Source organism: Tasmannia lanceolata, unplaced genomic scaffold (genome assembly GCF_043159265.1).
Source record: "Tasmannia lanceolata isolate RefF3 unplaced genomic scaffold, GAP_Taslan_0.1 ptg000006l, whole genome shotgun sequence".
NCBI lineage: Eukaryota > Viridiplantae > Streptophyta > Magnoliopsida > Canellales > Winteraceae > Tasmannia > Tasmannia lanceolata.
Window position 1 is genome coordinate 43280677 of NW_027518683.1, and position 144179 is coordinate 43424855.

The window sequence follows — 144179 nt, forward strand, 5'->3', positions numbered from 1 at the left end:
ACTCTACCACCCAAAAAAGATGAACACATGCCAGCATTGTCTAAAAGACTAATAGAAATTAAATTCTTTTGAATAGCAGGAACTACTTTAACATTTTTTAAAGTTAGTATTTTACCTGAAGAAAGAACCAGGTTCGCAGTTCCAGTGTGAGTCACCTCTGCCTCAGCTCCACTAGCCACTGTAACGGTCTCTTTCACGCCAACAGCATCCGTAAGCAGTTTATTCGAGTTGCAAACATGGCAGGTGGCTCCTGTATCTAACCACCAGTCTGAAGAAGTACTGGCCTTACCATTGCCTAACATGGCAATAAAACTCTTAGGCGCAGCACTGCCCACCATCATATGAGCTTCCTTTTGTGGTGTGTCAGATTTAGCCTTCTTAGGTTGTTTACACTCTGCAGCAAAATGACCCCATTTCCCACAGTTGTGGCACTTGCCCTTCTTTTTCTGAAAGATAGTCTTTTTGGCCTCCAACTTGGGATGATCACTTTTAGGTGACTTGGATTTCCGAGGAAATTTCTTGGGATATGTTACCGCGTTAGCAGCAGACTGTTGCTGTCTAACCATCTCCAAGTTATTCCTAGCTCGATTCTCATCTTCGATTCGAATGAATCGTTTGAGATCATCCAGTCCCACTTGCACCTTTTTCCGATACATCTCGGTTTTGAAAGAGTGCCATGCAGATGGTAATTTATATATAATTGCACCCACAAGAAATGAATCACAGACAGCTATTTTTTCATTATTCAACTTAGATCTCAAAATCTCTAGATCAGTAACTTGAGGAGTGATTTCCTTGTCTTCTTGAAACTTGAAATCCATGAATTTGTCCACCAGATGGGTCTTGGACAATTCCTCCTCCTTCTTGAATTGAGCATCTAAGTTGTCCCATATTGCTTTAGCAGTGTTAAATTTACTATAAGTTTCTGCAAGACGATCTGAAAGACAATTCAACAAGTAGTCTTTGCAGAAATCCTCATCTCTAAGCCATTGAGATTCATCAACGTCTTCATCCGTCTCAGCAAAGGTACTCAAAACAGTGTAAAAACAGTTCATGTATTTTAGACTGAATTGAGTCTTTCGCTTCCATGAGGTAAACTCAGATCCACCAAAGGAGTGAAGTTTGACCATCTCAAAAGGCATAGAGATCTTTTCCATCGTATATTTTAGAGGAAATAAAAATAGGAAAGAGTGCACCTGGATGGGAGATGCAGAACCAAATCCAAGAAAGCAGAGAACTAAATCCAAGTTGAGCTCCAAGAACCAAATCAAAGCCGAGTCCAAGAGCCGATTCAAACCGACGGCAAGATTAGCCAATGGACCCGAAATGATTACCAAAGTAATAAGCCCCAAATGAGGGTTATGCTCCAAACTACCACCAAAGTAATCTATCAAAAGGCTTTTCTCCAAGTGGGTTTCTCCGATGGGATTTAGCCACAAAATTTGATTCGGCAACGAACGTTTTCCAAAATTGGAATCGGCAATCACGCCCAAAAATTTCACCGACCAATACTCTGTCACTATCAGAAAATAGGAACAAGTGGGTTTCGCCCAACAAAAGTTTCCTCCCAAAAGAAGTCTCGGCAAACTGGGTTTATACCAAGGTCTTCTTCAATAACAAGAGAGGGTAGGGGCGGTGAGTTTGCTTGGGAGGAAAGAGACAAAACTTTATATGGAGGGAGAGAGAGGATAACACCCTGCCGTGAGAACCACCCAATCCAAAAACAGCAAGTCCTTTATATTCATGGATGCTAAACAAAAACATATGAGTGCTTGTGAAAGAAACCCATGCCTAAGTTGATATTCCCACCAAATAAATTTAATAACCGACCTCCTCTTGTAGAATTGTTTGGGCGAGAGAGTGACAGACGGCACTTTATTGTTGAAGAAATCCCAACGATTGCTTAAACTCGTTGCCACCAAAGAATTCCAACAACGGATTAAACAACCACGAGCAATTGCGGCAAAAACGTCTTCGTCTGTGGGCGTATGAGTTGAAGAAGAGCAAAATCAGCCACACGATGTGACGATTTAGAAATTAGGGTTTTCCTAATGCTTTAAGATTGTTAGGGTTATTAGGGTTTAAGCAGGATGCTTAAAGCATTACACCCAAGGTATCTAGTTTGGAATACCAAGTTTGTTGCCTCCAGCCCCTATATATATAGATACACTAGGGTTAGAAGAGGTTAATGGGCTCCAGCCCAAATGGGCCCACTACACCTGGTCCATTACCTATTGGGCTTATATTAGAACATACATGGGTTATATGATATACCCAACAGCAAATCAGTCTATCAGATGGTGGAAGTGGCGGAATCTTGCAAAATTACTAATTCTCATAATTCTACTCTATTAGGCCATGTTTGGATACCTCATGTTTTTTGTATTTGTATTTGGATTTGAGTTTTGGATACAAAATACTTCAATCATCCTCATGCTCATGTTGTGGGTGAGAGAGAGAGAGAGGGGGGAGGGAGCGAGGGAGGGACGTTTGGTTGCTGCTGCAGCAAGGTCGAGGAGCAGCGAGGGTGAAGGTAATTGCCACAAATATTGATTTCCAAATAATGTCTTGCAGAACAATTTGGAAATCAGATTTTTTTTCACTGTTGTAAGCTTGTAGCTGATTTGGAAATCTTAAGATCTGATCTGGTTCCAAATCTCAACTTCAAATGTGAGAAACCCAAATCAAATCTTGTGGGTATCCAAAGGTGGCATTTATGTTTTTACTTTTTACTACCTATTTCACAGCCAGAGATTGACTTTTTTTCGGTTAGCAACATTAAGAGCACTAATATTTTAAAAAAAGATATATAAAAGGGTGGCCTAATGCACGAGGCTCCCGCCACTGCGGGGTTTGTGGAGGGATAGATTTAAAAAAAGAAAGAATCCATACTATATATAAATCAAAGCCCTGACATATTTTCCGGGTGCAAATAAAAACGAAAATGTCTAAGTTTTAAATAGACAACGATAAGTGATATAGCATAACATCCAACTTTTTAAAATGTTCTTCTATAAAAAACTTGTCTCTCCCTCTGTCTCTAGTGTTTTTTTATTAGTAAATATTGAATGCACCCTAAACTACATATAGTTGCCATGTAAGTCTCCAAGAACCCCCCCCCCCCCCCCCCCCCCAAATGAGATATTGGCCTTTTGGTCATTTTCCGATGTCATTCATCAATTTCTATAAGATAATGAGTATTCCGATCACTTTTTTATGAGATATGGGTAATTTAATGAGCCCCTGGATGGTCTCCCTTGAGCCTGGGTGGTTAAAAATAAATTTTGATGGCTCTAGTTTGGGCAACCCAGAACTGATAGAGATTGAAGGCGTTGAACAAAGGAGGGCATACAGGGTGGTTTTTCTCTGGTCCTATTGGCATATGGGCTTCAAATGAGTTGGAAGTCAGAGTAGTTCTCTAGGTACCATTAGACCGATGGTGGGAAGAGAGTTGGATAGCAATGTAATGGAAGGAGATTCCTCCTCAACATCATAAGATGATTAGATCGGAGAGCTACCCCGTCTTGAAGATTTTCAGAGTTCATCGAAGAGATCTTCAATCAAGTGGAAGGTCCCTCTGTCTAACTTCTTCATGTTAGGCAATCGGTGAACGGAGAGGCAGGTTGTTTAGCCAGGGAAGAGAGGGAGACTCGGGCGGCTTTAGAGATATTTGACTTTCTCTCTTGTTAGTAGCGGGGGGTTATCAAGCCCTTGATTGTGCCCTAGTTTTTTTCTATTTTCTCCTTGTAGTCTTCTCTACTTCTACTCCCGCTCGAGGGTTTTTCCTCTTTTAATAAATCTTCATCATTTAAAAAAAGGTTTTTAATCTTTAAAAACTAATAAATTTAGTTGCACATTGGTCTCCAATGATAACACACTACACTCTAACTAACCCAATATGCCCCCTTAGATTTTTAGTATCTTTCTTTTTTCCAGGAAACCAATGTCTTTTTTCCTCCAAAATTTCCCCTTACCAACCAATTGTCACCCCACCATGGTATCCACTACCCATTTATTTATAAATATAAGATAATGAAGAGACAGAAAGTTATGCCCTAAGCGCCTCTTTGCAACTCAAAAACACCCAACTCTCTCTTTCTCATACATCTCCATCATCTGCTCTGCTCCAGATAGAGATATCATACCTATCTCTTTTTCTTCTTCTTTTCCCAACACTCCACTTAAAACCCTAGCTTAGTTCAAAGTATCTCCCCCTATTCTTCCCAGTAAAAACCCAACTTTCATTGTCTTTCTTCCTCTCTTCTGATTGAGTTTTCTTTTAAAAAAAACTGTATTCTTATTTTTTTTGGGGTTTTCTAAACCCTTTTGTTTCTGTTCTTTGTTCAGATGTCGGACGAAGAAACTAAAGAGGAGAAGGAGTTGGATCTTAGTATTCCTACAGTGGTTGACAAATACAAAAATGCAGCAGAAATCTTAAACAGTAATTCTCTCTCCTTACTTTTATTCATAACGATTTGAAGTTATTGCTTCACGATATTTGTGATTTGGGTTTTCATTTTTTTTTTTCTTTCTCTTGCTCCTTTTCTTTTGCTGTTTGTGATGACATTGGTATGTTACTGCAAAACTTGCAGAGGCTTTGCAACTGGTCTTATCTGAATGCAAACCTAAAGCTAAGATTGTAGACATTTGTGAGAAGGGTGATGTGTTTATCAGAGAGTAAGTTTTTTTTTTTTTTTTTTTTTTCATTTTCTTATAAATTTAATTCTTGTAATTGAGTGTGTTACGAACCCAAATCGGTTCGCAGTGTGATTGATCTTCTTATAGGGAAGATCAGTCTCTTGACCCACTTTGAAGGAAGGTTGGTGTGTGAAAACACAATTTTCAGTGTAAATTTATTCATTAATTCGAAAGAAGACTACTTAACATGTTATTTATACCAAATGGATACCCACTTGGCAGCCACTTGACCACTTCATCTAAAACTCCTACCCAGGCCAATCTAAACTCCTTAACCCTTATCTCTAAGGCCCCGTTCGTTTGAGATTATGACAACCGATGATGATCCCCTAAACCGATTATTGGACTCAAAGTAGTTGGTTTAGGGGCTCACCATCGGTTGTTATAATCTCAAACCAATAGGGTCTAAGACTCCTATCTATACCATAAAAGTAGAGAGCACAATCTTAAAAGTACAAATATCTAAACTAATTTATTTCGCCCCAAGTGGGACCCATCTAGGTACGCAATATTATAACCAGTTGAGTGCCGGTATGCCATCTGTTAACTTTTTTGCTCAGCTAATTTTAATTGGGCATTTATATTCATTATTATTTTACGCTGTGATGATTTTTCCGTGTTCAAGAATGCAACTTTTATGGTTGGTTGGTTGGTTGATTTATTCTTCATCTGTAGTCAAACTGGGAGCATGTATAAGAATGTCAAGAAAAAGATAGAAAGGGGTGTAGCTTTCCCGACGTGTATTTCGGTCAACAACACCATATGCCATTTTTCTCCTCTCGCAAGTGATGAAAGTGTCTTGGAAGAAAATGATGTTGTGAAAATGTGAGAACTTCTTATCCTTGTATTGTCATTATTTTTTTCTTTTTGAGTCAAGGTGGATGACTGTTAAGTGATGGATATTCTGAATTGGTTGCAGTGATATTGGGTGCCATATAGATGGTTTCATTGCTGTGGTTGCCCATACTCATGTTCTTAAGGAAGGCCCAGTCACGGGGAGGGCTGCGGACGTTATTGCGGCTGCTAACACTGCAGCTGAAGTTGCTTTGAGGCTTGTAAGGCCGGGAAGAAAGGTACTAAATTTGTTGATTGGTGGTCTAGATATTTACAAAATAGTATTTATGAATCATGCATAGTTTCTTTTTGTACATTGGTGCCATCCTTGGTTAGCTTGAAGGTGGTAACATAATGTCGGGGCAATTGTTTATGTTTTTTTATGTGGCACAGGTAATTACTGTTTCCATAATAGGTGGTCAGGGGCTATAGTAACTGAGAAACCATAAATATGAGATTTTCTTAATTGCTAAAATGTTGTTATTGCAAAGGCTTGCTTAAGCTTTTGCATGTCAAAGCTTTGACTTGATTTAGTTGCCATTTATGCTTTTTGGCTCTTTTGCATTCCTCTACTGCCTCGAATTAATTTCTAGACAAATAAGACATATTTTGCATGGAGACACAGAATCATTCTTTGGTGTTTTCGAATTTGTGTTGGAAAGCAACACTGCTAAGAAGAGTTGAAATTAATGCCATAAAAGAAATCCTCTTTACTCCTTGACTTGCATGCATTTTTTTTGGTTGCTTTCTCTTCCCCAAAAAAGTAGTAAAAAAGAAAAGAAGGGGGATCCTTCTGTGAAACACTATGTGCCTTTCTTTTTTCCCTATTGTTTGTGGGAAACTTTTGGAGAGATTCCTTTTTGGTTCTTGGGAAAATGGAAGAGAGAAAGAATGATCCAAATGGGCTAGTTTGACTGTCATGTGGTCGCAACATCTCTGTAATTGGCTTTTTTTGATTTTATCGTGTTGAAACGTTATTACCAAAATCTTGCTTGTGGTTGTTATCCACCATATCAGAAAGAAATATTTCTCTTGTACTTGGTTAATCATTCATTTTATTTGCATGATCCTTTTGCAAAATCATTAATTGATCTGGATCAGGTCATAGAAATTGCCATGTGTGGCTAGTCTCTGCAAATCATTTTTTCGCACTATTTTGTTTTGGATGTTGGTTTTTACTTATTTCCTTTGCGATAATGTTGTTGTTTTGTGAATGTTTTATAACTTATGAATGTATGCTAATAATTACAACTATTACATCTTCGACAACATTGTGCAATTTGCTATGGTGGCCCAATTTCTCAAGGTGTAACTAGCAGGAAAACTGCTATTCGAATACTGAAGAAATCTATTTGTTTACAACTCACGTACTTCATAACTTCAAAGAATTGGAGCTAGCTTCAACTTCTGGCTTGTTATGGTGAAAGAAATTTGAAAATTTCGTCGAGGGGTACATCGCCCATACAAAAGTGCCTTCTTTTTTCCTTAACTTGTCTCAACTAATGTAGGGTACATTTCCAATCTACTAGTGACAACTATGCCAATCTACTAGTGGCAAGTATAATACATGACATTGTTTATGCTTTTAAATTTGAGAAAGTATTTTTTCGGTCAGTACCTGAGGGGTTATTTGGGATTCCAAACCTGATTTATTAATATCAAAGGAAAGCATTACGGGACATGTTACATGGATTCTTCAAGATGGGCGAAGAATTCGTGTCAGACACACCTCGGATTCCCATACTTTCAAGATTCTTTGAGACACTTCTAGATCTCTTTTATTTGTTTTTTCTGAATACTACAAGCACAACTTTACAATTAACCGGATAGTTTGAGTTTTACCCATCCTAATAGTAAGTTTCTTAAATAAAAATAAAACATTATATCTACTTTGCATATTAAAAAAATCATTTTATTACCTTATAATTATATTATTATGTAAAAAAATGAAATTTGAGAATTGATTAAAATATTTGGGTGAATCCACAAATCTTTATTCTTGTGGTTTGCCGAATCCAACTCTTGATACCCGTGTCAGATTCTGACAGTAGTATCCGTACTGATGCAACATAGATTACTGGTGTATTCAAACCCATCACAATCATCATCAATAATTAACATCAACTCATGGGGAATAGATGTGAGATGAATATGTAAGCTGTGAATAAGAAAAATCACTAGGATAGAATGTAAGGGTGTGTTTGGCAAGTGTTTTTAGTTTTTTTTTTTTTTTTTTTTTTCAAAACAAAAAAGTAAAAAAAAAAAAAACGTGTTTGGGGAGGTTTAGGGTAAACTTTTTTCCCGGAACTTTTTTTTTTCGATCCAGAATTGAAAAAAAATGATCGAAAAAAATTGAAACAACTTTTTGACGTTTCATGAATCAAAATCGGAAACGAGGGCATTGGGATCGTTTTCTCGGGCGCACATCTCTCCTATAGTAATTCCATTTCACGCCTCTTTTCCAAAGAGCCATCCTCTTCTCCTCCGTCTTCTCCAAAGAGCCAACCACCTCTTCTCCAATGAGTCATCCACCTCTTCTCCAAAGACTCCCAGGTCTCTCTCGCCCTCTCTGTCTACCACCATCTCCATGCCACCACTTCATTCTCTGCCCCCTTCCTTTTTTCTCACGCTGTCATCTGCAAATTGGGGAGGGTTTTTGCCGACTGGTTTTGCGTCGGCAGGATCTCGATAGCGGCCTTGGTTAATGAATGGAATAGAAAAATCTCAAGAGTAAAAAATCTCCGCTGAAGGGGAGAAGCAAGTGCCAGGCCGGCGTACAGAAGTTTTTCCGTTTTCCCTTTTTTCAGGCAACTGAATGAAGATTCTTTTACAACGGTGTTTGAGAAAGTGGCTTATAATTTCCTAGAATTTGCTGACCTAATACAATCGGCTGCTGCTGTGCTGCAAACCAAGTCCAGAGAAAATGTCTTACCGATGGGCATTGACAAAAATGCTAGGAAAAAGACAACATTCATAATTTATCTGGGGTTGAGAGAATTCAAGGCCTTTTATAATCCACTTTTAACAACTCGACGTGGAAACAATATTCTAATCACACGGTCTATTTTTTTGAATGGTCTAAACAAACAGTCTGTGTATTGAAGTTTTCATATTCTTATAGTAAATTTACCCATCATTTCAAAAAAGAAGAAGTAAATTTAACCAAATACTAATTTCCACAGTACCTGAAAACTCAGCAGTCATGGAACAAATAGAAAATAGATGTTGTTAAATGCGGCATTTGCGTTGGCAAGCTTGATACATATACCTACAAAGGTCATCATGGACATGCTTTCAAATAATCAAGCCAGAAACGAATGAAATTTGCTTCATTTTAGTTCTACCCTCTTTTAAACGTAGGCTGAATTTTTGTGGGCAATCTGCTTGATTAAATGCCCCAATAGAGTTCAGAGTGTGACCCCCATATCCCAACCTCCATCTGCACCCTCTTTCTTTCACCTCCAGATCTTCCTATCACCCTTTCCCTTCAATAGAACACTACAACTGAGACTCCAAACCCCCATATCCCAACCTCCATCTGCACCCTCTTTCTTTCACCTCCAGCCCCAACTCCTCCAAAACCAGTCCCCAAACACTTCTTTTCAGCACAACCAGCTCCTTAATTTTATGCCACATTGCCCATTGTGTAGCCTCCAACCTACCTTACCACACCAGCCCATAACTACCCAGTACCCACCATACCAACACCACCTTTTGTTTCAACTTGCTTTCAAACGTCAACAGCCAGCCCCATCCTTAGTGGCATAGACCATCATCAACTTCATCCAATGACAACTTTAAACCCGCATATTTCACGTGTTTTCTCTCAACAAGATGGTTAGAAATGTTTGAACAGTGATTTTCACACTATGCTGTCTGCAAATTGCAGGGCCTTGGATGAAGGATTGTATGATGTTTACATCATGTTGTTGGGCCCACGTCAAGCTTTTCATTTGCTTCTGATATTAAGACATTCTCACTATATACTCCCGTTGTAATAGTACAGAAATAATACCAAGTAAATGAAAAAATTGATAAATTAAAACAACCCCCACCCCTCGATAGACTTTTTGAATGTGCTCGACATGCATATTTTGGGAGTGAAGAAGTTCTGAAATGGAATATCTTTGTTGGATAGGATAATTGAGGAGCGACAAAGAATAATAACAAGATAAAATGCCGAACTATATGGGGAATCCCTATCCTTTCCTATACTGAAATTGGTATGAACTTTACTCTTTCTGGAACTATAATTTTTCTGGAGATTGATATGTAATGGCTTCACTGTAGTCGTAAATGTGTTGGGAAATAACTTTGAAACAATAATTTTACTAAATCCTTTTGGGGTGGAGATGGGAGAGATCTGTTGGCGTGGAGATGGGAGAGATTTGTTGGGGTGAGGGTTTGAAGGGGTGGGTGGTTCTGTTAATGGAGAAGGGGTTGGTGGTGGTGCGGTGGTGGTGCTGTTGATGAGAAATGAGGGAGATTGTACTTTTGGGCTAGGGTTAGGATTTTGGGAAGAGGATGGGGTCCTTTTGGGCTAGGGTTAGGGTATGGTGCTGTTAGGTGGTGATGGGAAGTTAAAGTTTAAAGGGTCTTCAAATAATTTTCAAGTTAACATATAATAGGGTTTTGGGTTAGATCGAGGAGAAAAAGGGTTTTGGGTTAATGATTTGGGAGGATGGTTGAGGGCTGTGATAAGGAGAAAGAAAGAGAGACATGGAGAGAGATAGAAAAACAAGAAGAAAGAGGAAAACGAGGAGGGAGAAAGAAAGGCAAGGGGAAAGAGAGAGAGTCAGGGAGAGGAAAGAAGGATAAGGATATAGAGAGAAAGCTTTGATCTTTTGTTTTGATATCAAACTTGTTGTGATCCAGGTAGGGAGAAATAGAAGACACAGGGGAAAAGGGGAGAAGGGATAGGAGAGAATCTTGTTCACAATTCATCAATTCATCATCAAATTCTAAAAACCGTAATACATGAGGGCCTTATATAGGCCATTGAAATAACTTGGAAATAACATGACATGGAAAATAAAAACCCTAAAAACTAAAACATGGAAATAAAAATTCTAGAAATAAAATGATATGAAAATAAAAATCCTAAAAGTTCTAATTGGCAAATATGCCACATATTGGGCCTACAATACGCTCAACTACAGTAGCTTTTGAAGGAAAACCATTTTTTCCTTTCAATTCAAGAAATTACAACTTGAGTGTCATGTGGATGTGATTAAATGATATTAAATTGATCATAATTTATGAATCACATTCAAAATGGGAAGCTGTTTTCATAGTTACTCTGATAGAGCATCACACATCTCTATCCATAGTTTTAAAACTCCCCAGCATTCGAATCGACTCCCTTTTACCTTGGCCACGTACCGCGTTGCGCCGCATCCACATTCCGTGTTTTGCCCTACAGAGTCAATAAAAACTTCTTTGACTCTCCCGAATTATGACTGCGTCAATCGAGTACTCAGCTGCGTCAACCGCATTGAATGCAACCGCATTGAATGCGTTCGCGGCGAGTCGACTAGGATTTTCTTCGTTCGCGTTCCGCGCCGCATCCGCATTTTTAAACACTGTTTCTATTGCTTTTTCAATAACTAGTGTTAGAAATGAGATTAGGGTTAGATGAGAGGAAGAAGAAGAGTGAAGGATGGAGAGTCTCCACTAGGGAGCTCCTCATGTAAATGATGTATATATAGGCCCAAATAGGGCATCATGTGTACAATGACTACAATACGCCTAAGTCTACAAGTAATGAGTAAACTACCCTAATACATGTTATTCAACACTCCCCCTCAAGCTAGAGTGTATATACTATGGAACTACAGCTTGCTACAAAAGAGACTACAACAACCAACTATAAATAACAAAAAGTATAATAAGCTCATACACACATCTAGCTTGGTATAACACTCAAGCTGGTGTGGTGAATACATAACGAAAAGCATAATACTAAAAAGGACAACATCGGCCATAGTAAACAGCATCGAGATCAATGACCATAAAAAAGAGCAGCTCTCCTGAAGTAGTTATGCGTGAGTGATCAAACAGGGCCTCCTCCTGAATGAGAGCATGACGAACAAATCCTCATATCACGAGCAATGGAGGTGCCGTGGTAGGAACATCTATGATCAAGCAAGCAAAAGGAGCACACCAAAGGTGCGTACAGTGAACATCGGCGAAGCAGCATAATGCCAAGCGAAGAGGATAACAACCAATGGGGAAACCATCGGAGACAAGTTCGACCGCATGAACTTCATCGCCTGAAAAGAGCCGACCGACGATGGGGAAACCATCGCCCAGAAAAGAGAGGTTGACGGGAAAAGACCGTCGCCTGTCAGAGAGCCGGCCAACGATGGATATGGAAGCCATCGCCCGGAAAATGAGGGAGAAGATAACCAACCAACGATGAGGAAACCATCGTCTGGAGACAAGGTCAACGGCATGAACATCGTCGCTTGAAGAGAGGTCGACGGGGAAATCGTCGCCTGAAGAGAGCCAACCAACGATGGGGACACCATCGTCTGGAAAGAAAGTCGACGGCATGAACATCGTAGCCTGAAGAGAGTCAACCAACGATGGGGGCACCATCGTCTGGAAAGAAGGTCGACGGAAAAACGAAGCCGTTGCCTGTAAGAGAGCCGACCAACGATGGGGAAACCATTGTCCGGAAAAGATAAGGCATAAAACCGGAAACTAATGCGTAAAACTACGCCAAGATAAGACATGAAAAAGAAGACACATGACGAAGAATATAATCACCACAATACTCCCCCTCGAGTGAGACGACATGAGCCCGGAGATGACAAGACAAGAAAGGTCGGCAAGAAGACAACATTCCCTCAAGAAGACAATACTAAGACAACAACAAGAAAAAGGAACAACTCCAAGAAAAACATGACAATACTCCCCCTCAAGTTGAAGGTTGAATACCTTCAACTTGCAACAAAAAAAGAACAAACAAGGCACCACACCTCTCTTGGACATTTCATTGAACACTTGGTGTGTGCCTTGAAGAAGACAAAGAAACGAAGACAAACAAGGCACTACACCTCTCTTAGACATTTTATTAAACACTTGGTGTGCACCTTTGAATAACAACATAAAAGACATAAGAAGAAATAGAAGACAACACTAGACAATGTAAAGAAAGAGATAACATCAACACAAAAGATATAGAAAACAATGTAAAGAAAGAGATGAAAACACTAGACAACACTCCTCCTCAAGTTGAAGCCGAGGCTTCAAATTTAAACGAAAAGAAGACGTCCAAGGAACCAAATCTCTTTTGAACATTTCACCGGACACTTGGTGGGCAACTTGAAGAACAACACAAAAGACATAGAAGACAACGAATCTAGAGGAGAAATGACAAAGATTAGGATGGGGGAAGAGGCTCAAAACATGAAAGAAGGGAAGGATTTAAAACATTAAGAGATGTGAAAGAAACTAGAAAGAACCCAACAAGGGTATGGACTTAGAGAAGAATGAGATTTTGGGATGGAGAACCAAAAAAAAGGGAAAGAGATATTTTCGAGAGATTTGGGGGAGAGATTTTAGGATATTTTTTTTCTTTGTGATTTGCAGCAACTCCAAAAACAAGAAAATGGAAACAACAAAGATATGCGTGAGAGAGAGAGAGAGTTGCAAGAAAGAGAGAGAATACCGAGAGAGAAAGATTAGGGAGATTTGAGGAGAGATTTTCGGAAAAATAAAAGAGGAAACAACATCTTGCGCGTAAAGGCAAAGAGAGATACGAGAGATGAGAGAGAGAATGGCATGAAGATGATAGTCTCTTCTTCTTTCCTTCTACCCCTTCCCAAAGGATCTTTGCTCTGATACCATGTTAGAAATGTGATTAGGGATAGATGAGAGGAAAAAGAAGAGGAGTGAAGGATGGAGAGTCTCCACTAGGGAGCTCCTCATGTAAATGATGTATATATAGGCCCAAATAGGGCATCATGTGTACAATGACTACAATACCCCTAAGTCTACAAGTAATGACTAAACTACCCTAATACATGTTATTCAACAACTAGTTTTAATGACCTATTGTGAAGAAGCTTGGAATTCTGGGATTGGATTCTATTGAGAGTTAATCAAAGGATGAGAAATACTTGATCAGGAACAATGGAAGTGACAACCAAGTGCTTGTTTTATCTTTCAAAAAAAAATAAAAAAATTACCAAGTGCCTATTTTGTTCTTTCTAGGTGATAAAAATGTCTGATGCTATCTGTTTACAGAAATCTACTTGGCTTTGTCTTATTTCTTCAAATTGTTGTTGCTATTGCATAATTTGGAAAATAAAACTTGTATTATAGGCCTCGTGAATGGATGTGGGCAATTCAAATTGGATTTAGTTCTTTGAAAGAATCCATTGTATGATGCATGCGTGTAAACATAGATGTTGCCTTGCGAAGTTACTTTGTTTGACCCTTTTGTGTGATGGTTGGTGAGCTTTTGGGAAATCAGTTTTAGTTAAAATTACCTTCTCCACGGAGGCGGAAATGGTTCGGTTTCGGTTGAAAATTTCGGTAGAAATCCTATAAAATCACCTAAACGTGTGGAGATATATGCAAATGATAGAATTTTAAGACGCCATTACAAATGATAGAGTTTTAAGATTGAACTTCATGATATGCTAGAATAAGCAGAAATACACACTTAGAAACCCTCACATAAACACAAATAGACACCCAGGGTTGTACAAGAGTGGGAGCCCTCCGCCCAGGCTTCTTGAAGTTGAACTTTGATGGATCCAGTTTGGGAAACCCATGACCATCCGGAATTGGAGGAGTACTTAGGGATGCGCATGGATCAATGAAATGGGTTTTCGCAAGACCTATAGGGTTGGCAGATTCAAATGAAGCCGAAGTGCATGCAATCCATCAAGGAATAAAGCTTTTAGAGAACGAAGATATGAAGAAAGTGGTGGTAGGAGACTCTCTCAATGTGATACGGTGGCTTAGAGTCTCCCATTCTTATCCTTGGAGATTTGCTAGATTTTTCAATGAGATTCAAGATAGGGTGGGCGAATCAAATATATCCTACCATCATGTTAGGTGATCGGCTAATGGAGAGGCCGATAGGCTAGCCAAAGAGGGCGTCACTAGAGAGGGTTTGGAACTGTTTGACTTCCTCTTTCCTTGAGACCTCGACTCATCTATTTTTCTTTGCTCCCCTTGAGGGGGTCTGCCATTCTATTTCCTCTGCGTCATCTCTTTGTTTCTTTTTTTGCTTGTACAGAACTCCTCAGTCTTTTCTTGCTTTCAATGAAAGCTCTCACCATTCAAAAAAAAAAAAAAAAAAAAAAATGAAAAGAAGAAGAAGAAACCATCACATAAGCAAAACAACCATCCATAATGGGTTTACAACATTGAACAACTAGTGACATCACTGTCGTGCAAGTCTGATAATTCAATATATACCACATTTCACGTGTAATTCATATAAATATTTATATATAATACATACACCACATTCCATGTTCAATTCATATAAATATAATTATGTAACACATACTATTCTGTTAAAAAAACTGATATAGTATATACCACTAATACATTATTGACTTTGGTTTCGTTATGCATTTCTGTTTCGTCGTGCATTTCGGTGGGTATGGTTTTAGTGGGGATGGAAACAAAAACATTTCAGTGGTTTTGTTTCAGTTTCGGTATAAATTTAAAACCATGCTTTTGAGTGGGCATAATTTCTCTAAATGATGAAAATTGATCTTAAGCTATGGTCAATGTCCAAATGATTCTTTTATCATAGTTACTCTGATAGGGAGTTGTGCCTTGTAGTTGTCGTTATCTTTTGTATAGTGAGTTTTCTTTTCTTTTTTTTGTCTCGTCATTTCTTGCCTTGTGCTTTTTATCTGAGACATGTTTGAAATGGTAAAATGAAGTATAGCTTCCACAGAAAGGTAGGCTTCTTTAATTTATTGGTTTTGGACGACATCTTGTTTGTACACTACTAATGTTGGTTTGAAATGCGTCTTTTGTTCCATCTGCTCAGTAAGCAACCACAGTTTTGCTTTTTCTTCACTGTAAATGTCTTAATATTATATCACATTGAATTTTTTTCATGAATCTTCATTCTATTTTTGATCTTATATTGGTAAGAATATTGATTATAATGTTCTTGAGTAGACATTTTGCCTCTAAATGATGAACCTTTGTTAGAAGCTATGGACCTAACGTCCAAGTGAAGCTTTTGTCATAGTTACTCTGATAGGGCATTGCTTTGTTCTTTGTTGGATTTAAACTGCTTTTAAACTTTTCATGTTCATTTTTGTTCTCTTTTTTTTTTTTGGACGTCACCTGAGTTATTTGCTTAGTCTTGAGCTGCATGGGAATTCTTGTTTTTCCATTGCTCATGTTATTTTTTAGCAATGTTATTTCCACCATTTTCCTGATACCATAACTTTGGGTTTTGGTTTATCTGTCTATTTCAGCAAATTGTGACTTGTATTTTGGGAAATACGTCTGAAAGGCATTGGATGGTTTGTTTGTAACCTATTCTACTGAAGAAGATACATGCCTTATTGTGCTAGAAACTAGAAAGAAACAAACACGGTTAGATGTGGTAGTTTCGGCATTAGATGGTTTGTCTATAATCTATGGCATTAGATGGTTTGTCTATAATCTATGGAACACCTAAGTGAAGTTTTGCTAGAACTAATAGAAGTCAAGGATAAATGGTCATCGGTCTTTGAATAAGTGTACACAATACCTTTGAATGATGAATTATGATGCGAAGCTATGGAGGGTATCCATATGAAACTCATGTCATAGTTACTCTGACAGTGGTATAGATAATAAAGCTCGTCATAGTCACTCTGTCAGAGTGGTACATATCATTATGCATTTGACCATTTTTTGTGATTGTTTGTTGCTCATAAAATATTTAATTTCAGTCTCGAGCTGGTATTATATTGAGTTGACTGTTTGAATCTTGATCCAAAATGGTTTGCCAAGTGGAGGTTTCAAGTTCATCTTACTCGCATTTTAAATTTTTTTGACTTTTTAACTGGATTTGAAGAACTTTGGCCGTTTTTCCTGGATTTTGACCCCATTAAAGTTTTTGGTCTAAGAAAGACAGCCATGTTTTAAGCAGAATGACTCAATTTTCTTCTCTGAGTTGACTTGGTTGAGTTTGAGTTAACTTTTCAAGCTATGATTTGATTTAGTACATGTGTGTGTTTAATATGCATGTTCTTTAAAGTTCAAATCTTTGAGATCCCTCAGTGGAGCGATTGGTTTTATGTGCCTAATATCAATTCATGGCACCTGTTCCCGGACACTAATGCTCACCATGCAGTGTTTGTGCTGATGAATTAACAGTCTTATCTTTGCGGCATAGAAAGGGGAAATTCATATGGTGCATTTATGAAATCTTTTGCCATTGCCTGTATAGGCGTTTTACTATTGTAATTTGTAAGGGAGACTCGGCTTAATTTCATCATGGAGTTCTTTAGGCAACTATGGAATGTTCACCCTATACTGTAGGCTACCCTATTGATGGGTTACTAATCTGTTTCTAAGCAACCAACATTTATGCATTGAGTTGCTTGTCACCACCATGACATATCTTTGAGATTCTCGAAATGATTTTTCACAAAATGATACTCCCTCATTATTTAAATAAAATGGGTTTATTGAGATTTTCTGTCACTTTATATTTCCATTTTCTTAAGAATCTCCAGTCAAGAAATTCTTAAAACGGTATTTGTCTCTATGCTTGTATGAAGGGCGGCATCTTAGTGGATTTGAGTGTAAACAGATTACTCAAGTTAACCAACTTGTAATTTATATCTATTTCTTTCTTTTTGATGCATTGATGGCTTAAATGACCAGGATGACAGTTCCCTGTCCTATAAGCTTTAACTTTTGATCATAAATGCATCAACATTTCTTCATTTTCCAAGTTCCCCTGAATTCTTATCTCTTGTTCTATTGCCATTACACATATTGCAATTAATTGTATAGGTTCTTTATGTCACACCAATATAATTTTTTTTTTGAAAATGGTAGCCGATTTTGTCAGTAAAAGACCGAGATGGTCAAGATATATCCATAGTAAGATAATACAATGAAAAAAAGAGTACACATGAAAAAAATTCACGGCGGAAGAGAGTCAAACAGCATTAGTAATTCTTTAAGCACCCCTTCTCTTGCCATATTGTCCGCCTCTTGTTTTGCTGATCTTCTCACATGGTTGAAAACCACCTCCATTGACTTCACCCAATCAAACGTCTCATCAAAAAATCTATCAAATCTCCAGGAGGGTTGATGTAATCTTTTAAGCCGGCCGATAACATTAGAAGAATCACCTTCCACCACTATATGATCAAGGTGATTGTTCTTAACTATTTCTAGTCCCTGATGTACTGCTCGCACCTCTACCTTTGTGGAATCTGCTGTCCCAATTGGACCAGCAAATGTCCCAATTCATTTCAGAGTAACCCCCCCACCCCACACACACCCACACACACACACACACCCACACCCACACACACCCACACACACCACCACCACCACACACACCCACACACACACACACACTCCTGTGGGGCTTGGATTTCCCAAACTTGAACCATCAAAGTTAAGTTTAAAGAAACCTGATGGGGGAGGTGTCCATACTTGAGTTGATCTCTGTTTGCCTTCCGCACTTACACAAATGTCGCTCCATCTTTCCCCAAGATTGAAGGCAGGGATAGACCTGAATGGTGGGAGAGATTCTACCCAAGAAATGGTCAAAGCAATTACCTTGATGAACAGATATGCCGGACTTTTGGATTTGCCTTAGATCCTAGCGTTTCTTTCTTTCCAAATTACCCATAGAGTGGCTAGGAAAGAGGCATGCCAAAGAATTTTGCCTCTTTCTTTGCATGGATTGACCGCCTCAACTCGAGAACAAGTCAATGTGGGTGGCAGGAAAGACCCAAGATATTCCGAACCTGCAAATTAGCATGCTCCGTAATTCTCTTGCAACTTTGCAATGGATGAATAAATGATTGACGGACTTCCCCACCTCTATGCAAAGTGCGCAGTGATCAATGATAAGAATTTCCCTTTTTCTAAGGAAGTCCACTGTTAGGATTCTATCTTTTAACGCTGCCCACCCAAAAGTGCCAACTCTGGGAGGTGCACCAATATATAAAGGTTAGTTTTATTAAGGTTGCAACTTGGGTCAGGTAGGTAAAACCCCACCTGCATTGACCCGACCTGAAACTGACCCGAGCTTTATAACATAATTTTTTCCCCAACTTACTTCAATTAGAACTTAACAGAAAAAACCATATTTACCCCCCCCCCCCCAAAAAAAAAAAAAAAAACCCACACCCAAACACCCATCCACCCACGCCGCGACACCGAGAAAGAACTATCGGGTTATTGGGAAACTGGTGTTGGAAACACCAACCCCTCAGTGAGAAAGAACTGAGCCTTGCGGCTCCCCCACTCACCCATCACAACACCAAATTTTGTCCTTCAATCTCCTTCATTCCTCCGAACTCCACAAAGTGAAAACCATTAGTGGCATCAAATATCTCTTCACAGGAGATGCATTTCCAAATCCGAAGCCATGAGTTGAATCCTCGCTTAACTATCGCTTAATGGTAGTATGGCACATCATTCATGTTACGCATTTTTAAAGTAAAATGAGTGCAGTTGAAAAAACCCAACCCAACCCAATCTGACCAGACCTGAGAAACTATCCTGTCTAGGGTCAGGTTTATGAATCTTGGGATTTCCCGACCTGGGATAGTTTCTCTGGTAGGGTAGGGTCTTGGAACTCGGGCAGGGCGATTTAAAACTAGCTATATGCTTTTTGGTCTTTGCTTCGGACTAGATAAACTGTAGACATAGGAAGAAATCTCTCTAGTTTGAGGATTGCATTTTTGGTGAATTTTCTAGCGAATGATTTTGATTGATTTGTTTCAAAAAATTAAGTTAAGGACTTAAAGAAAAAAAACAAGAAGATTTTGATTGATTTGTTCCTAAAAATGAAGGTCAGGGCTTCACTTATTTATTTATTGAAGACTGGTGTTAAATTTCCATATTGATGTTCGTTTACATCAGAAATCATTGTTGGGGCTCTTCTTATTTATGGTGCCTTCAAAATTAAATCCAGTGCTTCACATGTCCATATTTAGTTAATTTCCTGATGAAAGTTACTGTCAACCGACACACCATTCTTCCTTTAGACTTAAATTCAGTGTTGCTGGTAGACCTTTTTTACGATATTCTTGAATGCTTCTCACATCAAAGTTGTTTATTGCCTTAAAACATTGTGGACAAAGTGACGAACCCATTTTTTGGGTCACATGATGAGGTGTCGTGGTGTATGTTATTTGCAGATGACATAATATTAATTGACGAAACCAAAGGAGTTAATGCTAAGTTAGAGTTATGAAGAACTACTTTGGAATCCAAAGGTTTTAGATTGAGTAGGACTAAGACAGAGTATATGGAGTGCAACTTTAGTAATGTAAGGAGGCGGGGTGAGGATGTAGTAAATATGACTGGACATGAGGTACCTAAGAGGGATATCTTTCGCTCTCTTGGTTCAATCCTACATAAGGAAGGAGAGCTTGAAGATGATGTTAACCACAGAATAAGAGCAGCTTGGTTGAAGTGGAAGCATGCTTTAGGAGTTTTGTGCGACCGTAGAATACCCACCAAGTTGAAGGGAAAGTTTTATAAGACAGGCTGTGAGGCCAGCCATGCTGTACGGCTCAAAATGTTGGGCCACCAAGAAGCAGCATGCGCATAAGATGAGTGTAGTGGAGATGCGAATGTGTAGATGGATTTGCGGCCATACAAGTTTAGATAGAATTAAAACATCCGTAAAAAGGTGGGGGTGGCACCAATTCAGGAGAAGATGAAAGTGCACCGCTTAAGATGGTTTGGGCATATCCAATGTAGGCCTTTGGATGCTCCAGTGAGAAGAAGTGACTTGTGCCAAGTTGATGGAGTACAAAGAGGTATGGGCAGACCGCAAACAACTTGGGTAGTAACAGTGAGGAAAGATTTGATGACTAGGAAGATAACAGAGAACATGACCTTGGATATGAGAGAATGGAAGAAAATGATCCATGTAGACGAACCCAACTAGTGTCAGGATTTGACTTAGTCAATTTGAGCCGGGTAGATTCTCTCACCTTCTTCATGAAAATTTTCTAAAGGATTCTTTAGCCGACCCCAACTAGTTTGGGACAAAGGCTTAGTTGAGTTGAGTTGAGTTGAGTTCAGTCCAAAGAACGACAGTCGGCTTTGTTCCTCTGTAGCGACATGAGTAGTATTTTCTGCTTAAAAATCAACGATGATTGCATAGAAAAATAGATCTCTATGTGGTAAAACAATAAAAATGTAGTATCCCGCCAATATGTGCTTTGGATTATTAAGCTCTAACATACTTTAATAAATTACATTTCTCTTTCCTTTCTTAGCATCTGTTAGATAAATCTGTTTGATTTGTTGTAGAAACAAAACTCCAATATTTATGTTGGAAACACCACTTCATTTCCTAACTTAATTCTTTTTGCACTTGTTTCATTTCCTAACTTAATTCTTTTTGTACTTGTTTGAGTCTTGGCTGGTGTTTTTATCTTAATTGGGTGCCAGAGTCTGAGCATATGTTACATGTCTATTCTAATTCCAGGAAAACAATACATCATACTTTCTTCCTGTGTTCCTTGTTTTTTTTTTGTTGAGTTGTAAATAGTTACATTTACTCACCGACCCTCTATGGATGTGCCGCCAGAATAAAGATGTAACAGAAGCTATTCAAAAAGTCGCTGCTGCCTACGATTGTAAAATTGTTGAAGGTGTCCTCAGCCATCAGCTTAAACAGTTTGTTATTGATGGCAACAAGGTCATACTGAGTGTAACCAACCCTGAGACCAAAGTTGATGATGCAGAATTCGAGGAGAATGAAGTCTATGCCATTGATATAGTTACTAGCACAGGCGAAGGCAAGGTGAGCACAAATTCATTAACCGATATCAAATTCCATGTTGGAGATTCTATTGCTGATGGATGATGTAAAATGCAGCCTAAGCTGCTGGATGAGAGGCAAACAACCATTTATAAAAGAGTCGTTGACAAAAATTATCACTTGAAAATGAAGTCATCAAGGTTTATTTTCAGCGAAATAAGTCAGAAATTTCCGATTATGCCATTTACTGCAAGGTTTGTCATGCCATTTTTATTTGAGTAACTTATTTTAAGTGTTTTAATAATTCTTGGAAATTTCTCTTTACAATAATAATCTTGTGTGTTTTTTGCCAGGGCGCTGGAAGAGAAGCGTGCACGGCTGGGACTAGTTGAATGTATGAATCATGATCTCTTGCAACCATATCCAGTTCTGCATGAAAAGCCCGGTAAGCTTTCAGTTCACTTCAATTCCGATGCTTTATTCGTTTTTCGGTCTGTTAAACAATGTTTTTTATACTCTGTAAAAGAAAACTGTATTTTAGGCGCTCTCTGGATTGCAAGAGAAACATTTCTTATGGAATTTTTTCTTCTTTCCATGATTTATTGGGAATGATGTGATTATAGTTAATTTAGAGGGATATTATCATAAATTGAAGGTTCCTCTAACAAAAATTGATAGGTTTGGTTCAAGTTATCATTTTTTATTGGGAGTTCAGTGAGAGTCTATTGACCTCTTCGATTTTCTGCCTCCCTGAGAATCTTATTCTGTATTTTTTCCCTTCTCGCTATCGACTAAAATTCTTTTTCATTCAAAAAAAAGAAGTTATCGTTTTTTACATGAAAAAAGTGAGAAAATTTAGAAGTATTTTTCATTTTCAAAATTTCCCCCAAAAAATTCCTGCAATCCTAACAGGGCCTAAGTCATTGTAGCTTTTCCGTGTTATATCAGTTGAATATGTCGACAAAGTGATATCTAATATGCGTTGGTGTTGTAAACCATGTGGATTGGCATTTTGTCATTTACTGTTTTATGTATGTATCAGTGAGTAGAAGTTGAATTTTGTTTTGGAAGTGGGTGGGTTTTAATTAAGTTGATCGTCTGGTGATTGCAGGAGATCTTGTTGCTCATATAAAGTTCACAGTTTTGTTAATGCCGAACGGATCAGACAGGATCACATCACATGCTTTGCAGGAGTTGCAGCCTACAAAGACGATCGATGATGACCCTGAAATCAAGGCTTGGTTAGCTCTGGGCACGAAGACGAAGAAGAAAGGTGGGGGAAAGAAGAAAAAAGGTGTGCAACCTCTACTTTCTGTTTGCTTGCCATAAAAACTTTCATTGTATTTACTGGTAAGATTCTCCTGTAGATCTCATCGGTGCATGACGTCCATTGCAGGTAAGAAAGGCGATGTGAGAGACGAGTCCGCTGAAGCCGAACGCATGGACAGTGCAGCATCAAATGGCACTGTTCAAGAATGAGATTATCCCAATTTTGGTTTGGGTTTAGGGATGGGGGCCTTTTACATTTGAATTGAAATTTTGCCCAGAGTCTGACGCAGGTTTTCCCTGTTTTTATATGTTAATTTTCATTCTGTGATGATGGGTTCCCCAGAAGAGAATGCAGGTTTATATTTTGAACGGGAATACAATTGCAGCTGTAGATTTGAGGCAAAGTTGGAATTGATAAACAACTAAATAATAATAAAACATGGGTATATTTAAAGGTGATTACTTCACTTCTCTATTCTTCTCCTTCCAGATTGTTTGCTTGGTTCTTTCTTTTTTAATTAGGAGACTGATTAGTTGTTTAGGATATTCCATCAAGATCAAACGGAAGGCGGTGTGTAAACTACTGGTTCATCTAGATTAATGATGTCAATTGCTATAAGGAAATGATTTCTGAGCTCCAAAGTTTTGATAAACATGCGCTCCAGTTGTTTGTCGTGTAGTATTTAAGGGCTTTAAGAGCTTTTTGAGAACCGTAATATTCCTCTGACAGCCCTTTAGACACTACACGGCAAAATTTGGAGCTCATGTTTATCAAAACATTGGTTCGCATAAATCATTTCGCTATATAGTACCAGGTCGTTTTCTGAAGGAACCATGACCCCAGTTTTTCATCCATAGATGTTCAGGTGGTGCATTCTGCTGCATTAATTAACATGATTCCTAGTTCCTACTGGGTGAGTTTTAGTGGGTGACATCAACAATCTCCTCCATGGTATCTCGACCTCAGATCGAGCCGGATGATCTGCATCACTAGCTGGACAGAGGATGTGTGCCAAGGACATCGCATTCCCATCCACAATCTCCTCCATGGCGTCAAAAAATATCCAATGATACCCTGACCATAAATTCACCCAATATATGAAGTGAGCAAGTGCCCTTACACAACTAGGGAATTAAGGCAGGAGGAATCCACAAGCCAACACCTTCTCAAGGGAAGCTAGGACATCTACATCTTTAGAATCGTTCATACGTATCAGAACAGAACAGGCCCATCTGATAATGCTCTCATCATTATGAATAAGTCCACCACTACCAGCAAAGCTCGGTCACCACAGAAGATAAAATCATTTGCTAGATACTACGCTCCCCTTGTTGTTTCCCTTGTAGACACTTCTATTTCTCTCCTTCCAAACCAGCCATGAGGACCCAAGCCTCCACCATATCATCTATATCAATGGAAATGTCTGTGGAAGTTGTGGTAACCAATGAGCAATGGGAAACATAGACCATGAGTTCACAGCTCATGGAAGGTTCAGGTTCATATAATGATATTTACATGATTTAATGCCACAATTCCATTGAATGTTATCAAGTTTTCACAATACAAATGCAACTCCATTTCATTGATACATGCTTTGGCCAGTCTTCTAAACATCTCTTAGGAATGAATGCACCCACTATCACCCTGATAATATCTATAAAAAGAAGTAATAGCTTAGCCCCAAAACAGAGTTTCTTCACCTCATTTCCTAGGGAAAGACGACTGTCATTTCGATTCAGCCCCGCCCTTCAACCTTCATTTGCATAATACCCAGCCCTGAGAAGCGCGAGGGAGAAAAATATTTTATTAGTTTCGATCAGTCACCTGCGAAGGAGACATAAGAGAAACTGGACGAACGGGATACCTTTTGTAGTGGGCTTTAAACCTATTAAATCTTGACTGCAGATGTAACCCTGTGGCTGTCACCTGGGCGACGAAAAAAACCCAAGAAACCCTAGCACACCCTTTTCCACTTCTTTTGAGCTCTCAAACCCTCTTTGAAAGACAAGACTCGAAAATAGCCCTAAGAAACCCCTTTTATAAGGCGGGAGTTATTCTTAACGGCCCGACTAAACAGGCCTTATCTAGGTCGCACACAATATTTTGGACCCAACCGGGTTTAATTCAAGACACCCAACTCAACAGATTTTAATAATACCAATGTAATGGTGTAGAACATTTAAATAGAGAGTGAGATCGCACCTATGCCTGGACGACGATTAACTGATGTCAATGTGGGGGACCTATTGTATATTGGGCCAATCTTGGCCGCCTTCTCTACATTGTTCTTTCAAATTTTTGTTATGCTTTTTTGGGTGATAATTGTACTTTGCCTGTAATAATTGCCGCGGATCTAACCTCTACTCAAGAAGAGGAACTCATTATTGCTAAAAGATAATAATGAAGCCATACGTTGGACAATGGCCGACATCAAAGGAATTAGCCTTTCGATTGTGCAACACCATATCCACCTCATTGAGGGTTCCAAACCTTCAAGGGAACCTCAAAGAAGGGCTAATCCTGTGATGAAGGAAGCCATCCAAAAAGAGGTCTTGAAATGCCTTGATAGTGGGATCATATATCCCATCTCGGATAGCCAATGGGTGAGTCCCGTCTAAGTAGTGCCTAAGAAGTCGGGAGTCACCGTTATATAATCCGCCACCAATGAGCTTATCCCTACGCGCATTCAAAAGGGGTGACGGGTTTGTATAGACTACCGAAAGCTTAATGCCGCTACTTGGAAGGACCACTTTCCTTTGCCTTTTATTGATCAAATGTTAGAAAGGTTAGCCGGTCATGAGTATTACTATTTTTTAGATGGCTATTCCGGTTACAATCAAATTCCCATAGCTCTTGAAGATTAAGAAAAAACGACATTCACATGCCCCTTTGGAACTTTTGCTTATAGATGCATGCCTTTTGGGTTATGCAATGCACCGGCAACTTTCCAAAGATGCATGATGAGTATCTTTCCCGATTGGTGGAGACCTTCCTTGAGGTCTTTATGGACGATTTTTCTATTCATGGATCCACCTATGCCGAATGTTTACATCACTTGAAATTGGTCTTAGAAAGGCGTAGGGAAAAGAACTTTGTCCTCAATTGGGAAAAATGTCATTTTATGGTAAAAGATGGCATAGTTCTAGGTCACGTAATTTCAAAAGAGGGAATTAAGGTTGATAAAGTCAAGGTGGATCTCATTGTTCATCTACCACCACCCAAAAGTGTGAAGGACATCCGATCATTTTTGGGTCATGCGGGCTTTTATCGGAGATTTATAAAATATTTTTCTAAAATTGCTAGGCCTTTAACCAATTTGTTGGCAAAAGATTAAAATTTTGAGTTTTCTAAAGAATGTTTAGATTCTTTTGAGTGTTTGAAAAATGAGTTAACTATGGCCCCTATCATTCAAGCACCCATTTGGACCGAACCATTTGAAATTATGTGTGATGCTTCTGACTTTACAATAGGAGCCGTTTTGGGCCAAAGAATTAATAAATTACCGTATGTTATCTATTATGCAAGTAGGACTCTTAATGATGCACAACTCAACTACACCACTGTGGAAAATAATTTTTAGCGGTTGTGTATGCACTTGAGAAGTTTCGGTCCTACTTGATTGTATCGCATGTGATAATTTATATGGACCATTCGGCAATCAAGTACCTCGTAGGAAAGAAAGATGCAAAAGCTCGCCTCATTAGGTGGGTTTTACTTCTTCAAGAGTTTGATTTAGAAATTAGAGATAAAAAGGGTACGGAGAACTTGGTTGCCGATCACTTATCTAGATTAACTAATGCAAAGGATGATGAAGGTCCTATTAACGAGAATTTTTCTGATGAGCAATTATTGGCTATTTCTAGTGAACCATGGTATGCGGGTATTGTTAATTATTTGGTTACAGGTGCGACACCGGATTATTGATCCAACCAAGACAAATGTCGGTTTCACTCACAGGTAAAGTATTTCTTTTGGGATGACCCTTACTTGTTCAAAACTTGTTCGGATCAAATTATCTGATGTTGTGTGCCCGATCATGAACAACAATCGATCCTATCCTTTTCCATGATCAAGCATGTGGTGGTCATTTCAGTGCAAAGAAAACCGCTCACAAAGTTTTCTAATGTGGTTTCTATTGGCCTAGTCTTTTTAGGGATTCTTTTGAATTTTGTAAGGCTTGTAGGTCTTGTCAGTCTTTAGGTAGAGTTACAAAGAGGAACATGATGCCTCTCAACTCAATCTTAGTGGTAGAAATCTTTGATATGTGGGGTATTAATTTTATGGGTCATTTTCCTAACTCTTTTGGGAACTTGTATATTTTGTTAGGAGTAGATTATGTGTCCAAGTGGATTGAAGCAATTGCTTGCAAATCCAAGGGCCACAAGGTGGTGGTCAAGTTTTTAAAAGAAAACATACTTTCACGCTTTGGTACACCTCGTGCCATCATTAGTGATAGGGGTAAACACTTTTGTAATAGACCTTTTGAGGCTCTTATGGAGAAATATGGGATTACTCATAAGTTGGCTACCCCTTATCATCCTCAAACGAGTGGCCAAGTGGTGGTTTCGAATAGGCAAATTAAGCAAATTTTAGAGAAGACATTAATCTTAATCACAAGGATTGGTCCATTAGATTAGTGGATGCCTTGTGGGCTCATAGGAGGGCATTCAAGACTGATCTTGGTCAGTCTCCCTACCGCCTCGTGTATGGAAAAACATGTCATCTCCCGGTTGAATTAGAACATAAAGCTTTTTGGGCTATTAAGAAACTAAATTTTGATTTGTCTGAGGCAGGTAGTCATAGAAGACTTCAACTTGCCGAATTGGAGGAGTTGATGAATGATGCTTACGAGAATGCAAAAATTTACAAAGAAAAAACAAAAGCCTTTCATGACAAGCATATTTTGAGAAAAACATTTCAAGAAGGTGAAAAAGTTCTTTTCTACAATTCAAGATTGCATATCTTTCCAGGTAAGTTAAGACCCCGTTGGGAGGGTCCATATTTGGTGAACAAAGTTTTCTCCCATGGAGCAATTAAAGTTTTAAATCCAATGAATGGTGAGACATTTAAAGTAAATGGACAAAGATTGAAACCTTTTGTTGAATTACTATCGTCTAATTTGGAAGAGGTCATGGATCTCCATGAGCCTCTTTATTCAAATCTTTCTTAAAAAAAAAGGTACGCCCCTCTCCTCTCTTTATTGTCTTTGTTTCTATTTTTGCATGCATTGAGGATATTGCATGATTTAAGTATGGGGGGTAGTATTTTTGGAAAACTTAGTTGTAAAATTCTTTTTATGGTTTAAAGTAGAATATTTTCTTTTTCTTTGTTTTTAGTATCTTTACAAAATAAAGAAATAACTAGATATTTTTGGAAAGAGATTTTTATCCCGTTTTAAGAAAGGAAATTAGTCTATATTTTTAATTTTGGAATTTGAGACATTAAAAAGAGCACTTTCTACTTATAGGTTTGATTTCTTTTGGAATCTTGTTTATAAAAGATTTGATTAAGAAACGAGATTACGAAGTTTGGCTTTTATATGGTACAGTGAAAAAGAAAAGAAAGGTGGAAAAGAAAAAAAAGAAGAAAAAAAGAAAAAAGTATTTTTGATCTAGTCTTGACTTGTAGCCTTTATGACTCGAGCAAGTAAGTCCGAGGGGAGGGGTGTTCTACACCTAGTTCCTTAAAGCTATTTAGTTTGAGAGTAATTGACCAAAAGCTCGTTACATGGGTTATCTAGAAAGCTTAAGAGGTCAAGACATTGCACGGATTAAAAATATTGGAACTCATACTGCATCAATTTTTGAAGATATATGCAAAAGTAATTCCAACACTGCTTAGTAACTTAGGTGTCTAGTGCAAGCCCTGCATGTCATTCACGCCAACGACAGTAGAGGAATATTTGAGTTCAAAAGTTTAGAAATATTCATGAAAATATTTCCAAACAAACATTATATATATATGGGTTAATTACATTTACACCCCCTCTAGTTTCTGACACATCCACTTCGACCCTTATAGTTTAAAACGTGACAAATACACCCCAGTAGTTTCAATTTGTATAAGTAAGGCCCCCTCAGTTGACGGTTCGTCCACAGATTGAAGGGTTAGGATTATCCGATGGAGCTGATTTTTTGGGAACACCCTATCTATGTCAGGGCCCATCAAATGAACGCTTTGGATCATCCAAACAATGTGGGCCCACTGTGTTTTTGGTAGTGTTTGGATTCGAGTATGGGCCCACATATTTGGATGATCCAGAGCGTTCATTTGATGGGCCCTGACATAGATAGGGTGTTCCCAAAAAATCAGCTCCATCGGATCATCCTAACCCTTCAATCTATGGACGAACCGTCAACTGAGTGGGCGTTACTTATACAAATTGAAACTACAAGGGTGTATTTGTCACGTTTTAAACTACAGGGGTCGAAGTGGATGTGTCAGAAACTAGAGGGGGTGTAAATGTAATTAACCCTATATATATATACATATATATATATATATATATATATATATATATATATATATATATATATATATATATATATATAGAGAGAGAGAGAGAGAGAGAGAGAGAGAGAGAATCATTTCATTCATTAATATCAAAACCATTCAATTCATTAGGAAACAATTCATTCGTAAAACAAACTTGTCCATATTACAATTCTTGCTCATAAACTATTATATCAACTATTAGTCAAATCATTTTCCCCCTTTCGCTCTATATGCATTGTACCTGCAGAAGGATAATTTATAAATAATTAGTAACTATATTGATTAAAATTTTCAAGTATGAAAAAGGTATAATATTGAGTTGTATACTTACAAATGAGTTCATCCAAGTGACATTTGCACCGATGGCATCTCTAATGGTTCTTAAACGTCCATATGATCTAAAGAAAGGCTCATCGTGCATCATCAGTGAGACCTTGATAGAAACTTTGAAAAATCGACGACCTAGTAGTAATCCTCCCACTATTTTAGACGGATCAGCACTTAGAAGAATTCCTCATGCCACTTTTGCATCAGGTTGTAGGCCGCTCATTAAATAGACCTCAACCACAACCTACAAATGAAATTATTTAGTACACGCAATCGAATCAAATATACTAGTAAAGTAATAACCCATGTGGATGGAAATGTAATAAACATAGTTTTGTTCAAAATAAAAATAAAAATGTAGATACCTCATCGGCTGGAGCTACCTGACTTGGAGCGGAATTAGTTTCAGGCTGTGTCGAAGGGGTAGCGGCATTCAGAACCTATAATATGTAATTTAATATACCACTATAACCAATATGGAAACCTATAATATGTAATTTAATATACCACTATAACCAATATGGAAAATGTTACCATTTATAACTAATTTCTGTTAAATGTAACTAAACAAATAAGGAAAATCATCCTATAGAGTTTAAGAAACTACTAAAGTAAGAAACCATCAAAATAGGGAAACAAATCCTACTGACATAGTAACTAAAAAAATAAAGAAAAATACTCCTACTCTTATGCCAATAAAATAAGGAAATAAATCAAAGCTTGCTATTGACTGTCAAGGCTTGCTATTCATGCTACTTTGTTGCCTTCCATGTCTTTACATGCTAGGTCAATTAGTATCTCATCCTAATTGAAACTCTAATATAAAGATAGGGTATCTCAGTTTTGATAAGAGCACACCTCTCAAAATGGGGAATGCTAGACATAAGGGTTCCCTTGCAACAATAAGCACAAGGGCGCTCTCATTGGATCCATGTTGCCAAACCTTATCTATAAGCATTTATGATTCCTTTAATTTTTCCTTTTTCAATGCCATAATAAATACGGTTTTGCAAAATGGATCCAATGGGAGCACTCTTGCCCTTGATTTTTGTAAGGGCGCTCTTCAGTTTAGCATTCCTCTTTTTCGGAAAACATTCTAAAAAAATACTTACTTTTTTTACCAGTCATGGTTGTAGATGTGAAACTGAGAGTAATCCAACGATCCATCCTTTAATCCCATCTACGTTCTAAAATCCTCTTCCACCACCGAATTCATCCTTTGATTTCTACATCTGCCATGTTTTATACGGAAGGATGGCTTAGTCTCTTTAATTTTGCTTAAAATCATGAAGATTTAAATAATAATAATAAGAAGAAGAGGAATAATTAGAATAATGAAATGGTGGGAAATGTTTAAATAGGGAAAGAAGCCGCACCTTCGTCTAGATGACGATTAAAAAATGTCAATTTGGGGGATGTGTTGTATCTTGGGCCAATCTTGGCCGCCGTTCTTTTGATATCGTTCCTTCAATTTAGGACAGTCACCAATAAACAAATGAATAAGTCTGGTGGGGAGGCCACCTTCTGGCAAGGATGATATTTCAGGACAGTCAATAATAACTACAGAGAGGAGGGATGTGAGGTTTTGCATCCGATTGGGTAAGGACTTGAGATTTTTGCAATTGTGGATTTGAAGATGGACGAGAGTGGTGGGCAGCCCATACTCATTGTTGTTATCATCATCAGGGAACAACGAAAGGAGTTGAGGACAACTATTGGTTTGCAACTGTCTGAGAGAGGTGAGGTTTTGCATCCCCTTGGGCAAGGACTTGAGATTGTCACATGAAAATATTTGAAGGAATTGAATTGTCATGGGCAGTGCTGACTCTTGTGAGAAAAGCGGGAGTTGAGTAACAATGGATAACTCTTCAAGGGAGGTGAGGTTTTCCAGCCGAGTAGGCATGTACTTGAGATTAGGACATTCGTTAATTTTTAGAGATTTGAGCGTGGTGGGAAGCCCCCCCTCTCCATATCCAAAGGACTTTAGTTGTGGACAGTCTGAGATTTCCAAATGTTGGAGAGAGTTTAGATCTTTCAAAGACACCTCTTCCAGACAACACTCCAACTGATCACACCTTCCTATGCTTAATCTCTGAAGAGAGGTAAGGCAAGGCGCCGTCAAGCTTAATAGCATCTTCACACTACAATTAAAAAGTTTTAAGTGACAAACAGATGGGAGCCTCGGAAGGGCGGCACTCAATTCTCTACAATTATATATATTTAACTCTGTGACGGCAGGGAGGTCAGCGGGAAACGCCTGCAGCTTGGGGCAGTTCTGTATGGTAAGCTTACAAAGAGAAGGTGGCTGGCAATCAAGAGGAAAGAGATGTTCGCAATTTCTACAATCCTCAACGATAATGCATGTTAGATTGGAGAGATGTGACATCCAACTTGGAAAACTGACACCGCCATAGGATATTATATGTAATTCTTTGAGGTTGGCATGAGGTTGGAGGCCTTCCAATACCCCATCATCATTGACTCTTCCATCTTGTGAACCGTCATCGCGGCCCCATTCCAATCTCAACTCGTTAAGGTATTCCTTATCTTTCAAATTGGCTTCTTTAGCCTCCTCTATGTTTTGCACATTCTCGAGACCCAAAATGTCAAGTCTTCCTTTAATGTTACTCAGGTTCTTCAACTCTCCTATCTGACAACCACTCTCTTTGCACACCTTGAAATGCGGCAATGTTTGGAGCGAAGTTAATTTTCCAATTCCTGCCAAAGGAATCGACTTTGCAACAATATGCCGTAGATTAACTAGATTCGTGATACCTTTGGGTAGCCCTTTAAAATTCCAGCAAGATTCCAGAACTAGCGTTTGCAAATTACAAAGACTAGTTACTGATTCAGGCAGCCCATCTATCTTCGTGCCATAGAGGTCAAGGTGGCGTAGATGTTTCAAATGGCCAATCGAATCGGGTAACCCTTTAAGATTCCGGCAATATTTCAGATCTAGCGTTTGCAAATTACAGAGACTAGTTACTGATTCAGGCAGCCTCTCTATCTTCGTGCGAGAGAGGTCAAGGTAGCGTAGATGTTTCAAATGGCCAATCGAATCCGGCAACTTGTAGATTGCATATCCATTCAAATCCAATACACGCAGGCATCTCAACTCCATCAATGGATCATTGAGAATTTGGTTGTAAATGGATCTCAGTCGTAAAGTGCGCAGTCTCTTAAATTTGCTCATGGCCTCCAAAGACATTGAACCCTCTTTGACGTCAGTCCATGATAAATGACGTGCCATTTCAGGGATGCTTTGTGGCGTACCGTCTTCCATTCTACAACATTCATCCCCTGAGACAGATTCTGCTAGATCATGCATTAAATCATGCATCACGTATATTGAAGTCTTCTGAAAGAAGCCTTGGTCACCATATTGAAAGAAAGACTTGAGCAATAAATCATCAAATATCTCCCCACCAATATCTTCTAGGAGTGTGCTTCCTTTGGGTTGAATGAGGCCTGTAGCCATCCATTGTCGGACCAACACATCTTTCTGAAAATGACTATCTTTAGGAAATGTAGCACAATAGGCAAAACAATGCTTTTGATTGGCTGGCAGGTGACAATAGCTCAATCTCAAAGCTGGCAAAATTTTATTATCATCATCCTTCCATATTTCGCTTGTCAAAATCCTTTCCCACTCGCTCACAGTCCTTTTACAAGACAAGATTCCCCCCAATGTCTTTACTGCCAAAGGCAGGCCTTTGCATTTCTTCACAATTTGCCTACCGATTTCCTGCAGTTCCGGAAAGGCATTTGAAATCCCTCCCACAAAAGCACGCCGAGTAAACAATTCCCAACAATCAGCATCTGATAAGACCTTCAAATGGTGGGAAGGAATTGTGCCCAACATCCTTGCAACGCTTTCATCTCGTGTAGTTATGATAATTTTACTTCCTTTCTCTCCAACTCTAAAAGGAGCTCGTAGAGTGTCCCAATAAGTATGAATTTGATTTTCACCCCACATGTCATCGAGAACAATTAAAAATTTCTTACCTTCGAGTTTATGTTCGAGATGACGTTGAGGGGCATCCAGGTTTAAGAGATCACAGTTGCTTCCACTTGCAGATTCAACAAGTGCATTTGTTATTCTCAACACATTAAAATCATCAGACACACAGGCCCACACTCTGAGCCCAAAATGTGTCTTGACCCTGTGATCGTTGTAGACGAATTGAGCAAGAGTAGTCTTCCCAACCCCACCCATGCCAACTATTGGAATAACAGAGTACAATTGATCGTCATCTGATGATGATGATAACAACAATTGTATGATTTTGTCTTTGTCGACTTGTCTACCAATAACATCAGATTCGTCTACCAAAGAGCTAGTTTCCCGTCGCTCCTGCTCGATTTGGGAACCCCTCCCTCCATCTCTTCTAATTTCGAGATGGAGGTCATGTCCTTCCTTTACAATCACATCTAACCTTCCACTAATCTCCCTTATCTCACGTGCTATGTTACGTTCGTGCTGGAAAATAGTGGAGAAGTACCGGACAACCCCTAGCTTCTGTCTCTTGCTTGATCGAGCTTCCGTAGCAACATCGTCCAATATGTCATTAGCATCGTAGGCGATATTCTTGAGTTCTCGAAGCCAATTTCGCACAGCCTTAGACTGAAATTGCTTTTCCTCAGCATCTTCAATCACGTCTTGAATTAATTTCACTTTCCTCTCTAACTTTTCCACCTCCTCCTCAACACCAACACCCCATATTGATTTCATTTCTTGTATTGCCGATTCCGTCAGATTGCCAATCAGTGCACCAAGAACAGAGGATACAAACATTTGTACCATTTCTGCCATACTTTCTCCTCTAGGAAACAAGAAAATCCCAAGAACGAACCAGATGGTTGTCTACAGTGGAGAGCAGGAAACTAATGGTGGAAGGAATAGCAATTAGAAATGTGTGTGCACCTGCTTTGTCTTTCTTCTTCCTGCAAGAGATGGCCTTTCTGAATGCAGTAATGCAATAGGATAGCAGGTGCAGAACCAATTCAAAGCAATCAAACAACAAGTCACGCAGATAATGTCAAGGAGGAAACCACTCAAGAGAATTTTAAAAGGTTTAATTGACATTTTGAAAGGCAATACACCGAAAGGAATAATAAAAAAGAAAGGAGAGAAAAAGTCTCATAAGGTATGTTTGGACGGATTACGGATTACCATATAATAACCTCTGTTTTTTTTGGGCCGCCTCAATGTATAAAAATTAGAATACTCTCTTATTCTTCCGTCAGATGAAAGTCTCTTTTTTTTATTCTTTCACCTAAGGCTTTGCTTTAATGGTTTATTACATAGTTTAATCAACAAACAATAAAGAAAACGATGTTAGGTGAGGTCTTCACCTAACATGGATAGAATTTTTCAAAGAGAAATGCTTATATGTTTGTCCTCTCCTTGCATTTTTAAACTGGATCGAATCTTTCCACAAGTCATTCTTCGGTGGGGCACCACCTAGCCTTGACAAATGGGGTATGTCCACCATGGCATTGTGGGTCCCACCTTTGATTGATCTGAACCCTCCATTGAATAAGCCTCAGCTTTGATCTCCCATTTCCCATAAACTTGGTGTTCTTCTCCGTTCTCTATATCTCTAGTACTCTTCTTCTTTTCTCTTGTTTCAGCCTTTAACTTTCTTCTTTTTCCTTTCCGTTCAATCTCTACACAGATGAATACATACTTATAGACAAGAGCCACTTCCTAAAATAGCTAACCACATTAAACACAATTGTAGTCCCATAAGTGCAAGGACTCTTCGAGAATTAACCTGGCATAAAGGGCCCTAGAAAACATACAAGGACTCTTTCATTTTCAATACATAATAACTACCTTAGAAGTTAGAACTCATGTACACTGATTATCTCGATTGTCGGATTGTAGATTACATCATAATGGTGTAAAAGATCAACGGTCTCGATTTGGGAAATTTCCGCCTCCAAAATGCGCCACTCGGTTTATAAGCACCGAATTTGGTGATTATAGCTGTTAGCATATTTCATCATAATCGCATATTCGGAATATGGATTATAAGCAATTGTTAGATTGGCAAACCGAACACACATTTAAGCATAATTGATTGTAAAATCGGTTATAGTGGATAGTCGATTATCCATAATCCCAACCTAACAGGACCTTAATGGCCACAAGTCTGGGCCTAACTTGCATAATTATAAAAAATCCACCGAATTAATGGTCTAAGATGACCAATGAATTTATTTATCACTACATTAAAACCAATAATATCATCTTCGGAGGGATCTGAGAGGGCCGAAATACGATACCTTCAAACCTTGAGATCACCTTATGATGGGCCCTACGTGTATAATTTTTAAGATTATGACAACTGATTGTGAGTGCCAAACTGATTGTTGGACTCAAATTTAAGCACAATTTTGAGTCCAATAATCGGTTTGGGCAAATCTCAAACAAATAGGGCCTTACAATCAGCTATTTTTTTAACTGTCCATCAAAATTCAGCTTGAAGCTAGTAAAACAGTATCATGTAACCTGACTATCATATCTATAATAAGCATCAAAGCCACATCTTAGACATTCTCCAGTCATCATTATACTGAACTTAATACAAACCATTTGATAACTACAATTAATTTCTACGGCATGCATCATCACATCATTGCTATGCAATTAAAATTTGCACTCTATTACTGTCCATGAACTCAAAAAACACAAGAATCTCCAACCTTCAACTTATTGTCAATAACAATCTTCCCCAACTGGGATGGAATCGTTTAAAGGTTCGATAACAAACCGTAATAAAGCATCATCCACTTATTGCTTCGGACAGAGGAAAACAGAGTAGTGAATCTGTTTGGAGTCACCTATAATGAAAGGGGAAAACAGGTCACTATTCATGATTTAAAAAAAAAGAAAAAGAAAAAAAAAACAGTTCACCATGCACTATGAAATCAAAGCAATAAACAAGTGAAGAGCATCTTGGTCATACTGGAAAGCCAAAGGCAGCATCCAAATTGCAGATTGATTTTTTTTGTTTAGAGAACAAAATGTCTGTTCGCAGATAGATATAATGTCAACCAAATAAGGTTGTGCTTTCCCCAAACCTGATTTTGGATATTTGAATGCTAGGTGCACCTAAAGCATGTTTCTGCTGTCCATTCATTGGCCAGTAAGTTTGCTCTGCCGAGTAATGATACATCCATACAGGGATGCAACTTGGGTCGAGTCGGGTTGAGCTTTTGTTGAAAAATGAATTGCAATCAACCAGAACACAACCCGATTTTAATGTAAAAGCTCAACCCGAATTCTAAAAAATCGACCTGAGTGGCAACCCTGTAAACATATCATCTTGCATATTGTACATGAAAAACATTGCAGCAATCCTCTCTCCACAAACCAAAAGAGTAGGTAAAGAATATGATGAACCAAATGGTGAACTGATCATATGGCTTATGACCTTGCCATGGCAATTTTCTCACTATTTGGTAGGAGTCCATCCTTGGCCATTTCACTAACGGCATTGAAAACAGCTTCCATGTTCCCTTCTTTATGGTTTACTTCAACAAGAACTTTCGATATTTCAGCATCAGTAAGCAAACCTCCTCTCAAAACATCATGCATGATTCTAAATCAACTCCTCACTCATTCCCTCATTAAAAAGCCCCTTGACCAAAGCAATGACCCTAGTTGCATTAGTAATGAAACCAGCTTGCAACATTTCCTTATACAGGCCAAGTGCCTTTCGCACATTTCCTCCTATACAGTGATCGTGTAAACTACACACAGCTTCATTAGGCTTCCAATATTTCTTTAACATTGATTCAAAAACTCTGTCAACTTCAATCACCAATCCTTTCATACAAAAGTCCTTTATGAGAGAACAACACTCTTAAATTCAGCATTGCTGCAATGACCCAACAGTGTATCATATGTGATACTATCTATAACTGAGTTATCATAAAACAACTTAAATAGTAGCTGTTTTGCTTCTCTCGTCCAAGCTTGTTTGCATAATCCATTTATAAGCACACTATAGGTAACAATGTCTGGAAGGATTTTTCTTAGATGGAGAGATATAAATCGTCTAACACACACACACACACATACAGATTGAGTATAAATTGTTTTTTTCGATAGCCTTCCATATTCATATATTATCTGTAACATTCCTGTATTCAATTAACCTTTTCTTTCTTTCTTTCTTTTTCTTAATCAATTGATACGTAGAGATTACACCAGCAGCGTGCTTTGCCTAAAAATTGAGGCAGGTGATAATAACCTTATTCTCTACATTAGACAGAGAAATAGATAACTCAGAAAACAGATGAAAGTCTCGATTACATAAAAAACCAAACATCATTACCATCCTAATCATTCCCTAAATCAGATCTTAATACTTAAACAAATCTCAGAACAACAAAACCAGAATCATGAAATAGTGCAATATTGATAAAAAAATAAAAAAACTATAGATAACAGGGAGAAGACATAAATAAACTACTATAGTGTAATATGGATTGTAATCTAAAAAGGAAGGAGATATAACCTTCTAATGGATTGGGCCTGATGAGCTCGGCAAATCGGACATGTTGAATTTTCTTTAAGTCAAGAATCAACACATACGACATGGAAATTGTGGCTGCAATTAGGGAGCAATCGAAGAGATTCCCCGTATTTGAATTCACCCAAGCATATGGCACACTCCAGTGTGTCTCTATGCATCTTCATCACGCCATATTCAAAGGTAGGAAACTAACAATCACAGACTGGTCAAGCCCTCGGCTCTATGGAGCTACCTGGTTCCCTCCGTTGCTATTCTCTTCGTGGTACCATTTTATCAGGAAATATAACAGAATGCAAATCACGATGAAAATTGCGGCGAGGACACCGATCGCCGGCCATGGAATTGAATGCCTACCATCGTCGGGATCGGGACGAGGCTGATACAAGGTCTGATCAGTTGCCATCAGGAGAGTATCCCAACCTTGGGATTTTTCAATCTGTAGAGTATGTTTGAAAGAGGCTATGAAACTGGCTACTAGACTGTTAATTCATGTGTATTTGAAATCACCAAATCAAAGAAGAGAGATTATGTCATTCTCACTCCTTTATTTTTGCTAGGGCCATGGCTAAAGGCATTTTGCAGCCCGTCTGTTGCATGATAGTGCAGCCACATAGGCTCACTTTTCAACAGATTTTGTCTTATTCATGGGGTGGCTGCTACTAGACTTCTAATTCAAGTTTGTTTGAAACCAGCAAACAAAGAATAGAAAGTATGTCATTCTCACTTCTTTATTTTTGCTAGGGACCATGGCAGAAGGCATTTTGCAGCCCCTCTGTTGCATGATAGTGCAGCCACATAGGCTCACCTTTCAACAAATTTTGTCTTATTCATGGGGAGGCTGCATTCTCATCTCAAATCCCTTTTTTTTTAATAAAAACTTTAGTTTTCGTATGAAGTCTTCAAAACAGAATATAGGTGTAGTTGAAATTTTTATCAAAACTAATTACCCACTATTAAAAAAACAGAAATGAGTCATTCACACTTCTTTTATTTTAAATTATAGTGGTTTATGTACAAAGAATACCATTCACAATAGGGGAAAAGGAAAACGGGGTGAATGAAGACATCTAAAGCTTGTTCTGCTAGTAGAAAATCCTATAAAGGATACTGTTACATAAAGCGGGAAGGTTTGTTTAGGCTCAATTACCATAAGTCATGGGAGTCGCAGGCATTCACATTCCAAGTCTTTGAAAAGTCAATCAATGTCTGCACATCTTGAATCTGGTATTCTTTAAACAAGACTAAACACCTCAAAATGAATTAACCATATGGCCCTGTTTGGATTGCAAGAATTTTCTGAAAAAGTTAGGAAACGAAAAATATTTCTATAGGTTCCTACAGTTTTTACACATGCAAATAGATGATGAGTTGGACCAACCCTATATCATTTTTACTTATGGGGTAAGTTCCTACAGTTTTTACACCTGCAAATAGTGAGTTGAACGAACCATATTTCATTTTTACTTAGTGGGGCCTCTAGATTAACAATAATCATATTATTTCCCTTTAAATTGTTGGAAGGAACCTCATAGTATAATTTTGAAATATGGGTTCAATAGAAATATGGTCCTAATGACATCAGTGGTTGACATGTACTCAAAGTGCACTTATATCGAAGAAGCTCGTCGGATTTTCCATGAGATGCCAGCAAAAAGATGTGGTCTTAATGAACAGAATGATAGCCGGATTATGTCGATGTGGCCTAGCTTCCGATACAGATTTCTCTACAGCATGATCCGGAGAGATGTAGCATCGTGAAATTCTTTGATTTCAGGCCTTGCACAAAACGGAAATGGCGGAAAAGCTTAGTTTTTCTTTAAAAAATATGTGATTAGAGGGAGAAAGGGTGGATCTTACGATGATGGTTACTGTTCTTTCAGTCTGCGCCGATCTGGCGGGCCTTGGTTAATGGTAAACAAATCCATGGTTTGGTAATTAGCCATGGTTTTTAGTTGTATGTTCCAGTTCGGAATGCTATCATTGACATGCATGCTAAAAGGGGATGCATGGAGGATGCAAGCCAATGTTTTGATAAGATGCCAATCAAGAATATAATTTCTTGGACTTCTTTTATAGTGGGTTATGGAAAACATGTCCTTGCAAGGGAGGCTTTGAGAACATTTGATCAAATGGAATTGAAAGGGTTTGTCCCTAACAAAATAACATTTTTAGGTACCCTTTATGCATGTAGTCACTCTGGCCTTGTACAAGAAGAGTGGAAAATCTTCAACTCCATGATCCACACATACTCTATTAAACCCACAATGGAGCATTATACTTGCATGGTGGAGAAGCCCATGAATTTATCAACGGAATGCCGGTCGAGCCCGACGCCAAACTGTTGACAGCTTTTCTCAGCTCTTGTTGTTTCCATATGAATGTAGAGCTAACAAAGAGGGTTGAGGACGAAGTACTTGAATTGAAGCCTCAAGCAGGAGCTTATATGTTGTTGTCTAATTTTTATGGTTTGATTAAAGAATTGGAAGGTGTGGCAAAGGTTACAAGGCTGGTGTTGGATAGAGGAATAAGGAAAGAGAATGCCTGTACATGGATTGAAATTAATAGAAGGGTTCATGCTTTTGAGTAAGGAGATAGATCTCACCCTCTCTACAAAGAAACCTGTAACTACTTGGAGGGTCTCATTCAGAGAATGAGAAGCAATGGGGTATGTGCCCAACACAAGCATGGTGGTGCAAAATGTGGATGAGCATCTGAAGGAAGAGATTCTTCTTGGGCACAGTGAGAAGCTCGCGATCGGACTTGGGCTTATCAGAACACCGCCGAGACTAGGATAGTGATTGTTAAGAATCTCCGGGTGTGTGCCGATGGCCATACAATAACCAGGTTTATATCAGAGATCAAAGGGCGGGAAATTGTGGTGAGGGATACGAGTAGATTTCATCAATTCAAAGGCGGCATATGTTCTTATGGAAACCACTGGTGAGAGCTACAATTACAGGCTAGTGTGATGGTGAATGACAAACTGTAAACATTTCTTAAACATGGCAAATCATACGTCACGAAGTAGAGATTAATTTAAGTCAACTTGGTAAAGACATGATAGATTTCTTATCATCAGAATGGGAGCAGGCAAATATAAGTACATTTTTATGATAACTGTTATTATATGATGTAGGATAGAACCTCCCAATTACATTTCAAACTGACGAAATTTTCAATACATTCCCATGAGAGTTCACCCAGAACTTCATGCGGACACAACATTACATATACATTGAGGGACTGCACTTCCTTCCACTCACCATGCTTTGGTCGGGCATTCCTCCCAAGCCAGTGTGGGAGGAACTTGTCTTAACCCTGCCATCTGCATTTCTCAAATCAATCAGATCTTTAAACAAACTGTTTGAATCCCAACTAAGTGCAGCTGAAGGGCCCACATGGGCAGGTTTGGGGTTCCCCTGTGTTTCTCCATGCGTTATTTCCTCTTGAGCTAAAAGAATTGAACTGCTGCAAAAGGTCTAGTGGCATGCATGGGTGTGTAAGAGGCAGCAGTGTTAGCATTAGATGATTGAAATGAGGGAGAAGCCAAAGGCAATGGACTATAGATGGGATTCACATGGGCTGCCCATGGCGGGGTGGTAAGCTAGATGAGTACTGGGGGAATTGGGGTTGGGGCTGATATTGAGGTTGAGTCTGAGGCTGATATTGAGGTTGAGCTTGATGTTCGGGTTGAGCCCAAGGGACAACACAACTGCTGTAGGGCGTCTGTCCCTGTTTTACGGGATATTGCTGAGGACCATGAGGATAACCTTGTGCATTGGGGGAAACTGGTACCTGATGCCCCAAATTGGCTAGAAGCAGAGGGAGGCGTCAGAGGAGTATGGGGTGACGATGAGTTTGTTGACCATGTAATGCTCAGAAAGTCGATCATGAGAAGAGTGTTACTGACAATAAGTTGAAGGTTGCAGATTCTTGTGTTTTTTGAGTTCATGGACAGTAATAGAGTGCAAATTTTAATTGCATAGCAATGATGTGATATGCATGCCGTAGAAATTAATTGTAGTTATCAAATGGTTTGTATTAAGTTCAGTATAATGATGACTGGAGAATGTCTAAGATGTGGCTTTGATGCTTATTATAGATACGGTAGTCAGGTTACATGATACTGTTTTACTAGCTTCAAGCTGAATTTTGATGGACATTAAAAAAAAAAGCTGATTGTGACATTTTCAAAGCTAATGGGACGCCTCAAATACTGGCCCTATGTATTTTCCATGGCCCCGCCCACTCCTCTTTTAATAAACGTAAGAATAAAGTTTTTAGAACTGATTCTGAGTCCAACATGATTAATAAACGTAAGAGTACCGTTTTTAGAACTGATTGAGTCCAAAATGATTATCGGCACTGAAAAGGAACACTGTGCAAAATTGTCTCCAGATCATGTGCAGACACCTCCCTTAGATCTTCAACAACCCTCGATCAGATACACAGGAATGGAGAATGGAACCCAATCCTGGACAAGTCCTCCCTCACTGAAGAGAAAGCTCTTCTCCAAAAGGCAATATTTACCTATGATGGACCTTCAAAAGCCATCTAGAAACCAAAAACTGACGGCCTACACTCTGTAAAGAGTGGTTGGAACACTTTTAGAGATGCCCACCTAACCCCCCATGGTAAAAAACGATCTGGTTTATGGGTCACGTTCCTAGATATGCCATCACAACATCGAAAGCAATACAAAACAAGCTTAGCACCAAAGATAGACTACAATTCTTGGGATTTGAGATGAGAATGCAGCCACCCCATGAATAAGACAAAATCTGTTGAAAAGTGAGCCTATGTGGCTGCACTATCATGCAACAAAGGGGCTGCAAAATGCCTTCTGCCATGGTCCCTAGCAAAAGTAAAGAAGTGAGAATGACATACTCTCTATTCTTTGTTTGCTGGTTTCAAACAAACTTGAATTAGAAGTCCAGTAGCAGTTACCCCATGAAAAGGACAAAATATATTGAAAAGTGAGCCTATGTGGCTGCACTATCATGCAACAGAGGGGCTACAAAATGCCTTCTGCCATGGTCCCTAGCAAAAATAAAGGAGTGAGAATGACATAATCTCTCTTCTTTGATTTGGTGATTTCAAATATACATGAAATAACAGTCTAGTAGCCAGTTTCATAGCCTCTTTCAAACATACTCTACTGATTGAAAAATCCCAACGTTGGGATACTCTCTTTGATGGCAACGGATCATACCTTGTATCAGCCCCGTCCCAACCCTGACGATGGTAGGCATTCGATTCCATGGCCGGTGATCCGTGTCCTTGCTGCAATTTTCGTCGTGATTTGCAATCCGTTATATTTCCTGATAAAATGGTACCACGAAGAGAATAGCAACGAAGGGAACCAGGGAGCTTCACAGAGCCGAGGGCTTGACCAGTCTGTGATAAATAGTTTTCCTACCTTTGAATATGGCGTGATGAAGATGCATAGAGACACACTAGAGTGTGCCATATGCTTGGGTGAATTCAAATACCGGGAATCTCTTCCATTGTTGCCTAATTGCAGCCACAGCTTCCATGTCATATGTGTTGATTCTTGACTTAAAGATAATGCAACCTGTCCAATTTGCCGAGCTCATCAGGCTCAATCCATTAGAAGGTTAATATCTCCTTCCTGTTTAGATTACAATCCATATTACACTATAGTAGTTTATTCCTGTGTTCTCTCTGTTATCTATAGTTTTTTTTATCAATATTACACTATTTCATGATTTTGGTTTTATTGTTCTGAGATTTGTTTAGGTGTTAAGATCTGATTTAGGGAATGATTAGGATGGTAATGATGTTTGGTTTTTGATGTAGCTGAGACTTTCATCTGTTTTCTGAGTTATCTATTTCTTTGTCTAATGTAGAGAATAAGGTTATTATCACCTGCCTTTTAGGCAAAGCACGTTGCTAGTGTAATCTCTATGTATCAATTGATTGAGAAAAAAAGAGAAAGAAAGAAAAGGTAAATTGAATACAGGAATGTTAAAGATACTATATGAATATGGAAGGCTATCGAAAAAAATAATTTATACTCAATTTGTGTGTGTTAGACGATTTATATCTCTCCATTTAAGAAAAATCCTTCCAGACGTTGTTACCTATAGTGTGCTTATAAATGGATTAAGCAGACAAGCTCAGACGAGAGAAGCAAAACAGCTACTATTTAAGCTGTTTTATGATAACTCAGTTCTAGATTCACATACGATACACTGGTGGGTCATTGCAGCAATGTTGAATTTACATATAGATGTACATTGTTGCCTCCTTAGGGAGAAAAAAAATCAATGAAATATTTAGTATAATTGTAAAACATGTTGATCAGTTGGAGGATGCCTTAACTAAAGCACAAAGCAACAATTATCAAAATCCATTATAGACAAGTCGGGCATGACCACATATCTATGTCCCACTCTAGGATGAGTTTTAACAGTATTAAGGGTGAATTAGCATCTTTCTTTTTATATTTTTCTTATCCTTTTTTCACCTGATTAGAAGGGGAAGTTGTTAAAATATTTAATAGAAGTAATTGTGAGAGGGCACGATACTTATTCAATTCTTCCATTCAGAACTCTTTATTTTATACTGAGGATCAATTCCCAACTCAAAATGAAATAAACTAACAACAAATTCTATTAATATGGTCCCTTGCATAAATCTATGTTCCATTTTAGGGTGAGTTTTCCAATTATTAAGGGCAAATTAGGCTTTATTTTTTATAATTTCCTCTCCTTTTTACACCTGATTATGCAAATAATTACAGGAAGATATTGGTATTTGAATGATTAGCTTATTTTTTAATATCAGTAATAGTGAGAGGGCATGATACTCTTGCAATTCTTCCATTCAATACTCTTCTTTTATGCTGCAGATCGATTCCCAACTCAAAATTAAATAACTACGAATAGCATCTTTTATTAATATGAAGAAACTCCATGAAAACAGAAACTTGGATACAAAAGACAGCAATCCCGATTCACATGCTTTAAACGTGTTAAAACAACAACTTAAGGGTATCTTGGTCAATTTACACAACACAAATATATAATAATTTTTTAGAGGGCGATAAAAAAAGCTCCCTCCCTAGGGCGTCGGCCTACGGAGGGAGGCGGTTTCTCCCTCTCTCTCGTCCCCCCTCTCTCTCCCACATCTTCCTCTCTCTCGTCTTGCTCTCTCTCCCTTTCTCTCTCACTCGCTCTCGCTCTCTCTCTCCCTCTCTCTCGCTCGTTTCCTCTCTCTCCCCATTGCTAACCCTCTTTTTATCGTCTCTCCCATGGTTGGCAAAAGATAGCCGCGGAGGCCGAATCGGGAACTGTGGAGGCCAGATCTGGAACATGGCTTTTCTGTGGTGGCTAGATCTAGGGCTGTGGAGGAAGGATCTGGGGCCGTGGAGGCTGGATTGGGAGCCGTGGAGGTCAGATTTAAAGCCATGGAGGTCGTGAAGGTGGATCTGGAGCCGGGGAAGACCGTGAAGGTTGTCGGTGGCCGTGAAAGGCCGTGGGGTGCTAGACCTGGACCCGTGGAAGGCCAGCTATAGACGGTGTGAGTGGATTATCGGATTCGAGGGTCATGGAAAGCCGGGGGCCATATATAGGGCGGAATGGTCGGAGTTGGGCTCGAGAAGGCCGGATTTAATGGTGAAAGGGCCGGATCTAGTTAGGGTTGATAGAGAAAAAGGATGGGGGAGTTGTTGGAGGCTGTGGAAAGGGCCGATGTAAGGAAAAGGGTGTTCAGATTCAGGGGAAAAGGAGGAGGTTAAATATGGAGGTGAGGGAGGTTGTGGATAGCGGCAATGAACCTTGTAGGGTTAAGGTTTGAAGGAGGAGGAAGAGGAGGGGAGTTTTAGGGTTGTTAGGGTTAGGGTTGATTGGGGAAGGAGGTGGGGGAGTAGTATAGTCTTTAGGGTTACGGTTTAGGGTTAGGGCTAGGAGTATACTTTTGGATGGGATGATTTTTGGGTTAGTGGAAGTAGGTTTTGGAGAAGATGATGGAAGAATTTGATATATTTTTAATGGGGAGCGGTCGGTGTTTGGTGGTGGTTCGAGGTGAAGGTCGCTGGAGATCGGATGATGATGTTTGGTGGTTGGCTATCGTGCACGATTAGGGGCGCAGAATAGCTCTGGGCCTTCGAGCGGGATTTTTGAAAATTGAATTTGCTAGCAGATTGCAGTGGAGAAATCGGTGTGACGTGGCAGGTCACGATCTTGACTTGGGGGTCCCACATATTTGGCACTTTTTGCTGGATTCGATTAAATTAAGGCTATTGGGTAATGTAGGGGGTAATGAGCTTTTTGGGCCAAGGAGAATGCTCCTGGGCAATTCGTACTATGTAAATCTAGTGGGACTACTGGTCCCCATTGTAATTTTCTTGGTATGAATATATTTGTCAATTTTCAAAAAAAATATATTATAATAATTTTTGTGTGGAGAGAGCCCTAACTCACGCACGCTTCTCTCTTACTCTCTCTTCATTGTCTCTCTTTCTCCTTCTCTTCAATCCTTAATCTCTTTAAATCATGTAATCATCTAACATGGTATCAGAGCTAAAGGTTGAAGTGTTCATCCCTCATTAAAAAGGTGCTACGAATCTTTTCTCTTTCTTCTTCATCTTTTTTTTGTTCTCTTTTCTTTCTTTCAACTCCAATCCCCAAACTCAATTCCCAAACCCAAATCCTTTCCATCCCATAACCATCACCACTAGAAGTGACCTCCATCAATTTCAAACTTCCATGCTTAAACCTTATTTTCTATCATCAAAACCATCAAAACACCTCAAAATCCTTCCCTAACCTTCCTAACCGCACAAACCTAAGCCATTTTTTGGCTTTTTATTTTCTCTCCTAACCGCTTCTCTCCACCCATATTTAACCCTAGCCTAACCCTAGGAAAATTTTTCGCATCCCCCTCCACACACCTTTGGACCCATTTTGTCCTATTCTAACCATAAACCCTAACCCTAGTTTTTTTCTTCCAACCCTAGTCCAAGCTTCTATATGTGATCTTTTGTGAAGCCTATAACCTAGGTTAGTGATTCCATCATATCCTAACCTTATTTTCTTTTCAAATCAGCAATCTATTTGCATCTATTCATGATCTAGATTCTACTCTTCTTTCTTACTTCCTTTTGATGGTGATTCCAAGTGTTTGGTTCTTATTGCTAATGTTATTGGATATTCGCTGTGGTGATTATTAGTTGTTGGTGATTCTAAGTGTTGGTTGGGATTGTTGATGTGTATTGAATTGTATTTGGAGTGATTTTGTGGTTGTTGGTGATTTATTTGTTGTTGTTGTTAGTAATGGTTGTTGGTGGAGCAGTTTGGGGTGATTGTGGACTATTATGAGTGGTGGTTGTTGTCTACTTGTTATTGGGTGATTGTTGATGGACAGGTTGATTATTAATGGTGATTGTGGGTTGTTCACTAATTGTGGTGTTGATTCTATTTCTGTGACCTTGGTGGTTGTGGTGTTGTTTTTCTTGGGTTGGTGATTGACCCAGTATGTTATTTGTGGTTATTGAATGTGTTATGACATTCTAGTCGTTAGTTGATTGCTTTTTGGGTTCGTCGTGGTGTTTTTCCGTGTATTGGAGATTGCTTGTTCTTTGTTGATGCTATGGATCCAATTGATTTATCTTCACAGCAACTCGGATCTATTAAAGTCAACCTTGGTGGTTGTGGTGTTGTTTTTCTTGGGTTGGTGATTGACCCAGTATGTTATTTGTGGTTATTGAATGTGTTATGACATTCTAGTCGTTAGTTGATTGCTCTTTGGGTTCGTCGTGGTGTTTTTCCGTGTATTGGAGATTGCTTGTTCTTTGTTGGTGCTATGGATTTAATTGATTTATCTTCACAGAAAATCGGATCCATTAAAGTTGATGAGGTCCCTGCTTCATCTACGGTTCCCTCCACTCGCTATTCTCATGTGGAGGCCCTCGTAGAGGCTCCTCTCCAGATGACATCTATCAGACTTAATGGACATAATTACCTGCCTTGGAAGAGGGTTGTTTGTATATATCTTCTGGGTCGGGGAAAGGTTCATTTTCTTGAGCAGTCTCCTTCAGCCAAGACAAATTCTGCTTATGCGAGATGGGAACTACAGGATGCAGTTATCAGATCCTTCTTATGGAATTGTATGGACTTACAGATCGCTGCTAATATGATGTATCTTGACTCCTCTAAGGAAGTCTAGGACCAGGCTGCGATTTGTATTCTGGAGCAGATAACATCACCCGGATGTGTGATCTATTCTCAGACTGGTTTAAATTTCAACGTGGTGGCATGTCCACACTCGATCATTACAGTTCATATATTGCATTGTGCCAGCAGCTAGATATGCTTATGTCTTTCATTGTCAATCCTATCGTTCTTGCTGAGCCTCAAGAAAAATTATGCGTGGTTCGCTATCTTGATTCTTTGGGGCATGAGTATCTTTAGATGCGACAGCAGATTTATAGTTCTGGGTCTCTTCCGTCTCTTTCTAAGGCATTTTCTCGAGTACAGCATATGAGGGCTGTTCCAGCCAGTGACCAACCCTTGGATGGATCCGCCCTTGCTACATCTACTGGTGGAGATCGTGGCCGTGTTTTTACTAGACCTAGCCGTGGACATGATGGAGGTTCCTATGGCCGTGGTCGTGATGGAGGTGCACATGGTCATGGTCATGGTCGTGATTCAGGGGGAGGCCGTGGTCGTGGGTCTTGATATTGTACGCACTGTCGTATGGAGGGTCACACTATCGATTATTATTATGATTTACATCCGAAGCGTCGCCCATATCGGTCTACCATCGCTTTTGTTGCTGCATCTGATAGCCACCCCCTGTCTTTGTTATTGGATCTGTTGCTCCTATTCTCTCACATGCTTCTGCTACTGCTCCTTTGGTCCAGCGAGACTCTCTAATGGTTGACCGAGCTGAGTATGAGGAACTTGTACACCTACGTGATCGAGACAAGCAGCCGACTGCTACATTTGCCCAGCCACGTAGCTCGTCTTGTTTCCTCTCTAGCAATGCCTCTGGATCGTGGCTTATTGATTCAGGGGCATCCCATCACATGACCAGTAATTTCAAACTACTTCTTTCCAGTCAGCATCATCTAGTACGCCTCATATTGTTCTTCATTAGATGGTACTACATCAACTTATTCAAGGGTTGGGGCAGTTTTAATCTCTAAAGACCTTTGCTTATCTTCTATCCTGTATGTTCCTTCATTTCCTGTTGGTTTATTGTTTGTGCGTCAATTGAACTCTGAACTGTTCGGTTTCTTTCTTTACGTCGTATTGTGTTTTTAAGGATCAGAAGACTGGGACGAGGATTGGTTTAGGTCGTGAGATGGGTGGCTTGTACTATCTCGATTCTACTCCTGTTGGTGCTGCGCTTCACACCTAGGTTGATGCTCATCAATGGCACTGTTGTTTGGGCCATCCTCATGCTGATAGTCTTAGGAAATGTCATTTATTACTAAACCTGTTGAGTCTTTTTCTCGTGAGTGTTGTGAGTTGGGAAAGCACCATCGTGTGGCTTTTCCTTCACGTGGTATTCATTGTGCATCACGACCTTATGAGCTTAATCACTCTGATGTATGGGGTCCTTCACTTGGTGTCTCTTTATTTGGATTTAGATACTTTGTTATATTTGTGGATGATTTTCATGAGTTACATGGTTATTCCTCATGATGGATCGTTGAAGTCTTTAATGCATTTCGCAACTTTTACTTTGAAATTGTTAATCAATTTAAATGTTCTATTTCTTGCTTACGTACAGATAATGCTAGAGAATATTTTTCAAACAATAATGGTTTTCATCAATTTCTTGGTTCACGTGGCATAATCCATCAGTCATCTTGTGCATATACTTCACAGCAAAATGGTGTTGCAGAGAGGAAGATTCAATATTTATTGGATATTACTCGCACTATCATGTTTAAGATGCATGTACCAAAGATCTATTGGGGAGATGCAGTTCTTACGGGTTGCTTCATAGGGAATCGACTCCCTTCTACAGTGTTATCTGGCCAGACGCCTTTCTCTATATTATACCTGTTAGGATATCCCTTTCCATTACTTCCGCGTGTCTTTGGATGCGAATGTTTCGTTCATAGATTAGGACCTGGTCTTGATAAGCAAGATCCTCGGGATAAAAATGTATCTTTTTGGGTTACTCTCGTACCCAAAAGGGATACAAGTGTTATATTCCTCGACTGTGGAAAACTTATGTTTCTGCAGATGTCACCTTCTTTGAGGATAGCCCTTATTTTCCAGGCCCACCTTGTACTTCTTTTGAGGTGCCTACTCTACTATTTCTGCTGCAGACGTGCCCTGTAGAGCCCTCTACAGTTCATTCTCCAGTGGTGGGTGATAGAGAGACACCCGTGGATCGCATAGAACCTGAGCCGAAAGTGTATACTCGAGGACCATGACAGATTGTTCTATCTACTTCTCAGCCATCATCTCATACAACTGATCCTCGCTCTTAGTCGGAAGATCCTACGTCAGGTACTTCCTTTCCTATATCTGATTCGCCTATTGCCTCTAGCACTAGGTCACATACTACTACACATCCCATTTCTCAGTTTGTTTCATATGAGCATCTATCACCTTCCTTTCGTTCATTTGTTTCTAATGTATCTTCTGTTTCTTTGCCTAAGTCTATTTCAGATGCTCTTGCTCACCTGGTTGGCGTGCGGCTATGGATACCGAAATGGCTGCTTTGTATTAAAATAATACGTGGCGACCGGTTTCTCTGTCGTCTGGTGCAAAGATTGTTGGGTGTCGATGGGTCTTTGCAATTAAGTACCTCCTGATGGAACCATTGAAAGGCTCAAAGCTCGACTTGTGGCTAAAGGTTACACTCAGACATTTAGGTTATTATCAGGAGACATTCTCACCTGTGGCCAAGATATTGTCTGTTCGAGTTTTGATTTCTATTGTCGTTAATCGTGGCTGGCCGCTATATCAACTAGATGTTAAAAATTCATTTCTTCATGGTGATCTCGGTGAGGAAGTGTATATGGAGCAACTTCCCGGGTATGTTGCTCATGGAGGAGATGTGTTCATCAGTATGTCATCTTCACAAAGCAATCTATGGTCTCAAGCAATCTCCGAGAGCAAGGTTTGGGAGGTTCAATCTGCAGTTATCAGATTTGGTATGAAACAGTGTGCTGTTGATCACTCCGTCTTCAGCTATCAGTCCACTGCTGGCTACATCTTGATAGTATATGTGGATGATATTGTAATTACAGGAGACGACAAAGTTGGGATACGAAGATTGAAAACTTTTCTTCAAGAAGAGTTTTCCACTAAAGATCCGGGACTTCTCAGATATTTCCTTGGTAGTGAAGTGGCTCGTTCTGAGTAGTATGGATTGTCCTTATCACAAAGAAAGTACACCTTGGATATTTTAGAGGAGACAGGTTCTATGAGGGTAAAGCCAGCATCCACACCTATGGATCCAAATGTTAAACTCATTCTAGAAGAAGGGAACTTGTCAGATGATCCAGGACGTACAAGCAAGGTTTAAATTTCGACCGAAATCCGAAATTTCGGATTTGGGTCAACACCGAAACCGAAATGGCCGAAATCCGAAATGTACCAAATTACCGAAATTTCGAGAATTTGGTCAATTTCAGCGAAATTTTGAAAAAAATAATATTAATTTTTTACTCCTTTACCAAATTTCAACCGAAATTTCGGCCCAAAAAACCGACATTTCATGTGACTTTACCAAATTTCGGCTGAAATTTCAGGATTTTGGCTGCAATTTCGGTTTCGGCTATGTCCGAAATTTATGCCGAAACCGAAATTTCAAACCATGGAAACAAGAGGTTAGTTGGAAAATTGATTTATTTCACAGCTACTCATCCTGGCATTTCTTTTGTTGTAGGGTTAGTCAGTCAATTTATGAATTCTCCTCGGACTTCCCATTGGGTAGCAGTAATACAGATCATAAGGTACTTTAAGAAGAGGATTGCGTTTCAAGAAGAATGGTCATGAAAGGGTAGAGAGATACACTGATGCCGATTGGGCAGGATCTCCAGCTGACAGGAGATCCGAGATCCACGACTGGTTGTTGCACCTTTGTTGGTTGTAATATGGTAACATGGAGGAGTAAGAAGCAAGACATTGTATCCAAATCAGGTGCAGAAGAAGAATACAGGGTTATGTCTTATACTAGTAGAGAACTGATCTGGTTTCATTCCTTTCTATCAGAGATTGGTCTCTCATCTTCAGGCCCAGCTCAATTATATTGTGATAACAAGTCTGCAATTCATATTGCCACTAATCCCGTCTTTCATGAAAGGACCAACCACATTGAAGTTGACTGCCATTTCATCCGCCAGAGGATTTAGAGAGGCGAAATAAGTACCATGTTCACTCGATTGCAGATGTATTTACTAAATCCTTAGGACCTGCTAAGTTAAAAGATGCTTGTAACAAGCTCGGATTGTATGATATATACACTCTGGCTTGAGGGGAGTGTTAAACGTGTTAAAACAAGCACATAAGGGTATTTTGGTCAAACAAGCACTTAGGTATTTTGGTCAAATTCAATGCATGCAAAACTAACAATTAATATTTTTACAACATGAAAATATGAAAATAGCACTGCCTGTTAGGAAGGTGTAGATGGGCTTGCAGCATCATTATCCATATGGAAGATAATTAAAAGTACAGGTCATGGGATACATTAGAAACAACTATACAGTGGAAGTAACCATTCCAAAAAAAAAGAACTATACAGTGGAAGTACTGAAAATATCTGACATGAATGCTTCATCAGAAAATAATTTCCTTGATCAAACACACCATATTAACATTATACAATGTTCTAGTACAAAATAAAAATGCAGTAAGATGCACCTCACGATCATTTGGGTTCACAGCTTGTAACATGTCAGTTAGAAGTTCCATGACACTCCGAATGTTATCCAGGCCTGATAAACTGAAAAGATAACACAACACAATAAACTGAAAAGAGAGTGTTGGCAGCAGAGAAACATATATTTCAATACAAAAGCCAGAATATAACTCCCAACTTAAAAAAAGAAAAAAAAAACTGAAGGGAACACAATACACCAATACAGTGCACATAGCTGAAATCAAAATCCTACCTTAAACTTTCCATCTTAGATGCCATTGCGTCATCAAGTCTTCTAGAAATATTACCGGGCTTTCCATAACCTGCTTGAGTATGTCTTTCTGTTGGATGAGTTATGGGAGGAGTAAATATTGGAGCTGTATCTGCTGAACGTTGTGGGCACTCTACTCCAGATCGCTGCAATCATTACATTTTCCAAATAAATCAGTATTGCACAGGATTAATCCACAGTACAAGTAGGAAGAATTAGTTATTTCAAGTCCTTCACGTTTTTTTTTTTTTGTAAAGCACCACTAATAGCAATGCAATAAAAAATGATGTGCATCAGTATAAAAATGACTTGGAGTATAAGAATGGAAAATGTATGCCATATATCATAAAACAGTATACCACTGTCCATCTTTATTTTTATCTGACAATATTGTGGACTGGTCAAACAATTACAATCATTAGATAGGTGGAGTGTAGGGGAAATGGTTTTCTGACTAGTGGCTCTAGGCTGCCAGCACATTTATGGTTGAAAGGTTTAGGCTGCATAAGGTAACCATGCCCGCTGACATTATTGCGGACTAGTCAAAAAATTACAATCATCAGATTGGTGGAGAATTAGGCAATGGCTTTCTGACTAGGTGGCTCTAGGTTGCCAGCACATTTATGGTTGAATGGTTTAGGTTGCACGAGGTAACAAGGCCCAAGAGCACTAGAACACACGCACGCACGCGCAAGCGCGTGCACACACACATGCATGTATAGTGTATCTAGATAGATAAATTTTTATATGGTGAACTCGAATACATGTGAGTAGCAAAAAAAAAAAAAAAAAAAAAACTAGTGGGGCCCATGTTATTCGGTGAACTAAACCATTCAAAAGTTGGCCCACGGTGTAGATAGGCTTTGCCCCAAAAAATCTTTCCCATAGGATCATCCTTACCCTTTGATTTGTGAAGGTTACTAAACCATGCCATCCATTTTAAACCTCCAAAGATTGAAGGGTTTGGATCATCCTGTGGAAAATATTTTTTGGGGCACGGCCTATCTATGTCGACCAACAACGTGGGCCCCATTTTTTATTTTTTTTGCTACTTGCGTGTTTGCAAGTTCACCATATAAAAAATCATTTCTCTCTCTCTCTCTCTCTCTCTCTCTCTCTCTCTATATATATATATATATATATATATATATATATATATATATATATATATGAGAAAAGTGTAGCTACACACTCGTGTAGCTAACTTAGCTACACACTCTTGCTTAAATTACAGTGGGCCCCACATTGTTTGATGATGCAAACCATTCATTTGAAGGGCCCTCACATAGATAGATTGTGCCCAAAAAATCAGCTCCATAGGATTATCCCAACTCTACGATTTGTGGAGGCAAAAATGGACGTGTAAAAACCTTCACAAATCTGTCCATTTTTGCCTCCACAGTTTGAAGGGTTGGGATGATCCTATGGAGCTGAGTTTTTGGGCACACCCTATCAATGTGAGGGCCTATCAAATGAATGGTTTGGATCACCCAAACAATGTGGGCCTACTGTATTTTAAGCCGTAGGTGTAGCTAAGTTAGCTACACGAGTGTGTAGCTTCACTTTCCTCTCTCTCTCTCTCTCTCTCTCTCTCTATATATATATATATATATATATATATATATATATATATATATATATATATATACTAGTAAAAAACCCCGTGTGATGCACGGGCCGACAAAGAACTGTACGGACCACATCATCGGTTGATCCAAACCGTCCATGTGATGGAACACAACATAAATAGGTTGTGCCCGTAAAATCATTTCCTTAGGCTGATCCTAGCCCTCCAATCGATAGAGGTTTCCATCATATGTTTTTCCTCTTAAGGTGCCAGGAATTTGTAAATATTTTTAAAGGTGTCCTGGATCCGTAGTATTATGTAATATGTTCATAACCATCCGTAGTGTTATCAACATATGGATCGAATCCATAATTTTGCAAAGCAAAAACGTGAATTTGTCAACTTTTTTTATTAAAAAACATAAAGGAAGGGGGTGGGTAGGATTGAAATTATGTGGCTTTAATGGGTGCCTTTGTTAAAAAGCATAAAGGAGGGGTAGGATTGAAAATATGTGGGTTGAATGGGTGCCTTTGTTAAAAAAAGTCACAAAAAGTGATGTGTAATTGTAGGAAATATTCAAATAATTCTCTCCTTTTCTCTTCTGCTATATATATATATATATATAAGGAGATGATTCCCCCCACGTAGGATGATGCGGCCCCCCTTTCAACGTGAATTGTGGACGCATCATCCTGGGGGGGGGAGTGAAAAAATCATCACCCTAAATATAATATGGAGGATCTGTGTATGTGTTTGTGTGTGTGTGTTCGTTGTGAAGAGGCATATCATTGATATCGATCTCATTGCTCATGAGTGTATTCTTCACAGCATAAGAACAAGAAGAGAGAGAGAGAGAGAGAGAGAGAGAGAGAGAGAGAGCCGTATGATTGGGTGGAGTGAGATCTAGATTGCAAAGGATTTGAAGCTTGGAAATATCTCGTGCCCCAAAAATCCTCTACATAGGATGATCCAAACCCGATCTGTGGAGGTTCAAATGGGGGGGGAGTGAAAAAATCATCACCCTTAATATAATATGGAGGATCTGTGTATGTGTTTGTGTGTGTGTGTGTGTGTGTGTGTGTGCGTGTGTGTTCGTTGTGAGGAGGCATATCATTGATTTAGATCTCATTGCTCATGAGTGTATTCTTCACAGCATAAGACCAAGAGGAGAGAGAGAGAGAGACGTATGATTGGGTAGAGTGAGATCTAGATTACAAAGGATTTGAAGCTTGGAAATATCTCGTGCCCCAAAAATCCTCTACATAGGATGATCCAAACCCGATCTGTGGAGGTTCAAATGGGTGGCACGGTATAGAAACCTTCACAAATTGGAGGGTAAGGATCATCCAATGGAAAAGATTTTTTGAGGCACAGTCTATCTACATCAGGGCCCAACTTTTGAATGGTTTAGACTTTATATCACCCAATAATATGGGCCTTGCTAGTTTTTGTTTCCCTTTCCTACACACATGTATGCAAGTTCCGCCTAATGTATATGAGTTATCGTTGAAATATACAAGTGAATATATATATATATATATATATATATGAGGATAGTGTTCCTGCGCACGTGCTTAGATAAGCTTATCTAAGCACGTGCTCAAAAACACATGTGGCTCACATTTTTTGGGGGATCCAAAGCATTCATTTGGAAGGCCCTTCCATGGATAGGGTGTGTACCAAAAATCAGCCCTATAGGACCATCCTAACCCTGCCATTTGTGGAGGGGAAAATGGGCAGAAACATGGACACACAGTGTCTGTCCATTTTCCACTCCAACTTTGATTGGGTTAGAATGATCCTATAGGGCTGATTTTTGGTACACACCCTATCCATGGAAGGGCCTTCCAAATGAATGCTTTGGATCCCCCAAAAAATGTGGGGCCACATGTGTTTTTGAGCACTTGCTTAGATAAGCTATCTAAGCAGGTGCTTAGAAACACTTTTCTCTCTCTCTCTCTCTATATATATATATATGCATATATGCATATATATATATATATATATATATATACACATATATGTATATATGATATGCATACATATATGTATATATGATATGATATGCATATATATGCATATATGTATATATGATATGCATATATATGTATATATAACGTATATGTATATGTTAGAGAGCTACATGATGGTGTGAGAGATAAATGAAAGGGAGAATAGAGAGAGAGAGAGAGAGAGAGAGAGAGAGAGAGAGACGATGGAGGATGGAGGGGAGAATAGGTCGTATGGTTGAGAGTTGCGTTAAGCAATCTCTCCCATACGAACCACTATATATATATTATATATCTTTGGACAAGTATACCCCTCTAAGAGTATATTACATTTACCCTCAAGCTGAAATGTATATATCATACATTCCAAGCTTGTTACAAGAATCTTTCAATTTTGCACATCCTAATGGTTTGGTAAACATATCTGCAAGTTGAACTGCAAATTGAGTAAACAATGTGCAAATCTCATCACTCTGAATCCAAAGATGAACGAAGTGACAATCAACTTCAATATGCTTGGTTCGCTCATGGAATACTTGATTCATTGTAATATAGATTGCTGCTCTATTGTCACAATACAACTGTGCTGGAGATGTCGATGTGAACCCAATCTCCGATAAGAATGAGCGAAGCCATATGAGCTCCCCACTGGTATATGACATAGCTTTATACTCGGCCTCTGCACTTGACTTAGACACGACATCTTGCTTTTTACTTCTCCACGACACCAAATTACCTTCGACAAACGTGCAATACCCCGTCGTTGATCTCCTGTCAGCGGGAGATCCTGCCCAATCTGCTTTACTGAATCCTTTTACCTTTTCATGTCCATGTCTTCTGAAGCATAGACCTTTACCTAGTGTACCTTTCAAATACTTGATGATCTGGATGACAGCCGCCCAGTCGGAACTACGTGGAGCACTCATAAAGCGACTAACCATACCAACTGCAAATGATATGTTCGGACGAGTCACAATCAAATAGATTAGTTTCCCAACCAATCTTCTATATCGACCAGGATCATCCAGCAACTCTCCTTGATCAGGAAGAAGTTTAACATTTAGTTCCATAGGAATAGCAGCAGGTTTTACCCCCATTGAGCCGGTCTCCTCTAGGATGTCCAACACATATTTCCTTCAGGACAAGGAGAGAGCATGACGAGAGCGAGCAACCTCAATACCAATGAAATATCTGAGTTGACCTAGATCTTTCGTAGAAAATTCTCCATGGAGAAAAGACTTCAGATTATGTATGCCATGCCAGACTTACCATCTCTTGTAATTACAATATCGTCAACATATACAATGAGAAGAATATATCCAGAACTAGATTTGTGACTAAACACAGAATGATCAACAGCACATTGCTTCAACCTAAAACCGCAGAACCGCAGCACTAAATCGTCCAAACCAAGCCCTGGGTGATTGTTTGAGTCCATAAATTGCCTTCTAAAGATGGCATACTGATGAGCACATCTCCCCCTGAGCAACATACCCAGGAGGTTGCTCCATTTACACTTCCTCAGTCGGATTGCCGTGAAGAAAGGCATTCTTGACATCCAATTGATAGAGTGGCCAACCACGATTAACAACCAACGAGATCAACACACGAATCGATGGAATCTTAGCAACCGGCAAGAATGTCTCCTGATAATCAACACCAAATGTTTGAGTGTACCCCTTAGCAACAAGGCGGTCTTTGAGACGCTCAACAGACCCATCTGGAAGGTACTTGTTAAAGTATAAAAGATAAATAATGCCTTTCTCCAACAGCTTAAGCTGTTGGAGAAGTTGGTTAGTTAACATGGTATCAAAGCCAAAGGTCTAGAGTTCAAACCTCCCAGATAGCAAAATTCACATGAGATGGTCAGTCCAAAGTGGGACCACATGTGGCACGTGTTTGCCAAGTGGGCCACACGTGCGGGGAAGTGTTAAAGTATAAAAGATAAATAACGCCTTTCTCCAACAGCTTAAGCTGTTGGAGAAGTTGGTTAGTTAACAGTATTTAATGGAAAACACCCAACGACAATCAACCGGTTGGGCACCAGAAGGGAGGGGAACCAACCGGCACGTTTTATTCGATTGAAGAGCACCCATCTCAGCATCCATAGCAGCTCGCCATCCCGGATGATGTAGAGCATCTGCAACAGACTTAGGCAAAGAAATCGAAGACATGCTAGACACAAAGGATCGAAAGGAAGGTAAGAGATGGTCATAAGAGACAAAATTCGATATAGGATGAGCAACAGTACAAGATCTAGTACGAGAGGCAATAGGTGAATCATGAGGTGTAGGCCAAACACCTGAGGGCAGACAATCCGACTGTGGAATAGGATTAGTAGGCGGAGATGATGTATCTTTAGTCATAGAATGAACAACCTGGCGAGGTCCCCGAGTATAAGTATTCTGTTCAGAATCCTTAGAAGTCACAGTGGTATCTTTTGAGGTTCAGTGGCAGCCATAGAGGCTGGCGTAGCAGGATCCATCATGATAGGCGCTAGCACAGGTTGACCCATCATGGTAGGGGCATCCACGTTAGGGATATCAACATGAAGTAGTGAACCAGAGATAGAGAAGTAAGGCTGGTCCTCAAAGAACGTGACATCTGCAGAGACATGTCTTCCTAAGACAAGAATTATAACATTTATAACCTTTTTGGGTACGTGAGTAACCCAATAAAAGGCACTTTTCTGCCCTAGGGTCCAACTTGTCAAGCCCTGGAGACAGGTGATGGACAAAACATGTACAACCAAAGACACGTGGTACTAATGGAAATGGATCACCTAGAGGAAACAAAACCGAAAAAGGTGTTTTCCCAAATAAAACTGAAGAAGGAAGACGGTTACCGAGGAAGCATGCTGTGAGAGCAGCATCGCCCCAATGAACTTTGGGAACCTTCATCTGAAATATAAGTGTACAGTCATATCCAGCAAATACCGAATTTTTCTTTCAGCCACACCATTCTGCTGTGAAGTGTGTGCACAGGATGACTGATGAATAATACCACGAGAGAATAGAAGATCATGAAAACCATTAGATACAGAGAAATATTTCTTAGCATTATCAGTACGTAAGCAATTAATAGAACATTGAAACTGGTTGGTTGCCTCAAAATAAAAATGATGAAATGCATTAAACACTTGAGATCTATCTTAAGTAAAAACAACCATGTGGCCCTCGAATAATCATCAACAAAAATAATAAAATATCGATATCCATTTAATGAAGTAGTTCTTGCGAGACCCCAAACATCAGAATGAATAAGTGCAAATGGATGAGACACTCTACTACTAACTCGAGAAGGGAAGAACACATGATGGTGTTTCCCTAACTCACGACTCTCAATGAAAAGACGGAACAGGATCCGAAATAAAAGAAAACTTCTTAAGCATATCTGCAGGTGGATGTCTCAAACGACAATGCCATTGATAGGCATCCACAGAGGAACGAAGAGCTACACCAGCGTCGGCCTGGTCAAGGTAATAAAGACCATCAATCTCACGACCCACTCCAATCCTCTTCCCAGTCTTCATGTCCTGAAAAATACAGAAGGAAGAAAAAAAGGAAACAGTACAGTTCAGTGATTTCGTTAATTGGTGAACAGGTAATAAGTTAACAAGAAAGGACGGAACATTAATAACAGAAGACAATTGAAGTCCCATTAAGACGAAAACTGCACCCATGGCAGAAACAGGAGATGTAGTCTCATCTGCTAATGTAACAGTACGAGGTCCCATAGAATGAATAGACTGGAAAGAGGAAAGAATTGTAGGGTTACCGGTCATATGGTGGGATGCTCCTGAATCAATGAGCCATGTCCCAGAAGAAGTATCAGAGAGAAAACAAGAGGGACTACCTTTATGTGCAAACGTGGCAGCTGGCTCTTTTCCCTTGTCCCTAATACAGAGAAGCTCCTCATATGCAGCACGAGGGATAGTCATGGACTAAAATATAGATGGAGCCACAAAAGAAGAAATACCATCGGAAGCAGCAGCAGAAGCATTCGCAGGCCTGTGTGGACGAAACTCACAATGTAAGTAGTAGCAATAGTCAACAATATGACCATCCAAATGACAGTGTGTCCAATGACGGCCCCCATGGCCTCGTCCACCACCATCTCTGCCTCCCCAAGACTCACGACCACCACCACGACCATGCCAACCACCATCACGGCCGCGTCCAACGCGACCACCACCCCGGCCACGATCACCCCCACCATATGAGACATGAGCAGATCCATCAACAATAGGTTCACCAGACTGAGGTACTCGCATACGCAGAACACAGGAGAAGGCCTTTGCGAGTGTGGGAAGCGAACCAGAACTAATAATCTGCTGATGGATCTGGAGATAGTCAGGGCCCAAAGAATCAAGAAACCAAACTACCCTCATCACTTCCTGACGCTTTTTGAGAACCTCAGGATCAACAGTAAATGGCAACAAATCAAGAGCTCCTGACAGAGGGCAAGATAATCACTGTAGTGGGATCCTACAGGTTTGTCTCCTCACTCAAGACTAAACCAATCTGAAAACCGATCACAGATACGAGTCAAATTATCCAACCCTAAATACATCGTAGGCACATGATCCCAGATTTCCTTCGAGAACTGTAGATACATCATGGATGTAGCGATATGGGAATCCATATAGCCCCACATAAAGAAGCGAACCACAGCATCATCCCCACGCCACTGATCATATGTCGGATCAGTGTTACGCGGAGGAGAGCGCTCAAGAAAACTGATTTTTCTACGGCCAAGTAGATAAGTATAAACTGCCATCTTCCACGGGGGATAATTTGTGCCATCCAGTTTTATTGAAGTCATCTGAAGAGGAGGCTCAACATAGGAATAGCTAGACTGAGCAGGAGACGACGAAGAACGGCCCTCATCAACCTTGAGGGTAGAAAGTTGGCGGGCAGATGGCTCCATAGACCCCATGAACAACCACCAAGAATACCACAATCACCACTGAAAAATAAAACAGAAAATTCCACAAGGCACTCAACAACCTACTGCAAAATCATGACAACACTAACAACAACCACCACGAAGTAACACCTCATCAGCCAACAAACGTAAGAAGATCACCACCCACAATAACCACCACAACATCCACAAGATAAAACGACCAAGGAGAGGCTATAATACATGTAGCCAACCATCCTCAAGTAAACCACCAAGATACGAAGCACAAGTTTTACAATAAGGGAAAAAGAATGATTTAGATCATGGGTAAAAGGTACCGAAGAATTGGAATCACAATCGAGGAAGAAAGACAAGAAAAGATGGGTTTAGGGTATGGAAAAAGGGAACCGAAGGTGCTGATTTTTAAATAGGACAAAAAACTAGGGTTTTGTGAATAAGACGAAAAATGAAAAAAATTGGGAGAAAGAGTTGGACGAAAATCAAGAGGATGGGGTATGGGAGATTTGTGCAAAGTTTGGGTTGAAAAGCCTAAATGGTTAGGGCGGAAATCAAAAACCCAAAAAGAAAAGAAAAAAAAGAGGTAAGAAGGAGATCTCTTACACCACCGGCTTTGATACCATGTTAGAGAGCTACATGATGGTGTGAGAGATAAATGAAAGGGAGAATAGAGAGAGAGAGAGAGAGAGAGAGAGAGAGAGAGACGATGGAGGATGGAGGGGAGAATAGGTCGAATGGTTGAGAGTTGCATTAAGCAATCTCTCCCATACGAACCACTATATATACTATATATCTTTGGACAAGTATACCCATCTAAGGGTATATTACATGTAACAGTATATATATATATATATATATATATATATATATATATATAATGAGGAAATGGTTTGTGAGCAGCTGGTCAGATAAGCTTCTCTGAGCAGAGCTCACAAACCATGGGAGGCCACATTTTTTTTTTGGGCGGGGGGGGGGGGGGGGGGGGGTTCCAAAGCATTCATTTGGAAGACCCTTCCATGGATAGGGTGTGTACCAAAAATCAGTCCTATAGGATCATCCTAACCCTGCCATTTGTGGAGGGAAAAAATGGGCAGAAACATGGACACAAAGTGTCTGTCCATTTTCCCCTCCACCTTTGATTGGGTTAGGATGATCCTATTGATCTGATTTTTGGTACACACCCTATCCATGGAAGGGTCTTCCAAATGAATGCTTTGGATCCCACGGAAAATGTGCCCCCCCATGGTTGGTGACCTCTACTCAGATAAACTTATCTGAGCAGCTGCTCACAAACCAAATCCTCATATATATATATATATATATATATATATATAATATGAGGAAAGTGTTCCTGAGCTCGAGCTCAAAAACACATGTGGGCCCACATTTTTTGGGGGATCCAAAGCATTCATTTGGAAGGCCCTTCCATGGATAGGGTGTGTACAAAAAATCAGCCCTATAGGATCATCCTAGCCCAATCAAAGGTGGAGCAGAAAATGGACAGACATTGTGTGTCCATATTTCTGCCCTTTTTTTCCTTCCACAAATGGCAGGGCTAGGATGTTCCTATAGGGCTGATTTTTGGTACACACCCTATCCATGAAAGGTCCATCCAAATGAATGCTTTGGATCCTCCAAAAAATGTGGGGCCACATGTGTTTTTGAGCTCGAGATCAGGAACACTTTCCTCTCTCTCTCTCTCTCTCTCTATATATATATATATATATATATATATATTCAACTCAACTCAACTCAACAAAGCCTTTGTCCCAAGCTAGTTGGGGTCGGCTAAATGAATCCTTTAGAAAAAAAAGTCATGGAGAAGGTAAAAGGGATCTACCCTGCTCTAATCCTGGTTCTAGTTGGGTTCTTCTATGTGGATCATTTTCTTCCATTCTATTCTATCATTTTCTTACATTCTCTCTCTCTCTCTCTCTCTCTATATATATATATATATATATATATATATGTGTGTGTGTGTGTGTGTGTGTGTGTGTTCAAAACTCTTTTGACACTCCCGGTTTATAACCGCGTCAACCGATTACTCAACTGCGGCATGCAGAGACGACTAGGATTTCCTTTGGCCATGTTTTGACCTGCATTAGCGTTTTGAAACACTGATCTAAAATCCATGAGGTTGTCTTCACGATCCACAATAGGATGAAAATGATGGTAACCTTTATACTTCTATCTAGGTGAGTTGTCACAGAATTCAGCAAATGCCATTATATTGACTTTGAAAATAACAAGAAATTCATAAAAGAAGGAAATGCAAGAAACATTCATCCCTCGAGCCCCAACGCTATTCATGGAAGAAAACAACACCTCCACACCCTGGCACTAGAACTGCACTTCCAAATTGTCATGGGTCCCAAGTTCAAGGAAACAAACTCAAGACCATCCTACTTAGTTTTAAAGAAAACCCTGAGCAGATAAAGATCTTGGTGGAATTCAATGTTCTTGAGAAGAAGATATCAGGGATATCACTTTACTTCATGGAAGAATGCCATATTCTTGTCCCCTTCCACCACTTTACTCTAGCACAGTACGGCCACTTCATCTCTTCTAGAACGGCCAACCTTACTCCTTTGAGTAGTTGTTCTTGTGATTCAACAGTAGTTGTCCTTCTTGTTAAATAGAATTGCCTCCAATCTTCTATCAGATTGCTGGAGGGACATACTTTCAAAAAGTATGACTCTTGATCCATGTTACACGGATCCTTCTGAATAGACGAAGTATCGGTGTCGGACATGTGTCGGATTCCAATACCCTGGGATTCTATGCAAAACTTATAGACCTTTTTTATCTATTTTTTCTGAGTACTACCACCACAACTTTACACGTGTATCCTAATAGTATGACGTACATTAGTTTACATGCAATCATGGTTTTAAATTTCCACCGAAACTAAAATCCCAATAGGCAACACGAGAGGGGGGGTGAATTGGGTTCTTAAAATTTTTGCCCTAATTAAGTGTAATGTTAAAACCAATTTTAACAATTAGCAATCATAAGTTCAATTCGGATTTTGAAATCAACAAAAGTCTAAATCTAACCCTTGTTCAAATAATTATAAAAATAAAGAAAGGTTTGATATTACCAATCACTACAAGAAGGAGGAGGTAGAAGATAGGAGACGACGCGATCATGTATAGTGGTTCGGTCACAAACGGACCTACTCCACTACCCAAGTACATGGTCTTTCCTTGGGATTTTCTTTCACTATTTGAGATTCCGCATGCCGAATCTCCGGGCTTTACAATCAACTCCTTCAAAGGACAAACTCCCTTTATACAAACCGCCTCCAAGGAACAATCCCTCTTCGCAAAACCGCCACCAAGGAAATCACTCATCTTCGCAAACCGCCTCCAAGGTAGTGATCCCTCTTCACAAACCGCCTCAAAGGGAAAAGTTCATCTTCGCAAATACGATGAATAATAGAAGAAGTTTAAGCTCTCTCAAGCCTCTAAATAGGCAAATAATATAATGAATAGCTCACCAATCACTCCAAATGATAACAACTAAAATCCCTAAGGAGTGCCTCTTGTTGAATGTAAAAACACAAATCAAAGCATAGAAGAGGATTTTTGAAAGAACCTTAGATTTTCAAGTTTAAGCTCTCAAGGATGTGAAAATAATCTTGCAAAAGGTTATTTAGTTGGTCAAGGATAGGGTATATATAACCCAAGTAAAAATATGACCGTTTGGGGCAATATGGTAAATAACTGGTCAAGAAAATCATTTTTATTTTCAAATTTCATACCGCCGAGGTCGACCGAGCTTGTCGCAGTCGCTCGACGAGGGCTTTATGGACAATTAAAATTTCCGTCCAAACCTATCTGCGGTCTCCCGGCCCAACCATGCTGGATTGTTTCCGGATTTTCAGAAACACATCCGTGGTCGACCGGCCCTCTATGTTTCGGTAGGTGCTGGAGTTCCAGCACACTTACCGCGGTCGCCTGGGAGACCCCGGTCGACCGGCCTTCTTTAAAATCTTGGTTTTAAATACTTAAGTCTTAGGGTTTTGGGCCATGGTCTTTGGGCTTTTGTTCAAGGTTTTCAAACACATTTTTGGGGTGTGTGGATGGTTTTCAAAGATGTCAAGTTTGTTTATGAAAATCATTTTGAAAACCTTTTGAAAGTGCAAATACATTTTACAAGAGGACTCCAATACAATATGAAAATATAGAACCTTGAGTCTTCTTGGATTGTCTTGGCTCCATATCACTTTCTTGGAAGTCTTCAACTTGTGAGAGAACTCTTCAACTTGCTTTGGGCCTTATGACTTCCTCCATTCTTTGAACTTCTTCAATGGTACATGAGAAAGTCATCAATGCTAGTTCATCTCCAAGCTTCTACTGGCACTTTGCTAGGCATGCTTGTGGGATCTTCGACTTGAGCTCTTGACTTGAACATCTTCCAAGAATGATGTCTCCAAAGAATGTGCAAGCTCGTTGGTTCATTGTGCATGTTGATCCGCAAGCCATGTGTTGAGTAGTATTGTGCTAGATGTATGTGCTAACTTGGTTTGACATTTGACTTTCTTGTCTAAGGCACAATACTACAACGGAACACATTAGTCCATAAAGACTAATCAATTTGGCTTTGCTAGCATCAAGACAACAAGGTAAAGAAGATTAGTTGAACCCATGGGAACCCTTGGGCTTCCAGAAACCAAGACAAAAAGCCGAAATGTTTTCGTGTCAATCCCCACCGAAATGGCATTGAAGCCGAAACACATACCGAAACCAAAAGTATACATGTATTAGCAGTATACTATATCAGCAAGTGAATTGTACGTATTACATTTATATGAATTGCATGTGAAATGGTGTGTATGTATTGTGTATAAATATTTATATGAATTACATGTGAAATGCGGCATATACTGAATTATCATGCAAACGCTGAGTGTTCGATGTTATTAAACCATTATTGGTGATTGTCTTGCTAATGTGATGGTTTCCAAGTGTGTATTTATCCTTATTCTAGCACTTCCCGAAGTTTCATTTTAAAATTCTACCGTTCGCATATGTTTTTGTTAAAGTATAAAAGAAGTTATCATGGTATCAGAGCAGGTCAATTGGACCTCTCCTTGAGCACAACACACGCATTCCCATCCTTCGGCGGACGGCTAGATCGGCCGTCCGCCAGGCATCAAGTCAAAACCCCATCACCACCACTGCAAAACCATCTCCAGCCGGGCACTACTTCTACTCTTTCTTTGTTTTTGTGACCTTTGTTTGACGATTAGTCATCTTCGATATCTACCCAGTGACTTCTATCACCCTTTTTTGTTTCTCATTACACCATATCTGCTTCCTTTAATTCTATTTTCTGGATCAAGGCATGCTTTTTCAAGACCCATCCATACATTCATCCAGTGGCTTAACGGAACCTATCTCAGCATCATCATCACCCTTTCTTTTCAATCTGTTAACAGAGATCTTGATTTGGGTCACTGCCATTATAGGTATCGCCTTCCTTCAACAATGATGGCACCATCTTGGATCCGAAATGCTTGTGAGAGAAGCTTTTGTAGTGGGGGTGGAGAAAGAGATAAGAAAAGGGATTTGGGATATTTTATCCCATATTTTCCAAAGGTCAAATTAAAAAAGTCAGTCTTGTCATTTGATATCCACACCCCTTTTCTTTTGCCCTTTTACCAAAATATACTCCTTCACATATTGACAAGGGCACCCATTTCAATTTCTATTTAAAATCCCCATCTTTGCTATTTGCACCCTCTTTTTAAGGCCCTATCTTTTCTTTTTTTGGCCGATATTTGCTTCATTGTTTTTGCAGCTATTTGCCGCCCTTCTCTTTGCCTTTTTTTTCTCTTCTTTGTTGCCCATTCAGGCATTGGTCCATAGTGACCCATTTCTTGCCCATTCCGGCATTGGTCCATAATGACCCTTTTATTGCCCATTCCGGCATTGGTCCATAGTAACCCATTTCTTGCCCATTTCGGCATTGGTCCACAGTGAACCAGTTCTTGCCCATTCCGGCATTGGTTCATAGTGATCCATTTCTTGCTTATTCCGGCATTTCATTTCTTGCTAATTCCGGCATTGGTCCATAGTGACTCATTACTACTCGCCCATCGAGGCTTGAGTATTGTCTTGCCCATTGAGGCTATTATTTGTTCTCATCCATCTCTTCACGGCAAATCAACAAGCGGAGTCTTCTTCGGCAATATACGTTCGGCAACATATTCATCATCAAGCTTCAGCAGTGTGCTTCGAATCAAAAGATTCTATTTTCTTATGGAGAGAAAATTTTATTTTCTTATTTGGGAATTTCATTGTAATCAAACGTATGTTGATCTTCAATCCACATACATTTGAGGGGGCATGTTAGAATATGTGAGATCTCATAGTTAGATTGTGTCGAATTCACACCGTTGGATCACCATGGTGCTAGATTACGCAAGTGGGTTGAAGGGGGTAACCTAGCAAGCTTAAATAAGTAATTAAGCTAATCTTAGTATGTAGGATTTCTAGAATTATCTCTTACCTTGGTTATGTTTATCTCTTTCTATGTTTAACCCTTTTTAGTGTTCTATATAATCACTCAATAGGGCTAATTGTATTGTATCCAAGTTTAGTGAATATCTCAAACCTCCCGGATAGCAAAAATCCACATGAGATGGTCGGCCAAAGTGGGACCACATGTGCCAAGTGTTTGCCAAGTGGGCCACACGTGCGGGGAAGTGTTAAAGTATAAAAGATAAATAACGCCTTTCTCCAACAGCTTAAGCTTTTGGAGAAGTTGGTTACTTAACATGGTATCAAAGCCAAAGGTCTTGAGTTCAAACCTCCCGATAGTAAAAATCCACATGAATGGTCGGCCCAAAGTGGGACCACATGTGCCACGTGTTTGCCAAGTGGGCCACACGTGCGGGGAAGTGTTAAAGTATAAAAGAAGTTTAACAGTTTCCACATAGTTTCGTGATTTTACAGAATTTCCACCGAAATTCCCAACCGAATCTAAAATATTTTTGTTTCTGTGGAAACCGAAACCGAAATTTAAAACCTTGCACGCAATATATTGACCAGCCCTCCTATTAACGTCCGCAAACAGCTGCCACTCTCAACCTTTCAGCCACCTTTAGCTCCTTGAGCCAAGCTAGCTCAAAAGACTTTAGGCCCCATGAGCCCACTGCGAAGTCCAATACAACAGGGCGATGTCAGAATTTGGAAATAGGCTCATGGGTAGTCTACAATGATCAAGGGTGCTAAGATGACCACTCAGCACCAACCAAAAACTTGTTCAATCGGCATAGAATGGGATAAGGCTGGTGGTTGAACTAAATGAAATGAGAACCTTTAAAAGGAAGGTCCAGGAACAAGTGAAGTGACAGTTGACAAACAAAGCAAATGAAATTGAAGTCACCATCAATGCATCATTGATGCAGTCCCGAGAAGGGTTTCACATACTATATTAGTACAAGATGAATGTTGGAACTAATCCAAACAATTTCATTTTAAATAATCTAATATCATTAAAAAAGTATTTTAAATAATCTAATACAGGACTTCCATATCATGGAAACAATTCTAAAATTACTCAAAGCAAAGATCCTGGGAAGAATATGACATTAAGCGATATTAATCCAAACAAAAATAGTAAGAGGCAATCCAAGAATAGAGTGACGAGAGAAAATCATTTGAAGGAAAAAATAGTCGAAATCTAGTAGGAGCTCCACCCAAGTCCATGTCTCGAAGGTTGAAGCAAAAGTAGTAACCGACTTCCAGGGTTTTATTCTCTTCAGGAAAATAAAGCTCAAAAGCCTAGCTTCCATGGGTCTTCTCCCCAATTTAAACCCCTCGTCCCCATGATGAGATTAACTTACTAACCTACACTTTGCTTAAACGGATTGAAGCAAAAGTAGTAAACTATCATCTCATCTTAAACAAAATAAAACTCAATAGCCTAGCTTCCATGGTTCGTCTCCATAACGAGATTAAATTATTAAACTACCTTTCACTTAAACCCATATTGTAAAATAAACGAATACCCTTTTATGTCCAACAACTATAATATTTAAAATAAAAGAAGTCACTTTAATTAAAAGAAATTCCTAAAGGTCATGTAGACCCTTTCTTGGGATAGGGATATGGGTATCAATGCCATGAGATCTCTGTAAATAAAACACCAAAAAGCATAACTAGATTTTATTTTTGTGTGTGTATGTTATGTTGGGGGGCTGTTGGGTATGAATGATCTGTAGGATCCACATAATCGGATTATCTGTAAGATCCACATGATAGAAATTATAGCTACTGTACAAATATGTGACAATAACAAAAAAAAAAGATTATCTGCAAGATCCACATGATAGAAATTATAGCTACTGTACAAATATGTGACAATAACCAAAAAAAAAACACGATACTTAATTTGAAGAGATTGATATCTATTTGAAAGTTGATAGTTATTTGACCAACAGAAGTGTCCATGATGTATTTGATACGAGTATTAGTATCAGATCGTATCGAACACAATGCATTCGGCCTCTACAGGTGTTTGGGTATCATAGGTGTCCGGATAGAATAAAACTAAGAAAGAAATGGTGAATAGCCAAGGGACCACTAGTGCAAATCTAGTGTTCGCAACAGAGCTTCTAGGAATTTAGGAGCAATAAGAATTTCCTAATTCAACAAAACAGAAACATGTATTCCCAAAATCAAATTAAACATCTCTTAAGATTCAATTATAGCTAGAATTTCGTAGGAAATCATAATCATGGAAATTCATTCATCAAATAGTAACTCACCCCATGCAGATTTCATACATGATACATCAAATCTATAATCAAAACAGCTAGCCAATGGAAGTAAAACAAGTCTCAAGTAATGTATTGCAAAAATCAGCTCTATGAAACAAAACAACATATAGCTCAAACAATACGAGAAAGAGTAGGGTTGTATTAGGTTTATAGCCGTAAGCTGAGATGGGAAAGGTGGGGAAAGAGAAGTGAAACAGAGAAACGAAAGGGGATGAAAGGGGCATACCTTGATGCAAAGGGGAGGGAGGCTCTTCTTGTCAATTTCACAGACTAGAGCTTAAAGGGGTTTGACGAGTTTTTATAAGAGGGAGGGGTGAAGGTTTAAGTAGTAGGCCATAACTCAAAAACGCTGTTGTCATAAGTTTTTTATTCAGCTGCTCAAACCCTCTACACCCTAGAATCTCGGTTCTTTTCTTCTCTCTTCAACTCCTCTTTGCTTGATCTCAGGCTCCCTGATTAGAGAACAAATGGTGACAAATAGGAAGACCGGGCCTATATAATTAGTTTCTTTTTTATGGCTCTGTGAAAACAGAGAGAGTTGGCGGATGGTATTGCTATTGCGGCTTTTTCTTTGTTTTTCATCATCGATTGAAAGCAAAGACTTACCGCCTAAGTAACTATTATATAGATGATAGGGAGTTTATAATGGTGTACCTAGACAATAGAGAGATTTTACAGAGGTGCGCGTGAATGGATGATCTAAACCATTCATTTTTTTAGCCCTCCATGAGCCCTGAAAAGGGGAGCCATACGATTCTAATAACCCTTCAATTTAATTATGATCCATTTTTTTGGATTGCATAGTTAAAGAAAATGAAGGGTTTAGAATCATACAACGGTGCCCTCATTTTTGGGGGACGGCCTACCTAAATTGATCCCTATTTTTAATGTGTTTGTAGGAGAATTGCACAGTGCAAAATTATAATATAGAAAGGAAATGCGAGATTTATATCGGATGATCACAATATTTGGCCCGGACTTATATAGGCCATCATTATAAGATGATAATCAAAATCATGGTTAACCACCTTTTCGTTTGGTGTTCTCCTCTAAAAAACTTACAGCACTTTCACCCTATCTGTGTTTTTACTATAAGACAAACAGAAGACAGTTGAGATATCATTCAAGATTTCAAGATGTGCTCTTTTATCTTTCTCTTGCATTACACCTTTGCTCCACTATACAAAAACTTACTTTTAATTTCTTCTAGTTTCTTTAGGATCTAAAGTAACTTTCAGTCCTCCGGGCATCGCACGGTTGTCCCACTAGTAGGATATAAGAGAGGTTGGCCAATGGCGAAATAACAAAGCATTCGGGTTATAAGTGATAGCCATGGTAGTGGCCAATAAGGTATAAGAGGATTTGGGCTTGGGTTTAAGTGGTAGTCGGACACGGAAAAAAAAAGAAGAGTATGGTGCGTAGTGGGCCATAGGATGATGTGGACATCCCCCACGTCTAAGTTGCAATGATACAATTAAAACTAAAATAAATTCTATAAAATGTAAATAATCAGGTCGATTAATAAAATGCTCCTAAGCCGAAGACTAAATCACAATTCACATCAGTCATTGTGGTGTTCTTGCACTTCTGTCTTCATCATTCGATTTCTTTTCTTTCATTTCATTTTGTTAATGGAATATAGTTGGTAAATACTTGTTATATTGTATGACTAAAATGGGCATATAGCCCCTCTTATTTGTACCATTTAGTTAAGTCTTTTTTGGTAGGTAAAATATGTTGCTAGTAGAGATCACCTTACTAATTATTATTTTTTGTTTAAAGTTTTGTGATTCTTAGATCTGTACTAGTTCTTCAATCTTTCGTACGGGTTGCTAATCTCGTACTGTAGCGAGTGGAGCCTCAAATAGCCCTAAAAATGCCCAAGTTTTTCTTTTGTGTTTTGTTCAAGTAATAAAATGTCGAAGTTTGTTAGCTGCAAACTATCTTAAAATGTTCGTTCTTTAAAGCAGTGTTTAAAAACGTGGATGCGGCACGGAATGCCGCTGAAGAAAATCCTAGTCAACTAGGCACAATGCGGTCGAGTAATTGGTTGACGCGGCTGGGTACTCAGTTGACTCGGTCATAATTTGTGACTCAAAGGAGTTTTTATTGACTTTGTAGGGCAAATCACGGATGTAGCACAATGCGGAATGCGGCTAAGGTAAAAGGGAGTCAACTCGGGGGAATCGACGTGCACTAGAGGGAGTTTTGAAACTATACTTTAGAGTTCAAATCCTTGAGCTCCCTCGATGGTGAGATTAGTTTTATGTTCCTAATGTCAATTCAGGGTACCTGCTCCAACTGATGTTCACTCTGGGTTTGTGCTGATGAACTAACAGTCTTATCTTACTTCGCGGCCATAGAAAGGGTAAATTCATATGGTGCATTTAAGAAATCTTTTGCCATTGCTCGTATAGGCGTTTTACTACTATTGCACGAGAAATTATGCTTAATTTCAGCATGAAGTACTCTACGCAACTATAGAATGTTTACCCTATACCATTCAAAAAAGAATGTTCACCCTAAACTGTAGGCTACTGTGAGATCCCACATCGGAAAGGGAGGAAAAGTTACAGGGCTATATATGTGGATTTTCTCATTCCCTGTGTAGACACGTTTTCTGCTGGAAAACAAAACCGGGGAGGGCTGCGGCCCAGAACCGGACAATATCTACGCAGTGGGGCAGGGGCGTGACATAATGGTATTAGAGCGGGACCTCCCATCCAGTATGGTGTGCCAGCGAGGACGCTGGGCCCTAAGAGGGGTGGATTGTGAGATCCCACATCGGAAAGGGAGGAAAAGTTACTGGGCTATATATGTGGATTTCCCCATTCCCTGTGTAGACACGTTTTCTGCGGAAAAACAAAACCGAGGAGGGCTGCGGCCCAGAACCGGATAATATCTGCACAATGGGGTCGGGGCATGACATAATGGGTCGGGGCGTGACAGCTACTCTATTGATGGACGACTAGTCTGTTTCTCAGCAACCAACATTTACGCATTGAGTTGCTTGTCCCCACCATGACATATCTTTGAGATTCTCAAAATGATGTTTTCATAAAATGATGCTTCCTCAGTATTTAAATAAAATGGGTTTATTGGCACTTTCTTTATATTTCCACTTTCTTAAGAATTTCCAGTCAAGAAATTCTTAAAACGGTTTTTGTCACTATGCTTGTAATGAAGGGTGACATGGATTTGAGTGTAAACAGATTAATCAAGTTAACCATCTTGTAATTTACATGTGTTTCTTTCTTTCTGATGCAATGATGGCTGAAAATGACCATGGGTGACTGTTCCCTGTCCTATAAGCTTCAACTCTTTATCATAAATGGATCAACATTTCTTCATTTACCAGGTTTCCCTGAATTCTTATCTCTTGCTCTATTGCCCTTTCACATATTGCAATTAATTTAAAAGTCCCTTATGTCACAGTAAGATATAAAGGTTAGTTTTTATTAAGGTTGCAACATGGGTCGGGGTTTACCTGACCCGCATTGACCCGACCCATCAATACCGTGGGTCGGGTTTAGAAATCATGGGTCTTGGGTTAAGCTTTTGGAGTAACAGGTAGTTTCACATGGTACCAGAGCAAACGCCTGGGTTCAAATCTCCTTGATAACAAAATCCACATGCAATGGCCAAACCCAAAAGTGGGGCCACATGTGCCACGTGTAGGCCAACCCAAAGATAGAGGGGCCACACATGAGGGGGATTGTTAAAGTATAAAAGAATAAATAACGCCTTCTCCAACAGCAAACATACCAGTTACTCCAAAAGCTTAAGCTGTTGGAGAAGGCTTTATTTAATCTTTTATACTGTAACACTCCCCCTCACATCTGGTTCAATATCATCTTAGACATTATGCTAACTATCATAAAATGGTGTACGACCACAGGCAGTATTCTGTATTTACCTGGGGACCTCCTCCGGAATTGGCTTGCAGTATTAGAGGAAAAAAGGTCCGTTACCCAGTTATCTCCTACTTGGAATCCCCCACCGGAGGGGTCGTTTAAATTCAACTTCGATGGGAGCTCAAGGGCCAATCCGGGTAGGGCGGGTATTGGCGGCGTGATTCGAGACCATAATGGTGTTAGTCGCATGACCTTCTCTGTGCCTATTGGTGCCTGTGATGTGAATGAGGCTCCCTTTTGGGCTACAGCAATATGTTGATCATTGGTTTGGGCCACTCATTGTCGTAGGGGAGTCCTCCGATACTGTGGATTGGGCTACGACGAAGAGCTGTGGTCCATGGCCGCTTGCGTCTAAGATTGACGAGGTCAGGGATTTAGTCTCCACAATCCATCCGGTGCTGACTCATAGGCGGAGAACTGCTAATGGCCTTCGCTTCTTCTGGGGACGCCCTGTCCCTTTGTACTGCTCTTGATTTTGCAATATAATTTGTTACCTCTTAAAAAAAAAAAAGGACCCAATCTTGAGTCAGGTTGGGTTTAAAGAATACAAACGCAAAAAACGACCGGAGCCTTGTAACATAAAAAAAATTTCCCAGTTCCTTGTTGAAACATAAAAGATAAAGCCCTAATACTCCTCTCTTACACAACTCACCTGGCGTTCGACGCCCCTCAATTTCGTCCTTCAATCTCCTTCATTCATCCAAATCCCACAAAGTGAAAACCTTTAGTTGTATCAAATATCTCTTCACAAGAGAAGCATTTCCAAATCCGAAGCTGTTATTTGAATCTTTGCTTACGCTATTGCTTAATGGCACATCATTCATGTTAGGTATTTTCAAGGTAAAATGAGTGTTGGTGAAAAAACCAAGGAAGCAGGATTCTTCCCTGGGAGCCTTCGATTCCCGCTTCGATTCCCGTTTCGATCCCCGCTTTCGATCCCCGCTCTGGCAACCTTGAGTAGGATTCTTCCCTGGGAGTCTTCGATTCCCGCTTTCGATTCCCGTTTCGATTCTCGATTTCGATTCCCGCTCTGGCAACCTTGGAAAAAACCGACTCAACCACTCTACCCGATTTCCCATAATTTTTTTTATGAAAGAGACTTCTCTATAGTTGTTTTACTCTTTTAAATGTTTGGTGCTTGTTTTTCTTCTTCATTAGGGAAGGCATTGAGTTGCTATTTGTGCCTATCAAGAAAGCTTCTTTTTTTTTTTAAATGGTATCAAGAAAGCTATTATTGCCTACTGATTGTCACTTGAACACAAAGTAATACTTGTAGAATTAGTCTACAATCTTAGCCAACGAGCTCAGCATTATGTCTCACTTTGTTTAGAACTAGTTCTATGCATTTTTGTCTTTGCTTGAGACTAGATAAACTGTAGACATTGGAAGAAATCTGTGTAGTTCGAGGATTATATTTTTGGTGAATTTGCTAGTGAAAAATTTTGATTGATTTGTTTCAAAAAATGAAGGCCAGGGCTTCACTTGTTTATTTATTGAAAACCGGTGTTAAATTTCCAGATTGAAGTTTGTTTACATCAGAGATGAATGTTGGGATTTCTTATATGTTACTTCAGAAATTGAAGTCCAGGGCTTTGCCTGTCCATATTTAGTTAATTTCCAGATGAAAGTTACATTCGACCGATGCCCCATTCTTGCTGTAGACCTAAGTTCAATGTTACTGGTAGCCCTTTTGGTGGTGTTCTTGAATGCTTCTCACATTGAAGTCATTTATTGCCTTAAACTATGTTTAAAAAAGTGACGAACCCATTGTTTTCATCACAGGACGGTCCAAAGAATGAGTGCTGAAAAATCAACGATGATTGCATAAAATGATGAGTGCATAGAAAAATAGATCTGTCGTAAAACATTAAAAAAGAAGTATCCTAGCAATATGTGCTTTGGATTATTAAGCTCCAAGTTACTTTAATAAATTACATTTCTCATTCCTTTCTTAGCATCTGTTAGATATATCCATTTGATTTGTGGTAGAAACAAAACTCAAATATTTATGTTGGAAACACCACTTCATTTCATAACTCAGTCTTTTTGTACTTGTTTCTGTCTTGGCTGGTGTTTTATCTTGATTTGATTCCAGAGTCTGTGGCTCTGAGCATCTGTTAGATATCTATTATAATTTCAAAAAAAGAATACATCATACTCTCTTCCTGTGTTATTTTTTTTTAAGTTTTATAATTAGTTACATTTACTCACAAACCCTATATGTATGTGCCAGAATAAAGATGTAACAGAAGCTATTCAAAAAATTGCTGCTGCCTACGATTGAAAAATTGTTGAAGGTGTCCACAGCCATCAGCTTAAACAGTTTGTTATTGATGGGAACAAGGTCATACTGAGCGTAACCAACCCCGAGACCAAAGTTGATGATGTAGAATTCGAGGAGAATGAAGTCTATGCCATTGATATAGTTACCAGCACAGGCGAAGGCAAGGTGAGGACAAATTCCTTAACCGATATTTCCTCAATTGAAACTGTCAAATTCCATGTTGGAGTCTATTGCTGTGGAATTTCAACTGCTACATGCTTTAAAATGCAGCCTAAGCTGTTGGATGAGAGGCAGACAACCATCTATAGAAGAGCCATCGACAAAAATTATCACTTGAAAATGATGTCATCAAGGTTCATCTTCAGTGAAATAAGTCAGAAATTTCCGATTATGCCATTTACCGTAAGGTTTGTCAGCTCCTTACCATTTTTATTTGAGTAAATATTTAAGTGTTTTAATAATTCTTGAAAATTTCTTGACAATAATAATCTTGTGTGTTTTTTAACAGGGCGCTGGAAGAGAAGCGTGCCCAGCTGGGACTAGTTGAATGTATGAATCACGATCTCTTGCAACCATATCCGGTTCTGCATGAAAAGCCCGGTAAGTGTTCAGTTCACTTCGAGTCCGATGCTTTATTTGTTTATTGGTCTGTTAAACAATGTTTTTTATGCTCCGTTAAATGAAAATTGTATTTTAGGCCCTCTTTGGATTGCAAGAAAAACATTTCTGATTGAATTTTTTTCTTCTTTTCATGATTTATAGGGAAATGATGTGATTATAGTTAATTTAGAGGGATATTATCATAAATTGAAGGTTCCTCTAAAAAAATTTGAATAGGTTTGGTTCAGGTTATCATTTTTTATTAGGAGTTCAACGCGAGTCTCTTGACCTCTTTGATTTTCTGCCTCCGTGAGGATCTCATTCTGTATTTTCTCCTTTCTCCAAACTAATAAACTTCTTTATCATTCAAAGAAAAAGTTATCGTTTTTTTTTCATGTAAAAAAGGTGACAAAATTTACCATTAAAAAAAAGTGACAAAATTTTGAAATATTTTTCATTTTCAAAATTTTCCCAAAAATTCCTGCAATCCAAAGAGGGTTGTAGCTTTTCCGTGTTATATGCGTGAATGTCTGGAAATTTATGTGTATCATCAGTTGAATAGTCTGGTGATTACAGGAGACCTTGTTGCTCATATAAAGTTCACAGTTTTGTTAATGCCGAACGGATCAGACAGGATCACATCCCATGCTTTGCAGGAGTTGCAACCTACAAAGGCGATCGATGATGACCCTGAAATCAAGGCTTGGTTAGCTCTGGGCACAAAGACGAAGAAGAAAGGCGGGGGAAAGAAGAAAAAAGGTGTGCACCCTCTACTTTCTGTTTGCCTGCCATAAAAACTTTCATTGTATTTACTGGTAAGATTCTCCTGTAGGTCTCATCGGTGCATTTGACCCCCATTGCAGGTAAGAAAGGCGATGTGAGAGACGAGTCCGCTGAAGCCGAACCCATGGACAGTGCAGCATCAAATGGCACTGTTCAAGAATGAGATTATCCCAATTATGGTTTGGGTTTAGGGATGGGGGGGCTTTACATTAAAACTGAGATTTTGCCCAGAGTCTGATGCAGGTTTTCCCTGTTTTTATATGTTAATTTTCATTCTGTGATGATGGGTTCCCCAGAGGAGAATGCAGCTTTTATATTTTGAACGGGAATACAATTGCAGCTGTAGATTTGAGGCAAAGTTGGAATTGATAAACAACTAAATAATAATAATAAAACATGGGCATATTTAAAGGTGATTACTTCACTCCTTCCAGATTGTTTGCTTGGTTCTTTTTTTTTTAATCAGGAGACTGAATAGTGGTTTAGGATATTCTATCAAGATCAAGCAGAAGGCAGTGTGTAAACTACTGGTTCATCTAGATTAATTATGTCAATTGCTATATAGTGCGAGGTCAGTGTTTGAAGGAACCATGACCCTAGTTTTTCATCCATAGATATTTATGTGGTGCATTCTGCTGCATTAATTAAAATGCTTCCTAGTTCCTACTGGGTGGGTTTTAGTGGGTTACACAAACAATCTCCTCAATGGCATCTCAACCTCAGTTCGAGCCGCATGATCTGCATCATTATTAGCTGAACAGAGGATGTGTGCAAAGGACATCGCATTCCCCTCCACCATATCCACAATCTCCTCCATAGCATAAAAAAATATCCAATGATACCCTGACTCTAAATTCACCCAATATATGAAGTGAGCAAGTGCCCTTACACTACTAGGGAATTAAGGAGGGAGGAATCCATAACCCAACTCCTTCTCAAGAGAGCTAGGACATCTACATCTTTAGAATCCGTCATACCTATCAGAACCGAACAGGCCTATCTGATAATGCTCTCATCATTATGAATAAGTCCACCACTACCAGCAAAGCTCGGTCACCACAGAAGATAAAATCATTTGCTAGATACTACGCTCCCTTTGTTGTTTCCCTTGTAGACACTTCTATTTCTCTCCTTCCAAACCAGCCATGAGGACCCAAGCCTCCACCATATCATCTATATCAATTGAAATGTCCGTGGAAGTTGTGGTAACCAATGAGCAATGGGAAATATAGACCATGAGTTCACAGCTCATGGAAGGTTCAGGTTCATATAATAATATTTACATGATTTAATGCCACAATTCCATTTGAATGTTATCAAGTTTTCACAATACAAATGAAACTCTATTTCATTGATACATGCTTTGGCCACCTAAACATCTCTTAGGAATGAATGCACCCACTATCACCCTGATAATATCTAGAAAAAGAAGTAATAGCTTAGCCCCAAAACAGAGTTTCTTCACCACATTCCTTAGGGATAAATGACTGTTGTTTTGATTCAGCCCCGCCCTTCAACCTTGATTTGCATAATACCCAGCCCGGAGAAGCATGAGGAAGGAAAATCTTTTGTAGTGGGTTTTAAACCTATTAAATCTTGACCGTAGATGTAATCCTGTGGCTGTCACTTGGGGGACGAATGGCTTTGCCCTGCGTCCTGATGGAGGTGAAGCAGCCTCTATTCTGAAACCTATTTAAGAACGGAAATTATTATTAATGATTCTCGAGCTAAATCGATTATCTTTGGAATAACACCATAAAACATGAATCATACAAGACAAACATACATGCTCAAATTGGAAGATAATAGAAATGAAAAATAGACTGTTAATTTTATTATTTTTACCTGTGGAGGTTGTGGATGGCAAGGAAGAGAAACTGAGTATAGTCCAGCGATTCATTCCCCAAATCTCATATGCATTATAGAAGCTTCTTCCACTTGCGAATTCCATACACTCACTTCTCGCACTGATTCTAATCCTGAAATCAAAACCACATCTTTTTTCTCAGATGCCTCTATCAATGCTTCAACATATTCATACGGAAGGATCTTTCTTGGTACAACTCTTTTAATTTTTCTTAAAATTATGGATATTTTGTTGTGAAAAACCTCAGATAGCAATTTGTGATTTCAATGGCAAAGCAAAATGAAAGAACAAACACAAGCAATCACACAAAGACACAAAGATTTATGTAGTTCGGCAAAGCCTACTTCACTGCGAAAGAAAAACCCACTAGAAGATTAAGAGATTACAAGGGAAGATCAGTGTCTCGCACCAAAATAGCCCAAGAAACCCTAGCATACCCTTTTCCACTTCTTTTGAGCTCTAAAACCCTCTTTGAAAGACAAGACTCGAAAATAGCCCTAAAAACCCCCTTTTATAACGCAGGCCCAAACTTGCTTTTAACGGCCCTTATAAACGGGCCTTATCCGGGTCGCACACAATATTTTGGACCCAACCGGGTTTAATTCAAGACACCCAACTCAACAGATTTTAATAATACCAATGTAATGGCGTAGAATATTTAAATAGAGAGTGAGATCGTACCTATGCCTGGATGACGATTAACGGATGACAATGTGGGGGACGTGTTGTATCTTGGCCAATCTTGGCTGCCTTCTCTACATTGTTCCTCCAGTTTAGGACAATATAAAATCTCCAACTTTTCAAGTGTGGTGCGTAGGCCATAATCATTAATCTCATCATCAGGAAACAGGGAATAGAGTTGATCGCAGTTTGAGATTCTCAATTCTTCGAGGCAGGTGAGATTTTCCAGTTGAGTGGGCATGAACTTGAGATTAGAACAGAAAGAGATTTCTAGTGTTTTGAGTGTGATGGGAAGCCCCCCTCTCCATTTGCCAAGGACTCTAGGTTGCGACAGCTATAGATCTCCAAATGTTGGAGAGAGGGTAGATCTTGCAACCAGTCTTCCGTGGACCAACACTTCAAATCATCACACTGGCTTATTTGTAACCTCTGAAGAGTGGTTAGGGGTTTCAGCAACCCATGTGGTAGTGATCTTAGGCTTTCAAATCCTCTAATAGTCAATATGGAAAGAGAGGTGAGGTTAGGCACTGACGAGCATAATAGCTTCTCACCACACCACTCTAGTTCTAATTGAAAAAGAGATGGGAGCATCGGGAGGGCCCTCAATTTTTCACGTTCACTTATACGCAGCTTGTGAGGGCAGGAAGAAGGTTGGCTTCAGGAAATGCCTCGAGCTTGGGCAATTCTTTAAGGTAAGCTCACGAAGATAGGGAAGATGGCTATCAGGAGGCAAGAGGCGTTCACATTTTCTACAATACTCAAAGGCAATGCTTGTTAAATTAAAGAGATGCCCTATCCAACTTGGGAAGCTGACACCACCATACAAATTTATGAGTAATTTTTTGAGGTTTGCATGGGGTTGGAGGCCTTCCAAGACCGTCTCGTCATTAACCATTCCATCTTCTGAATTATCATATCGATTCCATTCCATCACTAACTCATCAAGGTATTTTTTATCTTTCAAATTGGCTTCTTTTGCCTCCTCAATGTTTTGCACATTCTTGAGACCCGAAATGCGAATTCCTCCTTTGATGTTCCTCATGTTCTTCAACTCTCCAATCTGACATCCACTCTCTTTGCACACTTTGAATGCCGGCAATGTTTGGAGAGAAGTTAATTTTCCAATTCCTGGAAAACAAATCGAATGCATCAACTGCCAACCACTCGGGCTCGAATCTACATCAATATGTCGTAGATTAACTAGATTCGTGATACCTTTGGGTAACCCATTAAGATTAAAGCAAAATTTCAAATATAGCATTTGGAGATTACAAAGACTGGTAATTGATTCAGGTAGCCTATCTATCTTCGTGCCAGAGAGGTCAAGGTAGCGTAGATATTTTAAATGGCCAATCGAATCGGGTAAGCCTTCAAGATCCTGGCATTTTTTCAGATTTAGGGCTTGCAAATTACACAGACTACTTACTGATTTAGGAGCCCATCTATCTTCGTGAAAGAGAGGTCACGGTAGCGTAGATGTTTCAAATGGCCAATCGAATCTGGCAACTTCTAGATTTTTGGCCAACTCAAATCCAATATACACAAGCATCTCAACTCCATGACTGCATCATTAAGAATCAGCTTGTCAATGGAAGCTAGATCTATCAATAGTAAAGTGCGCAATCTCTTAAATTTGTTCAAGGCCTCCAAAGACATTGAACCTTCTTTGTCGCCAATCCTTGAAAAATGACGCGCCATTTCAGGGATGGTTCGTGACGTACCATCTTCCATTCTAAAATATTCATCACCTGAGATAGATTCTGCTAGATCATGCATGAGACCATTCATCACGTAAAATGAAGTCCCAGACAATTGAGTATAATATTGAAAGAAAGACTTTAGCAATAAATCATCAAATATCTCCCCACCTATATCTTTGGGTTGAATGAAGCCCGCAGCCATCCATTGCCGGACCAGCACATCCTTCCGAAGCCAACAATCTTTAGGAAATATGGCACAATAGGCAAAACACTGCTTTTGATTAGTTGGTAGGTGGTGATACCTCAATCTCAAAGCTGGCAAAATTTTATTTTCATCATCCTTCCATATTTCGCTTGTCAAAATTCTTTCCCACTCGCTCACATTCCTTTTAGAAGACAAAATCCCCCCAATGTCTTTACTTCCAAAGGCAGGCGTTTGCATTTCTTCATGATTTGCCTACCAATTTCCTCCAATTTGGCATGGGCATTTGAAATTCCTGCACGCCGAGTAAACAATTCCCAACAATCATTATTTGATAAACCCTTTAACTGTTGCAAAGGAATTGCGCCCATCATTCTTGCAACCCCTTCATCTCGTGTAGTTACAATAATTTTACTTCCTTTTGCTCCAACTCCAAAAGGAGCTCGTAGACTGTCCCAGCTATGAATTTGATTTTCACCCCACACGTCATCGAGAACAATTAAAAATTTCTGACCGTTGAGTTTCTCTTCGAGGTGATGTTGAGCGGCATCCAGGTATGAGAGATCACACTTGCTTCCACTTGCAGATTCAACAAGTGCCTTTGTTATTCTCAATACATTAAAATCTTCAGACACACAAGCCCAGGCTCTAGCCCAAAATGCGTCTTTACCCTCTCATTGTTGTAGACGAATTGAGCAAGAGTAGTCTTCCCAAGCCCACCCATGCCAACTATTGGAAGAACAGACAATTCATCATCATCTGATCCCAACAATTGTATTATTTTCTCTTTCTCAACTTGTCTACCAATAACATCAGATTCATTTACCAAAGAGCTAGTTTCTCTTTGGAGAGGCCTCCCTCCATCTCTCTTTTCCAGATTGAGGTATCGTCCTTCATTTGCTATCACATCAAACCTCTCTCTAATCTCCCTTATCTTACGTGCTATGCCACGTTTGTATAGAACTGGATTATTAGAACTGAAAAAGGAGGAGATGGAGTGGACTACCTTCTGTCTCTTGCTTGTTTGAACTTGGCACATCAACGCAAGTCGCAACATCGTCCAATAAGTCATCAGCATCGTAGTCGATATTCTTGAGCTTTCCAAGCCATTTTCGAACAGCCTTAGAACTAACTTGCTTTTCCTCAGCATCTTCAACCACGCCTTCAATAATTGTCACTGCGCTCTCTAACTTGTCCAGCTCCTCCCCAAAACCCCATATTGATTTAATGTCTTGTAATGCCGATTCCTTCAAATTGCCAAAGATGGCATCTATAAGATGGGATACAAACATTTGTCCTATTTCTACCATACCTTCTCCTCTTGAAAAGAAGACAACCCCAAGATGTTTGTGTCTATAGTGCAGGTGTCTATAGTGCAGGTAGAGAAAATAGCAGGAGCTTCAGGACCTGCTGTTGCAACAACAAATAATGAAGCGAGCACTATAGAGGCAAGAGGTATCAGCTTCAACTTCTTGCAATGAAGTAATGGAGAGAGAGGGATGATTTAGCTTTTGTTTGATTATTGAATTTCAAAGAGTTGTTGAAACTTCTTAAATTATGTCTATCTATTAGGGACTTTCACATAAGGGCATTTTGTGACTGGCTCTTACATGAAAACAGAACCTTACATGAATTAAATGAAGTTGTTTAGTAGATTAGTAGTTTAAATTAGATGGATTAGTTGGCCTGCAGACGACACACCAAATAAGACAAAATCTCGTGAAAATTGAGCCTGTGTAGCTGCTCTCTCCTGCAACAGCCAGCCGCGAAATGCCCTTCTGCTAAAGTCCCTAGAAAATCTCTTGTAACAAATATTCTTGTAAAAAACAAGGTCTCCCAATTCATTCGAGAGATTTATAACAAACACAATTTCTACTATTTTATTATCGTCATTTTGGCTGCTTCTTAATTCAATCGCAAGTCTTTCTATCTTTTCGTTTTTTTTTTTCTGTTTCGGGTGTAATGATTTTAGCTATCTAGCAGCCAGGATTTTGTTTTTTCATGATTAAATAGTGCCTCAAAGTGTTGTGAGAGTGGTTAGTCCATTACATTTGGAGTGGAGATTTTTGTTTCCTGATTTTTCAGGCTTTTCTTGCCCTCTCCTCGCCGAGTCCCATTCCCAGCCTCCCTCACCACATGAAGAAGCTAATTTATCATGAAAATAAATTCGTGGTAGCCAAACGTGTCCTTCTCTTTTGTTTTCCTTGTTCTCAATTTCGTGCTTGTTATGTGTGGATCCATCTATTAGTCTAACCAAATGCCAGTTGAGAACACCTTTATTGGATAATCCAAGTCTCTTTATCCATCAAGCTTCATTTGAGGGCCGTTTGGATATGCGGATTTTAGAATCCAGGTTTTAGTTTGAAAACAGGGTCAAAGAGGGTTCACGATCAAGCCTGTATGCTGTACTGACATCGTTTCTTGGATTTTACGTAAGAAATCTAAGTTTTAGAAATCTCTCCCCCATCCTGAGATTTCTAAATCCTGGAAACATGGGACGATCTCCTGTTCTCTTGCTATCGGAAATAAGGGCGAGGAATCAGAAAATGACGGTTGGTCACTTTCTTCTCTCAATCAAATCGACAATTTTGAGGAAATCCAAGATTCTAAAATCCGCAAACGGCCCCTTGGGGTTCAGCTAAGTACAGCTAAACTATTAATTTTTGTAATCCTTTATCTTAACCATGAGTTGTCCGTTTAGGATGGGCTAATGTTGTACAAGATTCATGATCTTGATTTTACATGCATCACCACTTTGCCTTCTTGTAGGACCCAAAAATTGTTGCCCAGCATATGAAAATTTAGGTTTTCTAGGTTAGGACTTAGGACAGATTTTTTCTAATTTTAAATATACTGGGAATCCCTTCGCACTATATGAGGATTTGTGGAAGATAGGTTCTCTTAATGCTTAAAATATTGGGATTCCTATCACACCATATGGGAATTAGGCGTGGAAGATAAGGATAGTTTTTTGTAGCTAGGGTAGGTTTTCTCCAATTCTTAATATTGTGGGTTTCCCAATTACATAGTTTATAAATCTTATTTGAAAAATGTTATAAGAGATGAGCTTGTTTGGCTTATACCAACATACACATATGGGGCCATTTGTGGCATAAGGTTAACCACTATAAATCCAACTAAATTCGACTAATCCTTTCCTTCTACAAGGTGAGTGAGGCAGGAAAATTTGAGTATTTGACTAATCGGAGTATTTGATTCGAATCACACGATATGCGGATCATGTTTCTTGTAATTCTTAATATAATGAGAAATAGTCAAATTTTGGCGACCGACTCAATGTGGACGATAAGGATTAGGATATGTTTTTTCTACTTCTCCAATTCTCACTGTTCAGTTGCTGTACTTCATAGTGGAATCCATTGGAAAGTAGTGCTTTTAGGCTAAAAGACAGAACTCCAGACGTTAGATTGCTGCAGTTTAGTGGCATGAGGAAAATGACTTGGGGGGAAGATGGCTGATATGGAGTGAAAGCATAGTTAGCAAAACTCCGTTTTAAACTACATTTTGGTATTTAATGTTGAATTTCTTTAATTATCATTTACTAAATTTAGTTGAGAATTATAATGACTAATGCATCTTAAATACGGGTGCAACTTGGGTCGGCTTCAACCTGAAAAAAGTTGGGCCGGGTTGGGTATCCTTCAGGTCGGGTTCGGGTTGAGTTTTCCCAGCCCAGGATGAGTTTGAGTTGGGTTTGGGTTGAGGGCTTGGGCAACCTGACCCGACTGAAACCGGACATTTTTTATCATTTGTTTTTTTAGTAAGCTTAAAAACTTGGTTTGAGTCGGGTTGAACTCAGGTCAGGTTGAACCTCATCGACTTGGAACTCGGGTCAGGTCGGGGTCAGGTTGCGTAAATGGTTCCTAGGGTCGGGTACGGGTTGGCCTCCACCTGACCCAACCCGACTGGAGTTGCACCCCTAATTTTGAAACTTCGGAATCCTTCCAACCCGACCCGGGTTGCACCCCTAATTTTGAAACTTCGGAATCCTTCCAACCCGACCCGGGTTGCACCCCTAATTTTGAAACTTCAGAATCTTTTTTCATCGTGAACTTTGGATGCAACCTTGGATTCCAAAACCACTGATTTTAGTTTTTAATGTTTAATGAGGAATTGTATCATAGCATATTTTATATACTTTTTGTTAGGATATTATGAATATGAAATATGTTCTTTTGCAATAAATCTCACTTTCTCCAATCAAAATAAACACGCAAAACTAAGTTCTTATTTGAACATTGAACACGTTACAAAGACAAGGAAATTAATACATAGAAGATCATCAAGACATGCCTTACTAAAATCTATCACTAGCGTAATATATGAAAAATACAGCAGCATCATTCTTACAAGAAGCCAAAGCTAGGCATACAAATTAGGTTTTGAAACAAGTTAGTCTTCAATTGCCTTCGACATCCCAACCAATACTCCCCATTATCTCGGTAGTTTCAGTTGGTAGGATTCTCTCAAAAGTTTCATACTCCCCACTGAACTTGCATAAACTCCCCCCACCAGGGCAAGCTTCAATTTGAGCTCAAATGAAGTAGTCTTCACTTTCTTTCAAGAGCACCATCAACCACAGTATTTGAACACATGCTTCTCACCATCAATGGCATCCACATGGTCCTTCCAGTAGCTCAAGTCCTTGATGACTGCAAGCTAGAAGGAAACAGATACACTGGTCATTTACCGCCGACGGGTCAAATTAAAACATCAATGCAGAAGTAGTAGAATGTTATATAAGTGAAGCTAGATTGTCTAATGGTGCCAATCCCGCCATATCATTTGAGAAGGACAATGGTTAATGCTCGATATGGTCTGGCATGATCTTAGAGCTTTTCTCATTAAAAAGTTGTCAAAGATCCCTTTGGTAAGCATCTACGCAGGCGGATACCCTAGGAAAAAAAAAGCATCACTGGGAATATTATAAAATGTTGTAGAATAAGCCAATAACACTATGTTGTATCCGAAATATTTAAGAGTTAAAATGAAATTTCTCACTTTTGGAGTTCTGATATACTGGTAATATGATAATTATCTTAGGAAGTGCATGAATGTGTGTACATGCACAACCTGAAGGAAAGAAAAGCACTTCATATCCAAAAGAAAACATCAACTACTAGTATATTTACAAGATAATAAGTGATGAATTGAACTGCCCATCGACAGCTAATCAGAAGTGCTAAAAAAGGGCCCCAAATATAATATTTTTTCCAAAAGTGGATCTAATATAAGAACCATACCGTAGCAGGACGATGGAAACAACATCCTAAAATTTAGCTTTGTATTACAAAAGCATTTATGAAATATCCACCCACGTTGTATACAGCCTGCTGAAGAGCATGTTGAAATGAAAAATTAGAGGAACTGCACTTAATCAATAATAAAACTAGGAAAATATACGTGAACGTAAAATTAACAAATTGATTACCTTTTGACCAAAGGTCCTAAAGGATGCAATTTTCATGTGATTCTGAGGAACTCCATTAGCTAAATATGCCTGAAAAAATATATAAACCATAACAGAATGATGTTTTGATGGAACAAAGCCATATAATATGCAAATAACACTTCACTATAACTATTTCCTGAACTTGATATAGAATGAAATCACACAGGGATTCAGCTTCTCTTTATACTTCATAGTCTTAGGGTCAACATTCTCGAGACACTGAATTAGTGGCATGCAACAGAATCAGGTTGTATTCAACAAAGAAAATATGAAATGGTCTAAACCATGATCAAGTACTATAAGTGTCTGAATCAATCGGAGAAAATGTTTTATGCTATAACACATGAACTGACACTAATCAAAAGATGTTCTCTTCTCTGATAATATTTCTGTATCTCAACTCGACTCAACAAAGCCTTTGTCCCAAACTAGTCAGGGTCGGCTAATTTTCTATAGGATTCATTTCATATAATATTTTTCTATCATTCCAAAAAATAAAAATTACAAGAAATTACCTATCCATTGAAAGAAGTGCATAAATATAAAGAGTGGACATGAGTCGGGATGTGCATACCTGATTTTATACATGCAAATTGCTCCAGAGTTCACATGTAAAGCATCAAAACTGCATAAATACAAATAGTGGACAAGAGTCAGGATGTGCATCCTTGTGCTTGCCATGGCCAGTATGAATGCCAAGCAATGGAGCATTCAATTCCTTGTATGCTACACCGATTGGGTGGGTTTTAGAGGGAGGGTAATTCGGGTATTTACATTTTCTATCTATAGGGAATTTTTTATGATTTCTTGAATCGAGGTTAAGTTTGGGTGGGTTTTAGTAGGTGATATCAACAATCTCCTCCGGCATAAAAAAATATCCAATGATACCTCGACCCTACATTCACCCATTATATGAAGTGAGCGAGTGCCCTTACACCACTAGGGAATTAAGGAGCGAGGAATCCACAAGCCAACTCCCTCTCAAGAAAGCTAGGACATCTACATCTTTAGAATCCGTCATACCTATCAGAACCAAACAGGCCCATCTGATAATGCTCTCATCATTTTGAATAAGTCCACCACTACCAGCAAAGCTTGGATTAAGCTAGAACCATAAAAATTCAGCTTAACTAATATAGGGCCAGGAGGCAGCCTCCTAGCTGCTGGTGATTGGAGCATATTGCACTTAAGTGAATCACATTCAATAGATGGAAGACATCGATGTTGAGAACGGCTATTGTTGAGGAGTTAGTTTCCTAAACGGAAACAACTCTCCACCGACTCTCTTACTTTGTGCCTATCTATTACGGTTTGTAAAACTGTGAGAGTGGGCCACACGTAGGATGTGAAGCTTAGTTTTTCTAGGTTTGAAAACCCACGTACACAATAACTCTAAAAATAAGCTATTGGCTAAATACTTTGTGAGAGAGCAAATAGTGAGAAATCCTTGTGTGAGAGAGAGGTAGAACAATTTTCTCTTCAAAGGGGTGGGTTCGTCTCTTGTAAAGGGTTGTTCTTGAGTTGTTTTCTATTTGAGAGGGTGAGTGTGTACTCTATAATTTTCTCTTTGATTAGTGAAGAAGAAGTCTCCGTTGCTGCACCGTGGAGTAGGCATATTGCCGAACCACGTAAAATCTGTGTGTTATTGTCTGTGGCTTTAATTATTCTCTTACTTTCTGCTTTTGTTATCGATCTTGTGGCCGCTGCGTACTCTAAGAACTGGTATCAAAGCTATACAGGTTGTCAGATCTTCACACAAGATTGATTGTTGATCGTGGTTGCTCAGGTTGAGATGGCTAGTTCAAGTTCGACGAGATTTGAAGTGCCGAAATTCAACGGATCAAATTACGCGTTGTGAAAATTGAAGATGAACGCGGTTTTGGTCAAAGAGGGTTGTGCGGTCGCGATTGAGAGTATTGAAAAAAAGCCTACTGATATGACTGATGCAGTTTTTCAAAAGAAAAATAAATTAGCACTGGCCGATTTACTTCTTGCACTTGATGATTCGGTATTGTTCAATGTGTCCGATGAAACCACTGCAAAAGGTTTATGGGACAAATTGAAGAATCTGTACGAAGGGAAATCTATGTCAAATACGATTTTCCTTCATAGACAATTATACAACCTAAGGATGAAAGATGGGTCTTCATTGCAAGAACACCTTAATGAATTTAACACCCTCATTAGTAGATTGACTGTTGTTGATGTTAAAATTGATGAGGAAGATGTACTTTGCCAAGTTCGTGGGATAGCTTGATTATGAATTTCGGTAATATGAAAAACCTCAAGATGGAGATTGTAGTTTCTACATTGCTATCCGAAGAGAGTCGCAGAAAATCTGGAGCGGACTCTTCGGGTGATGCAATGATGGTAAGTGGAAGATCCATGGAGCGAGGTGGTGATACAAAACATAATTCAAGATCCAAATCGAAACGGCGGAAAAATTTACGGTATTGGAATTGCCAGAAGAAGGGTCATCTGCAAAAGAATTGTAAATCTCGCAAAGGGAATCAAGATAAGCCCAAATCTAATTCGCATGATTATGAGTCTAATTCAAAGAATTCCCATGAAAATTTAGCCAAGGAAAGTGCTTCAGAAGATGGTGAAGTGTTGTCTGTTCTTCCACCAGAAATTAGTTATGCTGAGTGGATTTTGGATTCTGGCGCTTCATTCCATATGACACCATGCAGGGAGTGGTTTTATACTTTCTGGTCGTGTGATGGAGGAACTGTTTACATGGGTGATAATAACACATGTAAAATAGTGGGAGTTGGAGATGTCAGGATTCTGCGAAAAAAATTGCTTTCATTGGGAAAATTTGACAAAGATGGTTACAAATTTTCTGGAGAAAATGGTCGATTGAAGATTGTGAAGGGGGCACTCATTGTTGCAAAGGGAGAGCTACAGGGAAGCTTGTACCGTTTGATTGGGGATACCGTGGTTGGTGATGCTATTGTTGCAAATGCCGTGACTGAGTCTGTTATGACATGGCACCGGCGATTGGGTCACATGAGCGAGCGTGGACTAAAGGTACTCCCTGATCGTAATTTACTTTTTCGTTTAAAATCTATAAGTTTCGATTTTTGTGAGGATTGTTTGTTTGGTAAGCACCATAGAGCTAGTTTTTCCACTTCTACATATAAATCTAAAGATGTGTTGGATTTGATTCATTCTGATACGTGGGAGTCTCCTGTGGCATCCATTGGAGGTGCAAATTATTTTGTTTCATTTATTGATGATTTCTCTAGAAAGGTGTGGGTGTATATGCTCAAAAGGAAGAGTGATACTTCCTCTTGTTTCAAAAAGTTCAAGGCTTTGGTTGAGAACCAATAGGGGAAGAAAATTAAGTGTCTGAGAACTGATAATGGGACTGAGTATAATGAATTGAAGGACTTTTGTGGTGAGCACGACATAGACAGATAGTTTACAGTTCCAGGTACTCCACAGCAAAATGGGGTGGCAGAGCGCATGAACCGTACACTCATGGATCATGGTAGGAGTATGTTGAGTTCAGCTGGGCTAGAGCAATGGTTTTTGGGCAGAGGCTGTTTGCACAGCCTGCTATTTGGTGAACCGTTCTCCAAGCACTGCACGTGATTGCAATATTCTTGAAGAGGTATGATCTGAAACACCTGTTAATTACTCTTTCCTACGTACTTTTGGTTGTGATACTTATGTGTAGATTCCTAAAGACCAGAGAACTAAACTGGACGTAAGGTCCAGAAAGTGTATTTTTCTTGGCTATGCATCAGGAACAAAGGGGTACAGGTTGTGGGATCCTACTGCCTACATGATTATTGTTAGCCGAGATGTTGTCTTCAGAGAAGATTCATTGCAAAAAGTGCAGCCAAACTCGGGTATAACAGAGATGTTTGATATGGAGTCTTTAGAAAATCTTCTCAATCTTCCAAATGTACCAGACATTGAGGAAGATGAGGAGGAGGATAGTGATAATGAGCATGTTGATGTTGATGTACCAGAACTTGAAACTCAAGGTGACCAAGGTCGTTCTGCAAGAGACCGCAAAGCTCCTACAGGGCTACATGATTATGTTACCACTTATGCTTGCATTACAGAGGAGCATGAACCTTCGTCTTTTAAAGAAGCTTGTGAGTCTGTAAATGCAGATTAGTGGAGAATATCTATGTAAGAGGAAATTGAGGCTCTACATAAAAACCAGACTTGGGAGTTAGTTAAACTTCCAAAGGGGAGGAAGGCTATAGGTTGCAGATGGGTGTACAAGTTAAAGAAAGATGCTGATGGGAACATCGAGAGATACAAAGCCAGATTAGTAGCGAAAGGGTATGCTCAGAAATCAGGTATTGACTTCAACAAAATCTTTTCTCCAGTTGTTCGTTTCACTACTATTCGTATTGTTTTGAGGATGGCGGCAGTGCTTGATTTGGAATTAGAGCAGTTAGATGTTAAAACAACCTTTTTGCATTAAAATCTTAATGAAGAAATTTATATGACTCAACCCGAAGGCTTTGTTGAAGAAAGTAAAAAGAATCCGGCTGACCAAATCGCTACACGGTTTAAAACAGGTGCCGAGGTGTTGGTATAAGCGATTTGACTCCTTTATTTTGAGCTTCGGATTTGTTATATGTGAAGCTGACCATGGTGCTGATATTCGTATGTTGGATAATGGTGGTTTCATTATCTTGTTACTTTATATCGATGACATGTTAGTTGCAGGAACCAGTAAAGCTAATGTTGTGACTTTGAAAGCTCAGTTGGCCAGGGAGTTTGATACGAAGGACTTGGGGGCAGTAAATCAGATACTTGGTATGACAGTACTTAGAGACAGAAAGAATAGGGAACTCTGGATAACTCAGAAGAGTTATGTTGAAAGGGTTCTGTGCCACATGCAGAACGTCAAACCAGTGAGTACTCCAATTCCTATTGGTTGCAGATTATCTTCTAAGCAGTGTCCTGGCACCGAAGCGGAGAAGGAAGAAATGTCTCGAGTACCAAATGCATCTGCAGTAGGGAGTCTTATGTTTGCCATGGTTTGCACCAGACCAGACATTGCGCAAGTAGTGGGAGCAATTAGTAAGTATATGGCAAATCCGGGGAGAGATCATTGGACTGCTGTGAAGAGGATCCTTCGCTACTTGAAGGGTACTTCTGAGGCTTCTATTTGTTATAGTGGCCAAAGTTTGGATTTGGTTGGTTATGTAGATGCTGATTATGCAGGGGACATTGATAGAAGAAGGTCGACCACGGGTTACGTGTTTTCTTTAGCCAATGGTGCGGTTGGTTGGATGTCAAGGTTGCAGTCTATAGTTGCTTTGTCTACGACAGAAGCTGAATATATGGCAGCTACGCATGCATGTAAAGAAGCTATATGGCTGAGGAGGTTACTTGAAGATCTTAAGGTCAAGTTAAAGAAGGTGACAATTCATTGTGACAGTCAGAGCGCATTGCATTTGGCAAGAAATCCTGTTTATCACGCTCTTACCAAGCACATTGATGTTCAATATCACTTTGTTCGTGACGTTGTGGAAGATGGAAATGTCTCAATGCAAAAGATTCACACCAATGACAATGTTGCTGATATATTGACGAAGTCCGTCATTAGAGAGAAGTTTGTGTGGTGCAGAACTTCTCTCGCGCTTGTTGTCACTTGATGAATGGTGACGTTGGGCAGCGATTCAGTGGGAGCGTTTTTTACACTCTAGAAGAAACTAGGCTTCAAGTGGGAGAATGTTGAGAACGGCTATTGTTGAGGAGTTAGTTTCCTAAACGGAAACAACTCTCCATCGACTCTCTTCCTTTGTGCCTATCTATTACGGTTTGTAAAATAGTGAGAGCAGGCCACACGTAGGATGTGAAGCCTAGTTTTTCTAGGTTTGAAAACCCACGTATACAATAACTCTAAAAATAAGCTATTGGCTAAATACTTTGTGAGAGAGCAAATAGTGAGAAATCCTTGTGTGAGAGAGGTAGAACAGTTTTCTCTTCAAAGGGGCGGGTTCTTCTCTTGTAAAGGGTTGTTCTTGAGTTGTTTTCTATTTGAGAGGGTGAGTGTGTACTCTGTAATTTTCTCTCTGATTAGTGAAGAAGAAGTCTCCATTGCTGCCCCGTGGAGTAGGCATATTGCCGAACCACGTAAAATCTCTGTGTTCTTGTCTGTGGCTTTAATTATTCTTTTACTTTCTGCTTTTGTTATCGATCTTGTGGCCGCTGCATACTCTAACAATCAAATAGCCTCCGAACTTCAGAAGAATGATTTCTCATAGTCATCACACAAGATACAATCTTTTTCTAATACTACGGTCTCCTCTGCTGGGTCTCTTGAAGATACTTCTATATCTCTCCTTCCAAACCAGCAATGGGGACTCGAGTCTCCACCATATGATCGATTCCAAATAAATCAAGAAAGAAGAACCATATCTTCCTCATGAAGCTCTCGTGAATGAAAAGATGGTCTACCATCTCTCCCTCTGCACAACACATGGTTTCTAAGTGTGCATTTGGGCTTATTCTAGCATTTCTCGACATTCCATCTCAAGTTTCCATTGTTTGCATGGACTTCCTTAAGCATCCTTGTATTTTTACAAGATCTCCATGGACTCTAGTAAACTTCCACAAAGTACTTCCACTTTCATGGGGAGCCAATGTCCAGGTAGAAACCAATGATGGAACCATTGTTTAGAATATGAGTAGAATTAGAAACAAAAATAAGATTGGAATTATAAAGGAGTGGAATTAAGATTATAAATGTATGTACCTACATCATATTTTCTAAATCCTAAAGAGTTATCTATTAGTCTAGTACTATCTCTCATGGCACTTGAAATTTCAGCCAAAATTTCGGCCGAAATTTTGGGAAAATATTACGTAATTAACTGACTTCAAGATTTTTGGGTGAAATCCCTAAAATTTCGGAGTAAACGAAATTTGAACTGAAATTTCGAAATTTCGGTCGAAATAAATCACAGTTTCGACTATTTATGATTTCGGTTTCGATCTCCACCGAAACCCAAAATTTCGGATTTCAGTTGAAATTTAAAACCATGGGCAGAACATGCTTATGATTTTTTTTTCAATCTATATTATACTTGTATTGATTCCCATTTTTTTGTAATATGTGCAATCGACCCATTGAGAATGAGAAGACATGGTGCATTGAGAACATTTTGTTTTTATGGTGCTGGAGAAGAAAGGCAATCATTACTAAAGTATATCCTAGGCTCAAGTTAGGGCATACTTGCCCCCCCCCCCCCCCTCCATCTTAAAAAAAAATCACAAAATTCATAGAACTTAGAAATTGCAATCTGTGTTTTAACCGTTTAATGAACACCTAGGATTCACAATCAGATCCATTGAACTTTTAGGAGTGTTAAAGGGGTTTAGTTCAATTGGAGCAGTATGCATACGATTACAAACAATTTAAGCAAACGCATCAGACATTCACAATTAGAACATTTATTGAAATATATAACTTCTGAATTTAAACATCAATAGACGTTAATCTAATCCAATAAAGTGCAAGATGATGGTTCTATAACTACTGAAGCACCCCATAAAGACAAATCAATTCAAGCATGGTGCAAATATTTGAAACAGAAAGAAAAAAAAAAAATAGCAAATCTGCGCATAAACATGGTTTTATATTTCCACCGAAACCGACAAGAAACGACCGAAATGTTTTTGTTTCCATCCCCACTGGAACTATACCGAAATTGAAACGAATATCGAAACCAAAATCCTAAGTGCATTAGTAATATAATATATCAGTACGTGTTACCTAATTATATTTATATGAACTAGTAAAAATGCACGTATGATTAAAGTTTTTGGTGCATGTCTTAATCTATTAGTAATTGAACATGAGCTCTTCAGGGGCACTTACAGTTCCATGAAAGGCCAAACAAATGAATGGTTCTGATCATCCGAATAATTTTTTTAATAAATTTTAAGTGTTTCACACTTGCATCTTCCATTTTAAGTGTTAGGATCATATATCTTACGAATAAGACATTCTGGCCACACCCTATCTAAGTCAAGTCCCAACAAATGAACCCCTATCTAAGTCTAGTCCCAACAAATGAATTGTTCTGATCACCCGAATACTTTTTTATATATATTTTAAGTGTTCCACACTTGTATTCTAAACATCCTTCAGTAATGTCAGTGGAGGTTTTTAAAATCCAACAATCGGAGGGTTAGGACCATCCTATGAAGTAGACATTCTGGCCGCACCCTATCTAAGAGCAGGTCCAAGAAATGAATGGTTTTGATCACATAAACAAGGTCTAATAGATGAATGTTTTCGATCACCCGAATAATGTGGACTGCGTGCTTATTAAAACCTATTGAATTTGCTTAAAAAATTAAAACTTTACTTGAGCAGAAATGTAAATAGGTTTTCATAGCCATTTAAAAATGTGTTTCTTTTATATTTTTACATTTTAAAAAATTTAATCTCTACACTTTACTCGTCAAACTTTACTCAAAAGGGTGTAGCACACTTGCAAATTTTACATGATTAAGCAATAAAATTTATTATATATTAGAATTATTTAAGTTGATCAGAGGCATTTCAATTGAAGGTTGCTAAGATCATCACAACCATGAAAACCATAGCTCACAATAACAAACCCTATTGGGATGATGGCATTTTATTATCTTAACGTAGGTATATTTTAGGATTTTAGGAAATTGTGTATTTTTCATAACACGTACATGACTGAATTGATGTATGACATGACGTCTGTATTTCAAACAGCTGTCCATGTAGGTAAAATGATCATAGTCATGCCATGGCCATGAAGTGTGTATGGGCTGTATTTTCAAACAGCTGTCCATGTATATATAATGATCATGGCCATGCCCATGACCATGAAGAGTATATACATCACTGAATTGGTGAATGATACGACGCATGTATTTCAAACAGCTGTTGATGTATCTAAACTGATCATTGCCGTGGAAATGACCATGAAGAGTATTTAGCGTAAGAGAAATGAAGGCAGGAAACACATTGCATTTTTTTTGGCCGTCCAAGGAAATGCCGAAAATGACACCAATAAAGTAGGTGCAGTGGGAAGACCAGTCCAAAAGATGGGAACAGAAAAGCCCTGGGCTGTGGGACACGACTGGAAATAAAAGGAAAGGGTGGAAGAAAAAAACCCACGATTTTGCCTTTATAGATAGTATTTAGGATTGCATGTGAAATGTGGTGTACGTATTATATATAAATAATTATACAAATTACGCGACAACACGTCACTAGATCTTTGATGTTATTAACCCACTAGTAAAAATGCACGTGTGTTGCATGTAGAACTGAGGTATTTTACTGATAAAAAAAAAAGACCTGAGGTATTTTGCAACATAATTTAGTATAAACTGAAGACGTATTTTGTTGAAATTTTCTATCATCATCAGTTCATTATTAAAATCACCATTCAATTAATAAAATCACCATTCAAATAACAAAGTATAGTCAATTCAAAATATGTGTCACCGGAGCACTTTCAGCTGGCGGCGAGAAGGATGATGAAGCGAAGGCATCACCTAGAAAGTGTAAGAGACAATAAAACAACTATGATCCTTCTGTCAACGAAAATAACTGATTTGATCATCTCATGGTCGAGGGAGATTCTCTCAATGTTATTAGATGATTGGTCAGATCACATCCCCTCCTTGGAGGTTCGCAGAGGTCTTTGACGAGATACACGATCAGATTGCAGGGGCTTAAATCAGAGTTCAACATGTTAGGAGGTTAGCTAATAGTGAGAGGCGGATCGACTAGCCAAGGGTGGGGTCAAACGAGATAGTTTGGAGATATTCAACTTTCTACACCCCCCCCACCCCCCACCCCACCCCCCCCCCCCCCCCCCCCCCCCCCCCGACCTTCTGTCGTCCTCTTTTTCTTTGTACATTGTTGGGTTTTCCACATTTGTATTGCTTGTCCAGACCTCCTCAGTCGGGGCCTTAAACAGATTTCAGCAGACCGATAAAAATTCCTGGTCTTGAAACAGATAATGTAACCAAGTTCTTAGCCTAAAGGGAAATATTTTCAGTGCTCTTGATCCGAGGTCTATACTCTTGGGCTGTCTAACCTTGATTGCATAAACAATTCCCTCCCATGTATGGACTTCCAGAAAATCCTTAATCCCTGCTGCTCTGTCGCATTAATACAAGAGAAACCGAACAACTGAATTGTCTTGCTCTCCATATTCTCCTGCACAAGGTTTATGACAAAACATCACTTTCAATTCAAAGTAGTAGAGTAAATTAATCTTTGAAAGAAAGAACACAAACTCAATCACGAAAAATACCATAGCCTTTACCGAATGCCTTAGGCACTCCTCGTTCGAGATTGTAACAACCGATTGTGAGCCCCAAGCCGATTATTGGACTCATAAATAGAAAAAATACAAACTCAATCACGAGCAATACCATAGATTTTACCTAATGCCTTAGGCCCTGTTCGTTTGAGATTGTAACAACCGATTATGAGCCCCAAATCGATTATTGGACTCATAAATAACGTTTACTTATGAGTCCAATAATCGTTTTGGGCTCACAATCGATTGTCAGAATCTCAAACGGACAGGACCTAACTGATTGAAAAGGTCCTTCAGTTCTACACAGAAGTTCCAAATTTATAACAAACAAAATCTCCTATGAGATCATTTATAATATTCATATAATCCAAGGCAGAATTATCAGACCAAGAAAACAAACATAAAGATCAGACCTAAAATTGTAACTATTGGAAACTTTAGACTTCCGATGTTCTTTGCTTTTTCACCAATTGTAAAATTCCATGATTGATTGATCTAGTAATCATCCCTGCAAAAGAATGCCATCTTCAAGTGAAAAGTAATAACTGGAAAGAATGGATTGGAGTCATCGAAAATTACTGATAGTTTAGAAGAACAAGCAGTAATGATAAAGTAACATATTCACCGCATCATCTAGAGGAATTGGAAACTAACAGATTTAGAACTTAATATAGAGAAATTTGAGTTTTGACTCCAATCCATTCTTTTACATATCATTGCTAATTTTTTTTGTTTTCTTTTACATATCTTCATATTCCATAGTAAGATCCAAAACTACAAAACACAGAGAAATAAAGGGGAAAATATCAATTCTGGAAAGAATGCTGACGACAAACTAGGCAGATTTGTCCTGTTATTTTCTCACTCATAAGCCTTAGCTTCACACTCGCGAGACCTAAATAAATTAAAAAAAAATGAAAAACCAAGCATTTCACCACCCATGTTAACTCGAAAGGCTACAGAATACCAAAGGTAATAGCAACCAAGAAAAGCCATGCATATACGTCCTTCAACTAACTTAAAATGGTTGATATCAGTGACAGGTAATCATTCCAAAAATAAAAATAAAAAAATTCTGTCACAGGTAAATTTCATCTCACCCCCAAGCTACCTGAGATTCCACCAAATCCTGTTGTTTTCAATATAATTTACAGATAGATTCGGGATGTTGTATGTCCTTCTGGTGAAACTTTTTCAATCTGAAACACGTCCAACACCATGAAAATTAATGAAAGGCAACCTGAAATGCTCTTTGCTATGATCGCTTTCCCATGACCAAAGAGTTTCTTTCTTTTGCTTTCCACTGAGGCAGTCGCTGAAGCTTTAGAGTTGAAATCTGATTAAACAGTTTAATCAACACCCGGAATCATCATCATGGTGCCAGAATGATTCAAAACATTCTCAAAATGATTGCATTTCTCATACCACTGGTTTCTCATAGGTACTTTCTTTTTAGCATGTCTGCAACAAAGCCTAAGAGAAAATGGCTGTGAGGAATTGATGCCACAATCTATTAGAAAAGGAAAAAGAAATGAGCTCAGAAAAAACAAATATATAAAACAAATCATTCAAGAAAGAAAGGACACAAACCCATCAAAATTATACCAAAAGCAGTGATGAATAAATAAAAGAGTGGATACAAGAAGCCAAATAGAGGGAAAAAGAGGAAATGAAATCTCCAAACATAGGCAAGCAATCGAACAAAACCATGATAACAACACAAAACCCATAAAAATATTGTCTCAATAAAGTTGGAAGGCAAATGCAATTTATAAGAACAGAAATGCAGACCATTTAAAAATAAATAAAAAAGAAATGTCGTGCATTTTTAACATTAAAATATGAAAAGAAAACTAAGCATACCCATAAAAAATTGAAATGGTTGCTATTGTTGGAGTGGGCTGAATGTATTGAAGACTCGAGGAATATCACTAAAAAACAGGAATCATACAGACATTCTGAAATTTTGGTTAACAGAAATGAAAAATAAACATTTAATTTTGTTATTGTTACCAATGGTGGTTATGGATGTCGAGGAACAGAAACTGAGTGTAGTTCGACCATTCACTCCTCAATCTCACATGCATTCTAGAACCTTCTTACACCACCGAATTCCATTGATTAACCTCCTGCACTGATTCTAATCCTGAAATCGAAACCACATCTTTTTTCTTAGATGCTTCATCCATGCTACCGTGTATTTCATAGGGAAGGATCTTTCTTGGCCCAATTATTTTTATTTTTCTTAAAATTATGGAGATTTCAATTATAACAATGCAATAGTGGAGAACATTTAAATAAAGAGTGAGATCACACCTATGCCTTGCCGGCCAATCTTGTCCGCCCTCGCTACACCGTTCCTTCAGTTTAGGACAACTTGATATCTTAAAATATTGAAGTGTGATGGGGAGGCCATGGTCATTATTTGTATTATCAGGAAACAAGGAATGGAGTTGAGGACAATATTCAATTATCAATTCTTTGAGGGAGGTGAGATTTTCCAGTCGAGTGGGAATGGACTTGAGCCTAGAACCATGGATTTGAAGAGTTTTGAGTGTGGTGGGAAGCCCCTCCTCTTAATTTTCCAAGGACTTTAGGTTGAAACAGTCATAGATCTTCAAATGTTGGAGAGAGGGCAGTTCTTGCAACAAGAACTTGGGCCAATGCCTCAATTTATCACAGCATTCTATGTTTAACCTCTGAAGAGCAGTTAAGGGTAGCAGGAACCCACATGGTAGTAAGCCTAGGCGTTTAAATTTTGTGATAGTCAATATGGAAAGAGAGGTGAGGTTAGGCGCTAATGAGCCAAATAGATTCTCGCCACACCTCCCTAGTTTTAAATCACAAAGAGATGAGAGCATCGGGAGGGCACTCAAATTTTCACAATCACTTATATCCAACATTGTGAGGGCAGGAAGAAGGTTGGCTTTGGGAAACACCTGCAGCTTTGGGCATTCGCTTAATGTAAGCTCACGAAGATAGGGAAGATGGCCATCAGGAGGCAAGAGATGTTCGCATTTTCTACAATCGCTAAAGGTAATGCTTGTTAAATTAAAGAGATGCCCGATCCAACTTGGGAAGCTGAGACCTCCGTACGATTTTATGAGTAATTTTTTGAGGTTTGTGTGGGATTGGAGGCCTTCCAATACCCTCTCGTCATTAACTATTTCATCTTCTGAATTATCATCATACCCATTCCATTCCAACCCCAACTCCTTAAGTTGTTTTTTATCTCTCAAATTGGCTTCCTTTGCCTCCTCCGTGTTTACCACATCATCAAGACCTGAAATGTGAATTTCTCTTTTAAGGTTCCTCATGTTCTTCAACTCTACTATCCGACATCCACTCTCTTTACACAACGTGAATTTCGACCATGTTTGGAGAGAAGTTAATTTTCCAATTCATGGCAAAGAAATTGAGTACCACAAGTTCTGATCTGAATCAAGATGTCGTAGATTAATCAGATTCGTGATGCCTTTGGGTAACTCTTCAAGTTTTAAACAACACACCAGATTTAGCGTTTGCAGATTACAGAGACTAGTTACTGATTCAGGCAGCCTATCGATGTGCGTGTAAGAGAGGTCAAGGTGGCGTAGGTGTTTCAATTGGCCAATCGAATCTGGAAACTTTTTTATTGCAGTCCAACTCAAATCCAACACAGGCAAGAATCTCAACTCCGTGAATGGATCATTGATGATTGGTGTCTTGAAGGAAAATTGAGTGTTCAATAGAAAAGTGCGTAAGCTTTTAAATTTGTATAAGTCCTCCAAAGATATTAAATCCTCTTTTATCCATGATATATAACGGGCCATTTTAGGGATGGTTCGTGACATATCATGTTCCATTCTAAGACATTCATCACCTGAGATGGATTCTGCTAGATCATGCATCTTGTATATTGAAGTCTCACCAAATTGATGCGAATATTGAAAGAAAACTTTAACGATAAATCATCAAATAAGTCCGCACCTATCTCTTCTAGGAGTGTGATTCCTTTGGGCTGAATGAAGCCCACAGCCATCCATTGTTGAACCAACACAACCTTTTGAAACTCATGATCTTTCGGAAATATGGAACAGTAGGCAAAACATTGCTTTTGATTTGCTGGTAAGTGGTGGTACCTCAATCGTAAAGCTGGCAAAATCTCATTTTCTTCATCCTTCCATATTTCGCTTTTCAAGATGCTTTCCCACTCACTCACATTCCTTTTTGAAGACAAGATGCCTCCCAATGTCTTTATTGCCAAAGGCAGGCCATTGCACTTCCACAGGATTTGCCTATCAATTTCCTCCAATTCCGGATGGGCATTTGAAATTCTTGCCCTCCGAGTAAACAATCCCCAACAATCATCAACTGGTAACCCCTCCAAAGAGTGGGAAGGAATTGTGCCCATCATCCTTGCAACCCTTTCACTTAGTGTAGTTACAATAATTTTACTTCCCTTTGCTCCAACTCCAAGGGGCACTCTTAGACTCTCCGAATGATTTTGATTGTCATCCCACATGTCATCTAGAACAATTAAAAATCTTTGATCCTTAGTAACTCTTGGAGACGCTGCTGCATGACATCCATGTTGGAGAGATCACATTTGGATCCTGTTGCAGATTCAATCAGCTTATTTGTTATTCTTATTACATCAAAATCGTCAGACACACAAGCCCATGATCTCAGTTTAAATGATTCTCAACCCTGCTATCGTTATAGACGAACTGCGCAAGAGTAGTCTTCTCAAGCCCACCCATGCCAACTATGGGAATAACAGAAAGTTCATCATCTGATTCCAACAATTTTATTATTTTCTCTTTGTCGACTTGTCTACCAATGACATCAGATTCGTTTACTAAAGAGCTAGTTTGGAGACGTCTCTCTTCTTCTTCTTTTTCTCTATCTTTATTTCCAGATGGAAGTTACGTTCATTGGCTATCACATCTAACCTCGCTCTAATCTCGCTTATCTTATGTGCAATGTCACTTCGATACAAAACAGGGTTCTTAGAACTGAAACAAGAGAAGAGGAATTTCCGCACCTGATTTCTCTTGCTTGGTTGAACTCCGTACTTCAACATAGATAGTAAAGCTTCCGTCGCAATATCGTCCAGTATGTCTTCAGCGTCGTAAGCCACAACCTTTAGTTTACGAAGCCAATTTTGCACAGCCTTAGAGTGAATTTGCTTTTCCTCAGCATCTTCAAGCACATCTTGAATTACTTTCACTGTGCTCTGTAAGATTTCCAGCTCCTTCTCAACACCCCATATTGATTTAATTTCTTGTATTTCCAATTCCTTCAAATTGACAAACACTGAAGCAAGACTTGTGGATACTATTGCAGCCATACCTTCTCCTCTAGAAAGGAGTACAACCCCAAGATGCCTCTGTCTGTAGTTCAGAGAGAGAATAGCAGGAGCTTCAGGAGCTGCTGTTACAACAACAAATAATGAAGCAATCACTATAGTGGCAAGCAGCATCAGCTTTTATCAACTTCTTTTGTTTAAATATTGAATTTCAAAGAATTGAAGCATATTAAATTATGTCTATCTTGAAGAGATTTGAGAATTGAGAGAATCTGCAACCTTGAGTCAGTTATGACTTTTGGTTGCTATTTATATTGCATTGCATATTTACATGACAGTATGCCCCTTTGATAGGGCTAATATTACATTGAATATTTTACAGGTTATTACCCTCCCGCAATTTGAACCGGTTTTTCACAAACAGTCAAATTGGAACGAAGATAAGCATAACGTGCCGTTGATAGGCCTTTAGTAAAAATGTCTGCAAGCTGATGTTCAGTTGGTAGATAAAAATCTTTGAGTTCTCCTTGGCCACTTTTTCGCGAACAAAATGATAGTCAATGTCAACATGTTTTGTATGCGAGTGCATGACAGGATTTTCGATCAAATAAGTTGCGCCAATGTTGTCACAATGTACCTCCACTGGATTAGACAAAAAAAAATTAAGTTCCCTTAATAAAGATTTAATCCAACAAGTATCCGCCACTGTATAGGCAATTGCTCGATATTCTGATTCCGTGCTTGAACGAGAGACAGTAGGCTATTTCTTTGCAGACCAAGATATTAAATTATTTCTGAGAAAAATGCAGTAGCCCGTCGTTGACCTTCTTGTATTTAAACAACCAACCCAGTTTGCATTTGAAAAGACATGTAAAGAATTGATAGAAGTAGAGAATAAATTTATACCATAATTGACAGTGCCTTTAATGTAGCGGAGGATTCTTTTGACGGCCTGAAGATGACTTTGCCTTGGGGCATGCATATACTGACAAACTAAATTAACTGCGCAAGATACATCAGGTCTTGTGAATGTTAGATATTGGAGTGCCTCTACAATCCGTCAATATTCCGTTGGATCATTTAGAAGGTCAGATGAATCATGTTCTGATAACTGAGTTTTTGGAGCAATAGGAGTAGAAACAGGCTTTGAACAATCCATTTTCGTCTTTTGAAGAATTTCTGCAGCATACTTTGCTGGGCATAAAAATAATCCATTTTTTGTTTTTGACGCTTGAATGCCAAGAAAATAAATCAAGTTTCCCAAACTTGTCATAGCAAATTCATTTTGGAGGGTACAATGAACTTTCAATGAATGTTGATTTATGTTTGGTTGCCAAATTTGCATTGAAACTCCATTTGACTCTCAGGTATGTTTGGAACATCATCATTGCCTTTTTTTCCTAAGTGATGCCCATGTGGCGCTAATGTCCCCCTCCCCCCCCCCCCCCCCCCCCCTCCCAAAATTTACCAAAATGGAGAAATTTGGATGGAAGAAGAGTGGAAAAGGTCTTATTTTATTCTCTTTCTTTCTCTCTTCCCTATCTCTCTCTACCAAACTCTATATTGGTAATGACATCCCTACTCTTCGAATAGGGGTGCAACTCGGGTGGGGTTGGGTCAGGTTGAGGCCAACTTGACCCGACCGAGGAACCCTTTTTTCCAACCCGACCCGAGCTCAACCCTACCCCACCCGAGGTTTTAAGGGTACAAAAAAATGATAAAAAATGTCGGGATTCACTCGTGTCGGTGTAAGCCCAATGGATCCCACCTTGGCAATCTTCTATATTTTGATGATTCCAAACACAAGTTGATTTGTGTTGTATTTCTAATGTGTTGGTGTTTCAAGTGCATGTATTGGAAATCAAGCTATCAAACACTAAAGTCAAGGAAGCATGGATCAAGACTTGAATTATCTTGAAGATCAAATGGACCAAAGAAAAGAAGAAGGCTCGAACCAACCATGGAGACTATGTGAAGCCAAAGGAATGAAGAAATGATCCATGGAGACAATGAAGACTTAAAGAGGAAGATCATTGTTGAAGATTTAAGTGTGTCTCAAATCTTTTGAATGTTAAGCCTAATCCTTAGCTTAGGATCTATTAGAGGGTCAAGGGAATATTAAATAAGGTCCTAAAATATGATAAATATCTTGGGACAAGCCTGAGAGAAAAAATCGAAAAGATAGACATCATTGGCACTTGCTTAGTATTTCACTTAGTGACCACATACCTTAATTTGATAATAATTGGTCAAAAATATTTTCAAAAATATTTTTTAAAATATTTTTAATAGAAATATCTCATCGTTTCCATTCAGATCGAGTATAAGAAAGTCGAAATCCGATGAGAAACGAGTGAGATACGAATTTTACAAAACAGGCTGAAAAACCAATTTTTGTAACCGCGGACGTTCGAACTTCGTCCGTCTGTAAACTGGAACAAATGGCCGAGCCAACGCTGAACATCCGGAAAACCAGTGGACGACCATGACGGTCTCTGGCACACTGAAAATAGCGGTTGAAGTTCTAAAAGCTGCACTGAATTACAGTTTTACCCCTATAACGGCTACTTTTGGTCTCCCCTACCTATATAAATGTCTCTAACTTTTGTAAACTCATCTCTAACACTCCAAAACCTAAATGGAACATATCTAAGTGTGGAGAATCCTCCTTAAGCCTCTACTTGGTCATTTATAAAAGATTGGGCATAGGATTTCATTGTATATCTTTGAGAGTTGTTTTGTGAGTACTTGAGAGATTGATCTTGCCTTTGAAGAGGCATTTGTATTTTCATTTTCTTTTTATTATACTTGTATTGGGTCAAGTGCGAAGGGATGCGGAGCCATCTCAAGGGCGAGTGCGAAGAAATGCGGAGCCATCTCAAGAGCAAGTGTTGGAGACGCGTAGCTTTCTCTGAGTTAGTGAGTCTTGCGAGGCAGACCTTTCATTGATTGTACCCTCCATTAAGGGAACCGGATTAGCGCAGCCATCAAGATTCTTGGTGGAGTGGACGTAGGCCTTGATGTGGATCCTTGGACCGAACCGCTTAAATATCCGGTGCACTCTTTCTAACTCTATCTCTATTGTGCATTGCATTTTTACTTCTCTATGCTTAAATTCTAAATTTGCCTTTGTTTTTCTTAATTTTGCATTAACTAAGGCAAAAGTTTTTGAAACCCAATTCACTCTCCCTCTTGGGTTGCCATCACCCTGGGGATTTCAGTCGGGTTGCCCAAACCCTCAACCCGAACCCGTCCAAAACTCAGCCCGGGTTGGGAAAACTCAACCCGACTTTTTGTCGGGTTGAACCCGACCCAAGTTGCACGCCTATCTTCAAGAGGATTGCTGTGCAACTGAACACTACTAACCACTCTTCCACTATTTTCCGAATGGAAATTCAACACATCTTCCATGCTTGTCTAAACCCTTTTGACTTCTTATTCCACTGCTCTCCAAGCCACGCCTGAGCAACCAAATAGGGCATAATAGATTGTTGAATTGCTTTACATGCCAATGATCCTCACTATTTATCATGCTATAGATTAGTTGCCGTGACATATAATACATTTATTATTTTCAAATCTTACTAGGAATGCCATGATAGTTATTTCCCATGAAATTATATGTAATGAACGTCCAAATCAATTGTCAAGATTATCATTCAATCTCGTGTTTCACCTTTGCATCATTCCCCGAGCACAACGTAGGTACAACAAGACATACACTCTCACGGCATTTTTGTTTCTCGCATTTCAAGTACATTGAAATGAAAAAGAAAAATTGTGAGATGAGGGCTTAGTTGTCGGGAAACTGAAGAAAAAATAGACAGAAAATGAAAATGGTGAGACTCCGCTTCTGAGTCAGATTCATTTAGTTGGACTTTAACAAGATGAATGGATGATCGGTCCCTTATGCCACAAATGGGGCCCCATATGTTTATGTTGGTATGATCCCAACAGCTCGTCTGTTTAGCATTTTTCAAATAAGAATTATCAAGATCGGATCCTACCATGTGATTGGAATCCCATGATATTAAGGGGACGTTTCGATACATGGATTTTAAAATCTTGGATCTCCTCAAAATTGTAGTTGGGAGATGAGAAAAGAAGGAGATTCACTGCTTCACGTCTCTTTAGAATCTTGGATTTTAAGTAAGAAATCCAGGCTTTAGAAATCTCATCCTGAGATACCTAAAACCTAGAACATTGGGATGATCTCCTGCTCTCTTTCTGATGGAAAGAAGGGCTAGAAAACAGAAAATGACGGGCTGGTCTTGCTGGCGGAAAGAAGAGCGAGAAAATAGAAAACGACAGCTGGTCTCCTTCTTCTCTCGTCTCCCAACTATGACTTGGAGGAAATCCAAGATTCTAAAATCCGTGTAGCCAAACGGCTCCTAAGAATTGCAGAAAACCTACCCTAGCAAAAATAAATAAATAAATAAACCTATCCTTCTCTTCCACACCTAATTCCCATGTGGTGTGATTAGGAATCCTATTATATTAAGAATTAGAGAAAATTTATCTTCCAAACAATGTCGGCCGGCAAATTTGAATAATCCTTTCCTTCGGCCGGCAAATCATCACACTCACAAACCGATAAAATGGAAAGATTGGAGATTGAATTAAGAAGCCATAATGACGTTAATAAAATAGTAGAAATTGTATTTGTTATAACTCTCTCACTTAATGAATTGCGAGACATTGTTTTTTACAAGAACTACAAGGAACGGATATAATAACATGTAAAATATTCAATGTAATATTAGCCCTATCAAAGGGGCATTACTTTCATGTAAATATGCAATTCAATATAAATAGCAACCAAAAGTCATAGCTGACTCGAGGTTGCAGATTCTCTCAATTCTCAAATCTCTTCATGGTATCAAAGCAGATGGTTCTGTGGAATGTTATAAAGCAAGATTGGTTGCTAATGGTTATAACCAAAGAGCCGGCTTGGCTACGACGAAACGTTCACTCATGTTGTAAAACCGGCAACAATTCATATCGTTCTCTCTTTAGCCTTATCTATACATTGGTCGATCCGTCAACTTGACGTTAAAAATGCCTTTTTACACGGTGAATTGAAAGAGGAAGTGTATATGACACAACCACAAGGATTTGTACACCCTGAAAATCCAACACATGTTTGCAGACTTAAAAGAGCTTTGTACGGATTAAAACAAGCTCCCCATGCTTGGTTTCAACGTTTCACTGGGTTCTTAAAAGAAAATGGTTTCAGACATAGTTAGTCCGATAATTCTATGTTTATTTTTCATTCTCCTTCAAGTATGGTGATTCTCTTACTTTATGTAGACGACGTCATTTTAACTGCTTCAAATGATTCTCTACTTAATTCCATTAGCTTTTGAACAACCAAACAGGGCTACGGTCCTGAGTGGGGGCCTGCCTAGGTATGGGACTGGGTGGGACCCAGCCTGGTATTGTACAGGTTTAAAGGACCTTGCCTAGCGTGTTGCATCAGCTCATGAGCTTTTGGCTTATTGGTAAGGTACCTAACACAATCCCTCTTTAAAAATAATAAAAGGCACTACTCCCAAGAGCACATCTTCCCATGAGTGGTTGCAATATATTTTGCGAAGTACATCAAAATTATAAATAATTTTGCAAAAATCAATGCGATCATGAAGATTTCCAAAAAAAAAAAAAAGACAGAACACATCATCCATCCCCAATGTTCTCCTCCATTCTTAAGAGAATGGAAAGAGTCGCCACCTGTTTGGTTTTCAAGAAAGGGATGAAAAAAGTGGAAAGGAAACACTTTTCAACATTTCCACCCCTTTCCATTGTTTGGATGGAGAAGGAAACCTAATCCATGGTGGAATGACCTTTCTAGATTTGGGATAAAGTCGCCATAACTGCCCGGAAATCTTTCCATCGTGAGATGAGGGATGCAACTTTCCTTTCCATCAACGGAAATCAATATCGGGGTCTCATCATACGACTCTTGCACTTATAAAAGGAGGCAAGCTCTCTCTCTCTCTCTCTCTCTCTCTCTCTCTCTCTCTCTCTCTCTCTCTCTCTCTCTCTGTGTGTGTGTGTGTGTGTGTTCTGCTTTGCTATTCTTCATCGCTTGGATCTCACCGCCGACAACGAAGAGATTGCGAAGAATCGGTCCTTGTTAATGCAAAATACAGTTAAGAGTTCATCAAATCTTAGTCTAGGATTCTATGGGAGTTTAATTTGATATTTGTTTTTAAGTAGATGCTGCATTCATGTGATTATTCTGTATCAGATGATCATTTTTTTATCTTGCTTAATGGGTTTTGTAGGCTGAATAGGTATCCCAATTTTCTTTATTTTTTCTTAATCTGCTAGTGAAGTTGACTCATATTTTTGTTGAGTCCCTTTTAGTTTTATTTTTAAGTATTTTTTTTTTAAGTATCAATTCTACTACTTCATATGTTAAATGTGTCAGTTTTGCTATTGTGGTTGAATCTGTTATTTAGGAATAGGGGGAAATTTTGAATTATACCTTTTACCAAAATGAATTTGATGATAAATAGCAATATGTGGAAATCTGCAAGATCTGATCTGTAAAATAAAATAATAATCAAATATATAGTGAGGAGAAACTTATCAATGAGTTGAGGCACGAATCTCAATTCGATGTCATCGAGATAAGTATCGCCCCAACATACGACGAATCGGGTGCAAATTGGGTCTGTTAGCCCAAGGGTTCAACAAGTACTTCTAGTTATGTGTTTTGATGATTAACAAACTCAATTTGTCATATGATGATTATTTGGAATAATGTTCTTCAATGTCTAAGTGAATATGTTCCAAGCTCAACAAGCTCAAATACTATCACGGCTGTAACCCAAAGGACAATTCACTCAAGTACAAAGTGGACTCAAAGGCATGAAGAAGGCAAGAACAAATCAAAGGTAAAGCAAGTTCAAGACATTTCCAAGAACCTTCAAAAGGAAAGTCAAATGCAAGCCCAAAATAATGGAAATCACTTCAAAGATCAAAGCCATGCTCAAGCGAATAAAGGAAGTTGATGGACGCCAAGGCAAACCTTCATCAAAGTGCCATCAAGATTGAAGAGCAAGCTCTACTTAGATTGTATTAGGTCTATCATGTATGTCTCAGTTAAACGCACAAAAGAGAGCTTAAAATAAATCTAAAATGAACCTAATTGAACAAGTGAATGACCATGGTAGTGTCCTCACATATTTGGATCCATATGGCATTCTATTCATCAAGTTAAAAGTGAATACCGAAGGCTAAAACAAAACAACAAACAAAAAGGCAAAAATATTGTCCAGATAGCCTTCACAGAATTCTGTGGATTCCCACGGAATTCCATGACATGTTCCGTTGGAAAAAATAAAAAGGGCAACAATCACTATGAAATTCCGTGCAATGCTTCCATAATGACCGTTGGAGAGTCTAAAACGGCCATATTTCATACTCCCCTATATATATGAGTTACTAAGGCCTTAATGGATACTTTTTATGACTCACCAAATATTCCTTGAGCATTCATAAGGAAATCACTTTCTTACTATCTCTTGTGCCTTTAATCTTTGATTACTCTTGAGAGACCTTAGGTTTTACTTGTTCATCTTCTTTTTGAGTGAGAGTGAGTGAGCTACATCTTCTCTTCTTTATTGTATTTGGCATAAGGGGCACCGAAGTTAAGTCCCTTGGAGCGTTCAAGCTCGGATTGTACTTGACAGAAAGAATGCCATATTTAAGTTCCTTGGAAGAAGATTCTTAGTGGATTCCTCAAGAGATCAACTTTGGAAGAGTCGAGTAGGTCTTGGGTTTAAGTACTTCAACTCTTGACTCTAAAACTAATTCCAATTCTTAATCATCTTAAAACTAGAGCAAGAAAGTTTTTCAAAGTTCTTAAATTTTAAAAAGACACCCAATTCACCCCCCTCTTGGGTTGCTAAGTGGAATTTCAGGGTCTTTTGGCCTATGTCTCCAGGATACAACAACTCCGCTCCAGGCGGTGTGCACTCACGCTACCTGAATGCTTAGTTAGCCTTTGATCGGAGATGAAAAATGACAGAAAACTCTTCAAAACAGAAGGAACCAGTAGGTAGAAGAAGATGAATAAAACCAGAGAGAACTTTCTTTTTTTCGTATTTTTCTCTCAACCCAAAGGACGCCTTAAAAGGACTTTCAAAAGTCACATCCTTAAATCCCTTAATTAAGGGATGATTTTGAAAACCTTGCCCAACGGGAAGAAAGACAAAACTGCACTTAATGGGCGGATACAAAACCAAAGCGTCAAAACACATGCTCAATAACTTTGAATTTCCAAGAACGACGAAGTTAATTTCCAAGAATGGCGAAGTTATTTCCCAAATACCGGCAAAGTTATTCTCTAAATACTGGTGAAGTTCTATTCAATAACGGTGAAGTTATTCGTCTATAACTTTGAAGTTCCCTATAATAAGAAGAAAAATAAAAGATAGGGAAAAGCTTTGAGCCACACGCACGGCCGACCGAGCTGCGCCACGCTGGGTGGTGCGCGTGTGTGGTATAATCAAAAGCCCACGGTGTCCACTTGGCCACTCATGTGCGTAGGCCTCCATTTTCCTCTTCTCATTAAAAAACCAAGAGAATTGAAAAACAATATAAACCCGTGCCTTTCCTCCACTTTCCAATACGGGACTAAAAGTCCTCAAAAAGGACAAAGGGAAATGAGGGAAACTCAAGTTTGCTTTCAAAAGTCCACAAAAGCTTAAAGTATAAAAGCGTAAAGACAAAAACAACTGGGTAAAGATTATAATTTTGAATTGTAATAAGACTTTCTCCTTTTCACACAAAGGAAAAGCCAACAATCCCGCACAAATTGAATATTATAATTAAAGAAATAAAGTTAAGAAGGGACAACTCTAATCAAGGCAAGAAAATAAGTTATGCATCGGTATATGTATTTTTTTGACTTGAACCTAGACCTAGTGCAAATATATCGAGTTTACTAAGTACTTGGTGAACTAGAGTCTTGTACCAAGGACCTTCAACGATAAATAGAGACAACATATCACACACACAACAAATCACGCAAGCGTATGTACTTGGTTCAAGCGTATTCTCGGTGTAGCACTTTTCGACCATGTGCTCGATCCTGTCTCATGGGTGCTCTAGAGAATCAACCTAAATTCTCATAGATGCGGCCACACTTCTACACTCACATATGTGTATATATCAAGAGTGCCCTGTAGCTACACACCCCACTGAGAACTCAGCTATAGATAACATTAAGAGTTATAATAACTCATCATCTACTCGTTACAGGTTGCACTCACGCACACCATAGGGATAGGTTTAGTGAAGTTCACTTCACTTTAAACACGGTACAAAACAAAACTACTCAAGTAATTTGTTGTTCCTATTGAACCTACTTCTTGGGTTCTTCAGATAGATAGGTTGAGTTACCATTATAGGTGGTTCAAGACATGGGCCTCAGACCCATCCCCCTCGATGTGCTCAAGACCAAGTTCTTACTTAGTCATTTGGTCAAACAATTTGATATTTTTTCTTCCTACCTCACAAAATCAATTGTGATCACTCCATTTTCAACAATTGTCTTATGGAGTTATGCTTCCGACGTATGTCGAGATTTCTCATTGTATACATTATTTTCTGCGAATACAATGGCAGCCTTGCATTCACAATGAATTACAACACCGATACCGGTTTATTCCAAAGAGGAATATATATAAGAAGATTTCTAAGCCATTTGGCTTCCTCACTTGCTTTCCTTAATGCGACAAACTCGGATTTTGTAGTGGATCTGGCAATGCAAGTTTGCTTGATTGACTTCCAAGAAACTGCAACTCTCCTAAGAGTGAAGACATATCCACTCCTAGACTTTGTTTCCAGCCCTGACGCCCAGTTAGCATCACTGTATCCCTCTAATACAGATGGATATTTAGAAAATGTAAACCATAGTTAATAGTACCCTTAAGGTATCTCATTACTCTAAGTAGTGCATTCTAATCATCATGTCCAGGATTGCTATTGTAAGCCCAAGGGTCTACTCTCCTATCTTGTTTTGATGATTCTAAACATAATTGATTGTGTTTTTGAATACTAATCAATTTGCTTTGAAGTGTTGTGTTTAAGATAGGATTGATCATTGAAGAAACCAACACACAACATGGTCATGCTTGGAGATATCCCATACAAGAGTCAAAGGAGCTAAGTGAAGCTCACCTCATCTCTCAAGCAAGCATACACAAGATGGAAGATCAATTGAAGACCAAGACTAAAGAGAAGTTGAAGATTGCATAGGTATCATTGTACATCCTTTCTCTTTAGATTTCCAAGTCAAGGCAAAGTGTTTTCAACTTGTTTTTCAAAGAACACTTAAGAACTTAAAATGCATTAGTGAATGGTTATGTGGTGGACCAACATGTTGGGACCCTCATAAACATTCCAAAATAACCATAGGAGTTGAGTTCCAAAAGCTAAAAATCAAATTTGCAATAAAAATCAAAAACTGCGGATTTTTAGGCTTCTCGGAACTCCGAGAATTTTTCTCGGAGCTCCGAGCTCGGAACTCCGAGAGTTCCCTCAGAACTCCGAGAAAAGGTCCAGTAGCATCTGGACACTTTCTCGGAACTCCGAGACAATTTCTCGGAACTCCGAGAAATGGTCCAGTAGAAATTTTATTTCTTCTGGCCGTTGTCTCGGAACTCCGAGAATATTTCTCGGAACTCCGAGAATTCTCGGAACTCCGAGAATGGTTCTCGGAACTCCGAGAACCTCGCGACAGACTAAAAAATAGCCGTTGGGATTCAAATTAATTATTGGTTTTTGATATTTCCACCCCCAAACGGTCATATTCTTTGGTGTGGTTATATATACAACATGTAGAGAAGTTTTTCACTCTCTCTTGATCTTTGAAAAACATCCTTAAGCATCAAAAACATTTGCAATCCATTTTAGCTTGAGTTTTTGTTTTTCATCCCAAACTTGCCTTTCACTTGTGAATCTTTTGAGTTTGGATATAGTAGTGCTTTCACTTGCAAATCACCATCTTTGAAGAGCAATCAAGGGTCTACAAAGAGCATCAAGCTTTCAAGAAGAAGCCAAGCTATTCTCTTTCAAATCTAGTGTAGGTGGCTAGGGCATTCCCTTTTTAATTCCCTAGAGAGCAACCGCTTAGAACTCGGCGGAGAAGGAGAGTCTTTGTAAAGGTGTAAGGGCATCCTTGTTTAATATCCCTTGGATTTGTAACCGCCTCGGAGCCGGGCATCGTGGAGGTCTCCTATAGTGGAATCCCTCAAGTGCGACCTTGAGTAGAGTGGAGTAGGCCGTTGGCCGAACCACTATATATCGGTGTGTCAATTTCTCACTCTTGCATTTCCATTATTGTTTTGGTTTGGCATTTCACTTTGTTCTTTCAATTATATTTGCACTAACCAAATATTTATTTAAGTGAAGAAAAATTCCAATTAGGGTTTATAGATAATTTTCAAAAGGCCTAATATTGAGTTAAATTCAATTCACCCCCCCTCTTGAGTATTTCAGCTATTGTAACTACTGAGTCTCCATACTACATAAGCGATATCTGGCGTTGTACAATCATCAAATACATAAGACTCCCAATTACTCTATAATATCTGGTTGGTTAACACCATCTCCTTTATTTTTACCCAAACTTATATTTGAATCATAAGGTGTAGACACAGGTTTATAGTCATACTGGTTAAACCTTTGAAGAATTTTCTCTATTTAATGAGACTGGGTTAAAATTATTTCATTTGGTTCCTTTTAATTTCAATACCTAGGATAACATCACCCTTACCCTAGTCTTTCATGTCACACTTAGTTCATAAAAACTTCTTGGTTTCTTTTATGTCTTTAACATCTATTCTGATGATCAACATATCATCTACATACAAACATACAATTACACCCGTGTTTCCATTAAATTTACTATAGAAACATTTATCTGATTCATTAATTATGAATCCATTTGATAGCATCACCCTATCAGATTTCCCATGCCATTGTTTAGGAGCTTTTTTAGACCATACAATGATTTCACCAGTTTACACACTTTGTGTTCTTGGCCTTGAATTACAAAGTCTTCAGGTTGCTCCATGTAGATCTGTTGATCTAACTCACCATTTAGAAATGCTGTTTTAACATCCATATGATGGATTTCCAAGTTATAAATTGCTGCATTAGAAATCAACACTCTAATGGTTGTGATTCTAGTAACTAGTGAATATGTGTCGAAGAAGTCAATTCCTTCTTTTTGTTTAAACCCTTTAGCTACCAATCTAGCTTTATATTTATCTACCGTTCCATCAGTTTTTAATTTCCTTTTAAAGATCCGCTTGCAACCAAGTGGTTTACACCCAGGAAGTAGACCAGTCATATCCAAGTGTTGTTAAACATTATTGAATCAATTTCAGTTTTAATAACATCTTTCTAAAAGGATGCATCAGGCGAAGATATTACTTCTTGTATATTAAAGGGTCACCTTCTGCAAGGTATGATATAAAATCAGGACCAAAGCTAGTTTCAGTTCTAGCTCTCTTGATCTTCTAAGTTCCATTACTTTATCAAAAGTGTCACTATCACAAGACGACGAAGCCAAGGCCTCTTAAACTATCATTAGTATGTCTATTGTTATATGGAAATATGTTCTCAAAGAACTCAGCTTCTCTGGATTCTACGATAGTGTTAGGCTAAATCTCACTTTTCTGAGATCTAATAACTAGGAACTTATAAGCACTACTATTATGTGCATATCCGATAAATGCACAATCAACTGTTTTAGATCCTAGTTTGGATTTCTTAGGACTAGGTGCTGCTACGTTAGCCAAGCACTCTCACACTTTAATGTATTTATAGCTAGGCTTTCTGTTTTTCCATAACTCAAGGAGTTTTATCAGTATCTGAATATGGAATTTTATTTAGAATATAGCATGAGGAGAGAAGTGCCTCTCCCGAAGGTTTTGTGGTAAACCTAAACTTCCTAGAATTGCATAACCATTTCAACTAGGGTTCTATCTTTTCATTCTACCACACCATTCTGTTGTGGAGAATAAGGTGCTGTCACCTAATGGATTATTCCATGGTTTTCGTAGTATTCAATAAATTCATTTGAGGTATATTAACCTCCACTAGCAGACCTTATAATTTTTATCTTCTTCTAACTAGTTTTCAACCTCAGTTTTATAGGTAATGAATTTTTAAAATGACTAATCATTATTTCTCATAAGGTACACTGTGCAAACCTAGAATAGTCTTCTATGAATGTTATAAAGTATCTTTTACCACCCCTAGTTAATATATTGTTTAATCCACACACATCACTATGAATAAGTCCTAAGACTTTTGATTGTCTTTCTATTTTATAGAATGGTTTTCTACTGTACTTAGATTGTACACAAATTTCACATTTGTCATTTGAACTACGATCAGTACTATGTATTAAACCTAAGTTCACCATTTTCTTCAAGGAAGAAAGGTTCACATGACCTAGTCTACCATGCCACACAACGAAAGAGCCCACAATATAAGAAGAAGAAGAAGACGATTTATTCATGTCACTTTTAATTACATTAAGTTTGAAGAGTACCTTGCAAGCATACCCTTTCCCCACAAATGACCCATTCAAAGTTAAAAAAACTTTGGCGACTTCAAACGCTATCTTAAAGCCTTTCTTGACCAATAGTGAACCCGACACCAGATTCTTTCAAATATCTGGTACGTGAAGAACATCTTTCAACTTTAGAACTCTACCATATGTGAGCTTTAAGATTACCGTTCACTTTCCAACAACAGCCTATGACGAAGAGTTCCCCATAAAAAGCTACTCTCCATCTGCCCAAAAATAATAGGAAGTGAATGCACTCCTATCACTACAGATGTGATTCTTCTTAAAGTTCTTGGTGGTTTTTTAGAGTTTACCACATGTCTTATGTTTTGGTTTGTGTTTACTGTCATACTTAGACTCTGTGCGATTGGCCTTAGATATATAGTCAAAGTTTCTATGGGACTTGTTTCTAGAGAGGTTTTCTTCTTTAGTTCTTAAATACACAAAGAGATCATGAAGAGAAATATCATTTCTATCATGTTAGAGGGTGTTTTGATATTTCTCCCAACACAGTGGTAACTTATCAATGATAGCGGATACTTGAAATTCTTCATCTGTTTTAATCTCCTTAGAACGGATTTTAGCTACTATAAATTGAATCTCATTCACTTGATCCATTAGGATCTCCCATCCACCATCATAAATCGGAAATACTTTCTTATGACATGTTTCTTAGACCATGTAGCCTTTACTAGGTATTTCTTCTCTAGGGTTTCCCAAATTCCTTTGCTACTCAAGGCATTCAAAATGTGTCCCTACACATATAATCAGCCTTTTTTTACTCTTATCAGAAACATGAGATCTAGCAGGTTCATTTTCTTCTTCATTATTAACCATACCAGAAAGGACATACTCAAGTTCAAGAGTTGCAAGGAAAAATCTCAGTTTTTGTTGCCATCTCTTAAAATCAGATCCATCAAACTTCTCAGGCCTTTCAGCATGAGTTGAACCCATGATAGAATAATCCGAAATATCCCTTTATAAAATTCAGATACTTGTCTCAAGATTCTTATTTAGGCATAGGGGGGAAATTTTGAATTATACCTTTTACCAAGATGAATCTGATGATAAATAGCAATGTGTAGAAATTTGTAAGATCTGATTTGTAAAATAAATGAATAATCGAATAAACAGTGAGGAGAAACTTATCAATGATTTGAGGCATAAATCTCAGTTCGTTGTCTTTGAGACAAGTAATGCCCCCAGGGGGTGTGACTCACGCTACCAAGATTCCTAGCAAAAACGCTTACGTAGTCTTTGATCAGAGATGAAAAACGACAGAAAACTCGTCAAACAGAAAGAACCAGTAGGTAGAAGAAGATGAAAAAAACCAGAGAGAACTTTTGTTTTTTCGTATCTTTCTCTCAAGCCAAAGGAAGCCTTAAAAGGACTTCCAAAAGTCACGTCCTTAAATCCCTTAATTAAGGGACACATTTTTGGAAACGTTGCCAAACGGTAAGAAAGACAAAACCACACTTAATGGGTTGTTACTTACAAAACCAAAGCGTCAAAACAATGTGCTGAATAACTTCGAAGTTCCCAGAAATGACGAAGTTATTTTCCAAGAACAATGAAGTTATTTCCCAAATACCGGCAAAGTTATTCTCTAAATACCAGCGAAGTTCAATTCAAGAACGGTGAGGTTATTCGTCAATAACTTCGAAGTTCTCTGGGAACACATATAGCTAGTAACAAAAAGAAAAATCAAAGATAGGGAAAAGCTTTCACCCACACGTGCGGCCGGCGGAGCCTCGCCGGGCCCGACGACGTGCGTGTGTGGTATAGCCAATAATAGTCCACGGGTCCACTTGGACACTCATGCGCGTAGGCCCCCCTTTTCCTCTTCTCATTCACAGACCAAGAAAGTGAAACATAATATAAACCCATGAGCCTTTCCTCCACTTTCCAATTCGGGACTAAAAGTCCTCATAAAGGACAAAGGGAAAGGAGGGAAACTCAAGTTTGCTTTCAAAAGTCCACAAAAGCTTAAAGTGTAAACGTTTAAAGACAAAAGCAATTGGGTAAATATTATAATTTTGAACTATAATAAGACTTTCTCCTTTTCACACAAAGGAAAAGTCAACAGAATCGTCATGAACAAGTGTTGTTCTTGTTTCAATTGTCACTAGGTCTTCAATCCTTTTCATACAGTTTAAGTAAATTTCTGCAGAAAAGTATAGGGTTGGTTTCAATATTAGGTGCTAGATAATAAATTTTCAATAGAATTTCACTTATCCATGAATCTATGAAGGTCGCATGCTTCATGAGAATGAGAGAATTTCACATGAAAAGCATCAACTCCGTGACACTTACACGACCATTCTCATAGTTCTTCAAATTGCATACCTACTGTTTGGGCTTAGTTGTGTGAGAGAGAAAGAAAATCTGCCAATTGATATTTCTCCTCGAATATTGTATTTTCTTAAATCCATATTAATATTCAAGCCGATTTGAATATCTTGGGGATTGACAAAGACATGTTGTTAGTGTTTGATATTATCTTTGCAAGGGATATGGATTTAAGTGACTGTTTTAGTTAAGGCCAAAATTCTACTTGGAATCCATGACTCAAAGTTCCACTATCAATCTGTTCTTTATGGATTTGAGCTAAGGCGCACTTACACTCAATTTAAATAGCACCCAACTTGATCCAGGATCTGCTTTAGAATTCATAGATCCTCGGCCAAATCATCATTTATTTTCTCTTGTCAAATCTTATTATATCCCATTGTTCCTTTACCCTTCACAGGTGGCATTTTCATCCTCAAAGATCACACCAATAGCAAATTAACAGTATCTTCATTTCCATCAGTTCCAATTATGTCAGAAAGTATCTTGTTCTTCTGATAGGCTTATTGCATATTTCTTTTCCAAATAACATGTATCCAAACAAGATTAATACCTTTCCAGGAAAAAGCTTTCCATTTCAGCTGAGTTGTACCAAACGACGGAGAGGATTTTCCTGGAAAGGAAAGGAAGGCTTTCCTCGGAAAACCTTTCCAGGGTGGAATGACCTTTCCGACAAACCAATCAGGCCATAAGAGTAGGGCCTAGGATCTGTCTCGACTCCATGAGCACGGCACTGTCACCAAAATACAAGGCAATTTTCGATTACTGAGCAGGAAGGTGTTAGGAACTGGGCCCACCCAATTATAAACCGGTCTCTACCAAGGATGTGCAAGATCTATTGCTTGCATTATCTGAAATTGAAATCCTAGAAAGTGGGGTTCCTATTGTTGAAATCCCGAAACTTCGAAAACAGGTTCTGGTGGTGACTAGTGAGAATGTTGTTGTTTCTGAGAGCCTTGGTTATAGTGATGTGCATCAAGAAGAGGGGATACAAGTATTTGTGCTATTTCTATAATACATTCTCTTCTAGAAAAGCAGAAAACCCCAGGAACGAACAAATGAAACGAATAAATGAATGACATAGAGACAAATTTTGAGGCACAAAAACTACCGTAAATCCAAGGTGTTACAGTCCTAAGCGGGGGCCCGCCTAGGTATGGGACTGGGTGGGACCCAGCTTGATATGTGACAGGTTTAAAGGGCCTTGCCTAACGCATTCCATCAGCTCTGGAGCTTTTGGCGTATCGGTAAGGTACCTAACACAAGGCTGAACATGGCGATCAAAGGCAAAGTGAAGATCCGTCAACCAAGAAGGACAAAGACAAATCAAGTTGAACGTTAGAGAAGAGCAATCAACATCAAGATGGAGTCATTAAGAGCTAAGTCAAATCGAAGACCAAAGAACAAGCATGAACAAGGAAGGCTAAGCATGCTCATTCAACAACCGGACTCAAGAGGATTATTCAAGAGTAGGTTGAATGGAGATCAACTTCAAAACAAGATTGCAAGTGTTTTCAAAGAGTTTCCAAAATGATTTTAAAGCAAAAATCCAAACATCCTTTGAAAACCATAACTAAGACCATGTGCTTTTCTATCACAAATGGACCCAAATATTTTCAGATTGAGCCGAAATTTGTTCCACTCCTTTCTCTCATATCTACTTTAATATGTACAAAAAATGGGAAGAAAACTCATTAATTTATTTGCTAAACTTGCAGACAAGACCTTGCGGCATAAGTGGTCTGATCATCTGGTTGATCAAAAAGGGACCCAAACGTTTTCCAAATGAGCTAAATTTTGGTCCATAATCTTTCCTAATGTCAATATCAATGTGTACAAAAAATCAGAGAAAAACTCATTCATTTGATAAGTGAACTTGCAAACAGACCTTGCGGCAAAGGTTTGCCAAATCATCTGGTTGGTCCCGGAGGCAACCAGACGTCTGGTGTCGGGAAAATATGACCGTTGGGACTTGCGGCTGGTTCTTTTTTTTATTTTTCAAAACCTAAAAATGCCCATTATGTCCTCCAACGGTTATATCTTCTAAGGGGCTATATATATGAGTTTATTTTCATCATTTCAACACTTTTGCAAGCTTGAAAAGAGAACCCTAAGTGTGATTTAATATTTTCAAGCAATCTTTACAAAAGCCTTTCTTCTTTGCCCTAAATCTTGCAATCTACCTTAAAGAAGATCTACTAAAGCGTATTTGCAATCTACTTGAAGAAGAATCACCCAAGCTTACTCTCCATCAATATTATTGAAGATCCCGTAAGCTCACTTGCAATCCCATCATTGGAGAAGTTCTCATCAAGCTTACCTGCAACCATTTGGAGAAGATTTCTTGTATTGAAGTGGTGTATTAGCTTTAAGAGAAGGCATTCACACATTGTAATTTGAAGAATATTGTAAATGTGGAAAGGGCACCTATATTAAACCCCTTGGAATTGGCGAGTGCTCGGAGACGCAGAGCCATCTTCGTGGGCGAGTGTTGAAGATGCGGAGCCTTCTTCCCTGTATCAAGAATCATACTTATAGTGGATTCCCTCAAGGACACAAAGTTGGGAAGAGTGGAGTAGGTCTTGGAGTTTTAAGACGAAACTACTTAAAATCCTTATGTGGTATCTCTTCTATTACTCTTCCCCTCTTCTCATTTACTTTGTAGTTGATAATTCTTTTACTTTTATTGTGTTAACCACTATTAACCAAAGATTAATTAACAAGGGTTAGTAAACATTTTAAAAAGGTTTTTAAAAGAGTAAAATTTTTAATATCCAACCAATTCACCCCCCTCTTGGTTGCTCAACTAGGATTTCAATTTGCTATGTTGAATAATCCTTCTTAGGTAGGACTCTATTTGAGATATCCATAAGCTAAATTGTTGGAGTCAAAGTCTATATGTTGGAGTCATTGGGCTATGATAAGCCAAGTTGTTTTCCTTTTGACAATAATGAGAAAACTATTTTGATATTAGAAATTGTGCAGAGGGCTTCCCCCGGATGAGGGAACCATAATATATTCTTGCTTCTGTGTTTTTCTTCCGTATACATAACATTTGGTATCAGAGCAGCCACCACGTCCTGTGTTTGAGTCACGGAAGAGGTGACCTGTGGAGATCGAGGACTACCTGGAAAGGGCTACTTAGTTAAAAAAAAAGGCTAGAGTGAAAGCTGCCAGAGTGAAGTTGCCACAGAGTGGGCCACCGAGGAAGGGGCGACCTGCAGAAAGGGCTACCTGGAAAAAAGGCCAGAGTTAAAGCCGTCACAGAGTGGGCCGCCGAGGACGGCGGATTCGGAAGCATGGTGGCATGTTACGGTCCTAAGTGGGGGCCCGCCTAGGTATGGGACTGGGTGGGACCCAGCCTCGTATGGGACATGTTTAATGGGCCTTGCCTAATGCATTCCATAAGCTCTAGAGCTTTTGGCGTATCGGTAAGGTACCTAACACAAGGCCTAATGAATTTTTTTTGAAGCAGGGCTTATCTCCACAGGGACCAATAAATGAATGGTTTGTGGATAATCTAAATAGGTGAGGTATTTTTACCAAAACTCAAAGCCACCATTTTGACTGCCATGAAAAAATTTTGCATGGAATTTTAGTTTGTCAAGTGGTGAAAGAGGGCTATAGAGGGTGGGAGACGGATAGACTACGGAGGGCATGAGTGAGGAGAGGGTGAGAAAACAAGGAAAAGAAAAAATTTAATTTATAATCAAATTAAAATTTATTTTGGCTAATGATATTAGCACTACCATGTTTTAATAATTGCACAAACTCAGCCTGCTTATTCATTTTTAATTGGCTTCCGAGAGCTTTTTGGAAATAACCTTTGAAAGCTTTTTAAATAATAAAAGAAAGGCCGAGTTTGTGCAATTATCAAACCGTATTGCAGACATCACAGTACCCTTTATTTTTCCCAGTTCTTTTGAGCCCCTTTTTACCCTCTCCTCCATAATGCAATCTCTGTTCTCTTCACCTCCCACGCTCCCTTTTAGGGGTACTACTCGGGTCGGGTTGGATCGAGTTGATGCAAACCCTAACCCAACCCGAGATAAGTCAACCTTAATCCAACCCAACCCGAGCCTCGGGTCGGGGATGGTTAATCCTAACCCAACCCACCTCTAAATTTCTCAACCCTAACCCAACCCATCTAACCAAAATCGGGTCAGGTTGGATGGGGTTTACCTTGGGCTAAATGGAAAAATACGAGAACCCATAGAAAATCAAGATAAAATTAGAGGACGGAGGTCGGGTTGGGTTGCCAAGGCCTCAACCCTAATTGAACCTGAAATTAAATCGGGTTGGCTTTTCCCAACCCCTAACCCAACCCACCCGAGGAAATACCAACCCAACCGGAGCCAAAATCGGGTTGAAACCATCGGGTTCGGGTTGAGCCCGACCCAAGTTGCACCCCCACTCCCTATCTCTCGCCACTTGATAAACTAATATTCCATAGAAAAATAATTCATGGTTTCCAAACTTGGCTATAATCCAGTACAAAATAATTTCTTAAGTCTTCCCTACATCTTATTATACCTAGATTCCAAACAAATCATACGACCTAGTTGTCAAATTTGAGGTAGTGTCACACTGTCACTCACATTACAGCGAATAGGGATAAATTTTCCTATCCCTATTTTGGGACAGAGATTCCAGTCACCACAAAGCAGAGTAGTCAAATTTTCTCAGCTGACTCACCTAGAAACAATTAGGGAGATTTCAGACCAGTCAAATTTGCCCCACGGACTTACGGTGTGGAAGTAGGAATAGGTTTTATCTAATTCTTACCTCGATTCCGAGAGCCCTCGATCCATGAAGCCTCATTTATTATTCCTCCTCGAAATAACTCTCTTAAGCACAAGGCATTCCTCCTCGATTCCGAGAGCCCTCGATCCAGTCAAACCAGCCACCTCGTGAATGGAGACAAAAGCTAGTCATTGTCTTCATTGACGAGGTGGACCAGCCGCGAAATGCATTCTTCGATGGATGCTAGCAGGTCCCTTTATATGTTATTGATCATCTGATGGTTATTGTATATCTAGTCGTTTAATTAAAGACTTTTGTAATAGCAAATTTTAGGGAAGTGATAAATTCGCCCCCTTTTCTTCCCTGGGCCAGCCCCTGCTAGTGTATAAATGATTCTATTTTTACACTACAAGGGGTTGGCCTCAAGGGCCAAGATCCGAAATTTCAGATTTCGGTGAGGACCCAAACTGAAATTGCCGAAATCTACCAAATTTCACTCGAAATTTTGAAAATTTCAGCAAAATTTATGATAAAATATTAATTTTTCAATCCTTAACAAATTTCAGCAGAAATTACCGAAATTTTGGCCCAAAAAAATGACATTTCGATTTCGTCTATGGAATTTTGGCTAAAATTTTGGTTTCGCTGAGGACCGAAATTACCCCGAAATTGAAATTTAAAACCTTGGTTGGCCTTTGGAGAAAGAGTGTGAATTTATCATTCCAAGAGATTTTATATGTACTCTCGGGGAAATGCATGCGCAAAATATGTGCTGGGCCCGTCCATTGGATGGTCTAAGACATTCATTCATGAGTTTTTATATGACGAAAGGCCTTGTAGTCCATTATTTTTTCAAAAAGTACCATACGCGCACACCATAGGATGATACAACCTATTTAGGTGGTGTCCCATCTTATGGACGGTTTGGATCATCCTATAGTGTGGGACGCACTGTACTTTTTGAAAAATAATGGACTATAAGTCTATAAGACCTTCCATCATATAAAAACTCTTCATTTATTGTTCTCGCAGCAGTAGATAGACATGTCCCAAAAATCTTCTTAGATCTTAAGCCTTCAATATTATGTGGTGTAAAATGGACGGTTTATGAACTTCCAAAAATCGAAGGGCTATAGAGACCGTTTTTTAGGCACGGCCTATTAAAACAAGTATTAACTAATGAGGTATGCTAAACTCAAGGCCGTCTTTCCAAAAATGGGCTGAAAGGGCACCCTATTGACTGACAAGTCACCATCATGCATTTATGATGGTAGCAAATGGGGTGCCCTTTCAGCTCATTTTGCAACCTTGAGTTTAGCATACGAGGGATGATATGTAATCATGACTATTGATCATTTGAAACATCATGGGGTGATTCACATGATCATGGTTCCATGCAAAGGTGAAGGACTACAAACAAGGCTTGATGAATTAAGAGCTAGGAAAATCGATCAAGGTATTCTTGGAATTTGTATTCGGATCAAATGATTTGATTAAATAAAAAGAAATGGGAAGTAATAAATTCATCTCTCTCTCCCTCTCCCTCTCTCCCTCTCCCTCCACTTGTAAATACTCTCTCTTCTCTCCTCTCTCTTTGAGAGCAAACCCTTGGTGGGCCCATCAATAAACGCTTTGGATCATTGGAGAAGGTGGACACCATAAAAAGTATATTTTTAAATGAAAATCACATGGGCTACATGTTTCAAAGATCTAAACCATTCAATTGTTGTGCCCACTAGTTGGTATTAGAGCAAAATTGTCCAAGCTAAATTCATAGTGTGCTTTGATAGTTGGTATCGGATAGGTATCAGGTGGCAAATTAGGGCAGGTAAACCATTCAATTGTTGTGCCCACCAGTTGGTATTAGAGCAAAATTGTCCAAACTAAATTCATAGTGTGCTTTGATAGTTGGTATCAGATAGGTATCAAGTGGCAAATTAGGGCAGGTTGTGAATGTAAGGGCTTGTCAAGGAGCGGTGATACAGTTGGTGTTTGTGCTTGGCATAGTTGCCGTAGGTGGCATTGTTTGTGGCTATTGTTAGTACATCTCAAGTGCAAGTGGAAGTGGATGAAAGAACGGGAAACGCTTTCAGTTATGGCAGAGTTAGATGAACTTTAATGTTGTCCAAGTGGTGGCAGCTTGGTGTGCGAAGTTGCAGATGTCTTTGAAACTAACACCTTGAAAGTCCATAGTCAGCCGGCATGAGTAGTGAATGTTTGGGGATGTTTATTTCTGAAGAGCGGATGCAAAGCTTTCTCAATGTTTTTTGTGAGAAATCATTGAGCTGTTTTGGTGGCATGGGTTACTTTGTGAGCTCAGCAACCAAAGTGGTAAAGTATGACAACTTGAAAGTTTGGACTCTCCCCTATCTTACTTGAGTCATGCAACAGAGGTACGATGGCATGGAAGGATTTGTACCGTCAATGTTGGAGTAAGCATTGGCCAATGAATTCGCTCGAAGCTTCATACAGTGGAATAACATCAACCATCAGTGAATGAGTTGGCATGTTTCAATGACCCACCAATGTGTGAGATCGGAAGTGGCAGTTGGAAAGTTGTAAATGGTCCGTTGCAGAGTTGGCTAAGTAGCGATGGGTTTGCATATGGCCTAAGGGCTCGCAATGACAAAGGGTTGGCACGCAGGCAAGAAGCCTTCCCTACACGAGATGAGGTGCTGAACGTGTCGGCACTAAAGCGCTTATAGAGGTGGATTTGTTCACTTAGTGCGATAGCATAACCAGTTTGATGGACTCGTAGTATGCTCTTAGGGTGAAGAGGAAGCACAGACGAACCTGGGTCAAGGTATCCGATTTACTCTGACAGGGAGGTGATACTGTGGGCCAGTAGGGTGAAGATGTTCACGACACCGAAGGACTGAAGACACATACTTAGGGTGAAGAACTGGTCAATGACTAAAGTACTTAGATGACAGTTCACGACACAATCGAGCATGCACGATGCCCTTCTTAGAAAGACCTTGGAACGGACACCAAGGCCGCTTACATCGACAATAGATCTTGTTGCATTGGTATGGGACAGTATGATGAGCTCAGATGGCATATGAGTTGGCTTTGTTGGTATAGAACAACATAGTGGACTTATTTGTCTCTTGGTACTTTGGAATTTCAATGTTGGATGGGATCAAAAGGGCATCTCATTCTGAATGATCGTGGATTTGGACGGTTAGTAGTGTGAGTACTAGCCGTGGGTACCTAAGGAGGCCATTGGTGGTATAAGGGTTGATTGTTCAAACAACTAGGTTGGTGATGGACTGAAGTAAGAAACACTAAGGGTCGCAATTAGGGATGTAGTTGGTTCCCTGTGAGATATTGCACCTGGCCAGAGTGGCAGGTGTGTTGCAGTGGGTGATCCCAACAGACGATGCTTGGCCTCACGACGAGGCGGCTGGATTCCTCCTTTTGCTCCTCAGCCTATGGGATATTAGCAGCCATTTCCAGTTGTTGTTCCCCTTGACCACAGGAGGAGGTGGGACCTATGGCGATTCCTTTCGCCTATGAATGTAGGTTGCTTCATGGAAATCGTTTATACTTTGCATGTGGTAAGTGCAACACGTGGCCAACGAGTGGCAAGTGCCGTGCCGGAAGTGGTGGCACTCTCTCAGTGTTTGCTGGTATAGTCATAAAACCTTCCACGGCATTTGTAGGTAGTGGTGACACAAAGCCTTCGCATAGTTTGATGGAGTCCAAGAAAACCATCGATGTTTGGGATAACTACAAGAGATCTATAAAGCAGTGGTTGAAAGAACTTGAGGTGGTGTAGTATGTAGAGGAGGTCGGGTTGGACTGAATGTCGGAGTAACAGTATCACCTGTTTTCAAGATCGTGAAGTCATTGCTATTGTGGAATTGAGCTTCACAGAGTGCTTAGTGTCGAAGAGGGCTTCAAAGTTATCAGCTAGGGAGTGTCATGGGAAAACAGCTGAGGGCAACCCAACCTTCGCAGAGCGCTCAGTGTCACAGGGATGCAATCGGTGTTTCAGGCAATCAATGTCCCAATAATTCTTCAGGGGTAGTCACTAAGAGCACCTTTGGTGGGCACTCCTGGTTAAAAGGGTTGGTTGGCCAAACTCTTTAGGGGGAGTTGGCCCCGTGACATTCTGACTCCTGCCAGATAGACCCAACAAGTTTGGGTTGTACGAGAACTTGCTTATGCGTGCATACTGCTGCTCATGTGCGTGCTCTAAGGGAGCTTTGGGTGCGGACTGAGAGTTATCCAAAGGGATGCTCAGTTTCTTTGGTTGAGGACGGGGGCCAAAGATAATGCATGTTGGGTTGGGTTACTACTTGCATTGTGCGTATGGACCAGTGCAGGGGGCTCGCTAAATTACTTTGCCTCCTGAACCGTGGTACATCTTGTGGTTAGGCCAATCTCTAGGCTTTCCCATGAGTTTGTGCCGGGGTGACTTTAGTTACCCTCGCAAGGTGCATACCTTGGAGATCAGTCCATGGAGCATGCTTGCTTCTTGGATGACCATGCCTCTATGCTTGGCAGATTTATGAGTGGAAGTATCATGCCTCAAACTGGATGGACTTTGCATTGGGAATCAAGGCCCGATGTTCGATCTACTCGTGAGTCTGGCTGATCACAAGAGTCGGTTAAGAGTTGGTCTTGGCAAGTCGAAGCTCATTAGCTTGATGAAAGACTTGGTGGCCGTGAGCAAAGTATCAAGAAGTGCATGTCAAGATCTTAGCCAAGTAGCCTGTTGAACAGCTTAGAAATTGTGTGCACATATGAAACATTAAGAGGTGTTGGGGGTGTAGGGCCTTTAGGCAGTTGAAGGCTGGCCTTAACATATGCATATGTTGAGGCGCCAAACAGGTTATTCCGCTGCTAAAACAAAAGGTCCGTGACACAAGGCCTAAACCCTAACCCAACTAGGGGTGTTCATTATTCGGTTAAAATTGAATAAGCGAACCGAACCGAATTGGTTCGGTCGGTTCGGTTCGGTTTTTTTCCGTTTCGGTTTTTTTTAATTGACAATTCGGTTATTCGGTTTCGGTTACCTCAAAAAAAATTCGGTTAATCGAAATAACCGAAATAATGATAAAAATCATTATTTTTTCAAAAAAAAGTGTCATACGGGCACTCCAAAGGATGATCAAAACCGTCCATTTGATTGATCACAACTTAATTAGGTTGTGCTCCAAAAATCATTTCGATTGGATGATCCTAGCCCTCCGATCGAAACCAATATTTTGCATTTTCCCTCTTTTTTTCCCACTATTCAGTTATTCGGTTTATTCGGTTATAACCGAATTTTTAATCGGTTCGGTTTCGAAAATTTTTGGTTCGGTTTCGGTTACCGAAATTTGATAACCGAAATTATTTCGGTTATCAAATTTCAGTTATTTCGGTTCGGTTATAACCGAATAACCACCCCTAAACCCAACCCGAAATTAAATCGGGTTGGCTTTAACCCTAACCCAAGGAAATGCTGATCCAACCCGAGCTCAAATTGGGTTAAACCTGTCAGGTTCAAGTTGAGCCCGATCCAAGTTGCACAGTGGGCTGTGGCATGAGGGCCTTCCCTACCGCTTTCAATGCATCACGGAGGCCTTTGGCATAGTTCCTAATACTCAGCAAAAACAAAACCTTCTCCTGCCCCCTCGAAAGGCACCCCCATTGAGCTGAAATTCCCTTGTAGCCAGGAGCATGTGTATAATGGTACCAGGAAGAAGGTGAGGATTTCGACTAATGCCGTTGATCCCGTTGGGTGAGTATTTTATTTTTCTTCAGCTTTGTCATTTCATGCAAACACTTGTATATTTCATAGTTGCCATTGTTGGGTTGCTGGAATTCACTCTGAACAACTACCTGTAGGCCTTCTGAGATTGATTTTGAGGTAATAGTTGTGGCAAAAGTATGAATCTATGTTTTCATGGGTACTGTTCTTTTTTGGCATTGTTAATTCCTTTGGAATCAGTAGAGATTATGTTCATGGCGTTAGGCTTTTGATGTTGATTGATTTTATTAGGAAATTTTATGTGGAGCCAAGACTTTTTACATAATTACAAGAAAAAGTTATTCAAGTATCCATCATACGTAGTTAGTTTTCTTCTCATTGTAATATTTTGGTCCTCTCCCATTTTCGCTTATTGCATTTCATGAGCCTCATCATGTCACTTATCCCATTCTGTTTCTTATGATTCTATATTTGCACATCATTCATTCTCTCTCCACATTCGGCTTTTCTTACCCTGCATTTTTCCTTGATCCAATTTTCCGTCCTCGTCTTTTGCAAACTACGAAGCCATGGGGTTGATCACGAGAAACTAAGATTCGAGCTGAAAGTTGGATGATGTGTTTCTATCTATAGGGATTTTCTACGATTTCTTGAATCTAGGGTTAAGTTTGAGTGGGTTTTAGTAGGTGAGGCTTATAGTAAATTTTTTAAGCTTTATTATGATAAAAAAAATGAAAAATTTGATGGAGCTGATCAGCAACTACACCCAAACAAAAGGTAAATATACAACAGCCCTTCAAGGAGGAAGGTGATCAAACACCCCTAAAATTCTAAATCTCAACCTCAGATCGAGCCGGATGATCTGTGTCACTGTTAGTTGAACATAGGATGTGCGCAAAGGACATTACATTCCCCTCCACCATATCCACAATCTCCTCCATAGCATAAAAAAAATATTCAATGATACCCCGACCCTACATTCCCAATATATGAAGTGAGCGAGTCTCCTTACGCCACTAGGGAATTAAGGAGGGAGGAATCCACAAGCCAACTCCCTCTCAAGAGAGCTACGACATCCGCATCTTTAGAATCCGTCATACCTATCAGAACCAAACAGGCCCATTTGATAATGCTCTCACATTATGAGTAAGTCCACCACTACCAGCAAAGCTCGGATTAACTAAGCTATAACCATGGAAGTTCAGCTTAACTAATATAGGGTCAGGAGGCAGCCACCTATGCTGGTGGTGATTGGAGCGTATTGCACTCAACTGAATCACATTCCACCATAAACAGATGGAAGACTTCGAATAGCCTCTGAACTTCGGAAGGATGATTGCTCACTTCACCACAAAAGATAAAATCTTTTGCTAGATACTACGCTCTCTTTGTTGTTTCCCTTGTAGATCCTTCTATTTCTCTCCTTGCAAACCCGTCATGAGGACCCAAGCCTCCACCATATCATCTATATGAATGGAAATGTCCAGCCATTCCAAATAAATCAAGAATGTAGAACCATATCTTCCTATGAAACTCTTGTGAATGAAAATATGATCCACTGTCTGCTGCACAACACATGATTTCTAAGTGTGTATTTGTGCTTAGTCTAGCATTTATCGACATTCCATCTCAGGTAAACTTCTGCGAGTATTTCCACTTTATTGTGGACCCTGTGTCCAGACAAAACCGATGTTTAAATCCTTGTTTAGAATTAAAAGTTGGAATATGAGTAGAATTAGAAACAAAAATAGGATTGGAATTAGAAAGGTGTGGAATTAAGATTATAAATAGGATTATTCTTAATTCAATTCTTTACCATTAAAAAAAAAAAGATTATGAACGTATCTACCTACTGCATGTTTGCTAAATCCTATAGACTTATCTATTAGCCTATTAATATCCCTCCTGCCACTTGTTCTTCTGTTGTGGTAATAGCTGTAGTAGTTGCAAGCATTTGAAGTTTTTGTACACCATTTTGAGGATGGGACTTGAAACTATTCGATTTTGCAAGCAATTTTCGCACAGCCTTAGAGTGAATTTGCTTTTCCTCAGCATCTTCAAGCAGCTATTGAATTTGCTTTTCATCTCTCGTATTGCCCATTCCTTCAAATCGCCAAATAGTGCGGCAAGAAGAGGGGATACAAATATGTACGCTATTGCTGCCATTCCTTCTTTAGAAAACAAACCCAAGAACAGCGTCATGGTGAAGATAGAGAAAATAGTAAGAGTTTCAGGACATACTGTTGCAGTAACAAACTATGAAGCGAGTACTGAGAGCCAATAAGCATCAGCTTTTATCAATTTCTTGCAATAAAGTAATAAGAGCTTCAACAGTTGTTGTCCTTGTTTGTATGCCCATCATTGAGGTGAATGCCTAAAATACAAGCACTAGTTACATTTTCTGTTGTTACTTTCATATCTCCTTCTGTTGAATAGCTTTTCTCCCTTCTACTTTTTCCTCAATTTTCTTGCTTTTATTTTAATGATGGTAACCTTAGCTTTCACTTTAAAAAAAGGTGGGGTTTGATAAGCAAGTTTCTAGCAAAATTTTATATTGTAATTACATCCTCTTATATTAAGAAAGTATAGCTAAGCCACTTCTTTTTTGGGGGCTTCCTTGACAAACTTCAAACTAGCTTCTTATTATTGGATCTGCAATAATTCTTTCACAGACTAAGAACTACAAGATCACCCCTTTCATTTTGGGTTGAAGGACGGATCGTACCAGTCGAGCCCCAAAGGGCTCGTCGCATAAACATGCAAGGTCTCAATTTGCATTTCAAACTTTCATACCAGAACAATTCCAAAACATATCAATAATAATTTAATAAACTAAATCCAACAAAACGAGGTCACAATCCGCAATAAATGAAATCCATGACTCCCTCAATAACTCCTCGATAAAAAAATAAAATATGAACTTCCAAACATAATGAGGTTATAATCTACAACAGATATGACAAACTCCCAAATAACAAAAAATGGTAATAACAAATTTAAATAAACTGTCTTGTCTCTAAGCAAATTCTAACATTTAAGTTTTCAAGCGCCATGAAACTCCTCAGTGTTCCCGCAAGCATTGGAGTTAATCAACCTAGGTCATCTGTAACAGAATAAATACAGAGTGAGCTAGATAGTCAAGTAAGTAACCACCAACCTTAGCTAGCCAGATCAAGAATGTAAGATAAAACATTTTAGAATAGAGATTTCCGAAGTAAAAATATTTTTCTTTTGTAAAACAATGAGAGTTCCCAGTCAAATCTTACACAGTTTTACAAGCTTCACTTGCATGGAACAATTGACAAACAAATTCAAAACAATTGACTTTACGACAATTGACAAACAAATTCAAACAATTGGCCATACTATATTGCTCTTACGACATATTGCTCTTGTGGAAGGGTTAGAATAAAAATTACATATAACCCTTGTAGTCATAAGTAATACCATCTGAATGCCACTTATATTATACTCCGATAGTCCAAAACTTATATGGAGTTTAACATATCCAGAGTTTATAATAAATAATGGTTATGATAAAAAGAAGAAGAAGAAGAAATTAATCTAAAACAAATTTTAGTTGTCAAATAAAATTCAACTGTAGGATCACTTTCCATTAGTTATATCAATATATCATATTTTAGTAATATCATGTTGCAAATAACTAGAAAAGGTAGAAGATCACTTACGTTTCACGCACAGCCTAATAATGCCTAAGTAATCGCTTGTAAATTGTTTTTAAGCTTCTTCATCTAATCCTATAATTAATAAAATTAAAAAAATTCAAAATTCAACTGCACACTTAAACTTGTCTGTAACATGTACACCCAAAAATTCAATTCCTTTCTCCGCATTCCTTTCCCCTTTCTATTATTACTATTATTGTAAATATTAAACCCCCAAAATTGGAAAACTATTAAAATCTTCATCTTTAAAATCAAATTTAGGGAAATTAATCCAAAATTAATGTTAAATCTTAATCCAAATGCCTAACATATTTATAAACTAACCTTAATCATTGTTATTAAGCAAAACCTCCAAATTTTTCATAAAATTTCACAATCATATAGCCCCAAATTAAATTCAGACTAGAAACTTCCAAATTATCATGGTTAGTCTTATCTACATGCATAACATGATAAATCTACGGTGGATATTATTGTTAACAAGTGTGATTTATTCATAACCCCAAATCTAAATCACATTTCAAATTCTACAAACAAAAGTGGGGGGGGGGGGGGGGGGTGGGAGGGGTGGGGGGAGGGGGGAGTTGGGTTGGGTGGAGGATAGGCAGAAGCTTTCTGAGTCGGGGAGTTAGAGACCTTGAAGGTTAGCCGAGACACTTTTAGCATTAGCTACTGACTTTCCTTTCCTTTCCTGACTTGCTTTTCCATCCCGACTGACTGGATTTCCTTTCTAAGGCTTGGTTTGCTTAAGTTAAGCTACAATAGGTTTGCTGACCTGCCATTTACAATGGTTAGAAATCCTTTTTTTGGCTTTTCTTTCCTTTCGTGAGAACATCTCTTTCTTTCTTTTTTTTTAAGATCAAGGAAGATAATGAGAGAGATGGAAGAGAGAGAAATTCCAATTATAACATAGTGGAAAGATATATATCTTTAAAAAAAAATCATAGAGGAAAGAGGAATGTAAAAATGTTTTTTCATGAGAGCCCTATATATATATTTTTCCATTCATATCTGTATGAAAGAGAGGTTAGAAAAACGACTTGGGGAATACCCCTTCCTTAATATTTCAGTTGAAAGTCAATGGGGGGAGTTCCTCTCTCTCTCTCTCTCTCTCTCTCTCTCTCTCTCTCTCTATATATATATATATATATAGAAAAGTGTTCCTACACGATCGTGTAGATAAGTTATCTACTCCATCGGCTTAAAATACAGTGGGGGCCCACATTGTTTGGGTGATGCAAACCATTCATATGATAGGTCCTCACATAGATAGGGTATGAACAAAAAATCAGCTCCGTAGGATCATTCCAACCCTTCGATTTGTGGAGGTTAAAATGGACGAGTATAAACCTTCACAAATCTGTCCATTTTTTACCTCCATAGTTCGAAGGGTTAGGATGATCCTATGGAGCTGATTTTTTGGGCACACCCTATCTATGTGAGGACCTATCAAATGAATGGTTTGGATCGCCCAAACAAATATGGGACCACTGTGTTTTAAGCCGATGGTGTAGATAACTTATCTACACGATCGTGTAGGAACACTAATCCCATATATATATATATATATATATATATATATATATATATATATATATATATATATATATATATATATATATATATATATATATATACGTTCATGTTTCTACATCTGCCAAGTTTTGTACAGAAGGACCCTCCTTGGCTTAGTTTCTTTAATTTTTCTTAAAATCATGAAGATTAAAATAATAATAATAATAATGCAATGGTACAAAATGTTTAAACGGGGAAAGAGGACGCACCTTTGTCTAGATGCATGACGATTATCTGCAGTCAATATAGGGGATGTGTTGTATCTTGGGCCAATCTTGGCCGTCGTTCTCTTGACATGATTCCTTCAATTTAGGACATCGGAAAATAATCAAACGTGTTAGTGAAGTGGGGAGGCCATCTTCTGGCAAGGATGATATTTCAGGACAGTAACTAATATGTAAATCATTGAGGGATGTGAGGTTTTGCATCCCATTGGGTAAGGACTTGAGATTTTTGCAACGGGTGATAAAAAGAGAGACGAGAGTGGTGGGCAGCCCATAATCATTGTTGTTATCATCAGGGAACAACAAAAAGAATTGAGGACAACTTTTGATTATCAAATGTGTGAGAGAGGTGAGGCTTTGCATCCCCTTGGGCAAGAACTTGAGAATAGGACAAGTAGAGATTTCTAGCCTATTGAGCGTGGTGGGTAGCCCATGGTCATTATTTTCATCATCTGGAAACAAGGAATGGAGTTGAGGACAATCTTTTATGATCAATTTTACGAGGCAGGGGAGGAGGCTTTGCATCCACTTGGGCAAGAACTTGAGATTAGGAAAAGTGGAGATGTCTAGAGTATTGAGCGTGGTGGGCAGCCGATGGTCATTATTTTCATCATCTAGAAACAAGGAATGGAGTTGAGGACATGCATGGATTACCAAGTTTTTGAGAGAGGTGAGGCTTTGCATCCCCTTGGGCAAGGACTTGAGATTAGGACAAGAAGAGATTTCTAGAGTAATGAGCTCGGTGGGCAGTCCATAGTCATCATTTTCATCATCTGGAAAAAGGGAAAGGAGTTGAGGACATTCACGAATTACCAAATTTTTGAGAGAGGTGAGGCTTTGCATCGCCTTGGGCAAGGACATGAGATTGTCACATGAAAATATTTGAAGGTCTTTAATTGTCATGGGCAGTGCTGACTCTTTTGAGAAAAGCGGGAGTTGAGTAGCAATGGATAACTCTACAAGGGAGGTGAGGTTTTCCAGCCGAGTAGGCATGGACTTGAGATTAGGACATCCGACAATTCTTAGAGATTTGAGCGTGGTGGGAAGCCCCCCCTCTCCATATCCCAAGGACTTTAGTCCTGGGCAGTCAGAAATTTGCAAATGTTGGAGAGAGGTTAGATCTTGCAAAGAGACCTTCTCGAGACAACACTCCAACTGATGACACCCTCGTATGGTTAACCTTTGAAGAGAGATAGGGCAAGGCGTTGTCAATCTTAATAGCATCTTCACGCCACAACTAATGAGTGCTAAGTCACAAATAGATGGGAGCCTCGGAAGGGCACTCAATTCTCCGCAACCATTTATATTTAACTTTGTGACGGCAGGAAGGTCAGCGGGCAACACCTGCAGCTTGGGGCAGTTATGTAAGGTGAGCTCACAAAGAGAAGGTAGCTGGCAATCAAGAGGAAAGGGATGTTCGCAATTTCTACAATCCTCAATGGTAATGCAAGTCAGATTGCAGAGATGTGACATCCAACTTGGAAAACTGACACCGCCATAGGATTCTATATTTAATTCTTTGAGGTTGGCATGGGGTTGGAGGCCTTCCAATACCCCATCATCATTGACTCTTCCATCTTGTGAACTGCCATATCGGGGCCATTGCAATCTCAACTCATTAAGGTATTCCTTATCTTTCAAATTGGCTTCTTTAGCCTCCTCTATGTTTTGCACATCCTCGAGACCCGAAATGTGAAGTCTTCCTTTAATGTTACTCAGGTTATTCAACTCTCCTATCTGACAACCACTCTCTTCGCACACCTTGAAATGCGGCAATGTTTGGAGCGAAGTTAATTTTCCAATTCTTGGCAAAGGAATCGACTCTACAACAATATGCCGTAGATTAACTAGATTCGTGATACCTTTGGGTAGCCCTTTAAGATTCCAGCAAGATTCCAGAACTAGCATTTGCAAATTACAGAGATCAGTTACTGATTCAGGCAGCCTCTCTATCTTCGTACCAGATAGGTCAAGGTAGCGTAGATGTTTCAAATGGCCAATCGAATCCGGCAACTTGTCGATTTTAGAATAACTCAAATCCAATACACGCAGGCATCTCAACTCCATCAATGCATCATTGAGAATCTGGTTGTCAATGGAAGATGGAGCCCTCAGTCGTAAAGTGCGCAATCTCTTAAATTTGCTCAAGGCCTCCAAAGACATTGAACCCTCTTTGATGTCAGTCCATGATAAATGACGTGCCATTTCAGGGATGCTTCGTGGCATACCGTCTTCCATTCTACAACATTCATCCCCTGAGACAGATTCTGCTAGATCATGCATTAAATCATGCATCATGTATATTGAAGTCCCCAGAAAGACGCCTTGGTGAATACATTGAAAGAAAGACTTTAGTAATAAATCATCAAATATCTCCCCACCAATATCTTCTAAAACTGTGCTTCCCCTGGTTTGAATGAAGCCTGTAGCCATCCATTGTCGGACCAACACATCTTTCTGAAACCGATGATCTTTAGGAAATTTGGCACAATAGGCAAAACAATGCTTTTGATTGGCTGGCAGGTGACAATAGCTCAATCTCAAAGCTGGCAAAATTTTATTATCATCATCCTTCCATATTTCGCTTGTCAAAATCCTTTCCCACTCGCTCACAGTCCTTTTATAAGACAAGATTCCCCCCAATGTCTTTACTGCCAAAGGCAGGCCTTTGCATTTCTTCACAATTTGCCTACCGATTTCCTCCAGTTCCGGAAAGGCATTTGAAATCCCTCCCGCAAAAGCACGCCGAGTAAACAATTCCCAACAATCAGCATCTGGTAAAACCTTCAAATGGTGGGAAGGAATTGCGCCCAACATCCTTGCAACCCGTTCATCTCGTGTAGTAATGATAATTTTACTTCCTTTCGCTCCAACTCCAAAAGGAGCTCGTAGAGTGTCCCAATGAGTATGAATTTGATTTTCACCCCACACGTCATCGAGAACAAATAAAAATTTCTGACCGTTGAGTTTCTCTTCGAGGTGATGTTGAGCGGCATCCAGGTATGAGAGATCGCACTTGCTTCCACTTGCAGATTCAACAAGTGCATTTGTTATTCTCAGCACATTAAAATCATCAGACACACAAGCCCACACTCTGAGCCCAAAATGCGTCTTGACCCTGTGATCGTTGTAGACGAATTGAGCAAGAGTAGTCTTCCCAACCCCACCCATGCCAACTATGGAAATAACAGAGTACAATTTATCATCATCATCTGAAACCAACAATTGTATGATTTTGTCTTTGTCGACTTGTCTACCAATCACATCAGATTCGTCTACGAAAGAGCTAGTTTCCCGTCGCTCCTGCTCGATTTGGGAACCCCTCCCTCCATCTCTTCTAATTTCGAGATGGAGGTCATGTCCTTCCTTTACAATCACATCTAACCTTCCACTAATCTCCCTTATCTCACGTGCTATGTTACGTTCGTACTGGAAAATAGAGGAGAAGTACCGGACAACCCCTACCTTCTGTCTCTTGCTTGATTGAGCTTCCAAAGCAACATCGTCCAATATGTCATTAGAGTCGTAGGCGATATTCTTGAGTTCTCGAAGCCAACTTCCAACAGCCTTAGAGTGAAATTGCTTTTCGTCAGCATCTTCAATCACGCCTTGAATTAATTTCACTTTCCTCTCTAACTTTTCCACCTCCTCCTCAACACCAACACCCCATATTGATTTCATTTCTTGTATTGCCGATTCCGTCAGATTGCCAAACAGTGCATCAAGAACAGAGGATACAAACATTTGTACCATTTCTGCCATACTTTCTCCTAAGGAAACAAGAAAATCCCAAGATGTTTGTCTGAAGTGAGAGAGAGAGAGAGCAGTGAGAGAGAGAAGAAGAAGAACCAAGTTTAATCAAATTCGTCGGATTGTAGATTCACCAGGATGTATTCACCCCGTATTTTTCAAAAATGGACTGTACAGTCCACACTATAGGTTGATCCAAACCGCCCATTTGATGGTTCTAACCCTCCCATCTAATGAGGGACTCGCATTTTGAAAAATACGAGGTGCATTCATCATAGAAGGGGTGAATTTATCACGACCCCAAAACTTATGTAATAGATGATTTTAACATGCATTTTCTTGGAAATACATGCGGAAAAAAAGTAACATAAGGTCCACCACCTATTTGTATATCTAATACATTCAACTGTGTGGATTAGACACTATCCCAAAAATCTTCTTCTTCACAAGATGATCTTAACCCTCCAATATATTTGGTGTAAAATGGATGGTTCAGGTAATTCAAAGAATCACACGGAAAAGAAGGATAGGTTTTTCCCATCTCTATTTGGGATAGGGATTTCATTCTCACAATATGGGGACTAGTTAAATTCATCAGGCCGACTCACCCACTCAAAGTAAAGATAGGTTTTCCCTAATTCATGCTGATTAGTCAAATTTTAGAAATTCCATTCACTATAGGTTTAGGCTCTGTTTGGATACAGGTAGTTACCTTGTAGATTAGTGGTATGAGTAGTCAATACGGAGGAGATAAATTAACATTTGCCTAGGATTTAACTTGTAGAATAGTGGGGAAATTAGATGGTCTTCCGAACAGTCCGTTTGTAGTAAGAGATTTTAAATTATGTACTTTTTTGTGGAAAAACAAAAACTTGTGCTAAAAAAATGTATAGTATGGCCCACCTACTATTTAACCTAAGAAAATCTTTTATTGATCTTGCAATAGATAGACCATGTCCCAACATAAATTGAACAACTAGAGTGAAAACTTTTGAGACGTGGCCTATCTACTAGGGCTGCAACTCGGATCGGGTAGGTCGGGTTTTGGAGAACCCAACCCTACCCGAGAAATATCTCAGGTCGGGTCGGGTCGGGTTTTTTTTCGGAAAACCCATGATTCCCAAACCCGGCCCTACTCATGATAAATCTCGGGTCGGATCGGGTCAGGTCGGGTTTTTTCACGTTGACACAATTTTTTTAAGGAAAATTCTTGTTTGGTAAGGCAACTCAACTCATAGAAGTAGAAATTACACTCACAGTACACTTGAATCAAACAATGATGTAATTACACTCACATTACACTTGAATCAAACAATGCTGTAATCAAACAATGTTGTAATTACAATCAAACACTTGAATCAACTCAACTCATAGAAGCAGAAATTACACTCACATACAATAACAGTGGGTGCATGGGTTTTCACTTTTAACTTTTAACTAACAATAGAAAAAAATGTGCATACTATAACTTATGTAACTCGGGTCGGGTCGGCCCCTTTCAAACCCGGCTCGACCCGAGATTCATGTGGGCTTTTGAATGCTCAACCCGGCTCGACCCGAAACCAATGAAACCTGAACCCAACCCAGGCTATTTCCGGGTCGGGTCGATGCGGGTTGGGTAAAACCCGGCTCGAGTTGCAGCCCTACTATCTACACAAGGGCTAACAAATGAATGGTGGAAGGAATAGCAATTAGAAATGTGTGTGCACCTGCTTTGTCTTTCTTCTTCTTGCAAGAGATGGCCTTTGCAGAACCAATTCAAAGCAATCAAACAACAAGACACGCAGATAATGTCAAGGAGGAAACCACCAAAGAGAATTTTAAAAGGTTTAATTGACTTTTTGAAAGGCAATACGTACACCGAAAGGAATAAAAAAAAGAAAGGAGAGAAAGTCTCATAAGGTGTGCTAGGCAATTACTATGTCTACCTTAGGTATGTTGGACGGATTACGTATTGTTTGGCTGGCACACCATATAATAAACTCTGTTTTTGTTTTTTTTGGGCCGCCTCAATGTATAGAAATTAGAATACTCTCTTATTCTTCCGTCTGATGAAAGTCTTTTTTTTTTATTCTTTCACCTAATGCTTTGCTTTAATGGTTTATTACATAGTTTAATCAACAAACAAAAAAGAAAACGATGTTAGGTGAGGTCTTCACTTAACATGGATAGAATATTTCAAAGAGAAATGCTTATATGTTTGTCCTCTCCTTGCATTTTTAAACTGGATCGAATCTTTCCACAAGGCATTCTTCGGTGGGGCACCACCTAGCCTTGACAAATGGGGTATGTCCTCCATGGCATTGTGGGTCCCACCTTTGATTGATCTGAACCCTCCATTGAATAAGCCTTAGCTTTGATCTCCCATTTCCCATAAACTTGGTGTTCTTCTCCATTCTCTAAATCTCTAGTACTCTTCTTCTTTTACCTTTTCCATTCAATCTCTACACAGATTAATACATACTTATAGACACAAGCCACTTCCTAAAATAGCTAACAACACAATTGTAGTCCCATAAGTGCAAGGACTCTTCGAGAATTAACCCGGCATAAAGGGCCCTAGAAAACATACAAGGACTCTTTCATTTTCAATACATAATAACTACCTTAGAAGTTAGAACTCATGTACACTGATTATCTCGATTGTCGGATTGTAGATTACATCATAATGGTATAAAAGATCAACGGTCTCGATTTTTAGTAAATATCCGTTTGAAGGACCCAAAAATTAGTTGACCTTGACAGAGATTGGACATCACTTGTTTCACAGAAAAATTAGTGATAAATTCACCACATTTTAGGATGGATTTACCCCACCTTTTTCAAAAATGGACTGTACAGTCCACACTATAGGTTGATCCAAACCGCGTATTTGATGGGCCACAATGTAAATAGGTTGTGCCCCAAAAATCATTCCCATAGGATGGTCCTAACCCTCCAATCTAAAGAGGGACTCACATTTTGACAAATACGGGGGTGCATTCATCATAGAAGGGGTGAATTTATCATGACCCCAAAACTTATGTAATAGATGATTTTAACATGCATCTTCTTGGAAATACATGCGGAAAAAAAGTAACATAAGTTCCACCACCTATTTGTATATCCAATACATTCAACTGTGTGGATTAGACACTATCCCAAAAATCTTTTTCACAAGATGATCTTAACCCTCCAATATAATTGGTGTAAAATGGACAGTTCAGGTAATTCAAAAAATCAGGGGGAAAAGGAGGTTAGGTTTTTCCTATTCCTGTTTTGGGATTGGGATTTCATTCACACAATATGGGGACTAGTCAAATTTGTCAGGCTGACTCCCCGCACTCAAAAGAAAAGATAGGTTTTCCCTAATTCATGTGGATTAGTCAAATTTTAGAAATTCCATTCACTCTAGGTTTAGGCTCTGTTTGGATACAGGTAGTTACCTTGTAGATTAGTGGTATAAGTAGTCAATACGGAGGAGACAAATATTTGCGTAGGATTTAACTTGTAGAATAGTTGGGAGAATTAGATGGGTCTTCCGAAGAGTCCTTCTGCAGTAAGAGATTTTAAATTATGTATTTTTCTGGAGAAAAAACACGTGCAAAAAAAATGTATAGTAAGGCCCACCTATTAGTTAATCTAAGAAATTCTTTAATTAATCTTGCAATAGATAGACCATGTCCCAAAAATCTTTTTCATAGGATGGTCATAAACCATCAATATATTTGGCGTAAAATTGGCGGTTTAGAAAGTTCAAAAATAAAAACCAACATAAATTGAACAACTAGAGTGAAATTTTTTGCGACAAGGCCTATCTACACAAGGGCTAACAAATGAATAGTTTAGATATAATCCATATTGGTGAGATCCATTATTCTTTTTTAACTTGTGTATGTGTATTTTCACGAAAACTCAAACATATATACATTTGGATCTCTAATATGTAATATGCCATTTTTGTATAATATATTGAAAAATATTAATTATTAAGTGGGGCGCACGTGTATTCCCTCTACTAACATATACTCACGGCCAATACAATGCATCAAGAATAGGGGATACAAATATTTGTGCTTTTTCTGCCATACCAAAAGAAGAAAATCCCAAGAACGAACCAATGGAGAAAATAATGAAGCGAGTGCACTGAGAGACAAGAAGTGTAGAATTTGGATTTCTGCTAATCTAGAATACTTTCATTAATCAGTAACTTGTGCTTAAATAAGAACTTACAGATAAACATGGAAGGAGATAAACCTAATCTAAGATGTAATCCTAATCCAACTGATTTGCCTAATCCACCACAATCCAAACATATCCAATCAAATCTGATATTCTCTAACATGCCCCCTCAAACGTAAACATACATTTGATTACAATGAAATTCCCCAACACAATTGAATTCCCCAAATTGCAAATTTAATCAAAATGCAATGCACACTGCCGAAAGTGGATGACGAAGATCCCTTGATGATGATGACCGAAGTCGCCAATGATGATAACACATGTTTGTCGAAGAAGTTGCCGCTTTGTTGATGTGCTGCAAAGAGCCTCAGTTGGTTGAATCAAACTCAAGCCACGATGGGAGAATTATCATGGGCCGGTTTTGGATTACCGAACCTCATAAAAGTGGGTCACTATGGACCAAAGCCTCGATGTCCAAAAGGAAGCCTCGATGGACAGATATCATGGGTCGATTTTGAATACCGAACAAGAGAGAAATTGCTCTCTCAGGCACGAACCTTACGGAGAGAGGCCCCTCAATTGAGAAGAGCTCCTATTTCAGGCACTCACCACAGAGGGGTACCTCAACTAAATAGCTGAAAGAAAAAAAAAATGAAGAGAAGCGACGGTTTTTGGCTGAGAATAATGCTGCAACGATAATACAAAACTTTGAATCTTAGGACATGGCATGGAGAAGAGTGCATATATCAA

The 144179-nt window shown here is 39.1% G+C and overlaps 5 protein-coding genes, 2 long non-coding RNA genes and 2 pseudogenes across 13 annotated transcripts; 3 read left to right on the forward strand and 6 right to left on the reverse strand.

Annotated features, from left to right (window-relative positions):
* The first annotated feature begins 3928 nt into the window (after nucleotides 1-3928).
* LOC143880331 (ERBB-3 BINDING PROTEIN 1-like) lies at nucleotides 3929-23212 on the forward strand. Of its 3 annotated transcripts, none has more exons than XM_077383214.1 (10): nucleotides 3929-3997; nucleotides 4348-4441; nucleotides 4593-4677; nucleotides 5374-5523; nucleotides 5618-5771; nucleotides 21311-21526; nucleotides 21602-21738; nucleotides 21838-21929; nucleotides 22596-22778; nucleotides 22881-23212. In XM_077383214.1, the coding sequence occupies exons 1-10, from the start codon at nucleotides 3944-3946 to the stop codon at nucleotides 22961-22963; spliced, it is 1248 nt and encodes a 415-aa protein (XP_077239329.1). In that variant the 5' UTR covers nucleotides 3929-3943; the 3' UTR covers nucleotides 22964-23212. The 3 variants fall into 3 exon arrangements, with proteins under 3 accessions (XP_077239329.1, XP_077239330.1, XP_077239331.1); XM_077383215.1 differs by lacking the exon at nucleotides 3929-3997 and adding an exon at nucleotides 4040-4226; XM_077383216.1 differs by lacking the exon at nucleotides 3929-3997 and adding an exon at nucleotides 4041-4204.
* Nucleotides 23213-24270: 1058 nt separating this feature from the next.
* LOC143880334 (uncharacterized) lies at nucleotides 24271-24750 on the reverse strand. Its single transcript, XR_013251639.1, has 2 exons — nucleotides 24619-24750; nucleotides 24271-24530 (listed from the first exon to the last, which is right to left on the reverse strand). It is a non-coding gene; the product is annotated as an uncharacterized LOC143880334 (long non-coding RNA).
* A 4581-nt stretch (nucleotides 24751-29331) lies between these two features.
* LOC143880332 (putative disease resistance protein RGA3) lies at nucleotides 29332-71176 on the reverse strand. Of its 4 annotated transcripts, none has more exons than XM_077383220.1 (8): nucleotides 70769-71176; nucleotides 53235-53398; nucleotides 52984-53065; nucleotides 30953-36425; nucleotides 30689-30808; nucleotides 29942-29986; nucleotides 29581-29820; nucleotides 29332-29490 (listed from the first exon to the last, which is right to left on the reverse strand). In XM_077383220.1, the coding sequence occupies exon 4, from the start codon at nucleotides 34387-34389 to the stop codon at nucleotides 30970-30972; it is 3420 nt and encodes a 1139-aa protein (XP_077239335.1). In that variant the 5' UTR covers nucleotides 34390-36425; nucleotides 52984-53065; nucleotides 53235-53398; nucleotides 70769-71176; the 3' UTR covers nucleotides 29332-29490; nucleotides 29581-29820; nucleotides 29942-29986; nucleotides 30689-30808; nucleotides 30953-30969. The 4 variants fall into 4 exon arrangements, with proteins under 4 accessions (XP_077239335.1, XP_077239333.1, XP_077239334.1 ...); XM_077383218.1 differs by having other exon boundaries at nucleotides 29942-30016; XM_077383219.1 differs by having other exon boundaries at nucleotides 29942-30016; nucleotides 30061-30808.
* Nucleotides 39476-41069, forward strand: LOC143879023 (putative pentatricopeptide repeat-containing protein At3g23330 pseudogene; annotated as a pseudogene).
* Nucleotides 71177-74423: 3247 nt separating the features above from the next.
* On the forward strand, nucleotides 74424-78530 carry LOC143879024 (ERBB-3 BINDING PROTEIN 1-like; annotated as a pseudogene).
* An 813-nt stretch (nucleotides 78531-79343) lies between these two features.
* LOC143880333 (uncharacterized) lies at nucleotides 79344-80531 on the reverse strand. Its single transcript, XR_013251638.1, has 3 exons — nucleotides 80377-80531; nucleotides 79969-80102; nucleotides 79344-79812 (listed from the first exon to the last, which is right to left on the reverse strand). It is a non-coding gene; the product is annotated as an uncharacterized LOC143880333 (long non-coding RNA).
* Nucleotides 80532-81287: 756 nt separating this feature from the next.
* On the reverse strand, nucleotides 81288-82573 carry LOC143879025 (putative disease resistance protein At3g14460). Its single transcript, XM_077381228.1, has 2 exons — nucleotides 82213-82573; nucleotides 81288-81886 (listed from the first exon to the last, which is right to left on the reverse strand). Exons 1-2 carry the CDS (start codon nucleotides 82571-82573, stop codon nucleotides 81288-81290), a joined length of 960 nt encoding a protein of 319 aa, XP_077237343.1.
* Nucleotides 82574-82749: 176 nt separating this feature from the next.
* On the reverse strand, nucleotides 82750-83883 carry LOC143879026 (putative disease resistance protein RGA3). The gene is made up of 3 exons (XM_077381229.1): nucleotides 83580-83883; nucleotides 83244-83536; nucleotides 82750-83172 (listed from the first exon to the last, which is right to left on the reverse strand). The coding sequence occupies exons 1-3, from the start codon at nucleotides 83881-83883 to the stop codon at nucleotides 82750-82752; spliced, it is 1020 nt and encodes a 339-aa protein (XP_077237344.1).
* Nucleotides 83884-132863: 48980 nt separating this feature from the next.
* LOC143880336 (putative disease resistance protein RGA3) lies at nucleotides 132864-139425 on the reverse strand. 2 transcript variants are annotated; one of them, XM_077383226.1, is made up of 3 exons: nucleotides 136329-139425; nucleotides 135501-135593; nucleotides 132864-133133 (listed from the first exon to the last, which is right to left on the reverse strand). In XM_077383226.1, the coding sequence occupies exons 1-2, from the start codon at nucleotides 139275-139277 to the stop codon at nucleotides 135522-135524; spliced, it is 3021 nt and encodes a 1006-aa protein (XP_077239341.1). In that variant the 5' UTR covers nucleotides 139278-139425; the 3' UTR covers nucleotides 132864-133133; nucleotides 135501-135521. The 2 variants fall into 2 exon arrangements, with proteins under 2 accessions (XP_077239341.1, XP_077239340.1); XM_077383225.1 differs by having other exon boundaries at nucleotides 135501-139422.
* Nucleotides 139426-144179: the final 4754 nt, after the last annotated feature.

What these genes read in the sequence shown, in the direction of transcription:
- LOC143880331 (XM_077383214.1), top strand. Translation starts at nt 3,944, where the DNA reads ATGTCTTTTTTCCTCCAAAATTTCCCCTTACCAACCAATTGTCACCCC. An exon ending in CTAGCACAGGCGAAGGCAAG is followed by an intron (nt 21,527 to 21,601) that starts GTGAGCACAAAT and finishes TGTAAAATGCAG; the next exon opens with CCTAAGCTGCTGGATGAGAG. An exon ending in ATTATGCCATTTACTGCAAG is followed by an intron (nt 21,739 to 21,837) that starts GTTTGTCATGCC and finishes GTTTTTTGCCAG; the next exon opens with GGCGCTGGAAGAGAAGCGTG.
- LOC143880332 (XM_077383221.1), bottom strand. Translation starts at nt 34,389, where the DNA reads ATGGCAGAAATGGTACAAATGTTTGTATCCTCTGTTCTTGGTGCACTG.
- LOC143879025 (XM_077381228.1), bottom strand. Translation starts at nt 82,573, where the DNA reads ATGGCTGCGGGCTTCATTCAACCCAAAGATATAGGTGGGGAGATATTT. An exon ending in CATGGAGTTGAGATGCTTGT is followed by an intron (nt 81,887 to 82,212) that starts GTATATTGGATT and finishes GGTTACCCAAAG; the next exon opens with GTATCACGAATCTAGTTAAT.
- LOC143879026 (XM_077381229.1), bottom strand. Translation starts at nt 83,883, where the DNA reads ATGGTAGAAATAGGACAAATGTTTGTATCCCATCTTATAGATGCCATC. An exon ending in AAACAAGCAAGAGACAGAAG is followed by an intron (nt 83,537 to 83,579) that starts GTAGTCCACTCC and finishes CTAATAATCCAG; the next exon opens with TTCTATACAAACGTGGCATA. An exon ending in TCGTCTACAACAATGAGAGG is followed by an intron (nt 83,173 to 83,243) that starts GTAAAGACGCAT and finishes AGAATAACAAAG; the next exon opens with GCACTTGTTGAATCTGCAAG.
- LOC143880336 (XM_077383225.1), bottom strand. Translation starts at nt 139,277, where the DNA reads ATGGCAGAAATGGTACAAATGTTTGTATCCTCTGTTCTTGATGCACTG.